We start from the raw sequence: 120,324 nt of genomic DNA, 5'->3' as shown, positions 1-120,324 counted from the left end.
GCTAGACCACAATCAACCAAGCCTCTAGAACATCCTCCTCCTCATCGCCCTGATTCCACGATCACATTTGGCCTTTACCTGCACCACAAACACATATTGAGATGCATGAGTATTATTAAAAATACTAAGTGAGACCATCCTCCCATCTACTGGGCTATACACACAAGCAATTGAGATTCTATTGTTAAGTTGAACCAACAAACACAATCAACACATCAAACAAGCAACTCTCAAACAGTTAAAAGTGGTGTCGACTGAGACCAGATTGGTGTCGATCGACACTAGCACAAAAGGGTGTCGATCGACACTGACTCTGTAGACGCGATCTGCATGAATCCGAACGTCGAACCTCTGTTTCAAATCACCACAAAACCATCTCAAAGTCTCCCAATCGCCTCAGGAACCTATGGGAATCACTAAAACAACAAACCCAAGCAAGCAAACACCATAAATAGACAAAGAACAACCAAACACAAAAGAACTCAGGCTTAGATCAACCATGGTCAAGCACTCACCTCTTTTACAGGGAGATTGGAATGAGAAACGGTGGAACCAACACCTTAGGAAGCTTCTCCTTTGTTCCCAATAACAGCTCTTCCTTCCACTGCCACAGATCTCTCCAAAAACACCAAGAACAAGACAAAAATCTCCCAAGAACACTCTCAAACGCTCTCCAACACTTTCTCTCCTTTTCTCTCTTTTTCTCTCTCAACGGCGACAAAACAAGACAACCTAAAACCCTTAATTCGTCGCTTCTCCTCTTATAAACTTGGTTTAGGGATTTCCAATTGAACCAAACTGAACCAAACAGCAATTAAAACAAACCAATCGAAATTGGAAATGATGGTGTCGATCGACACACCCATGGTGTCGATCGACACACCCATGGTGTCGATCGACACTTAGACCAAAAATGCAAATTCTGGTTCGCGGATGTTACAAGTATGATCTTTTATTCAATATTATGCTTATGTATCATGAACATAAGAGAAAATAATACTTTGAACATTTCACCTGATTTAGGCATTTTTAAAAATAAAAACAAAATTATATATTAAGGGAAAAATAACATTTTATTTATATATTATATATAGTATCTTCTATTAAAAATTCATAAATTTAATTATAAAATTATACATTTAATATATTATGTATGTGGGTAGAATAATGAGTAATTTGTAGTAATAATACACATTACCACTATATTTAACTTACTATTATATATATATAGATATATTTTTCTGAACAAACGTATGGTTTCATTCAGTCAAATTCAACCAATACAAGAGTAAGGGATCATAATCCCATAGTTTATAAGATTACAAAGAAGGGCTTTCCCCAAAGCCTTACACAAAGAAACATAAAACATCAAGTAATGATCCATGAGAGCTTTGAAACAAGTATTTAAAAGTAGCTTAGGACATGTGAGATCATGGTTGCTTGAGTGATCATTCTCGAGGGACCCGAAGGACGACAAGATAGTCATGGTCCTAATACTTTTTGACTTTGAATAGAGAATCAAAGTCAACTGCGTCAGCTTCGTGAGCTACAAATGCAAAAGCCAAGTATTGACAGGGATTTAGTAGGTAGGAGATTGGATGGTGGTGATGATAAGAGGATTTTCACCCAGGGTATCAGTTCCCTATGTAGTTTTAGTACAAAGGGTTATCGATTCAAATGGTTGTTATGCTAGCAGATTAGATATGATCAGATTAATGGAAGTCAAGGGAAGCAATAATGTGGGTTTTATCTAACAACCTAAAATGAGCAAAAGTAAATAAAGGAACAAGAACCACACGACCTAAGCACTTGATGCAAGCATTCGAGTACAGGATTGGGTGGAGTGATCGGATAAAGAAGAAGAGCTCGAAGATGTACACAAAGCTGGTGATCGAATACCAGTTCGGGTAATGGGACGAGAATTGAATAAAAACGTAAACAATCAAGATGCGAAAGCTGCTAAGGATGGGGTAATCGACTCCTAAGTGTTCCTGACCAATATGGGATGTCCTACATGCCTCAAGCAAATATTTCCTAGACAATGAATCTCTTAAATCTTGCTAAAACACTCTCGTGGTAGAAACAATCAACCTTGGTCAGTCCCCTACCCAACTCTCGTTGGAGAAACATGACCAAGCAGGCATTACAAACCGATTCATTAATGTCAATAAACTCCTTACACATCTAATCTCTTAGGCTAAGTGAGTAAATCTCTCGATGACAAAACACCCTAGATCTACTCTCAACCTCTCGTCTGAAAATAGCATTAAGAATATCAACCTAAAAGGAAATTTATATAAAATAAACATTCAAGCTAAGACATCCTAACCGATCAAGAACACTTATTTGTCTATCCCATCCCTAGAAACTTTATTTCTCTACTCAGATCTCATAGTAGAAAGCATAAAAACACAAATAAACGAAAATTGCATTGTATTGAAAATAGTGTCATTACAAGAAATGTGAGTATTAATATCCGCTATGGTAGGATTCCATAGCGCTCTTACAGACGTTGTTTATACACCCGTTATAAAAAGTATGAGAGTTTTAATAACGTTTTTCCAAACCGCTATATTTAGGTCTATTTAACATAGCGGTTTTAAAGTGCAACATATAAATATATAATAACGATTTTTCTATGCAATATTAAATTTTATAATAGCATTTTTCCAATGCAATATAAAATTATATAATAACGTTTTACATGTGCAATTTTTAAAGTATAGAATAGCATTTTTATTTAGTAATTAAAATTATGAAAGTATATTATCATTATGCTATTATTTAGTGGTCTTTTATTCAAAATTAAAATTGAGAAAATCTGATAAAACACAAATTTTAAATAGTATCAAAATGTATTACAAAAGACCACTCACACAGTAACAAAAAAGCAAAAAGGTTGAGGTTCAAAACAACACAATTGTAACAAGTTCTTGCATCACTTTAATTCAATCTTGTCATTAGGCCAAGCACTCGTTGTACCTATAGCATCAGCATCACATTCTATTTCAGAATTTGGTCTTCACACTTTAGCATCTCCATTCTTTGACACATCTACCCAAACCTTGCTAGCATTATAACCTAAAGGGATGAAGTGTACTCGATCATCTGGGTCAGATGAACAAACATGACTTTCTGCAACAATTTCTCCCGAACCGCTGCAATCGAACAAGATACATTTCTTTTGGGAACTTTTGGTGCTACTAGCGCTTTTACTTGTACCCTGGCGGACAAATTGTCAAATACATCCATCAGATATCTAGCAACGTCTTAAAAATGAAGGAAAAACAGAGTAAAAAGATATTAACCTCAGGTGATGATTTTGCTGAAACATCTGCTACTGATGTGTTGGTGTCGAATCCAATCTTATCAAGTGGCCATGAGATGGTCTCATTTAGAACATCACCAAGTATTGTCATATCAATACTTGGCCTCCACAAAAAAAGCATCATGATGAATCACCTTGAGAACCTTAACAATTGCAGCATTAGGACCGAGAGTGATATGGTTAACCTTGTCAGTTGGGTCAACTGAACAAATTACACCCTCACCAATAATTTCAGTTCCATTCCAAGCAAAGATGTTGCATTTATCATTTGTTTCATCGGATGCCTAGAGTCATTCATACATTAGTTATTATCCATAATGATATGAACGTCTAAAATATGATATACTTCGAGAATTTACCTTAGGCTTATGTCCAGTTGTGGAGATGTTGTCTGAAGCCAAAATTACCCTTTCAGCTGACCAAGGAATTTCAAGTCCGACAGCTTCAGCAATGGTGTAAAGCGTTTTGGTAGGCCTCCATACAAATGCATCTGGATTTGTAGCAGTGTGAACAATAATAGCCGCCGCGTCCGGACCGAGTTGAATACGACCAATCCTATAGTTTGGGTCGGACGAGCAGAGTTCCCCTTCCCCCACAACAACTTCTGGCCCGCACCAAGCCAATATCTTACACTTAATTCCTCCTTTGTTTGTGATTGAAACATTAGACTGAGCATCGAACTTTGCACCGGATGGCTAAAAAACAGAATTGGTTAATTAACCATTACTCATTATTGGCCATTATCAAAAAAATAGTGTGAAACTTACCCTTCTTCCAGATAGTAAACAACGAACTTGATTTTGCAATTCTACTATCTTGCCCAGCATTTCAGCTTGTGAAGCCTCAAGCTTCTGAACATGTGCGTCTCTAGCGTTAAGATACTCCAGCTTGTTTAGACTAATCCCTCTGCCCATCCCTCTAACTCTTCCGTATCTATCTTTCCCTAAAAGTTGACTGATAGCGTCTTCCCTTACATTTTCAGTAGTGGTGGAGTCCATTTGACTATCAATTGATCGTATGTTCTCCTAATACAAATAATTAGTGAACAATATCAGTTAACCAGTTTAACATGATTCTAAAATAAAAAAAAATGTTGGCTAACACTCAAAGAACTATTCTTACAATTGTATCTTGAAATTCTGGCTTCACAGGTCTCCCATCAGAGTGAGTGTGGCCAGCTAACCACACCTTACTTCTTGTCACCTTCCTTGGGTCAGGACTCTTTTTCTTCTATTAAAATTTTAACGAAAGTATGTAACTGATAACTCTCTAATTTACATGTTTTTAGCATCCCTTTTTGTCCATATTTTGCATTGTTCATACCTCTAACTTAGCATTTTTAGGTCATTTACTGTAGGAATTCACTTTTAGAGCATTTAGGGTGTTGCATTTCTGCATTTGCATATTTTGGATGAAAACAGGTGCTAAAGAGCCAAAAATGGGGAAAAACAAGGACAACTCGAGCATGTACCCGAAAGAGCCATCAAGCTGCAAGAACAAGTCCGAACCCCAACACGATCGAGGAGTACCAAGAGCATGAAGAGTAACCCGAAGATCCACCCGAGGAGTAACCCGACTTCACCCTCGTGTACCCCATCGAGTAGATCATCGGGCAAGTCTGGGAAGCTAGGTCAAATGGGTTTCCATATATAAACCCCCTCTTCCCCTAGCTTGCAAAGTAGTACGCCGCAGACCCTCAAACCAGAGAGCGAGAGCTTCTGTGAGAGAACTGGGCGACTCAACATTTTTCTTCTTGTTTTGCATTTTTATTTTGTAGTTTTCTTAGATTTCTATCCTTTACTTTCTCTACTCTACTCTATCTTTTAATACAATGTCATTTTCATTCATTTTGATTGCTTTGTTATTCGCTTCTATGTCCGAGTAGTGTAGTAAAGTTTCTAGGGATGGGATAGATGATTTTGTGTTTTTGATCGGTTAGGATGCTTTAGTTGATTGTAAATGATTGATAGATTTCCTTCTAGATTGGTGCTCTTAATGCTATCAACAGACCGAAACGTTGAGATTAGATCTAGGGCGTTTACAAATGCTACAGGTCGAAAGGAGTAGATAAAATGCTTGATTTAGCCAATGCTAGAGGTTTACGTAACTCTTAGTAACAAAATTAGATGAGTTTAAGTCTACTGACAATAATGAATCGTTCTTAATGCCTGCTTGTTCATATTGCTAGTGCGACAGTGTGGTAATGTGTTCAAGGTTGATTGTTGCTAGTGCGGAAGTGTGGTGACAAAGTCTTAGAGGTTCATTATCTAGGAAATAAATGCTTGAGGCATGTAAGGCATCCGTACTGGTCTAGAACACTTAGTATTCGATTACCCCCATCCATAGGAAATTTCATATTTTATTTATTTGCATTTCTTTCACTTACTCGACTACTTACCCGATCAGGTACACAATAACCTGTATCGAGTAATACCTCGAGCTATTCATATCTCACTTGCATACTCGATCACCCCACTCTATCCTGTACTCGATTGCTTGCATCGAGTGCTTAGGTCGTGTGGTTTACTTGTTTATATTCTTTTACTTTGTTTATTTTAGGAATCGTTAGAACCAAAACCCTAATTGCTTGGCTTGACTTGCATTGTTCTGATCATATCCTTCCTGCTAGCAATACACAACCATTTGGATTGATAACCCTTTTTACTACAACTGCATAGGGGATTGATACCCTGGGTGAAAACCTGTCTATCAATTTGGCGTCGTTGCCATTTGGTTGTTTTACTTTTGCTACGTTTCGGATTTCAGCGCTTGCTAGATCAAGTTTGTTTGTTTATATTTGGTTTGGATACTGACTTGTTTGCTTTCGCATTGTTTGTTTTGACTCTCAGGTACGACCCGAGCACCCACCCGACCCTTCACTCGATCACCTGGATCGAGTTTATCCTCGTGTACACACTCGGACACATACCTGTGCATGCAAACACGATCCAAAGGTAGCCAGAACCTGAGTCCTTTCTTCGACAGACCTCGGCTACTCAGACAACAACAAGTTCAACAAGAACCATCAATCATTGAGGAGACGATGAATAATCAGAACGGTCCACCAGCTCCTCAAGCAAGGACCAATATAGGAGCAGGAGATGCTCCATCTACTCACACTCAAAGGAATGGCATTGTGCCACCAGCTGTGCAGAACAATAATTTTGAGATCAAGAGTAGTCTCATCCAGATGATACAGAGCAATAAGTTTCATGGAAAGCCAATGGAGGACCCATTGGATCATCTGGATGAATTTGATAGGCTCTGTAGCCTCACTAAGATCAATGGAGTCAGTGAAGATGGATTCAAGCTCCGGCTTTTCCCATTCTCTTTGGGAGACAAAGCACAAATCTGGGAGAAATCGCTCCTTGAGGAGTCATCACCACTTGGGAAGCGTGCAAGAAGGCATTCCTGGACAAATTCTTCTCCAAATCCAGAACCGCAAAGCTGCGAAATGACATTTCCGGCTTTGTTCAGAGGAACAACGAAACGTTCAGTGAAGCTTGGGAACGTTTCAAGGGATACACTACTCGATGCCCACATCACGGCTTCAGTAATGCTTCATTGCTGAGCACACTTTACCGAGGTGTGGTCCCCAAGATACGGATGTTGCTGGACACCGCAAGCCATGGTAACTTCCTCAACACAGATGTTGATGACGGTTGGGACCTAGTTGAGAACATGGCTCAGTCTGATGGCAACTACAATGAGGAATATGATCGCTCTGTGCGATCTACAGGAGAGGAAGATGCCAAGTACAAGAGGGAAAGGAAAGCCCTCAATGACAAGCTCGATCAGCTCCTCAACCAGCAGAAGCATGTTCATGCTATATCAGAGGAAGAGCAGTTTCAACAACAAGATGGGGAGACTATGCAACTAGAGGATGTTAACTACATCAACAACCAAGGAGGGTACAACAGAGGGTACAACAACTTCAAGCCGAATCCGAATCTTTCTTATCGGAACCCGAATGTTGCGAATCCTCAGGACCAAACTTACCCATCTGCAGTTCAAGGGAACCAGATCCAACAGAAGCCTTTTATCAAATACAACCAAGGTTATGCACCTAAGCAGCAATATTCAGGAACCTACAACCAACCACCTGGATTCCAACAACACCAAGGTCCACCAAACCAATCACAAGAAGCTGAGTTACGCGGTCTCATTCAGCAAATGATTCAGAAGCAGGCTACCGCTTCTATGGACATCGCGAAACGGTTCGCAGAGATGAGCAACAAGATCGACTCAGGGTACAATGATCTCAATGCTAAGTACGAATCACTTAACACAAAGGTTCGATACCTGGAAGGCCATCACAACAACCAACCAGCCCCAAAGATCAACCAACTCCCAAGTAAAGCTGTTCAAAACCCCAAGGATTATGCAACTGCTCAAGCCATCTTCCTTGATAATGACTATGAGGACTACCTCACTGGGGACAGTGATGATCAAGATGGGGAGGAGGTGGAACACCCAATGCGAAATGAGGCCAAGTACTACATATCCGAGTATGAACCCGAGTCTTCACCCGAAGAGACTGATCGAGTTGATGATCGAGCACTGGTTCGAGAATCGCAAACCGAAGAACAACCCGAAGTGGAACCCGATCACCTACACGATTGTGTTGATCGGATGATGCATCGAGTAGATGTTGAAAAGATAGATCAGCCTCAACCACCTGCACTAGTAGAAGGGGAGTTAGAGGAAAGGTTCAATGTTGCACTTGACATCCAGCTGGAGGCGCTTGTAGAGCGAATGGCTAAGCGTAAAGCTCCACCACCTAAGTATTTGCTCCCACACGAGCTTCAGCAGGAAGCTGCCAAGGAAGCAGCTAGACTGGAGGATGAGGTCAAGGAAGCTGTCAAGGAGATCGGTTTTGAAATTCTGAGAAGTGGAGTTTGCTTGGATCCTGAGCTGCGAATTGAGGAAAAACTTGAAGATCCTTGCTCTTTCACCTTGCCGTGTTCGATAGGACTTCGGATCTTCAAGAACTGTTTGTGCGACCTTGGAGCTTCAGTTAGCATTATGCCGCTTTCAGTTGCCAACAAGCTAGGATTCACTGATTTAAAACCAAGTAAATTGTATTTGGTTCTGGCCGACAGAACAGTGAGGCATCCGATTGGTATCCTGGAGAACCTGCCTCTCAGGATTGGAAGATTGGAAGTGCCTGCCGACTTCATGATCCTCGATATGGACAAGGAACCGGATGATCCGCTGATTCTAGGAAGACCATTCTTGGCAACAGTTGGTGTTGTGACCGAGGTGAAGCAAGGCAAGATCAGAATAGAACATGGTGAGCATTTCAAGATGGAATTTGATGTGAAGAAGGGGATTAACAGGCCAACCATTGATGGTCAAGCTTTCTTTACAAAGACCAAGCAAAGGAAGGTGCAACATCTTGAAGAGGTCAACACCACATTTGCCTTAGAACCTGGACAAGACTTGGAAAATCTGTTGAACCAGCCTACTGCAGTGGAGAGGATTCCAGAACCTCTTCCACATGGACCCAATGCTTAAGGAGCATGAAGAGTCAAGCTTAGTGACTTTAAACAAGCTCACTTGGGAGTAAGTCCCAAAGGTATCTTTTAATTTTAGCTTATTTGTTTTACTTACTTTTATTTACTTTTTCTTTTTTTGCAATTCTATAAAAAAAAAATAAAAAAAAAAAAAAAAATAAATGGAAAATTAAGAAGAGGAAAATTGAGGAACCCGAAGGTAAACCTGACACCGTACTCGACGCGCCTTATCGTGTCCCTGCTCGGGTGGCGAGTGGAGTCTGAATCCCACAAGGAAGCCCACTCTCAGTGAAGCCCACCAACCAAACCCTAGCCTATTTAAGGGGTTTCGACATTCTCTCCCCTTCCATCACCGATAAGTATCTCTCAACCCTAGAGTTTTTGCTTTCCAAAGTTTCTATTCTATTCTCTCTCAAACTCGAGCTTTATTCGATTTCTTTGGGACTAACCCTATTAACCTCGAGAATTAGCCTTTTTCTTCTCAAGGAATCAAACATGGAGCCAATCGCTAACATCTACCAAAGGAAGGGAAGAAGATCAACCTCCGCCGTTTCTACAACCGGAGGTGATGCCGTCGAAGTTCAAGAGTCTCAAGGAAGAGTAAACCTTCGACATTCCCAACCGTTGGGTGGACGTTTAGCCTCCCCAACCCGATGCACAACCCGATCCACCACCCGACCTGATTCTCGAGTAACCAATCGAGTAGGCCCCCAAGTTCGCTCACCGATTCCAATGGCGAGTGCTGTCCGTCGTTCTCCTCGACGTAGGGACCTGTCTACGTCCGAAAAGACCCTTACCGACCCTATGGAGGTCGATTCTGATGCCGAAGGAGGAGAGCAAGGGGAGATCCACACCTCTCGATCAAGGAGCAGAGCTGCGGTTGCAAGGGGGAAGAGAACGGCTTCGGAGAAGGCTGAGAAGGTGGTTGAGAGAGCAGTTGAGGAAGAGGATCAACACGCTGAGGAGGAGGACCGAGAGAGAGAAGAGGAGCAGAGAGAGAGGACCAGCCAAGCCTCTCGGAGGCTAAAGCGGAAGGAGGTGGATACTCCGGCAAGACTCTTCAAGTTTTTCCGGAAGATGAGCTTTGTTGGTACCCGCTACCCTCACCGAGAAACAATAAAGCAATCGGGCATCGCTAGAGACGTCGAGTACCTGTTCGATATGTGCCACCTGGGCCAATTGATGCGAGCCCACCTTGAAACATATGAGGAGGAGACGGTCAACTTCCTTTCAACCTTGAAGCTGCACTATTTCGAAGACCACCCGACCCTACTACCCGATGGGGGTATCGGGTTCATCACCTTCTCCGTGAGGAACAAGGACTACTGACTCAGTTTCAAAGAGATGGAGAAGTTGTATAGCTTCAAATCTGGTAGTGGGGAAGGTATGGAAGAAATGAGGTCCCTATGGCTGACAATAGGAGACAAGAACCCCTAAAAGTCCACAAGCTCCAAATCCGCTCAAATAAGGAGCCCAGTCTTGAGGTATTTTCACAAGTCCCTTGCATGCACTCTTTTTGCTAGAAAAGAGACTGGGAATGTGAACGACCATGAGCTCCAGCTGTTAGATATTGCACTGTGTGGAGTTTTGGACAATACTAGGGATGGTACACTACTAGTTGGAGATGTTACGGATACAAGCATGTTGTTTGTGTTACTCGATCAATTCCTCTACCTGAAATCGTTGGCCGTGAAAAGAAGAGAAGGAGGTGGAGAGATCTCCATTGGGGGACTAGTCACACCGATCCTAGTGGCATGCGATGTGCCTTGAAAGGGAATTGTTCATGAACCAAGATGGCTGGATGCGGACTACCTCGTGTTGGCGAGATTTTTGGCCCATGAGAGGCCTAATGACATGACGCTGTTCAAGTTTGTCCATCCAACCGCCGGAGCTGCTCAAATGGTTCTACCTAATGTCATATGCACCAAGGTTCGGCTGGGCGACAACATTGACTTCGCACCACCGTTGGAGGAGCTGTACAACCCGGAGGAGGAGTCCGAAGCTGAGAAGAGAGAGGAGACCGGGCAGAGACAGGGAGACAGCTCAGAGGAGTTCGATTTTGAGGAGTATGTATGCTCTCAAAACAAAACCGGTTGGAGTGAGGGAAGCTCACAAGAGGATCGACTGGCTGAAGAGGATGAACAAGTTCTTGGCGAAGAAAGTAAAAGATCTTACCGGTTCGGTGAAGACAATGGGAGGTCAAATCGAGGACTGCCACGTTCAGAACCTTACAGAGCATCATCATACGAGCCCCAAGCCGAGGAGAACATCACCCGACCTGAGGCATCGCGGAGAAGCCATTCTGATGCTTACCCGACGCCCAACCCAATGGGATACACGATGAACTATTCGATGCACCCATCGAGCACCCAATCGGGTGAGTACACATGGATCTTCCCTCCACCTTACTAGATGCCATTCACGACGCCATACACGATGCACCCTGCGAGTGGATACACGGGTGATCATTCTGGACCTTTTCCGCCATTTCCATCGAACTACCCGATGCCATACCCGATGAACTACGCGATCCCACCCTCGATCAACACCTCGGATGATGGTCCGAGTAAGTCGTCAGTGCGCATTTCTGAGCTCTCTCACGAGTAAACACCGGCACCTGCTGAAGTCGGAGACGACCCAGGCTACACGTTGGCGAGTATGGAGGCTGTTGCAACCTCCTTCTTCACCAACCCATGAGGTACCACTTTCATCCGATCTTTGTATATAACATTGCATTTAGTTTAATTCATTTTGTGTGATTCTTGTATTCTTTTTCAAACTTTTATTTACACAGGGACTGTGTAATTTAAGTTTGGGGGAGGGTCCTAGAATGTATTTAACATTGTGTTTTATTTTTATTTCTTTTTTTTTCTTTTTTTTTTTTACAAATTTTTGCATGCTAGTTTTATTCATTTGAGTCTGCATTGCATCTATGTGCATTAAAAACCCAAAAAAACAAAAAAAAAATTGAAAAATTTTAAGAAAAAGAAAAGAAAAGAGTGTTCATGTAGTTGCATTTGCATATTAGGATTGAGTCTAGTTTGTTTCATATAGGATTGTCGCATATGCATCTTAGGGGACAATGATTAAAACCACCTTGTTTAAAATCAAACCTTAGGATTGAAGCTATAGCCCTTAGTCACAGTTCATTGTTGCTAGATAATTCTTTGGAAAAAAATGAAAAATCTTTGCTTAGCCCTTTCGGTCGATTGAATGCTTCCTCCACTTGCTTGAACATTAGAACATCTCTATATTATTGGATTTAATTTGAACTTTAATTGTCTTGCTTATGGAATTTGAACACTTGCTCATGGTAACTCCAAACTCGGGTTAGCACTCCACTTTTTACCAATCTTTTCTTTTAACCCGATTCGTTTGTCCTACCCATGAACCCAAACCTTTCTTTCAAACCTTGTTGTGAATTGTTGAGTGAGGCCTCTTTCATTGTGCTATAGGTTGTGAAACCTTGAGAGTATTGAGAACGACAAAGAACTGCCTCTTGATTTAGCTAAAATAGAATTTGAACTAGCTAATAGATTCCGTTTTGAAGGTTAGGTGGTTAGAATGTTTATTTGGGGTTGGGTTGTGGAATAAAAAAAAAAAGAAGAAGAAAATATCCCGAAGGTTAGAATCAATTAGCTCTAAGTCTCTAAGTAAACAAAAAAAAAAAAAAAGAAAGAAGAATTCTTGCTATAGTCTCCTAGAAAGAAAGAGAAGAATATATCTACATTAGGAGTTTAGCAAAGAAAAGAAAAGAAAAAGAGAGAGAGAGCTAGAAGTTTAAAGTTTAAAAGTCTAAACCTTAGGGAGTAAAAAAGGATAATAGCCGCCGCGTCCGGACCGAGTTGAATAAGACCATCCTATAGTTTGGGTCGGACGAGCATAATTCCCCTTCCCCCACAACAACTTCTGGCCCGCACCAAGCCAATATCTTACACTTAATTCCTCCTTTGTTTGTGATTGAAACATTAGACTGAGCATCAAACTATGCACCGGATGGCTAAAAAACAGAATTGGTTAATTAGCCATTACTCATTATTGGCCATTATCAAAAAACTAGTGTGAAACTTACCCTTCTTCAAGATAGTAAACAACGAACTTCATTTTGCAATTCTACTATCTTGCCCAGCATTTCAGCTTGTGAAGCCTCAAGCTTCTGAACATGTGCGTCTCTAGCGTTAAGATACTCCAGCTTGTTTAGACTAATCCCTCTGCCCATCCCTCTAACTCTTCTGTATCTATCTTTCCCTAAAACTTGACTGATAGAGTCTTCCCTTACATTTTCAGTAGTGGTGGAGTCCATTTTCTCCTCATACAAATAATTAGTGAACAATATCAGTTAACCAATTTAACATGATTCTAAAATAAAAAAAAAATGTTGACTAACACTCAAAGAACTATTCTTACAATTGTATCTTGAAATTCTGGCTTCACAGGTCTCCCATCAGAGTGAGTGTGGCCAGCTAACCACACCTTACTTCTTGTCACCTTCCTTGGGTCAGGACTCTTTTTCTTCTATTAAAATTTTAACGAAAGTATGTAACTGATAACTCTCTAATTTACATGTTTTTAGCATCCCTTTTTGTCCATATTATGCATTGTTCATACCTCTAACTTAGCATTTTTAGGTCATTTACTGTAGGAATTCACTTTTAGAGCATTTAGGGTGTTGCATTTCTGCATTTGCATATTTTGGATGAAAACAGGTGCTAAAGAGCCAAAAATGGGGAAAAACAAGGACAACTCGAGCATGTACCCGAAAGAGCCATCAAGCTGCAAGAACAAGTCCGAACCCCAACACGATCGAGGAGTACCAAGAGCATGAAGAGTAACCCGAAGATCCACCCGAGGAGTAACCCGACTTCACCCTCGTGTACCCCATCGAGTAGATCATCGGGCAAGTCTGGGAAGCTAGGTCAAATGGGTTTCCATATATAAACCCCCTCTTCCCCTAGCTTGCAAAGTAGCACGCCGCAGACCCTCAAACCAGAGAGCGAGAGCTTCTGTGAGAGAACTGGGCGACTCAACATTTTTCTTCTTGTTTTGCATTTTTATTTTGTAGTTTTCTTAGATTTCTATCCTTTACTTTCTCTACTCTACTCTATCTTTTAATACAATGTCATTTTCATTCATTTTGATTGCTTTGTTATTCGCTTCTATGTCCAAGTAGTGTAGTAAAGTTTCTAGGGATGGGATAGATGATTTTGTGTTTTTGATCGGTTAGGATGCTTTAGTTGATTGTAAATGATTGATAGATTTCCTTCTAGATTGGTGCTCTTAATGCTATCAACAGACTGAAACATTGAGATTAGATCTAGGACGTTTACAAATGCTACAGGCTGAAAGGAGTAGATAAAATGCTTGATTTAGCCAATGCTAGAGGTTTACTTAACTCTTAGTAACAAAATTAGATGAGTTTAAGTCTACTGACAATAATGAATCGTTCTTAATGCCTGCTTGTTCATATTGCTAGTGCGACAGTGTGGTAATGTGTTCAAGGTTGATTGTTGCTAGTGCGAAAGTGTGGTGACAAAGTCTTAGAGGTTCATTGTCTAGGAAATAAATGCTTGAGGCATGTAAGGCATCCGTACTGGTCTAGAACACTTAGGATTCGATTACCCCCATCCTTAGGAACTTTCGTATTTTATTTATTTGCATTTCTTTCACTTACTCGACTACTTACCCGATCAGGTACACGATAACCTGTATCGAGTAATACCTCGAGCTGTTCATATTTCACTTGCATACTGGATCACCCCACTCGATCCTGTACTCGATTGCTTGCATCAAGTGCTTAGGTCGTGTGGTTTACTTGTTTATATTCTTTTATTTTGTTGATTTTAGGAATCGTTAGAACCAAAACCCTAATTGCTTGGCTTGACTTGCATTGTTCTGATCATATCCTTCCTACTAGCAATACACAACCATTTGGATTGATAACCCTTTTTACTACAACTGCATAGGGGATTGATACCCTGGGTGAAAACCTTTCTATCAGTAACCATTTCGTTTAACACTTTAAAAGTGCAATATACACGAGAAAGACACACATACAATTTCCATAGATAGACGAAAAATGCCCTTACGACTGGTTGTGTGATGAATTTGAGACTTCCTTAGGTTTCTGTATTTCTCACTTTTAACCTACAGTATTTAAAAGTTAATTACTCTTATAGCAAGTACAATGAACTATAAGAGAAAATTGTAATAAGTACATAACTTTAAAAGCAGGGGAAGTCCTACTCTTCACCCAATTGTTCCAAGATGATAAAGACTGAATGTTGCTTGGTTTTAACTTAAGCCTCTCAATGCCACTCTTACATTTTTTTTATTTTAGTAACAAGTCTACATTTATAAGCCCTCCAGCTTGCACCCATCTGTTTGAAAACACTGTGTCTTTGCCAACCTTCCTCCTGAATAAACCTTGCCTACACATATGTACAGAAAGCTTAAACACTGAGTTAGATTAAAATATTGAAATCACATTCAGAATAGCATAAACACTTAGTACCTTAATTTCCTCCCACATTTTGTCCCTAGTTGCACAATCAACTGCCCTCCAATCTACAAATAGTACCGGTACATGCTCCCTCACAAGAGCACCAAGAAACGATGAAAGTGTCACTGATCATGGGCCTGAATGTTCGCCAATAGCTGAAAAATCCACATCTACCTTCTCCATAGCGTTTTTGGCCAATTTATGCATCTTAGTTGGTCCTCGTGTTCTCTTTTTGTTATTTGCAGTCTGCGACGTTTCTCTCTCTTGTTGCTCAGACTCAGTTTCCTTCTCTGGTTGCTCAGTCTCCGTTTCCGTCTCTGGTTGCTCAATCTCTGTGTCCTCATTAACTTGTTTGCGCTTGCTACGTCAGACACTAGGCTCAGTTGCTTTCATGTTTCACCTTTCAATAACAACAATCATCATTAGTAATAACCCTATACAATTATTCACAACTCTAGAACACAGAAGCACTGGTTGATATTATTATATTAAAACCCCTTCACAGTCATCCCTAAGACAAAAACTTTCATCATCAGACGCTTGATTATTCAGGTCATCTTCCTGCACGAGTGATACTGATCCACTAACAAATTCCTCTTCTGTCTCCAATTCATGATAACCTCTAGGTGGCGCTCGCATAACAACATACCAAGATGAAGAATCATCTTCTCTAGAGTAAAAAACTTGCTTTGCTTGTGATGGCATAATGTATGGATCTTGTAGAAAAGATGACTGGTTCATATGGAGGTTCACAAGAGTGAAGCCGTCTTCTTCCTTTACACCATACCCTCTGTTTGCCCAACTGCACTTGAATAGTGGAACTTGGAACATGTGATAATCAAGCAGAATGATCTCCTTTATCACTCCGTAGTAAACAACCATGTCAGCCATTTGTCTACTATCTCGAGCACTAGATCTACACATACTGAAAGCTTCGTATGTCACTCCACTGTTCTGAGTCATTCGCTTTACGTCGTCTCTATGAAATCGATGGCCGTTAATGACATATCCTTTGTAGCTTTGAGCCGTATGTCGTGGACCAAATGCTAACCATCTAAGCTTCGTTGAATGACCCTCTGAGTTTGTAGGTATCTAAACATAAGGTTACATTATTCATCAGTCAATGATAAATAAAGAGATAGAATTGAAACTGATAATATGATAGTATAGTTTGTACAAACCTTTGCTTTTATCCACTTTGCAAACCGGTCAGTATGAAGTTTCCAACAATAAGTCTCATATCTTGCACACCGTAAATTAGTAGCTTGCAATTCTTCCAAATGTAGTCTGAGTCACAAAGATTAACAAGATGTTATTCATAGATTCTTAACTGATCGATGGCAAATTAACAATGTCTAATAGATGTAAACTTACTCAATATAAGGATCCATAATGGCTGTATTCATTAAAACATACCGATGAGCTATGTCTAGCTCTTTAGATGAAAGTGTTACTTCCATTGGTTTTTGTAGTGGACGACCTTCGAGGATATGTTCATCACATTCAACATCTTCATTATGGTTGATGGCTTCTTCTATTGGTAGAGTGCTCTTAAGAAACTCTAAACAAAAGGCAAGACATTCTTCAGCCAAATATGCCTCTGCCATACACGCCTCTGGCCTAGGAAATTTTTTTACATACGTCTTCAATGTTTTCATGTACCTACATGTCAATCCCAAAACATATTTGTCAATTATGTTTACAGTTAAAAACAAACTACAATATTATTTCAGAAATAAGAAAGAGTACCTCTCAAACGGATACATCCACCGAAAGTGTACAGGTCCACTCAACCGTGCTTCCCTTCCTAAGTGTAGAGGAAGGTGAAACATGATATCGAATAGTGAAGGAGGGAAAAACCTCTCCATTTGACAAACTCAGACTCAAGAGTAATAAACTTTTTTGGATCAATCACACGCTGGCATAACTGGTTGAAATAGTTGCAGAAACGAGTGATAGCAACTCTGGGTCCTTTTGGCAGCAATCCTCTCAATGTAACAAGCAATAAGCTTTGCATAAGGACGTGATGATCATGTGACTTCAAACCACTAATAAACAGAGGATCCAGAGAAACACAATTTGCAATATTTGCACAGTAACCATCAGGGCTTCTAAACTTGGCTAACCTCTTGCAAAATCGGATCCTTTCATCCTTAGAGAACCAATAAGCTCCTGGCGGCAGGTAAATTTTCTTTCTCCTAGTTTGTGTGTGCAAGTTTCTTCTAATCCCCATCTCTTCCAAGTCTTTCCTTGCCCTGACTCCATCTTTTGATTTAGCACTATTCATCATAATAAACAGTATAGCGTCTGAAAAGTTCTTTTCAACATGCATAACATCGATGTTATGGCGTACCGGCAAATCCTGAGACAATAAATCAAGAGGGTTAGTTAATTAACAAAGACTAACATAGAGTAATATATTAAATATTTAAGTAAGTAGTAACTACTAACCTTCCAATATGCTAACTCAAAAAATATTGATCGTTTCTTCCACCGCCATTGATCAGAGTCCTCATCATTTTCTTCCTATGAGCCTACATCATCTTCACATAACTCATCTCGTTTTCTTTTACTATCCCTACTCAGTGGTTTGTCGAAGTCATTCTTGAAATTCTTAATCGCCTCAAATATTTCTTATCCGGTTTGAATTATTCTTGCAATCTTCTTCTCAACTGTGTTATCAAACCATCCTTTCCTACGTCTATAAGGATGTCCAGGACTAAGCCGTTTCCTATTTCCCAAATACACATACTTCCTATTAAACTTCAGCCATCTTAAACAACCGGTCGGGTTGTTTCATGTATCTTTAAACATTTTTTTTCAAGACTTATAAGTTTGAATTTTTGATATGTAAGATAAACCCAAAAATTTTCAAAACACTTTGTAGCCTTGCTAGAGACGGACCCGAATTTTGAATCTAGGCTCGGAAATATTCTAGCTGGGCCGGGCCGGGCTCAAACATATGCGTACTTTACGGGTTTCATGCTGGGTCGGGCCAGCCCGATTAACATTCCTAGTGGTAGGGGATGGTGGTAGTGATTGTAAAGATTAATTATGTAATTATTCTATAAAATATAGAGAATATAAACTTTTAATGGTTAGAGTGGTTAGTGGTTCAATTAGCCCTGGTAATATTATCCGAACCCGAAGAAAGACCCGAACTAACCCGAATTAAATGTAAAAATGCATTTAAGGGGATTTGAGCCCAATACCTTAAGACATTTAAATGTGCATTTTAAACCATTTTGCCATCTAAGTTTCTCTCTCCTAATGTAAAATGTTAAATATTTATATATATACATCTTTTTTAAAATTTCAAAAAATATAAAAAATTAGTTTTTTTTTTATTTTCTGTTCATGGTTTGTTTGAGTTCGGTATACCCAAATTACCCGAACCTGAACGGATAAAACCCAAACCCATACCGATAGTATAAAAAACTTGAACGGGTTTTATATGTTTAATCCCGAAAATCCAAAAACCTGAACCCGATCAGGTTCGGGAACCCAAATGCTCATGACTAGATTCAATTATAAAGGGTTTTTTTGTTGTTGAGTGCAATTCCACTAAGAAAAGTTGACTCTCAACAACAACAATAAATAGAACCAAGTGTTATATGAATTTCTCGACAATTTTCTCAGAGTTTCTCAAACCAGAATCATTTATGATTCTCTCTCCTACTTTGTTATTACTTTTTATTTTTTTAATACGTAGAAATCCCCTGTGAGAAATTGCCGATGCAGATGCTCTAATTTATATGTTAATCATATGACCTTCTGGTTACTTCTAATTCAATAGATAGAACACACAAAAAAAAACTGTCACACCATGCGATAGAGAGCACCTATGGACAAAACAACATTACTTTTGATTTCTAATTAATCATGTTTGGAAAATTTGTGAAGCATGGTGAAGACGAATGCAAACTAAACGCCTTGAAGCTTGCGCTATAAGACTTGACCCAATCCGGTATAGTATGACTATTACTATGAATACATTTTTTTGCTATGTTTATGATAGTATATTCTTTTCTTCAGGTAAAATGTTTGTTAGAAGTTTTCAATTTGAAAATGTGATGATTTGGGATGCAGATGTCGCACTACTGGTTTCTTATGAACCGAAAACGATACGAAAGGCTGGGAATCATGTGTAAAGATAATTCAGGACATGAGAAAGCTATCAATGATTGGTACAATGGTGATATCTCTAAAAAAGTACGTATACATTAAAAAAAAAAATCATACTAGACTGGTATGTTATATAGTTAATTATATAATCCTATAAGTATTCATGAAAAGAAACAGACCTAGTTCATTTACATTTTTGAATCAACTAAAAATGTTACTTATCGCTGATTTGAGATTTTCTTTAAAACTAATTTTTGGCCACGCAGAATACACAAAGCATTGGTTATTTAGTGGCCAAAATCCGCAAAAACTTTGCAATTCCTCTGCCTTAATGCCTAAGTCGGTTAAGACTGCCAGAGCTTCAAGTCTCGTATGCCGGTAAAACTATCAATTTAATAAGTTAATTATTTAAAGTACTTACTGAACTAGGATGAATTTAAGCTTGATAAGAAAGACGATTTATCAAACGGGCCTTGGATTTTCAAGCTGAGTATCCTATTGATAGGCGCCAATCTCAGTTCCGGGGGGGGGGGGGGGGGGGGGGAGAGTCAAACCATTCGGGCCCTTCTCTTCAAGGGAGGAATCCAGGACATGTGTGGGGACAGAAGATAAGATATTATGGCAGCGGGTCGGGTACCAATATGGGCTATGCTTTTTCAGAGTGACAGATGATTGGTGGTGTCGAGATGGATCCTTCCATGGAGTTACCTCCACTCAGGAAAGGTATTCGTCCTGTGTGGCCCAAACCAATGTACAAGATTAAGCAAGTGTTGGGGGAGAAAAAGTCTCAAGGTCAAGGACACAGCGGTGTGGGAGTCGAGGATAACCCAATGGAGGAGACTATGGCGGATGGTTCAGGTGGAGGGGACCAGGAACCTGAGGATCTGGGTTTTAACGAAAGTACTGATGATCTGTTAGAAGATGGGGAATTTGATGATGTTGATAATCCGGTGGATTCAAGGCAAGAGTCGGCGTTGGTTTTGGCGGCTGGTACAGAGTCCAGCGTAGAAGCGGAGGATACAAATGTTCAAGGTACGAATATTTCTGATCCTTTACAATCGAGTATGCGGGAGATGGATAATGCTATGAGGTCTGTTTCCCTGGGGTAGTCAGTTAGTTTTAAAGATAAATTGGTTGGTTCTCAAGGTAGAAAGGGATTTTCAAGTTCGAAGAAAGTTGTATTGCCGTTGGCTTCACCTGGGAAACGCCTTTTAGCTAAATCAATGTCTCTCAAATCTGCAGGTCAGGGCAATAAACCAGTGGTGGTTGGTAAGCACGGTCAGAAGACAAAAGATGGCATTCCTGTTGGTGGAGGAAGTTGTACTCTAAAGAAAGGGATGGTAGCGCTCCTAAAACCACCGACTCAAATGTGAAGATTTTAAGCTGGAACTGTAAGGGCATAGCGGCTGATATGACAGAGAACTATTTGGGTGATCTGTGGAAGAAGCATCGACCAGATATTTTATTTCTTTCAGAAACAAAGAAATGTTTTTCTTATTTACAAAAATTTCAGAATAAGTTTGGTTATAATAAATTGTTTACTGTTGATCCACGCGGGTCTAGTGGGGGTATAGCATTGTTTTTATGGATGAAATAAAACTCTCATTTCTCTTTGATAGCGATCGAATCATTGATACACAAGCTTTCATTGGTCATCAATTAGTGTTTATGTCTTTTATTTATGGTGATCTTGTTCCCCAACATAGAGATAAAATTTGGGATCAGTTAACGGATATTGACACTTTTCACATTAATCCTTGGTTTGTGATCGGCGATTTTAATGAACTAGTTGGGAACCATGAGAAAAAGGGGGGGGGGGGGGAGCTTTGCGCCCCGCTTCTTCTTTTGTACATTTTACTTTCATGCTTCGGCATTGCGGGATGCTCAAATTTCCTTGTTATGGGGAACAATTATCCTGGAGAGGTAACCGTTGTAACAACGAGGTGGTTCGTTGTCGATTAGATCGTGCTTTGGGTAATGAGGATTGGCATGGATTTTACCCAAACTCGAGGGTGGATTACTTGGAGATGATTGGTTCTCACCATAGCCCTATTTTAGCGACTTGTCTAAAGTCGGAGCGGAGACGGAAAAGACATTTCCGTTTTGACAAGCGTTGGCTGGGTAAAGAGGGTATCACCGATGCGGTTGAGTTAGGGTGGAATCGATCAAGAAATTTTCGGATCCCCGGCTTTGTGGATAAGATTAGGAATTGTCGGAATTCGATTTCCTCATGGCGAAAGAACAATGTCACCTTTGGGCCCTCGGCTATTACTTCCTTGAAGGCGGCTTTGCAAGAGGCGAAAATGGATGATTCGATCTCTCAGGAAGAAATTCAGGGGATTGAGCGGAAATTAAAAGAGGCATACCGTGATGAGGAAATATATTGGCAACATAAAAGCAGGAAACAGAGGCGGGTGCGAAATAGGATTATTGGATTATTTGATATGAATAATGTCTGGAATGAAACTCCCTCGGGTATGGAGCATATTGCTACCAAATATTGCTCCCCGAGATGCTCCAGAAAATTCATCCTCTTATCACGGACATGATAAATAGAGATCTTACCAAAGATATCTCTAAAGTAGAAGTTCGTAAGGCCTTATTTGCTATGAAATTGAAGAAGGCTTCAGGTCCTGACGGCATGACGGCCTTGTTTTTTCAGCGGTTTTGGTCATCCTTAAAAGGAGATTTGGTGGCTCTGATAAGAGAGTTTTTTCGAAAGGGTGTTTTTGACCCCCGGTTAAATGAGACTAATATTTGTCTCATTCCTAAGGTGGACAGTCCACAGTGAATGACGGAATTTAGATCGATTAGTCTTTGTAATGTGAGCAACAAAATTATTTCTAAAGTTTTGTGTTTCCGGCTTCGTCGAGTCCTGCCTCTTTTGGTTTCACAGACTCAGTCGGCATTTGTTTCTGGTCGACTGATTACGGATAATATTCTTCTGGCCCAGGAAATGTTTCATGGGCTGAATACTAACCGACGGTGTTATTCGGAGTTCCTGGCCTTTAAAACAGATATGAGTAAGGCTTATGATCGGATTGAATGAGACTTTTTAGAGGCAGTTTTGGAAAAATTCAGATTTGATCAGAAATGGATCTCGTGGATTATGTGGTGTGTTTCTTCTGTGTCGTATCAAGTTCTTATGAATGGCCAGCTTAGGGGCTCTATTATACCACAGAGGGGCTTACGTCAAGGGGACCCCTTGTCGCCGTACCTGTTCATACTTTGCACCGAGATGCTGATAGCAAATATAAGAAAGGCTGAACGAGAGAAGAAGTTGACGGGCATCACAATTGCTCGTGATAGCCCCACTATTTCTCATTTGCAATTTGCTGACGATAGTCTATTTTCTGTAAGGCTGAAGCGTCTGAGTGTCGACGGTGATGAACATCATAGGCAATTATGGTAAAGCTTTAGGGCAAGAGGTTAACCTGGAGAAATCTTCGATTATGTTCGGTACGAAGGTTCCACTTGAGACAAGATCTCAGATTAAGTTATTTATTGGCATTTCCAAAGAGGGCGGTATGGGCTCTTATTTGGGTATTCCTGAGAACCTTCAGGGTTCGAAGACTAAGGTTTTTAGCTACGTGAAGGATCGATTGGATGATCGAGTAAACAGTTGGTCTGCGAAGTATTTATCTAAAGGGGGCAAGGAAATCATGATTAAATCGGTGGCGTTGGCACTTCCTTCCCATGTTATGTCATGTTATAAACTACCGCAGGAGTTGACGTCTAAATTAACGAGTGCTATTTCTACCTTTTGGTGGAAGTCTAACGACAAGGCTCGTGGTATGCACTGGGTTGCTTGAGATAAATTATGCAAAGATAAGTGCGAAGAGGGTCTAGGATTCCGAGCTCTTGATCAATTTAATGATGCCATGCTGGCTAAACGGTTTTGGCGTCTAATTCATTATCCGTTGTCCTTGATGGCTCGGATGATGAGAGACCGATACTTTAAGAATAAACATCCTCTGTTGGCAAAAAAACCAAATAATCTTTCTTTTGCATGGAGGAGTATTTACTCCACCAAGGATCTGGTGGGACAAGGAGCGAGGTGGGCGGTGGGTTCTGGCTGTTCTATCTAAGTTTGGCGAGATCCATGGATACCGAATGCCCGGCCAAGACCAGCTAATGGCCGGGGGCGTTTGTGCTCCCGATCTTGATGGTTAACCAATTAATTAATCCAATTACGAAGGACTGGCATTTACCCATATTATAGGAGTTTTTTTTTATCCGGAGGATATCCCGATTATTCGGAGTATGTCGGTCAGTAAATATTATAAGCCGGATTGCTTAATATGGCATTTTACCAGATCGGGGAAGTACTCGGTGAAAACGGGTTACCGGTTAGCTCGGGATTTAGTTAAGGAAGTTGAATATGGGCCTACGTGTATGGCTCTTTGGGCTCAATCGTGGAAACTTGAGGTTCCCCCGAAGGTTCAACACTTTTTATGGCACATTGCCTCTGGTACCCTTCCTGTGATGGAACGGCTAGCGCAGCGGGGGGGGGGGGGTTCGTTGTGATAGTCTATGCAAACAGTGTGAGTCCGCAGCAAAGTCTATAAATCACACACTTTTTGAGTGTTCTCGATCGAGAAGTATTTGGGAATTGTCTCAAGTCTCGATCGATCATGTTGGCTTTCCATATGCCTCAATTTATGCGAATTTAGACTTTATCTTTTGGCGGGCATCATCCCAGTCGGGAGCTTTGGATATATCCCTCTGTCTCCCTTGGATTCTTAGGTCAGTTTGGAAGGATAGGAATATAACAATTTTTCAGGGAATAGAGGGTAACCCGAGTGATATTTTAAACCAGGCATATAATGACAGATTACTGTGGGAGGAGGCCAAATATTTCTCGGAGGGTTTTCAGTATCCTCCGGTTCTTCAAGAGGTGCGGGACTCTCCACGCTGTCAGATTGATGGTTCATGGAAAAGTTTGGATCCTTTCCAGGGTATGGGTTGGTGGTACTGTAATGGTGAAAATTCGACGCTTCTTCTGGGCGCACGAAGTCATAGACGTGGCCCAACCTCTTTACATGCGGAGCTACAAGCCCTGATGTGGGCTATGGAGTCCTTGTTGGCGGTAGGGGTCGACTGTCAAGCCTTCGAGACGGATTGTGCAGAATTAATCGCGATGTTGCAGCTACCCGATGACTGGCTAGCCTTCTCAAACCTACTGGAAGAATTCTCTTTGCTCCGATCATCTTTCTCTTCGCTTTACTTGATCAAGATCCCTCGTGAATCCAATGTTAGGGCAGATTGTTTAGCCCGTTCCTCAAGATTTTTAGGTTTTGAAACTTTTTTTATAAACTCTTATCCTAATGTTTGGACAACCAATGTTTAGAGTAATCTTTTAATTTATTTAATATTTGGTTGAAAAAAAAAAGAAAGATTTATTAAACTTTTCTAATTTACCCGTTGATATGTGAACAAATAAGTTACACATACAAATACTGAAATAGATGTCTACTACTAGCTAGGACCACGAGGCGTTTTATTATTCAACAATAATATTCTTATTCCATGAATTACCGAACAATAATTCATATCAACTCCAAAAGTGTTTTCCATCTCTACCGTACGTGGTCGTAGTTCATCTTTTTAGTACCGTAGTTCCTCGAAAACATGATCAATGTTTTGTCCCCATTCTCCATTGTACAAATCCAAGAGCTTATGTGCAGGCGTAACCCCTATTTCCCAATGATAATTAGCAAACGATAAGGTACCCGGGGAACAAAAATTAGTAAATCTTCAGCTAACCAGGAAATAACATTACCTGTTCTAACCACCTCGGCGATAGGGTTCAAGAAACCGGTTTCATTGTACCCTCTACGCTCCAAACCATCCTAAGAAATAAACGAATAACCTCAATATATATGTATATTTACATTATAAGGAGAAAGCATGGACACGTACCATTGCTAGCTTGAGGACATCTTCTGCGACATGTTTCAAAGGACCACCTCTAAACATTGTCTTTAGGCCAGCGATTGGAACCTGTTTGAAACCTAGTGAGAATTGGTTTACACGAGAATATTTCGTAAAGTTTATTAAAAATAAAGAAATATCTTGTCAGTTTACATGTGTTCTAAGCATCTCTCTTTCTTCAAGATTCCAGTCAACTATCATATCAAGAACAGTTTGAAGAGACTTCTCATCGTAGAGCAAACCCACCTGACGTTCAAACATATTCGAAATAAACCAGTGAATCAAATTTGATTTATTTCTTTATACAAGATAATGTAATTACCCAAAAAGCTGGTAGGGCACATAACATCGGCCAAGGACCTCCATCAGCACCTCTCATCTCCAAGAATTTCTTTAACCGGACCTGATAGTGTTATTACAAAAGATAATTATAAGAAAAAATGACTCTGAACCACAACAATCAATAGGGAAGTTTAATTAATGGCGTGGTTAAAACAGAGTATTTTACCTCTGGCCATATTGTTCCTAAATGAATTTCCCAGTCGTTAATAGTGGGTTGTTCATTTGAGAGATGAGAAATTTTTCCGGACAAGAAATCCTGAAAAGTAAAAAGCAAAAAATAAAAAATGGTCGGATCATAACCTGACGTAAGAAGATTGCAAAAAGTTAGAAATTTAAGATTTCTTTTATAAAGAAGATGTAGACCCGAAATGTCATTCCTCTACAGTTGAGATAGCTTTTGTTTCGATTTAAGAAGTACATCGGAAGGTCAAGTGCATATTCGACGTACCGCTCAAACCTATATCAACATATTGAATGTTAAACATATATATTTTTAAGGACAAAGATCGATCATAGAGTTAGAAGAAACATTTTATACTCACCCGAATGAGTCATCGAAAACAAAAGGTAGCATCCCTGTGCGGGCTTTATCGGTATCTATGTATAAATGACTGTCACATCATGTTGATAGATGAGAAAATTATACTAAGAAATGGAGAAAATTATACTGTAACAACAAGTAGTAATGTATAAATTAACCTCCTAAAACTTAAACACCCTGTTGGTTTTCCATTACTAAAAGGGGAATTTGCGAAGAGAGCAGTCGCCATCTGTTTGATAACAAAATAACAACAAAGTGAGAAAAAATTTTGGTTATGAATTCAAAAACCACTAACATTAAAAGAGGGCATCAATCATCTCACAGGTTGCAAAGCTAGACTAGCACGAAACTTCCTGATCATATCGGTTTCCGAACTATAGTCTAGATTGACCTGAACCGTACACGTTCTCATCATCACGTCAGGTCCTGATGAGCTAGCTCTTCCTAAGTACTCTCTTACAAAGTCAAACTTTCTCTGCACATGTAAAATACTTTGACTCATCAGATAATTTGCTAATGTAAGATACGTACATCAAGTAATATATGAGAGTATATGTTTGTAGAGGAAGGAACCTTGGGCACAATGGTTGCATCCTCAAAACTAGATTTTGGTTCATAGCCAATTCCTAGGAAACCAATTTCCAATTCTTCAGCAACAGTTTTCACCTGGTAAAGATGTGAATGGAGCTCATCACAAGTTTGGTGCAATGTCTTTAGAGGTGCTCCACTAAGCTCTAGCTGACCTCCTGGTTCCAGTGATATGCTTTGCATTCCCTGTAGTAATCAAAGCCAAACAGAAAAATCTGAAATTTCGTTTTCATAATTGGATATTTATTTATTAAAACAAGAGAAGAGAGTATTTACCTGTTTTAAGCCAATAATTTTGTCATTCTCCATAACCTTATCCCACTCAAATCTCTCAGCAATGCCACTAAGCAAAGCAGCTACTTGTTCATATTTCATAGGGCACAAAGTCTTGACCTCGAAACCCAATTTCTCGTTTTCTGTACCTATTCTGTATCCAAGAGATAAAACGATACAAAAATGAGTTAGAACAAATAAGTAGTTTGAGAGAACATACGAGATGATGATACTAATTAGTGGTACCTCCACATTTCCTTTGGTTTGCATCCAGAAGCAAAAAAGGCAATGAGATCTTCTTTAGTCAATGGCTTCTCAATTGCAGAAGAAGTGTTTGCGATTGCCTTTCTCCCTTGATTGTATACAACTATCTTGCTTCTTTTACAAGCAAGAGATCTCTTAGGTGAGAAGTTAACTTGGCTTTTCAAAGCACCCAAGTTTATTACAGCACCAACCCCATAAGGCGAGAGTGAGAGCGCCATGGGTTATTTCTAGCAGCACCAATATTATATAACCCATATATCTATTATTAGTCATCTGTGTCTTCACATAAAATTGGTCTTGTTATATAAAGGAAAAGAATACGTGTAGGTACTATTTTTCTGTCTATATTTTTAAATTCTTAATGGTTAATATATATATTTTTAAAAGAGTACGTGTAGGTACTATTTTTCTGTCTATATTTTTAAATTCTTAATGCTAAAAGCTGCACACTTGTTTGCCTATTTGTATGCATGGTTCGTTTAGGTGTCGCTGTGACACACTCCGACAGCGACTTAAAAAATTGGGATGTCACCGTTGTTATGTATCGCTAGCGACTAACTACCAAAAATGACATCATTTTTGACTACGGGAATGAAATCAGTATGATTGATGAATATAAAACAAAAAAATATCAAAAAAAAAATTATACATAGAATAACAATTATTTAAAAAAAATTAGTGTTGCATAATTGTCGGTACAAACCATTTTAACTAATTTAGTCTCTATTACCTCAAATTAAAGGTATCGATTTTAAAATATGTGAAGACTGTTCCGGAAACAAAGAAAGCATAAATGAAGAGACAACAAAGACGGCGAAGGATCTTTAAGAAAAAAAAAAAAAAAAAAAAAAAAAAAAAAAAAAAAAGATGAAGAAGGAGAGAACCTGAATTTTGTCAAACAGAGGAGGCTTTGCTTGCAGAGTCAGTAGAAGTATTGGTAGCTGTCTTGTGTACATTTATACACAAACACGCTGTCCGGAAAGGCGTTAATTACTATATATATAAAAGTTGGTTTTGGAGCTATCTGCATCTTTAACCGAACCCATTAGTCGGATATGTGTTTTGATCTCTGTATTCGGATCCGATTACCTCGGATATCTGAGTTTCAAATACCCGTGAAAACCCACGATATCCGCGGATATTGAATCCGGTCCAAATTTTTTTTTTGCTGTTCTCTCTCTTAAAAAAAAGAAAAATACTTAAGTTTACTCCCTCTTCTCTCTTCCAATCAAAATCTTCCATTTAATATTTCATTTAAAAAAAGAATCATAATTAAATTAAAAAGAAAAACAATTTAAAAAAACAAATTCTGTATACTTTTAATTAAGGAAATTTAAATATTAGATTGGTTTAGATTTTTAAAATTAAAACGAAATTATATATCGGTTTGGATTCACAAATGAGGTGGTTAGAGTTTAGATTTTACAATTAAAACGAAATTATATATCGGTTTGGGTTCAGAAATGAGATAGTTAGGGTTTAGATTTTACAAGTAGAACGAAATTATATGTTGGTTTGGGTTCACAAATGAAATGTTAGAGTTTAGATTTTACAATTAGAACGAAATTATATGTCGGTTTGGGTTCACTAATAAGATGTTAGAGTTTAGATTTTACAATTAGAACGAAATTATATATCGGTTTGGGTTCACAAATGAGATGGTTAAGGTTTAGATTTTACAATTAAAACAAAATTATATGTCGGTTTGGGTTCACAAATGAGATGGTTAGGATTTAGATTTAACAATTAGAACGAAAGTATATGTCGGTTGGGTTTACAAATGAGATGGTTAGGGTTTAGATTTTACAATTACAATAAAATTATATGTCGGTTTGGGTTCACAAATGAGATGGTTTAAGTTTTTAATTTTATAATAAATATGTATAGATTTTATTTCCTTATTTTATAAGGGGGTGAATGAAGAGGTTCATCCCTCCAAATATTACTCTAAAAAAAATACGCCTTAAAATCCTCAGATCTCATCATTGTAACGGCAAAATAAGAGGAAGAAAATATTGATCGGATAATAAATTATAGTTGTCATTACAATAACGTACTCAGGAGACGATCTATCACTTCAATATAAAAAAAAAATATTAAAAGAATATCCTTATCTCAAACAGTCCATAAATCGGACTAAAAAAAATTAACCTAAAAACATGAGCGTTCCAAACAACTCTCCTGTAATGATAAAACTATTACGAAATAAAAAAACTCAAAAAAATTCATAACTCAAATTTATGTAAACCATAAACCCTGAAACTATCATCAATAGTTTAAATAAAAGAGAATCCCTATTAATTATTGCAAGAAAAAAAAGCAGAAACTAAAACGAAGAAAGAAATCATGACTTTTTTTTTAATATACGAAAATCAAATAATACCCAAGTAAATAAGAAAAAAAAATTATGTAATCTTCCATACTTAGATTACGTCTAAGTCTGGTTCGTCTTCATCACCACCATCGTCATTCACATCCCATGATCATAAGGATCACAAGAACACTAGCGCGGAAGCTTTCATTTAGACCCACAAATATTCCCTGCTCTGATACCATGTAGAAACTAGAAGAAGGGTTTTAGGAAAAAAGTCTTTATTATTGTGTTGTATTTCTTAATCAATGATAAAAGAGATTATATAACACTAGGTCTTAAGTTTTACAACAACATTAGAATTTATAATAACTGACATAAACAAAGCCCAACATGAACAGTCGGTCTAGACACAAATAAAAACTTCTCCGCAAATTGGAATGTAATGAAATCAGTATGATTGATGAATAAAAAACAAAAAAGGTTTCCAAAAAAAATTATATATAGAATAATTATTATTAAAAAAAAATAGTGTAGCATAATTGTGGGTACAAACCATTTTAACTAATTTAGTCTTTTTTCCTTTGAAAATTTTAAAGGTATCATTTTTTGTATTTGTAATTTTATTCTTATTTTCTTATAAAAAATTATGAGAAAAGATAAGTCTGAGTTCTCTCAGAACCTTTGACCGAAAAGATAAGTGAACTTTAGTGACATAGGTGGCCAAATCAATTCTTTTAAACCTCTCCGCAAGTCTCTGAAACTGGGGTGTCACAACAACGTTTTACAAGATCCCCAATATGAATTGGCATGACAGCCAACTGTTTTTCATTGACTCTTTGTTTAAACAGAGTGTTGATCTTTTATACATTCTAGTAATTCCATGGCATGTTCTGATGCATGTCCCTCTATCTGATCAACACAACTCACAAAACATATTAGATCTCACAAACACCAATGACTTTTCTTAGAATCATGGGTTGATCCAAGTCCAATGGTTTTGTAAACAAATCAGCAATTTGCAAGAAAATGCTCTAATGTTCTATTACTATCAGTTTCTCTACAACTAATCTATGAATAAACTGATATTCAGGCCTGTAATTTAATTTTAGTATATGATACATGATCTACAATAATATTAGCAAACAAATAATTATCACACAAAATTGAAGCATGGTCTAAGAATGTATTGTACGCTGTTCTTAAATTTTTGATCCTCATCAGGTGATTGAAGCAGGTTCTCAAGGCATTAACCTCATAAGGCAACAGCCACCAGATCCTTCACGGTGATTCAGAGAGCGATATCTTTTCAAGTTTCTGCTGGCTCCTTTCGTAAACATCAACCTTATGTTGACAATTCTTTCAGCTGAAATACTCACAGCTTGCAAGTACATAACAGATTTCTAGTTTGATGGTACAACACATCTTCAAACACCTGATCAGTCTACCGTACCAGTTATCATTCACACAATCTCCTGATTCTTCTTCTAAGATAGATCATTTCCAACTCTCATGGGTGTGGCTTCATCTTCATTTCTATGTAACTCACATGCACTGATCGAACTTTTGGCATACTCGCATTGGTATATGAATACTTCATCATTTGTCTAACGAATGTTTAACCACATATTCAGATTCTCAAAACCTTACGGTTGCTCCAAGTAAGATGTCTTCTAAAAGAAGCAATTCCTAGCAATCCCGCTAACATCCATCTGATACAGCATGAAATTATGCACACAACCAATCCCAATCAGGTTTCTGATTACCTCGTGCTGAAGTGCAGGTGCTGCATTTAGCAAACTCTCTTTAGACTATTGTACGACCAATCAAGCCTTGTTCTCCACAACTTTTCCTAGTTTGTCTCTTCTGTTCTTGAAGACCTATAGACAACTGAGTTCCTTCAACAAAATGAATTCATCTGCCAAAGTCTGACCTGCAACGACGTCTATAGACCTAGTAGCCACTTCTGTAGCTTCGCCCGTCTGAGATATATCACATTGTTGCAGTTTGAATCCATTTGCAAAGCTCTAACTTGCAACGCCATTAACTACATCCAAACAACTCTGTGTAGTAGCATCATACACAACAACTCTGCCCTCATGAATCCTTCCAGAAGCTTCTTGATGGATGTGATTCACACAGTTTCCTGACTGTTGCAGCTTACACTTAACAACAACTAGTTAATGCACTCCTTTTGAGATCATATCTCTAGGCATCATATAACAGTGTATATAATAGCTATTATCAGAGTGCTGACCTTCGACTCGAATATTGTGGCGCTCATCAACAGCCTCACATCCTTTCTTGGTGAAGGTAACATCCAAAACCTCATCACACAACTGACTGCTGCTAATCAGATTAGTTTTTAGACCATTGACATGGTAGACAAACTCCAGAGTAGGCTGATCTTTACAACAAAGATGCACCTTTGTCTCTGATTTTACCTTCAGCTTCATCTCTAAAAGTGACCATGTCAGCTAAGCTTTCTTCAAAGTTGTGTAGCTTTCCTTGATTCCCAGTCATGTGCCTTGAACAACCACTATCAAAGAACCAGTGCTTCAACACAACAGTCTGTTGATCCTCAGCAGTGTGCGCATTATAATAGTTCAATCCAGACACTTGAAACATGCAGCTTTGTAGAGGCTCTGACTTGCATAATAACAACGACATGTTATTTTGTTCAGATCTGTGACACTCCACAATCTTGCCTTAAGTTCTGATCTTGTCCTTTCTTTCATCCATTTGAGGTGAAAAACATTGTTAATTGTGGTACTTAAAGATCCACTATAACAATACATATCATTCTTCTTAATGTAGACTTAATTGCCTCTTTTTGCAACTTTGTGGAACTTCTTCTCGCGTATGAATTGACTTGCACGATTCTTAAATCTATAGAAATCAAGGTTAATATGCCTAGTCACACCACAATACCAAGAACGATGTAGTTTTCCTCTCAGCAGGTTCACAACAGTCATCTGTTTAGTCTTCTACAGGTTGAACTCAGACACTCGTTTGACAGCATCACCTCTGTTTTGCAGCACTATTGTTCCATGACCTATGTATGCAGTCTTCTAACCATACACAGACCCATTCACTACACTCATGTCACCACTTGATTTTCCTCCATGGTTGCTCATACCACAGTTTGCAATCATAGTACCCTTGTGAGTGATCAGCCACTTGTCCAGATTTTTTTTTTCTCCTTTACTCAGCTTCTTGTTATTCTTTGGCTGATCCTCAAGACGTTGTCTCAACAAAGAAAAAATGAATTTCTCCTAAGACAATAATTTCTCAAGAGTGAAGACTCTACAAAGCATCTTTTCCTTCTCAGACATCGGATCATAATTCTCCTTCTTTTGCAAAATTAGATCCTTAGACAAAGAGATGACTTGTTTCTCAATAGATAAGCTAGACACATCATCCTCTTCTTAGACTTCAAAATAGACTTCTGATTCTAATCATCTTCTTTGGCAGAATTAGTATCACTCCATGACATACAAGATTTCGTATGACCACAGCCTTGACGGTTATAACACTTCATCACGCTTCTTTCAAATGTAGGACATTCTAATTTGAAGAGTCCAAAACCTTGACATTCAAGACTCTGAGATTTTTTTCCTGCATCAGATCAGGATGATGAAGATTGATGCTGACTGTAACATCCACGAACCGAAATCCCGGTTTAGGGAACTGCATCGGTCGATGCACTATGTGCATCGGTCGATGCAAGGTTGGTTTTCTGCGAATGAATTAAGTTAAACGCTGCGTTTTGGGGTAGGAAAAACCCTTAAACTCGAGTTTTGTCTCATTCGGCGAGTTTGACCGTTTTTGAGAGAAAAGAAAACAGAGAAAACGTTCTTGAGTGTTCTTGAGGAGTTTTGGTGATTTGAGGTTGTTCCTGTAGAGATCTGTAGCTGGGATCGTTGCAGGAGCTTCCTGGAAGTGTGTTCTTGCTTGTTTAAGGTTCTTAAACTTCTTGGCAAAGGTAAGTGTATGACTATGGCTTATTTAAGCTAGATATTCTCTGATCTGTGTGTTTTTTTGTGTTTTGTAGCTTGTTAGAACGTTGTTTAGGTTCGTGTGAGGCTTTCTTGTGGGTTGGGATCGAGTATTGTGGTTGTAGGAACGAAGAACCGGTGAGAAGCTTCGGGGAAAACGATGCTCGGCATGTGCATCGGTCGATGATCGGCATGTGCATCGGTCGATGCTCGGCATGTGCATCGGTCGATGCACTTTGTGCGTCGGTCAATGCAAGGGCGAGGAAGGCGCGTGAAACCTTAGGATTTTCGTGCTATGTCGAGCATGCGTCAGTTGATGCAAAGGGAGTATCGGTCGATGCAAGTAACCCTTGGATCGGTCGATGCATACCATGCGTCGGTCGACGCAACCCCAACTGGTGTCGGTCGATGCATGTTTGGTATTGGTCGATGCAGATTCCTGGTTGGTTATTGTTGATTGTTGATTGTTGGTTGATGGTTAGAGATGTCTTTTTTGCTTGTGTGTATAGCCCAGTAGATGATAGAATTGCCTTACTGAGTGTTTATAAAATACTCATGCATTGCAATTTGTGTTTGTGGTGCAGGTAAAGGCAAAGTGTGATCGTGGAATCAAGGCAATGAAGAGGAGGATGTTCTAGGGACTCGATTGGATGTTGTCTGGCATTGCTAGGTTGCTAGAGTTGGGTCTTTAGAAACATTGCTAGGTTGCTGGTTCTATGTTTATTGTTGGTTGATTATTGGATATTGTTATATGTTATAATTATTGGATATTCATTGGTATTGGTTATTTCCGTTGTTGGCTGTGGTTGTGGTTAGGTGGCTAGTGGGTATGGGACCACTAGTTGTAGTTTATTATTATTATTATTATTTATTATTTATTATTTAAAAAAACAGGTCAGGTCGTTTCACTGACGTTGTACATCCTTTGGCCTTCTGAACTGCTTCTTGATCAGTAATTTTTTTTCATTACCTTAACAGACGTCTGAGTTTCTACAGTCTTCATAGTGAATGATTCCTCAGCCTTCTGATCGTCCTTTCTTATTTGTAGTTCATCTGTCTGAACTAGTTTCACACCTTGATCAACCTTCCGTTTATCAGAACTTAAAGCATTACCATTAGATTTATGAGAAAGATATCTAGGTGACATGCTTCTGAGAAATTCCCTGACAAACCTCTTATCATTGTATACCTTCTTTAGCACTACAACTTCCTGATAAGGAGATCTCAGTTGACTGCTGAAATGACAGGATGGTGATAAATCATATTTTTCGTCTTCACCCTTCTAGTTTCCTCAAAGAAGGCTTCCAAGATATCCCAAGCTCCTTTCGCTGACATACATTCTTGTACCATCGCGAACAGATCCATCGGCAAAAACCTGAAAATTGTAGATAACGCTTCACCGTTCTGTTTTCCCTTTAACTTCTCCTCAACTGTCCATAACTTACAGGGCTTTATTACAGTTTCTCCTCTCATGTTCGTAAGTATTGAAAGTGACCATCCATCTTCAACAGCGAACCAGACTTCCATATCACGACTCTGAATTATCTGTTCGTAAGTATTGTCATTGTGAAGAACAAGTACCCTCTTCCGAGGATCGATGAGTTGTTGGATCAGTTGAGAGGTAGGAGCTTCCTGGAAGTGTTGTGTTGCTTGTTTAAGGTTCAGAATCTTCTTGGCAAAGGTAAGTGCACGACCATGGCTTATCTAAGCTAGAGATTCTCTGATCTGTGTGTTTTTGTGTTTTGTAGCTTGTTACAACGTTGTTTAGGTTTGTGTGAGGCTTTCTTGTGACTTGGGATCGAGTTTTGTGGTTGTAGGAACGAATTTCCGACGAGAAGCTTCGGAGAAAACGATGCCCGGCACGTGCGTCAGTTGATGCATTGCAAGGACGATGCGGTTTGACCTAGGAGAATCGGTCAATGCTATGTGGAGGCGTCGGTCGATGCAATGGGAGTTTCGGTCGATGCAAGTGAACCTTGCATCGTTCGATGCATATCATCCGTCGGTCGATGCAGTCCCTAGTTGGTGTCGGTCGATGCAAGCTTTTATCGGTCGATGCAGTGCATGGTTTGTTTGTTGTTTGTTGTTTGATGGTTGGAGTGTCTCTATTGCTTGTGTGTATAGCCTAGTAGATGGGAGGATTGCTGTAATACCCGAACTCGGTACACGGAGCTGGTAAACGGTTTGACTCCCTTGCCCGGCCCAAAACACCTTTTAAATGCAAAACCACTAGCTAATAATGCAAAACGAGCTTTTAACTTATCCAATCTGCAACAGAGAGAGGAATGAGCAATTGATAATTACTCAGTCAGGGAAAGCTTCAGGGCTCCCGAAGTCTCCACACCCAAACACGCTTAGACAATCACAAAGTCTAAACCTAAGCCAAGCAGCAATCAATGTGTCCTAAATCCTGTGACACACAAACATACGCACACAACACACAAATGGAACTACGTCCCATAACAGCCCTAAAGACGGGTCGGATACAACGTTTCAACACACGCTATCCTCTTGCATTATCAGATCCCTCATGCTTTCGCACTTCTTCATGCACCATGCTTACGGAAGCTCCATGCCTCTTGCACTTGGTCTTAGCATCAATCACTCGTGCTCATGCTTACGGATCCCTAGCGCCTCTTGCACTTGTTCCTAGCACTGCACACACGTCGGCTCATCAGCCATCCTGATCTACCCGCATTCCGAGCCCGTAGACCACCACACAACTACAAGGACCAACTCTGCTGCTCACCCACATCTACGTGCTTTAGCACATATAAATATGATATACACACATTCAAATATACGTTATTTATATACTATGTAACATATAGGTATACTCAGCTTAAACTTAAACAAAGTAATTATCCAAACACATCTGAATATGTTGAAGACACCAACTAGTCCTCACCTTAGCCACATGAATTGGATCCTCGGTTTAGCATTTGCAACAACAAATCCAGCTTTGACAACAAACTTAGACTGCAACAATTCAGATGACAATAATCCTTTAAATAAACCATGATTTATTCCATTAAACCAAATCTAAAACGCATACCCCGCAGCTGGTGATTTAGTCGATCCATCATCGCCGTCAACAACGCCGCCGTCAATACTGCCGCCGTCCCAATTTATTGTGGGCTTCAGGACTTCTCTCTCGGTTTTGATTACTGAGCGGAGCACTAACCAGAGATATTATCATTTTCTGTCTGGCTTTAGACAAATACAAATTATGGGTTTTCTATTTAAGCTTTAAGTCTCTTTTCGGTATGTTCCTTGTTCTCTTGCTGGCTCTCCGTTTTCTCTGTGACTCCTTTTCTCTATGGACAAGCCACTGGATCATTATCTCCAAGAGATGTCAATTGAGGAGGAATTAGATAAACCCCTGGTTTTATCTAACCTGCCTAAGTTCAGTTCCTCTGAAAGAAATAAGAAAAGCATATTGGGTCGGTTTTTGAATCCTGATAATCAGCGAATGGCTAATTGGATCTTAGAGATGCCAAGGATTTGGAGATTGTATGATATGGTTAGGGGAATAGCTTTATCAAAAGATCGTTTTCAGTTCATTTTCAAGTATGCAGAAGACATAAATGAAATTTTAAAGACTGGGGTATGGACTCAAGATGATTGGGGAGTAGTTATGGATAGATGGGTTGAAGATCCTCCTCCTGATTTTCTAATGTTTTTACCGGTTTGGATTAGACTTCGTAATATTCCTGTGAATCACTACACCAAGGATACTATATCGAAAATTGCTGGGTGTGTGGGGCAGATATTAGAAGTACCTTTTGATGAGAAAGAAGCACGAAGCAGGAATTATGTGCGTGTTAGGGTTTTGCTTGATCTATCGAAGGGTTTGAGAAATTTTAAAGAGCTTCAACTTCCTAATGGAGACCTCGTTAAGATTGGAATTGATTATGAGAGAATTCGCAAAAGATGTTTTCAGTGCCAAAGGTTGACTCATGATAAAGCTCGCTGCCCTTTTGCTCCATCAGGACAGGATCACCAAGTTGCGAATGACATAATGACTGGTTCAAACGATACAGCTAAAGGCAAGGAGGTTTTGTATTCTGGAAAAGACTTGTTGTCTACAGGCTATTCTTCATCAAAATTGTTATCTGATGCAATCAAAGTGGATATGATGATAAAGAAGAGCTCGGTTTTAGAGGTACATGTTCAATACTTAGATCAGGATATGTCTTTCTATTGTCCCCCTCAACCTTTTGTGCGGGTAGTTTAGAAACGAGTACTTCAAAAGGTTTTCAGCAAGGGATAACCACGTTGAAAAGGCCTAGGCCTTGGTTAAAAAATACCAAAGGTAGAAAGGATAAAAATCTGAAACATCTGGAAATAGTGAGGTTGTGGATAAAGGAAAAGGGTTGGCCAAAAGTCTCCAGCGAGACAAAGATTCGGTGGTTCATGGTGAACTGCCGCAAGATCAATAGATATCTTGTGCTGGAATGTTCAAGGGCTGGGAAACCCTTGTACAATTCGACACCTCAAGGAAATGAGAAAAATTCATTTCCCTGATATCTTATTCCTCATGGAGACCAAAAACTCTATTGCCTTTTTAGAAAAGGTTCAAAGTTGGATAGGCTATAGTAACCTTAAAACTGTTGAGTCGTTAGGTTGTAGTGGTGGGTTAGCTCTTTTTTGGAAAGAAAATATAGATATTGAGTTTCTGTTGGTAGACAAGAACCTTATAAATTTGAAAGTTTCGAGTGGTTCAAAGTTTTGGTTTGTTTCTTGTGTATATGGGAATCCGATTACTGGTCTTCGGTCCCTTGTTTGGGATAAAATTACAGATTTTGGCTCGTCAAGAAAAGAGGCTTGGTGTATGACCGGGGATTTTAATGCTATCCTTTCTAATGATGACAAGTTGGGAGGACTTTTAGAGATCTAAGCTCTTTTCATCCTTTTAAAGCCTTTCTAGATAATTGTGATATGTCTGAACTTGGTAGTTCTGGGAATGGCTTTACTTGGGGAGGTGTTAGAAATAAACAATGGATTCAGTGTAGACTTGATAGATACTTTGGAAATCCTGCTTGGTTCTCTTTATTCCCTAACAGTCATCAATGGTTACTGGAGAAATTAGGATCAAATCACAAACCTGTTTTGGTCAAATTTACAAGTGATAAGGAATTGTTCAGGAATCAATTCTGGTTTGATAAAAGGTGGTCTGAGGATCCCTCTTTATTGGAAGTAATTCAGAAAGCGTGGTATGAGACGAATAATCTTGATATCAACAGTTCTGTTTTGGCTAGAATTGAAAACTGCAGAAAGGCTATTGGTATTTGGAAGAAAAGAGTATGGTCTAATTCTGAGATTAGGATTAAAAGATTAAAAAAAGAGCTGGCCACGCAAGATGAAGCTTTGAATCTTAACTTCCAAAGAATAAATGCCATTAAAAGAGACCTTGTTGTTGCCTTTCGTGAAGAAGAAATCTACTGGAGACAAAAGAGTACAGAGAAATGGATGCTTGAGGGAGATAGGAACACAAAAATTTTTCAAGCCTTAGTGAAAGCTGCTCGAATGAAAAATGCTTTACCTTTCATTATCGATGATAATGGGATATAACATTTTAGTGAACATCAGAAAGGTGAAGTTACGGTTAATTATTTCTCTGAGCTTTTCACATCTTCTGCACCTTCGCAGATGAGTGACCTGCTATACAACTTTCAGCCCAGAGTTTCTAATTGCATGAATCAAGAACTCTCAAAGGATATTTCAAGATCAAAGATAAGTCAAGCTGTTTTTTCAATCAGCAGTGAGAGTGCTCCGGGCTCAGATGGTTTCACTGGCCTCTTTTTCAAAAAGTTCTGGCCAATCATCTATGATCAAGTTACTACAGAGGTTTTAAAGTTTTTTGACAGTGGGAACCTTCCTCTTGAATGGAATCATACACTTCTATGCTTAATTCCCAAGATTCAAGCTCCAAAACGAATGTCGGATCTCAGGCCTATCAGCTTGTGCTCGATAATTTATAAGATTGTTTCTAAAATTCTAGTGCATAGGTTGAAAACCATTTACCATCCATAATATCTCCTACTCAAGCAGCTTTTGTCTCTGAAAGACTCATCTCGGATAAAATTTTGATAGCTCATGAAATTGTTCACAGTCTTCATACTCTTCCCAGTGTTTCTCAAGAGTTTATGATGGTTAAAACTGACATGTCAAAAGCATATGATCGGGTAGAATGGATATTTTTGAATGATATACTTAAAGCTCTTGGTTTTCATGATCGTTGGATCGCTTGGGTTATGGGATGTGTCACATCGGTGAACTATTCAGTGCTAGTTAATGGTGAATCATTTGGTTTAATCACACCTGAACGAGGAATCAGACAGGGGGATCCTCTCTCCCCTTTTTTGTTTGTACTATGCACTGAAGCTCTGGTCCATCTTTTCAATCGAGCTGCTAGTCAAGGTAAAATTTCTGGTATTCAATTTCATCATTCTGGACCAACAATCAATCATTTATTATTTGCAGATGATAGTCTATTTATCTGTAAAGCTAATAGAGATCAATGTGCTGAAATGATGAGTTGTTTACAGAAATATGATAGGATTTCTGGGCAAATGATTAATAAAAACAAATCAGCAATTACTTTTGGAACCAAAACAGATCAGAATGAGTGGAGTTAGATAAAAGAAAAATCAGGGATTGTATTAGAGGGTGGTGATGGGAAATATTTAGGCCTTCCTGAATGCTTAAGTGGATCAAAACAACAACTTCTCGGGTTCATAAAGGATAGATTACAGTCTAAGCTATCTGGATGGTATGCCAAGAATCTGTCTCAAGGAGGTAAATAAATTCTTCTAAAATCTTTTGCTTTGGCTTTACCAGTCTATGCCATGTCTTGCTACAAGCTTCCAAAGGATACAATCAAGAAACTGGTTTCTATAATGATGGACTATTGGTGGAATAATAATCAAGATCAGAAGAAAATCCATTGGCTGAGCTATGAGAAGATGACTCTGCCCAAAGAGGATGGGGGATTTGGTTTTAAAGACTTGGAAATTTTTAATCAGGCTTTGCTAGCAAAACAAGCTTGGAGGCTGCTATATGATTCAAACTGTCTTTTCTCTAGATTTTTGAAAAGCATATACTTTGCCTCTAGTGATTTTCTCGATGCTGCAATTGGGAGAAGTCCTTCGTTTGGGTGGAGAAGTATCTTGTTTGGCAAAGAACTACTCACTAAAAGCTTGAAACGTGTTATAGGAAATGGGAGAAACATTCTTGTTTGGATTGACAACTGGTTATTTGATGACAGATCTAAAAGACCAGTTGGAATCCACTCTCTAGTGAACATTAAACTTCAAGTTGCTGATATTTTCAACCACAATTCTGGTGAGTGGAATGATATTCTCTTAAGCAGGTTGTTTCACCATTCAGAGATTAAAAGCATAAAGGCTATTAAACCGAGGGTTGCTTACAATGATTCGTATTGTTGGGGTGAAACTACAAATGGAGTTTATTCTGTGAGCTCGGGTTACTCTATGATGTTTAGACTGAGGAAACAAGAGCTTATTGCATCTGTAGAAGCCCGCCCATCTCGAAACCCAGTATTACTTGCCTGTTGGGATGTGCTAACTTCTCCAAAAATTTGGATCTTTATGTGGAAAGCTCTTCATGGTGCTCTTGTAGTTACCGATAGGTTGAGAACAAGAGCAATACAAGTTTTTGATGGCTGCATGATTTGTGGAGCAGAGATTGAATTAATCAATCATATTTTGTTTCTTTGTCCTTTTGCAAGACAAGTCTGGGCCCTTTCTAACATTCTTTCTCCGTTTTTGGGTTTTGGTAACTCAGAATTTGAGAATATGTATCACTTCTTTAGCCTGGAAAAAATGGAGTCTTCTTTTGATGAGCTTAAATCTGCCTTTGCGTGGATCTTGTGGCATTTATGGAAGAACCGAAATCATTTGCTCTTTGATGGTATCAGTGTGTCACCTCTTGACGTGGTACATAAAGCTTGGAATGACACATCAGAATGGTCTGCAGCTCAAAATCATGCTTCTATTATTAAGAAACCTGCCTCTATTCAGGATGAGAAGTGGAGTCCTCCTTTCAGTGGTGAACTTAAATGTAATATAGGCTTTTCATGTTCAAAAAGATTTCTTCTATCCGGAGCGTCCTGGGTGGTGAGAGATCCTATGGGTAATGTTAAGTACCACAGCAGAAGATCCTTTGTATCTGTTAACTCTGTCTTTGAAGCTAAACTTAAAAGATGGGAGTGGGCTTTGGATAGTATGAAAAGTTTGCATTTGGAAAATGTGACTTTTGGGGCATCTACTTTGGAAATTATTCAGGCTATGCATAATCCTGGTCATTGGCCTGCAATGGTAAGCTAAATTGAGCCCCTTATTCTCCAAGGTAAAGATAAACTGAACTGGTTTCTTCTTTATGAACCAACCAAATGCAACATTGCTGCAACTTTGATTGCTAACAGTGTTACTTTGGATCTGATATTGTCTTCCTATGTTGCTCGAGGGTTCCCCATTTGGTTGAAAGGTCTTTTTGAGAGAGAATAGAGGTTGCTTTCTTGTTCTTAAACATAGCAATCTTGTTCTGTCTCCTTGACTGGTTTTTTGGGTTTTGGGTTTTTTTTTATCGTTAGAGCTATATTTTGGTCTGTGGTGCTCATTGTTACATTGGGTGTTCCTGAAACTTCCCAGAAAAAAACAAAAAGAGAAGATTTTTTTTTTGTAAGCGGTGATGACTTCCCGGAAAATGACTTCCTCACTTTTATTGACCTTTGGGTCCAAGTACGAGGTATCCCTTTACCTTATGTCTATGAAACAACTGTTCGTTTCATTGCTAATAATTCACTTGGAGAGGTTGTTGATTTGGACTTCAATGAAGAAACATCTACACAGATTGAGTTTTTCAGAATCAAGATCATAATTGGATTAACAGATCAGCTTAGGTTTTTTCGAAGGGTCAGATTTGAATCAGGAGAAAGGGCCATGGTTGGTTTTGAGTATGAGAAGCTTATAAGATCTGCACCAACTGTTGCCGTATCAACCATGACTCTAATCATTGTCCTTATCTTGCTCCTCCGATCTATCATGAGGAATGTTTAGAGGTTCATGTTGCTCCTGTTAGGGAAGAAGGACAGGGTTCCAATCATCACTTCGCTTCTGCATAAAATCACTCTGCTCAAAGCTCCGAATTATCCTCCTAATCTCCTATCTCACAGCCACCAAGACCTGCTAATCTTGGGCCTAATCTGGAGGAGTTTCTTGCTGCTCATCCTTTACAAAGGGGTCCTTCCTCGAGTTCAGAATCTTTAAAAGTCTCTCCAGATTCTAGAAGAGTTAAAGGAAGGACAACAAAAGGTAAATATGAAATTGGGGAAAGTTCTAAGCGCAAGAAAGGAAAACCTATTCTTATGGAGCTTGCACGAAACACTCGCCAATGTAGAAAGGAACGAGGAGTGAGGTTCTATCCGGTTAATCATGATCCTCCGTGAAAGGTTAACCGGAATCATATAATCTCAGAGTTTGAGCTGTATTCACTCTGGGATTCTCTTTTTGGTTTATGACTTTTAGTTTACTTAATTAATAATCTCCACTCTTTAGGCTAAGATTGTGGATGCTTGCCACACCTTTTGGTGTGTCTTGGGTTTGGTTTTTTGGTAAAAAATCAAGGTTGTTGAAGAAATTCATGAAGACCTCTAGATGATAGCTTTTTGAGGATATGGAGATGGTGTTTTTGTTAGGTTCGCTCATTACTCTTCCTTATGATGTATGCATTAAGATAAGGTACAATGATCTTTATTGTATGGGAGGTCTTAATGAGAAGTGATGATGCTGGGCTTTCTACGCTATCTCCTAACTAATCATGTTGTAATTTCCAGTTAGTTGGTTATCAAGTCTGTTGTAATACCTTTGACTCTCCAAAATGGTCTCTCCCATTGTTGGAAGCTGATGTACTTTGATCTGATATATAAAAGGAACTTTTTGGGAAAAAAAAAAACGCATACCCCGCTTGACATTTATATGCTTGACTTTGTGCTCATTAATTAAATCGATCAACCAGAATTTGACAATTAAACCAAACCAAACCAATATAATTATCCCCAATTATACACGATTCAGCAATATTAAATTAACCCAACGTCACCGTACGTCACCGTACGTAACCATGCATGGCACTACAAATCAACTCATGCACGTTCCATAAACGAGTTTCGGTTCTTGACTTAAATCATCTGGTTTAGTTGGTTAAGCTGCTCGGTTCAATAATCACTGCAACACAACACAACGACAGACACGAGAAAGAGTTTCGCCGTTTACCTTCCTCGACGTTTACACCCAACGACTCGTGACGGATCAGCAAGGCCGATCCACAAAGCTTCAAGCCCACAGTTGTCACGTCCTCATCTCTCAACAATCAAACAACAACAAAGCAATAGATCCATGAAGACAATATCATAAACTTAGTCCGCAAGCTACATATTAAAATAGGGTTTCCTTACCCTTAACGACATCTCCGATGGACCACGACTGCTCCGATGACAGCGGCGGTCATCCGGTGACTCATGGTTGCAACCTCTAGTCGCAAATCAACGGTGGCGGCGGTCATCCGGTGACTCATGGTTGCAACCTCTAGTCGCAACTCACGGTGGCGGCAGTGTCGACGGCAACAACCTTGTCTCACTTCTCAACGTTCTCGGATTCTTTCAAACACAACACCACGAAAGAACAACAATAACAACCACAGTGGCTCAGCTGTGTCTCTCCCACTCTCGGTGGCTGCTGGTCTGCTTTTAGGGTTTAGGCTTGCGTTTCCCTTTTGACGGCTGAAGAAAATACATCCACGATGCATATACAAACGACATGGCCTTTGTCGTTTAATCATTTTCCTTCATTTGGGTCTTTTAATGGCTACAAAAGAAACAAACTGGCCCAAATCCCAACTATAAAACCAGGATGTTACAATTGGCTTAGTGAGTGTTTATAAAATATTCATGCATTGTAATTTGTGTTTATGGTGCAGGTAAAAGCAATATGTAATCTTGAAATCAAGGCAATGAAGAGGAGGATATTCTAGGAACTCGATTGGTTGTTGTCTGACATTGCTAGGTTACTAGAGTTGGGTCATTAGAACATTGTTAGGATTGCTGGTTCTATGTTTTCATGTTGTTGATTATTGGAATTGATGTATTTGATTACTGGTTATTATTTATTGGTTAATTTATTGGTTATTGGTATTGGTTATTCTGTTGTTGGTTGTGATTGTGGTTAGGTGGCTAGTGAGTATGAGACCACTAGTTGTAGTTTTTATTATTTATTATTTATTATTTAGAAAAAAAAATGGGTCAGGTCGTTTTAACTGGGAACACACTTTCTAAGCCTTATTTTTGTGGCTTCGAAGTTTACAATGTATCAATATTCTAGAGTGCATAGATTGGCTAGTGGTCTACTCCTAAAATATATATACAGAACTTGAGAAACCCTAAAAGGCGAATATTCAAGTATCAAGGGATAAGGAAACTGCTTGCTACTCAAGCTTATACTTTCCTTATTTGATGTAGAGAATATTTTTCATATCTCCAAGTATAAGAAAACTGTTTGCTACTCAAACTTATCGTTTCCTTATTTGTTGTAGAAAATATTCTTCATATCTCCAAGTACAATCTCGTTTCTATCTTCTATGCCAAGTCAACAACCTTCTTTGACACATCATCACATCCACTCATGTCTTGCCACGTCAGCTCACACATCCATATCAGCAACTCAGGCGTCTTTGATATGAGGTAGCTTCCTGGTCGGCACAACGATTTGTTTCTCACAGCGAGTTGTTCCAGAATCTGCATTTACACTATCCGGTATAGTATGACTATTACTATCAATACATTTTCTTGTTATGTTTATATATGATAGTATATTCTTTTAATTATGTAAAATGTTTGTTAGAAGTTTTCAATTTGAAAATGTGATGGTTTTTGGATGCAGATGTCGCACTACTGGTTCATAAGGTGCGTCAAAACTGATACGAAAGGCTGGGAATCATGTGTACAGATAATTCAGGACATGAGAAAGCTATCAGTGATTGTTACAATGGTGATATCTCTAAAAAGGTACGTATACATTAAAAAACATAACCATACTAGACAGGTATGTTGTATAGTTAATTATATAATCCTATAACTATTCATGAAAAGAAGCAGACTTCATTCAATCACATTTTTGAATCAACTAAAAATGTTACTTATCTCTGATTAGAGATTTTCTTTAAAACTAATTTGTGGCCACGCAGTCAGAGTACACAAAGCATTGGTTACTTAGTGGCCAAAATCTGCAAAGCGTACAAAAGAAAGGCTGCTATCGCAAAAATTTGCAATTCCTCTGCCTTAATGCCTAAGTCGCTTAAGAGGGAACTGTCAGAGCTTCAAGTCTCGTATGCCGATAAAACTATCAATTTAATAAGTTAATTATTTAAAGTACTTACTGAACTAGGATGAATTTAAGATTTATGTTATAAGTGGAATGATAAGAAAGACGTTTTATTAAACTTTTCTAATTTACCGGTTAATATGTGAACTAATAATGGTGTAGGAGTGGAAGCTGAGTAACAAGGGTGAGAGTACTGCTCTTAGTGCTAAGCAAAGCAGAGTTTTTGGCAATTTAAATTGCCTATTTTTGGCTTTTATTGGTTTTCTTATGCGAACTGAATACAAAAGATGACGAGAGCTCCTTGACAAAGGAGATGCAAATGTTTATCCTAAGAATAAAGAAATTAGAAACCCTCTCATAATCCTAAGAATAAGGATGCAACCTTTTCAAAACAGATCAATAAAGATCCTAACAAACCCAAAACCGACATAAGTGACAAACACGTAAAAGGCCATGAAGTGTTTGTCATGCTTCGAACTCCGGATGCTATATCAAATAAGTTACACATACAAATACTGAAATAGATCTCTACTACTAGAATAGTTTTTTGGGTTTGGATTCTCTATGTTATATTTAGGGTATAGCTTTTAAGAGGTATGATTTAGTATTTGGGGTTTAGGGTTTAGAATTTAATCATTTTCTATTTATTAGAAAATGTATTTTTGAAAATGGACACTATCAAAGGATAATTTAGAAAATTGAAATAGAAAAAGAGATATTTTTGAAAAGTGAATAGAAAAAGGGGTATTTTTAAAAGTCTCCTTTTTTTTTTCTTTTTTTTAGAAACTTCGTTACGTTTTTTCTTTTTTTAGAAACCCTTGCGTTGGAACTTCGTGTCCAGTTTGGTTTCTAGGTTGGGTGTTTTTTATAATCCTCGGGATGCTTTAATTTATATGTTAATCTTATGACCTTCTGGTTTCTTCTAATTCAGTAGATAGAACACACACACAAAAACTGGCATACAATGTGATAGAGAGAACCTATGGACAAAAAGAAATTACTTTCGATCTCTAATTAATCATGTTTGGAAAATTTTTGAAGCATGGTTAAGAGGAATGCAAACTAAACGCCTTGAAGCTTGCGCTACAAGAACTTGGCCCAATCCTGTATAGTATGTCTATTACTATGAATACATTTTTTGCTATATTTATATATGATAGTATATTCTTTTATGAGATAATTGGAAAATACATACGTTTTAAAAACATAATTTGAAAAGTAGTATGTTTACTATTTACAATTGGTAAAATAGACACTCAACACTATTTGACACTGTTTTGTTTAATGCCTAAGTCGCTTAAGAGAAAGCTATCAGAACTTCAAGTCTTGTATACCGATAAAACTATCAAATTAAAATAAGTTAATTATTTAAAGTGAACTAGGATGAATTTAAACGTTATGTTATAAGTGGAATGATAAAAAAGACGTTTTATTAAACTTTTCTAATTTACCCGTTTATATGTGAACAAATAAGTTACACATACAAATACTGAAATAGATCTCTACTACTAGGACCACCTCTAAACATTGTTATTCCATGAACTACCGAACAATAATTCAACAATAATATTCTTATTCCATGAACTACCGAACAATAATTAATATCAACTCCAAAAGCGTTTTCCATCTCTACCGTACGTGGTCGTATCGTAGTTCATCTTTTTAGTACCGTAGTTCCTCGAAAACATGATCTATGTTTTGCCCCCATTCTCCATTGTATAACTCCAAGAGCTTATGTGCAGGCGTAACCCCTATTTCCCAATTATAATTAGCAAACTATAAGGTAACCGGGGGACAAAAATTAGTAAATCTTCAGCTAACCAGGAAATAACATTACCTGTTCTAACCACCTCGGCGATAGGGTTCAAGAAACCGGTTTCATTGTACCCTCTACGCTCCAAACCATCCTAAGAAATAAACGAATAACCTCAATATATATGTATATTTACATTATAAGGAGAAAGCATGGACACGTACCATTGCTAGCTTGAGGACATCTTCTGCGACATGTTTCAAAGGACCACCTCTAAACATTGTCTTTAGGCCAGCGATTGGAACCTGTTTGAAACCTAGTGAGAATTGGTAACCCGAGTGATATTTTAAACCAGGCATATAATGACAGATTACTGTGGGAGGAGGCCAAATATTTCTCGGAGGGTTTTCAGTATCCTCCGGTTCTTCAAGAGGTGCGGGACTCTCCACGCTGTCAGATTGATGGTTCATGGAAAAGTTTGGATCCTTTCCAGGGTATGGGTTGGTGGTACTGTAATGGTGAAAATTCGACGCTTCTTCTGGGCGCACGAAGTCATAGACGTGGCCCAACCCCTTTACATGCGGAGCTACAAGCCCTGATGTGGGCTATGGATTCCTTGTTGGCGGTAGGGGTCGACTGTCAAGCCTTCGAGACGGATTGTGCATAATTAATCGCGATGTTGCAGCTACCCGATGACTGGCCAGCCTTCTCAAACCTGCTGGAAGAATTCTCTTTGCTCCGATCATCTTTCCCTTCGCTTTACTTGATCAAGATCCCTCGTGAATCCAATATTAAGGCAGATTGTTTAGCCCGTTCCTCAAGATTTTTAGGTTTTGAAACTTTTTTTATAAATTCTTATCCTAATGTTTGGACAACTAATGTTTAGAGTAATCTTTTAATTTATTTAATATTTGGTTGAAAAAAAAAAAGAAAGATTTATTAAACTTTTCTAATTTACCCGTTGATATGTGAACAAATAAGTTACACATACAAATACTGAAATAGATGTCTACTACTAGCTAGGACCACGAGGCGTTTTATTATTCAACAATAATATTCTTATTCCATGAATTACCGAACAATAATTCATATCAACTCCAAAAGTGTTTTCCATCTCTACCGTACGTGGTCGTAGTTCATCTTTTTAGTACCGTAGTTCCTCGAAAACATGATCAATGTTTTGTCCCCATTCTCCATTGTACAAATCCAAGAGCTTATGTGCAGGCGTAACCCCTATTTCCCAATGATAATTAGCAAACGATAAGGTACCCGGGGAACAAAAATTAGTAAATCTTCAGCTAACCAGGAAATAACATTACCTGTTCTAACCACCTCGGCGATAGGGTTCAAGAAACCGGTTTCATTGTACCCTCTACGCTCCAAACCATCCTAAGAAATAAACGAATAACCTCAATATATATGTATATTTACATTATAAGGAGAAAGCATGGACACGTACCATTGCTAGCTTGAGGACATCTTCTGCGACATGTTTCAAAGGACCACCTCTAAACATTGTCTTTAGGCCAGCGATTGGAACCTGTTTGAAACCTAGTGAGAATTGGTTTACACGAGAATATTTCGTAAAGTTTATTAAAAATAAAGAAATATCTTGTCAGTTTACATGTGTTCTAAGCATCTCTCTTTCTTCAAGATTCCAGTCAACTATCATATCAAGAACAGTTTGAAGAGACTTCTCATCGTAGAGCAAACCCACCTGACGTTCAAACATATTCGAAATAAACCAGTGAATCAAATTTGATTTATTTCTTTATACAAGATAATGTAATTACCCAAAAAGCTGGTAGGGCACATAACATCGGCCAAGGACCTCCATCAGCACCTCTCATCTCCAAGAATTTCTTTAACCGGACCTGATAGTGTTATTACAAAAGATAATTATAAGAAAAAATGACTCTGAACCACAACAATCAATAGGGAAGTTTAATTAATGGCGTGGTTAAAACAGAGTATTTTACCTCTGGCCATATTGTTCCTAAATGAATTTCCCAGTCGTTAATAGTGGGTTGTTCATTTGAGAGATGAGAAATTTTTCCGGACAAGAAATCCTGAAAAGTAAAAAGCAAAAAATAAAAAATGGTCGGATCATAACCTGACGTAAGAAGATTGCAAAAAGTTAGAAATTTAAGATTTCTTTTATAAAGAAGATGTAGACCCGAAATGTCATTCCTCTACAGTTGAGATAGCTTTTGTTTCGATTTAAGAAGTACATCGGAAGGTCAAGTGCATATTCGACGTACCGCTCAAACCTATATCAACATATTGAATGTTAAACATATATATTTTTAAGGACAAAGATCGATCATAGAGTTAGAAGAAACATTTTATACTCACCCGAATGAGTCATCGAAAACAAAAGGTAGCATCCCTGTGCGGGCTTTATCGGTATCTATGTATAAATGACTGTCACATCATGTTGATAGATGAGAAAATTATACTAAGAAATGGAGAAAATTATACTGTAACAACAAGTAGTAATGTATAAATTAACCTCCTAAAACTTAAACACCCTGTTGGTTTTCCATTACTAAAAGGGGAATTTGCGAAGAGAGCAGTCGCCATCTGTTTGATAACAAAATAACAACAAAGTGAGAAAAAATTTTGGTTATGAATTCAAAAACCACTAACATTAAAAGAGGGCATCAATCATCTCACAGGTTGCAAAGCTAGACTAGCACGAAACTTCCTGATCATATCGGTTTCCGAACTATAGTCTAGATTGACCTGAACCGTACACGTTCTCATCATCACGTCAGGTCCTGATGAGCTAGCTCTTCCTAAGTACTCTCTTACAAAGTCAAACTTTCTCTGCACATGTAAAATACTTTGACTCATCAGATAATTTGCTAATGTAAGATACGTACATCAAGTAATATATGAGAGTATATGTTTGTAGAGGAAGGAACCTTGGGCACAATGGTTGCATCCTCAAAACTAGATTTTGGTTCATAGCCAATTCCTAGGAAACCAATTTCCAATTCTTCAGCAACAGTTTTCACCTGGTAAAGATGTGAATGGAGCTCATCACAAGTTTGGTGCAATGTCTTTAGAGGTGCTCCACTAAGCTCTAGCTGACCTCCTGGTTCCAGTGATATGCTTTGCATTCCCTGTAGTAATCAAAGCCAAACAGAAAAATCTGAAATTTCGTTTTCATAATTGGATATTTATTTATTAAAACAAGAGAAGAGAGTATTTACCTGTTTTAAGCCAATAATTTTGTCATTCTCCATAACCTTATCCCACTCAAATCTCTCAGCAATGCCACTAAGCAAAGCAGCTACTTGTTCATATTTCATAGGGCACAAAGTCTTGACCTCGAAACCCAATTTCTCGTTTTCTGTACCTATTCTGTATCCAAGAGATAAAACGATACAAAAATGAGTTAGAACAAATAAGTAGTTTGAGAGAACATACGAGATGATGATACTAATTAGTGGTACCTCCACATTTCCTTTGGTTTGCATCCAGAAGCAAAAAAGGCAATGAGATCTTCTTTAGTCAATGGCTTCTCAATTGCAGAAGAAGTGTTTGCGATTGCCTTTCTCCCTTGATTGTATACAACTATCTTGCTTCTTTTACAAGCAAGAGATCTCTTAGGTGAGAAGTTAACTTGGCTTTTCAAAGCACCCAAGTTTATTACAGCACCAACCCCATAAGGCGAGAGTGAGAGCGCCATGGGTTATTTCTAGCAGCACCAATATTATATAACCCATATATCTATTATTAGTCATCTGTGTCTTCACATAAAATTGGTCTTGTTATATAAAGGAAAAGAATACGTGTAGGTACTATTTTTCTGTCTATATTTTTAAATTCTTAATGGTTAATATATATATTTTTTAAAAGAGTACGTGTAGGTACTATTTTTCTGTCTATATTTTTAAATTCTTAATGCTAAAAGCTGCACACTTGTTTGCCTATTTGTATGCATGGTTCGTTTAGGTGTCGCTGTGACACTCCGACAGCGACTTAAAAAATTGGAATGTCACCGTTGTTATGTATCGCTAGCGACTAACTACCAAAAATGACATCATTTTTGACTACGGGAATGAAATCAGTATGATTGATGAATATAAAACAAAAAAATATCAAAACAAAAAAATTATACATAGAATAACGGACCTATATTTGGATTTTACAAATTAAATATTGAACAAAAGAAATTTGTTTGCCTGGTTCGTCTAGGTGACTTAAAAACTTCTCCGCAAATTGGATGTGACTGTTATTATTATGTATCGCTAGCGACTAAAGACTGAAGATGACATCATTTTTGACTACGAGAATGAAATCAGTATGATTGATGAAGAAAAACAAAAAGAGATTAAAAAAAAATTATACATAGAATAATAATTATTAAAAAAATTAGTGTAGCATAATTGTCGGTACAAACCATATTAAGTTATTAACTAATTTAGTCTCTACTACCTTGAAAAATTTAAAGGTATCCTTTATTGTATTTATAATTTTATTAATTTTTTCTTAATCAAAAAATTATAATTACAAATAAATATTTTTATTATTTATTTGTGTCAATAACTCAATACTGAATTCTGACATACTCACATACAATGTACTAAAAATATGATGGTTAATTAATTATTATGTTAGCACCATATCATATGTTAATTGGTATATATAGATATGACATGTATATAATTAATGTAGTTTAGTATATTTATTAACTTGACATGTATGATCATGCCATGACTTATACTTGATGTCATGTAGGTATATATAATTTTCTTTTATACCAAAAAAACAATATATATATATATGTATATATAATTTTCTTGTAAGAAAATTAATCCTCCAAAAGTATGTGAAGACTGTTCCGGAAACATTGAAAGCATACATGAAGAGACAACAAAGACGACGAAGGAGCATTTAAGAAAACAAAAAATAACGAGATGAAGAAGGAGAGTAACCTGAATTTTGTCAAACGGAGGAGGCTTTGGCCGCTTTGCTTGCAGAGTTAGTAGAAGTATTGGTAGCTGTCTTGTGTCCATTTATACACCCACACGCTGTCCGGAAAGGCGTTGTTACTTTTCAGTTATTGCTCTGATTAAACTTATTATTATACTTAACATAAAAAACCTTAATGACGATGTTTGCCGATACCACGTGAATCACGCCACTATGTACGTAATTAAATCATTATACTAACAAATAAACAGACATTTTATAATTATGTACGTGAATTGTATGGATTATATCGGTTTCCTCGTTCCCTTATTAGTTTTGACATTTTATAATTAGACTGGAAAAAGAAAAAACATAAAAATCAATAATTTTTATTCAAATTTCTTAAAGCATTGTATTTTTTGTTTTCAAAATATAAGATATTTTAGCGGAAAGTACGCATAATAAAAAACATATACTTTTAAAAAGTTTAATCTATCATAAACAAGACAATTAGTATGACCTAATTCAATTATTTGATAGTATATGGTAAAAAGATAACAATTTAACAACTGTGGTCTTTTATTTTTTAAAATATTCTTTGTAGAGATAAATTTTGTTGTGAAAATATTTATAAGAAATGAGATAGTTTATCTCAGCTACATTAGTATAATAATTTTTATAATAGTTTTTGGGATACACGTATCGAGTTATTTTGGAGGATTAACATGTTTTTTAAAAACAAAACAAGTTGCTGTCGTTTTGGTCTTTTGAATTTCATATGACTTGTCTATTATAAACTAGTAATACATATAGTTGCGTAGCATAAGATTATTACACAATTTACGATTAAGTTAAATAATGTACACGTTTTAACAGTTGAAAAAGTGTTAAAAGTTAACCAACATATAGAGATAGACCGACGCGAGTTAATTCTCACAGTAGTTCTTTATTGCTAAATGCTAACCTTTCTGACGTTTTGCCAAAACCACGTGAGACGTGAATGACCGACCGTACACTGCATGAATCAATTATTGTAGGATTGAAAGAGAAAACATTTTCCGACAAAAAAAAAAAGAGAAAACATTTAAAACACTTTTCCAATTTTCTTAAAAACTGTTATATTCATTATCTCTAAATAATAGCAAAAGAAAAAATCTGACCGAATCTATCTGTTAAATTTAACTGAATTTATTTGTAATTTTAATGAAATGTGACCAAATAATTCAAACATCAAATAGTAACCCAGCTGACTAATAAAATTATTAATTTAATGTATATAATACAATATTGTATAATAGAAAATTTGAAAAACCTTTTATAAATAAAATATAAATAATGAAATTATTACTATAACTTCCGGTGAGTTACTAATTTTGAGAACCAAACTTTATATGATAAGATATATATATATATATATATCACTTTCTTCTTTAATATATTAAATATTTTTACCGTAAAATTATTTAGTAATTATTTATTTCACACGTAGGTGCCAGTTGTTATCTGGTACCATATTAAACTCGGTCAAGTTTGTAATTGATGACCGAGTTAGTAATATATTAAAGAAGAAACAATTTTTTAAAAATGTTTTACAAAATTGACATGTGTCACGCTTTCATGAGTTACTAATTTTGATATGTGATTTTTGATCATTAAAATTGATATGTGTTGGTTTAGGCTGTGTGTTGTTTTAATAATGAATAATTTTTTTTCTCGGTGTAAAAACTCGGTCATCAATTACAGTTTTCAACCTTGGTAAAACGATGCATAAGATAATTGTAATCTCTTATTATATTTAATTTTGAAAAAAAAATTGTTAATCCTAAAAGAAAAAGAATTGTAAATACACCCCTCTATATAAGCAAATAGATGATGACATATTTTTCACCAAACAAAATAATTTCTACTAGCTTTGTTTTTCTTGGTCTAATTTTCTTCTTTGTTTTTTATTAACCTTTTGGTAAATGGAAGATTAATATATGCATCTTCTTTTTCTAATACTGTATTTTAAAATTTATTGTAGTAGTTTTAGATTGTTTATTTAATTTATATTTTCATCTTTGAGTTATTTGAGGTTCATAAATTACTGTGCTTATAATTTTCTACTATTTCTTCAATTATGTTAAAATAATTTTCTTCTAATTTTTAACCTTGACTGGTTGGTCATAGATCTTTTTTATGTGCAAACATAATTGTTACCATTCGTTCAATCTCAAAAGAAGATAAAGATAAAGAGAAGAAGGTCATGAACCTAATGCTTGGATAAAATAGGCTAATCAAATACAAGCTTACAACAAACATAGATAGATTGGGAAAACATAAATCGTTGTTGCTAGATCTATAAGAGTTTGGAGACAGAGGCTACATCATGGTGTGTCAAATAAAATTCGATAAATACATTACAAAATTTAACATTAATTATTATTAAAAAATTTGTGACGTTGGAAAATTGTCTTTACTTTTATTGGTTACTAGAGCAAGCTACTTTTAGATAACTAAAAGACGTGAACATGTTCTCTCCACACAAGAGGAGGGCAGAGCCAAGGTTTTCTCTATAGTAGAGGAGGTTGGACACAAGGTTATCTCCCCAAGGGAGGAAGGTGGGGGAGGTTGGATGCAAGGTTATCTCCCCAAGTGAGGAAGGCAGAACGAAGATTTTCTCCATGGTGGAGGAGGTTGGCCGCAAAGTTCTCTCCATAAGGAAGAAGGGCAGGATCGAGGTTCTCTCCATCGTTAGTTATACACTATTGTGATTTAATTTATTTTTTAATCAAAATGTTTTTTTGAGATAATAATTTTAGTAATTAAAGAACCTATGTAAAAGTGAAAGTAAAAGACATATAATAGTTGGCTTAATTTGTTCATATAAACATTTTCTAGGTAGTGGTAAATAATAAATTTATAACATACAATATCCCTAGGTGTAAAAAATATACTTTTAATGGTAACATAAATAAAAGATTTGTATATGGATATAAATGTGTATTATAGGAAAAAGAAAATTTATAAATAATGTACAAGAAATTTTAATATATTTTTATTAAATTTAATTTTATTTAAAAAATTTTAGACCCGCACATCGGACGGGTCCTTATCTAGTATGTATATATTTTAAACACCATTTAGTTATATTAAGAAATGATGTAATAGAATTCCAGTTTTTTTATGGGAGATTTTATATATGATGGTTATTAGTGAGGTGTTTGCTATTTAAAAGGAAACTAGGGATTGGACCCGCACATATGTGCGGAGTTAATTTTAAAAGAACTAAGTTTGCAATTAGGTATGGACTATGCAGGGTTACATTTGTAATTATGAATGTTAAAAAATGTTATTAACATTCATAATCCAACTTTGTACCAATTTATTTTCAGTTTGGTTTAGAAAAGAAGATGATTAGATTTAAGAACATTAAAAAATAGTAAGAGAAAGATATTATATCTGTTTATGTCTGTTTCGGGAACCCGTCCCATCCCATATACGGTATGTCCTGTTCTTTTATCTTATAACCGTAGTTTTAATAATATTTTATCAATTTGAGATTGTATATGTTTGATATAAGATTGGAATCACTCCAACTTAAGATCACACAAGGATCAAGAGATTCCAAGCTTATCTTGCGGAAGGTGGAATTCACGAGCTGGCTCTGAAGCACTCTCTCGTGAATCAAGGGGTGCTACGATGGATAGATGGGTGATTGACTCGCTCAATCGGTGGGATAATCGACTCGCTCGATCAATGAACGAATGAAAGATGTTGAATCACTCAACAAACTTAATCTGCAGGATTCTGAAGCACTAAGTGAATCACTCACAAAGAACTAAAGAACAAAGCAATACAAAGACTCAAACTTTGTAAAGAAGAAAACGTTTCTATTACTTTTTAAAATGATCAAGGGTCATTTACAATGAACGAACTAATGAGCATATATAGGCTCAACTATAGTGTTCTAAAACAAGAAATAAATCGCAACAATTAATGAAAAAAATGATCGTTAGACCATTAAGTGTAGAATCAGTCCAAATAAGGCAAGAAGATGTGCCTTGTATATCGTTAACTTGGGGAGGAAGTGGTGACGTCTTGGAAGCTTCTTAGGCACTTGTGGAAACTCGAATATGCACAAAAATAAAATAGGAAGTAGTCGTTGTGCATTGATGACAATTAGGTCCGAAAAAGGCAAGTAATAATAGAATTGAATCCGCCTGATCCAATGGCTATTATTGCGTGTGAATATCCTCCAAATATTCTCTAGTGGACGTAAAGGCTCTCATGGGTCCCATATGTATATTTGAGGCACGTCCAAGTAAAGGCAAATGGAAGTTTCCTTATCTGGCTCCAAGTATATCAACGAACATGATTCAAAGGGTGGTTTAGACTTGGGTCTTCTCATGGATTGTTTTCCATGGGCTGGCGACTTGTGTTGAATCAAATAGGGGTGTGGGCTTCCTCTAAAGCTGGTCCAAGTGTCAAAAGGCCGAAACTCTTCATAGCTTGCAATGATATCTGATTCATCTGCGAGTAGTTCAAGTCCATCAGCGAGTAGTTCAGCATGTCTGTCAGCAAGTAGTTCAGCAGGTCCAACGAGTAGTCCAACAAGTACTTCAGCTATGACTTCTTGTGTTATTTTTGAATCAGATGAATGGTAAATGATTCCTTGATGACTTGGTGTTGCCTCATTAAAAACCTTTCTAGGTAAACCTAGTGGGAAAAACCCTAGACAAGGGAAAAAAAGTGCAACAGTCATATCTCAACAATGAGGTGATTTGACATGATGATGCTTGATCCCTCTTGAACCATTGGACTTCTTAGGGTTAATTTGATGATGAATAATTAACCCTTCTCTTTGTGCTTGATCAGAACTCCATTTGGGAAAAGATTCTCCAAGATGCTCTTCGTGGACCGGTTTGGTGTGTGGACCGGTTAGTTCGCCATGCTCCCGGTTTGGTTTAGTTCTGATGTCCGCATCATACCCTCTCCCTTGAAAAAGTTTCGTCCTCGAAACTGTACAATCTTTGAGCAGGAAAGATAGGATCACACCACAGTTTTGATCCGGTATCATGGTTGATTGTGTAGCATGCTTAGCTCCTCCTTGAGGTGCGCCGCTGGGTCCCCTTTTCCCTCATAACTTGTGAATTTTATTTTTCCGGTATCCTTGACGCGGACTCTGGCTATAAGGTCGGAGAAAGGGGTTCGCTTTGACTCCTCGATTAAGCGCGAGATGTCTGCATCCGATTGAATTTCGGACTGGACGCATAGACCGGAGCGTGGTTCTCTTGGAGGACGCCTCCTCCTATTGGGGGAGAGGCCCGAATTGGAATTTCTGAAGATCCGGCGATGTCGAACCAAACCGAGGTGTGTTGTTTCCCACTGGAGATGGTGTCGCCTGAGGAGTCGCTTGTGGTGGGAAAATGTTATCAAGAGTTGTCGCGGCCGTTACCTACTGCGGGGTGAGTGGTGGAACGGTACTGGTGAAGTCTAAAGCTCGCTGCCACAGATTTTGTTCGGAAGAAAGCAGATCGACCCGATCGGCGTAAGCTTGATGGGAAGCCGAGAGATCGGCAACCGAGCTGGCGACAGTTTCCAGGCGAGTAGAGACTTGCCCTTCCAAACTATTGAAGCGTTCGGTCAGAGCGGCGGAAGCCGCTTGCTAACGGTCGGACTTTTCTGTCAGATCCTGCAAAAGCTTTTGGATTATTTCCAAAGTTACCTGGTGGGAAGAGTCGTGAGCCATGATGATACTTGGCAGGGTGTGGATCTGTAGGCTGAGTTGGAACTAGCGAGAGTATAGGTAATAATCCCCCTCCTTCTAGCGCCAAATGTGAGAACTGAAGTTCTCCCTTCTACCTCCGGAGAGTTACTGGGCGGGGGTGCTTACCACCGATCTAGTTCCGAGCTGAATGATAGAATAAAGTTTGCAATTGTGAAGTGAAAGTAATATGTTATTGGTAGGCAAAAGTTTTTTCGACCCCCCTTTTACAATCACTCGGTTCCTACTTATACTTACAATCAATCATTAATTTTTCTATTAAATCCCACACATTTCGCGTTATTTATTGTAATTGATTGAGGGAATCTTTGACCGTCTCCCGAGCTCCGAACTGTCCTCAACCGCACTTCTCCTCGTCCGGTTCTTCCCATTTAACGTTTAATGGGCTAGTTTTGCCTATAACTCCGGCCCATGTTCCCGAATGGCTGGGCCATGGTCCAATTCCTTGAAGCGAATGATCGCGGTACCAACAATTATGTAGGCAAGTTGGTCTGTTTGGCAATACGGATATATGTCATGTTTTTTGTTTTGTTATCCTTAAGTGTGCTCACCATTTAATAGTATAGATTGTTGATAAAAATGTGTAGGTCATGCAAAATAGGTGAGAGGCTGTTGTGTGTGAGTGTGTGAGATATGAGACTTATGTAGGACCCATTTGTGAGTTAAAAAATTGTGATAATTATTCAAATAATTGTTAATATAATCGTTTTTAAAAAACTTCTCAAATACAAAAAATATATATTTTTTTTCTTTATAATTTGATATGTATTTTATTTAATAATTTATAAATATATTATATATATCTTATGTATTTGTACACTTTATTAAGTGTACAGATGTCTATACACTTTATTAAGTGTACAAATGTCTATACACTTTATTAAGTGTACAAATGTAATTTGTACAAAACCATTTCTGTACAGACATCTGAAAGTCTAAGAATTAAACAAATTATATTTGTACATTTAATAAGGTGTATGGATATAAAATTTGTAAAATATATTTAACATTATCAAATAAAATCATCAAACAAAATGCATAACAAATTTATAAAGAAAAAAAAACATAAATTTTTATATATCTGAAAAATGGTTTTTAAAAAATTCATATTATCAAAATATTTGAATAAATATACATGATGGACTGTGATGACAAAAGAAAAATAAAAAGAAAAAAAATGAAAAAAAATTTTCCGTATTTCTTTCTCTCTCTCACGCACACACCATCCCCTTCCTCTTTCTCTCTCACAATTGTATCTCACACAAATTCTATCTCCTAGGGGGCATAAAATCCATACCCGAATACCCAACCTGGAATCCGACCCGAAAAACCGGGTTAGAGTTGGGTAAGAGTTTGCCTATAAAACCATGTTGGATTCTATTTTCTAATATTTGTGGGTTCGGGTTAGGATCGGTTAATACCCGGTACCTGTTTGGGTACCCATAAACCCGATCATATAAACATATTTATAATATTTATCATTAATATAATGCAATTATCCCATAATTATGATTATAATTTTGAATATTTCATTTAGTTTTATAGCTAAATATCAAAAATAATCAAAATATCTAAAATATTTTGTCACATAAGTCAAAATTTAACTAAATTTATATAAATTTAATTAATTTTAATTATATTTTTTCGGGTACCTGGTAGTTTGAGTAATAATCGGGTTCTAAAATTTGTAACCCAAACCGACCTGAACCCGATAGTACCCAAACCAAACCGAACCCATATATCTAAAAAAACCCAATGAGTTTTATTTTTCTAAACCCGTTTACCCGAACCCGAATGGATAATACCGGAATCCAAACGGGTTACCCGAATGCCTAGACTTTGACTATTTCTCTAATTATGAATAGTACATTTACTATTTTTCCAATTAAGTTTGGAAAATATAGTAAAATGCCAATGATCTTTATATTATTTATGTAGGTAATTTACATTTAAATGTATCAATTGGTTGGTCAACCACAAAGTGTGCCATGGTGTTACTTTTTTGTATGATTTATTTATTTTTATATATTAGTTATTTTAAATATAATGATATATTTAAGTTTAGTTAAAACAGATGTTAGTGTTTTTAAATTTGAAAAAAAGACATATGTATTAGTTTATTATTAAAGATGTTAAATAATTTTATGAATTTTGGATAGGTATCAAATTCTCATGCAGACATATGTCACTCTCTAGTTAAAAATTTTAAGAGAAAATAAATTCTACTTTATTATATAAGATTTTAATGTATTTATGAAAATTGTCTCTATTTTTAATTTGTTGTCACAATTCAGAAACTGTAACTATTTTGTAGTACTTTTTTCAATAGCGGTTTTTTACCATTATATATACGTTCATTATTAATTTGGTAATGCTAATAGTGTTTTCGGATATAATCAGTATAGGTGACTACTGACTAGTTACTAGGGTATAATCTTTAGAATAAATAGTACTAAAGTATTAGCTTAAAATAATTACTTATTCAAGTAATGAATTATTTTACCCTTAAAGAAAAATCACAAAGAAATAACTATTTATTTTTTCTTTCCTCATTTTACCAATCTGGTTCCTTCTTCAAGAAAGATCTTTATAACCAAACAAAGTCACTTCGTCTTCCATCACTGAAACCCAAAAGAATAAAAAAAATATTAAAAGGAAAAAGTATGTCTCTTCTTCTTCTTCTTCGCCCCCATCTCATCCTCTATCTTCTCATCTTGACGGTGGTTAACGGTGAAAGCCTCCGAGCAAGATTCTACAGTGAGACATGCCCTGAAGCTGAATCCATAGTAAGAAGAGAAATGAAGAAAGCTATGATTAAAGAAGCAAGAAGCGTTGCTTCAGTCATGCGTCTTCAATTTCACGACTGCTTCGTCAATGTAAACACAAACCACACCATAGAATCTTTCTCTTTCTCTCTTCTTGATTTCTAACTTTGTTTCTCTCTTGATGATTAAATAAGGGATGTGACGCTTCTGTGTTGCTTGATGACACACCACACATGATTGGTGAGAAACTATCACTTTCCAACATCAATTCACTGAGATCTTTCGAAGTCGTTGATGAGATTAAAGAAGCTTTAGAGGAAGCTTGTCCAGCTACTGTCTCTTGTGCTGATATTGTTATCATGGCCTCTCGTGATGCCGTTGCTCTAGTAAGTAGTTTCTTCGAAAGTTTCTCGGTTTAGCGACTTCGGTTATGTAATTTTGGTCTTGAACAACCAGACAGGAGGACCTGACTGGGAGGTGAAGCTAGGGAGGAAAGACAGTTTAACAGCGAGTCAGAAAGATTCAGATGATATCATGCCGAGTCCGAGAGCCAATGCAACTTTCTTGATTGATCTCTTCAAAAGATTCAATCTCTCTGTAAAAGACATGGTGGCTTTATCAGGGTCTCACTCAATTGGTAAAGGTCGATGTTTCTCCATCATGTTTAGGCTTTATAACCAATCCGGGTCTGGTAAACCTGATCCAGCTGTCGAACCAAGATACCGGAAGAAGCTTAACAAGCTCTGTCCTTTGGGTGGAGATGAGAATGTGACCGGATATTTGGATGCAACGCCTCACGTTTTTGACAATCAGTACTTCAAAGATTTGGTATCAGGGAGAGGGTTTCTGAACTCTGACCAGACTTTGTATACGAGTAGAGAGACGAGAGGGTATGTGAAGATGTTTAGTGAAGACCAAGCTGAGTTCTTCAGAGCTTTTGAACAAGGGATGGTGAAGATGGGTGATTTGCAATCTGGAAGACCTGGAGAGATTAGGTTAAATTGTAGGGTTGTTAATAGAAGGCCTAGTGATCTGTTGTTTGACTCTTGAATTAGAGAGATGTTATGATTTCTAAATAGATGCAAAACTTTTAATACTTACATGCAATGCCATAATATTTGAATTTCCACAAGTTGATTGTGAACAATAGTACCTGTTGAAGCCTGCGGTTGCAAACTGGAAACAATGTCGAGTCAGTGAAATCATACAAGTATCCAAAATCACAAAACAAGGAGATTTAGTTTGTCTGAATTGTCTGTGAACATGTAATTCTGAGGTACACAAAGAAGCTTAAAATGTATATTACAACATATCAGACAAATGCTTACCCCTGGTGACAAGTTTGGAGACATACTAAGAACTTGGACTCTGTTTTTGTATGCTGCTTCTTCAATAGAACCAACTGAGTAAGCCTTTTCTTGTTCCTTTTCCTCTAAATACCACACAAATGTGTCAATAGCTTCTACATTTAACCATACATTACATACAAGTTCCAATTACATAAGCAACAGAGCAGTTTTGGAACAGAAACAAGTCTGTAGACTAACTAATCGTCGCACGCACGCTGTTGTCCATAGCATTTTACGATGAAACATTACATATGAGCAAAACAAATAATACAAATACTCAATCTAACCATCCTCAGGATACCAACTTTTATAAAGATGATGCTCACAATGTTAAACACTAAGAGGGGCTAAACAACAACAACAAAAACCCACAAATTTGAGAATTTGACAAGGAACTCAACAGAGAACGTCAAAATGTAAAACATCTCAAACCATCATAATGAATAGAGAGAGACATGAAAGAACAAAGCTTTTGGCTTATAATGGGATCTATGATTTGATTTTCAATACTGAAACTTGCAGATTTACATACAATTAGATAAAAGTCTATGTGAGAGTTCAGAAACATGGAGATTTACCTCCACGAAGATGTCTCACAATCGCCGGAAATCAACAAACAGATGCACCACCTCCGTAATCTCGCGGCGAGGCTTGGCCGGAGAACTCATTGTAAATACAAACTTTGGGTTTGAACATAACTGGGCCGAATACTGATGTAAGGCCCAATTTAACTGACGATCAAACCGGTTCAAAATTAGACGAAATGTTCCGGTTTAAGGTAGCGTAGGTGATGTTCATTTTTGGCCCATTTTTTGTATTTGACTGATGTTCGTTTCTATATTTTCTTTATTTAGATGCTCAATCTAAATGCAGTTTTGTTTGTTTTGCTTTTATTTTTATGAATATGCTTATGCATCCGAATACATGTAATATCAAAATGACTAAAATATATAGTATTATAAAATTTGTGATATGAGTTTTGAGTGTAAATTACTAGTGTTAAAAAAAGCAGTCTAGAGCGTGCTTACACACCCATACACACATAAACCATAGAATTAAGAATTAAAATTTTGGATTAGGCGTTTTAAATATTATCAAATTTATCAGTTTATCACAACAAGATTAAGATTAAGAATTTTTTGGTTACTAAAAAGAAGAAAATAAAATGGATACTCATTAAGGTTAGGTGTATAAAAAAACAAATGAAAAGGACGAACATATATAACATTCTGTAACACTGTACCGATCTTAATAGAACAATTGTCTGTAATGCATATTGTCATAATATGTACGTACCAGAACAAAAGATGGAAGGCTACAATTATAAACATAACAACTCTAGTTCCCTCATGTGATATTTTCTTGACTTATGTCTCAAATTTGGACCACACAGGACCATGTGAATTTTCCCTGCGGTTTATAAACACCCAAATGTTATCATCATCTCCACGATCCTCATCGTCATCATCATCATCAACGACACCAATACCAACACCAACACGTACCAACAAGAGAGCTTACCATATTATCCCATGCACACAAGGTAAAGGTTATGAAGCTTGATGATACTCTTGGCTAATGAACTAAATACTTTAACAATTTCAAGAGTTAAAAAGGAAAAAAAAACTAATAATCAATAATGCTGACCAAAGCATCTCATTCAAAAAAAAACAAAAATGCAATCAAGTCATACAAAAATTGCAAAGAAAAGGCAAAAAATTAAAAGATTTATCATTATTATCTGTGACAAACACATCTATAATGATAAGCACTATTGATAGGGTCATTGCCTTCGACTGGGACTTGCTCAGCTCTGCATTTGTATCTGCATCCTCTACACTCGTTGTACGTACAAGTTGGTGCCGTCGACCCTATCATATTCCTCCTCGAATTCTGCTTTGAAATATTTTTAAATTAAACATATATATATATATATATGGATATATATAGTACTGTATTATTATACAGCTAAATCAATTATAAATTGATGGTTTACTTATAGTAATTACTTATAAAATGGGAATTTACCAGGATATGCACTTGTGAGAGAAGTGAGACCGTATTTTCGATAGAACGAGGTCTTGAGGCTGGTTTAACAAACAAGAACACACACAAACGAGAGAATTCGAAAAAAAGAAGAACAAAGTCACTTCGTTGTATTGAAATCACTTATAGACATATTGAAATTTATAAGATAGAATAGGAAGGAGATGGGTGAAGAAAGAGACCTTGAACTACATAATTTCCAAGAAGCAAAGCAAAGAGAAGAAAGAAGATGGATATGCATCGTAGCTTGATGTTCACCATTTCATGCTTCATCCTCTACCTCTCCGTCTTCTTCTTCTTCTTGTTTTTATTAATTCTTCTTCTTGCTTTATCGTATGGACCAAATGTTTTGGAGAGAGATAAGTTTGTCAATTTGGCTGTAAGTTTTGTCTTCTACTAATCATCTAATGGTGAGGTTTGTGCACACGTAGAGATAAGAGTTTTAAATTGCAGAGGATGAGTTTTCACTTTTAACCCACAAGATTGTAAAAGAGAGATTAAAAAAAAACATTTAACTCTTCTCTTTCTTTTTAATAACCAAACATATTTATCTCTTTTTTTTCCTTCGGTCAACATACATCTAACTCTTCTAGTATTTTCTTTCATACACTCTTGTCTCCCTATCTCATCTGTCTTACATCTAATAATTAGAAATTATTATTTACTTTTTGTCGGCAAATAAATTTCATATAATAACTTTAACACATGTACAAACTATATACTACTTTTCTACTTTCTGAGCTTCTCTAGCTAAAGTGTCTGAATAATACACTCTACATGATTTGCTCCCTTTTGGATATTCATGAACTTAAAGAAACATGTAAAAAGTAAGAACATAGAGAGAGAACTTCATTGATATGGGTGACAATAGGATGTTCCCAATCCTTAGAATTCCACGAAGATGTTAAAGGAGCTGCGTTGATCTAAAGTAAGCAAACTAATATTTTAGAATCTCCATAAAATGTTAATGTGGTAAACCGTAAACCTCCATATCTTAGATTGTTGAACCATTATTCTAAGTGTTAGTACCTTCGTCTCTAAAGGAGTCAAAGTCGGATTAAGAGAGAAAGATCCTCTCTAGTAAACTGATTTCCAAATTTAGTATGGATAGACCAATCTATCTCAATTTGGTTGAGCACTTATGTCAAAAAAAGATCAGCAAAACAGATGTTTATTAGGATAAGCAAAACTTATGTCAAGTGGCCTTATACAACTGACGGAAACTTTTGACAAAGAAAATAAACTTGTTTTCACCCATTTTGCAGAATCACAAGCTAGCACCATCCATCCACAGAACGATCACACCCACCACCAATTTGCACCTATTTTGTGTTGGATTCGAGCCGAATCAAGTTTGGTAGATACTTTTTACTATATAAGCTTTGTAAGGAAAAATTTAAACCTAAGTGATGAGGAGGTTATCCTTATCATATATATACACGAAGGGCTTGGGAAATAGTTAACCTGAAAAACTGAAGCGAAGTGAGGAGATTTTCCCAAAATCAACATATGGTCGAACAAATGGCCTATAATAATTGGATACTCTCTTGGAAATAATGTTCATAATGTCCATTTAGGTGGAGTTCATAATGTTCCAATCTATCATGTAGAGAATAATGAAGATTCATCCGAGCTGTACTAAAGTCAGTTCGGCGTGTCCAATACGCGGCTCTAAACTAGAGAAACAATTTTTTACGAAAACCATTGACACAATAATGCGATAACGTCCTAAACTATATTCATATTGCATATCATTTGTGTTTTTAAAAATCTCTGGGATTGTTTTGAATGTATGATAAGGTCTAAAAATGATATGGTTGAAATTTACTCCAAAAGTAGAGATTCTTATGAGTTATTATTTAAAAATGGATGACCTTTCATATGAAGCACTTTTATTTATTTTGTAATTAATTACCATGGTGAAATGGAGGTATTGTGATAGATTGTATTTGAGTTGTTATAGCCAGAGATTGGGTTAAAAGATTCTCTAAATCTTAACCTTATGTTTCGAGATATCCACATATACAAAAAGTAAGTATTTGAGGATTTCCTCAAAATACATAATCCTTTCAATATGACTTCAAGTGTGTAGTCCTACTATATTAATTGAGAAGTATAAATATAAAACTAACCTTAAAATGTGTAAAAAATTACATTCAATTGTCATTAGAAAAACATAGCTTAGTTAATTGATTAAATAAAGATAATTAATTAAGAAATAAAAAAAGCTCACAGATCAAATTATGGACGAAAATTACTAAATATTTTTTAAAAAAATATAAACCAATCAGAATTTCAAAAACTAAGATTTTATATCCAAGTACACAATAAAATTATTTTTAATAACTAAATTTTGAAGATTTTGTTAAGATTCCAAATTATGATTCTCCTATCATCTTTATTTTCTTTTATTTACAAACTGTTTTGAATTTTCATATAATACTTACTATGATCGGACCCATGCTATAGCACGGGGGAATATTTACATATATATATAGTTTATAATGGAATAGAATATATGAAATTTTTATTTCTTAAGGTGAATCATATATTTGGAATGAATTTGAATAAAGTAGATGAAAAAAGCATTATGAGTTTTAATGCAATAAAAGATTATAAACAGAGAAAATATCTCAAATTATCATGAATTTGAATAAAAGAAAAGAAATGAAAATAATAAGTATATAGCATTAATGTTTAAAAATAAATACATGAAAATATATGGTGTACGTAATTCATTTTTAGAGTTTTGTAAACAATTATCAATATAAGGTAATGATCAATTTAGCTGCCAAAATGAAAGTATGCAATCTAAGAAAAACTATTTGTAATTTTATTCCACACAGTTTTAAATTAGAACTCTATATGTAATTATTGTGTATAACATAAACAATATATTTTTAGTTTTGAAGTATTTTTGTATTAAAATTTTATTCAAACAATAATTTGTAATAACTGATCATATATTTTCAGTTTGCATGAAGGTTATTAGCACACTAGGTACCAACCCGCACTATGTGCGGAAATAAATCTATGCAGATAAAATTAGTGTTCTAAGTATAGTTATTATCGAGGATCTAAAATTTGTTTGGATAAAAACTAAATGTATAACCTGTGAGATTATATTTATATCAAATTACTATTTATCAACTAAATATATAATTCGTTCTTTCTTCAATCTATGCAAGATTTTTTTTTCTTTTGTTATATTTTTTTTTGCGTAAGAATATGTTTCACTCGTGAAATATTATACCAAAGATATTAAATAAGTCAATTTCCTATAATAATGATTATTGTGATAATTTTATTTTGGAAAATTTATATATGTGAATAGTAATCATTTTTTTAATAGGTGAATAAATTCGGGTTTTGAAAATGTTTTAGATCTAATAAGGAATAATTAAATATGTTAGAAAATGATTAAAATTTATTTTAAAATTAAAATATTTGATTTTTTAATTAATTGAAAAGGAATATTCCTTAATCATTCAATAGCAATTATGTGTAAATGTGCATAACAATGAGAGCAATAAATTCATTGGTGTCTCGAGCTCTCCAGCGATGACACATCAGCATTTTTTTGAGAATGCTTCTCTATTAATATATAGGGGATGATTAATAAAATGCAGAATTTTTTTAACATCTGTTGTGATTTGAATTTTTTAAAACGAAGATATATTACTCAATCTATAAAAAATGTGTATTGAATTTCCACATTGGCGGGTTGGTAAAACTAAATTTATATAGATGATAAATTAATAATTTTTATTTGTTCACAATTATAATCTTAAAATTACTACTTCATATTTCACAAAATAAAGATGCAAATGCAACAAACAAACAATATAAAACTGTAATATACGTTAAAAATAAATTACTATAATATTCTCAAATAATTAGCATTCAAAAAGACTAATAGATTTACAGAACATTTAAAAATAAATATTATCTCAAATAAAATAACTTTTAAATAAATATATATTAATAATTTTTATTATTATATTAGAAATGCTTTTAAAAATATTGACAACTCGTGCTTTAAGCACGGGATATCTCTTAGTATTAGATTAATCAACTAGGCATTGGTTTACGAGTAATTTTATTGGGGATGGGAAAATCTAAAATTAATTCTTATAGTTGATGATATAAACAAGATAATATTATTCATCTACATTTTCTTTTCGAAAAATAACAAAAAGAAGTTTTGAGAAGCTCATTGAACGTTTTTTTTTTTACTTGATTTGATAGGGTGCAATAGAGTCGTTGTTGATAAAAGCTATGGCACAACTAGTATCAAACAAAGTTAAAAGTGCAATTATCAGAAATCACAACTTAAATCATGATTTTAATATAAGCTTAGTTGAACTGTATTATAAATTTTTACTTGGTATTGGATCATAATTTGAAATTATAAATTTAATAGTTGTATCATCATGAGATATGGTTGTTGCCTCCGACATGTATATTAAATTTAAAATTATAAACTTAGTCAAAATAATAATTATTTTTTAAAATATGTTTATTAACTAGGTTTTTACCCGCGGTACACCGCGAGAGTAAATTATAAATTATTGTATTTTAAATAATATTTTTAATTTATTTAGTTTTCAAATTTCCAATTAATTGAATTTTATCTAATTAATTTCTAATTTTGTTTAGAATATTTTTTCTTCTTCTTACGTTTTATACAGTTTATAACCTTATTACATTAAATTTGTTATTAGATAGAATATAAAATTTTAAAACACTTAGTTTTGTTTTCTATAATTAAACAGAGGTATATGCATATATGGTATGTTAGTGTATATTTTTATGTGTATACGATTTTTTTTTTGGAATATTAAGAATGTGTTGTAGTATGTGTAATATTTTGTAGTTCGTATACTAAATAATTTGTAAGTTAATTTTTCAAACTATGACTACAAATCTACAGTATATAAAATAAACTAATAGTTTTGATGTTGGCTCTATAGTCCAAACCCGCCATGCTAGGCGGATCACACAACATGTTCAAAGATTTTTAATCCACAAAAACTCATCATACGAAATCCGTGAAAGTAAATTATAGTATGTGAGGTTAAAAGTCACTTTTGATCAAAGCAGTTTTTCAAATTATTAAAGAACAATACCTCTTCACTCACCTCCTTATAAAATAAGGAAATAAAATATGTATACATTTACAATTATGTTTACAAATTAACTCTACTTATACATTTACAATTATGTTTGTTACCTTTTAAAACAATTAGTTTCTATAAAATATCAAATATAAGTAGAGTTAATTTGTTTATTAAATTAATTATTTAATGACAATGGCATGCCTGTAAATAAGTGTCAACTTGAGGATTTATTTTATAAATGTCTCAAAAATATATATATATATATATATAATAATATTCAATTTAAATTTTAATTCTAATTAATTCATAACTAGTAATATTTTTAAATTTTTCATTTTTATTATTTAGACTTTTAACTTACGTAAATAAACCTAGACGATATCAAGATTGACGAGGAGGAGTTCTCTTCTTTATATTTATTTTTAGTTTTATGAAATGCAAATGTAATTACAGATTCTTTGGCACGCCAAGCGCGTACATCTCCGCATAACATAATAATTTTCCTCCAAACTGACTGATATGAGCTGATTATCTGTTGAAAAACAAAATCAACGAAAAATATCTCCCTTTGGGTGTTCATTTTTAAAAATGTCCCATTCAGCTGTTCATTGTTAAAAATGCTCTTCATTGAGTTTTAAAAAGTTGATCATGTTTATAAGTTACTTCTATGAGAATATGAGACTGAATGCGTTTATTATTGACATAGAGTTTACAATTTATACACAGACATATTCACATGTAAGGGAATGAGAATATACGATCAGTTAATGAGAATAAATCATAGGAGAGATTTGTATCAATCAAATCTTCCTTTACATATGAACATTCCTAATATCCTCACTCAAGATGTTGGACCTTTAGACACACCAATCTTGTCTCGTAGAAGTACGAACTGAGAACGACTTAGAGGCTTAGTAAGGCATTCGTCTAATTGATCTTTAGTGGAGACATGTGCGACGCGGAGCGTTCCCTTTTGCACAAGATCACAAATAAAATGATAAGCGATTGTCACATGCTTCCTTCTTGAATGGAAAACCGGGTTAGAACAGAGATAAGTTGCACCAATATTGTCACAATAAATAACTGGTGGGTTGTGTTGATGGATGCTAGCTTCGTAAGTAAAAAACATACCCAAACAAGTTCAGATGCCGTGTTCGCTACGGCACGATACTCAGCTTCCGTAGAGGAGCGGGCAATGCTTTTCTGCTTCTTGGAGGACCAGAAGATGGGTTGTGTTCCAAGATAAAGAATATAACCATTCACGGATGCATAATTGTCAGCATCCCCAAACCACTCCGCGTCTGAGAATGCATGTAATATGAGAGGATTAGACTTGCAAAACATGATGCCATTTGTTGGTGTACCTGCAAGATAGATAAGTCACGCTTGGCCGTCTGACACCCCAGTTTCAAAGACTTGCGGAGAGGTTTAAAAGAATTAATTTGGCCACCTATGTCACCAAAGTGCACTTACATTTTCGGTCAAGGGTCCTGAAAGAACTCCACAGTTAAGCGAGCAAATGCTGGAGTAGTCTCAGAAAGGTGACCTTTCGGGAAGTGATTGTCAGAACTGTGTGAGTGAGGACAAAACACAGTGTATGGGACGGTAACAAGTTTTTGAAAGCCTCTCGGACGTAGCAGATCGATCGTTGGATATGGATGGGCTCGCGGGCCTAGTGAGAGGACGTGGAGGCCCATTAAGGAAGGTGGGCCAATGGACTGGGAGTGGACATGTGGCCCACTAAGAGGTGGCGTTTGGGCCGTTACAAGTGGTATCAGAGCTGAACCCAGACGAGTGTGGAGTCGAGTGGACTCACACTGTCGGGGGTGACAGTCTTGGTGTGCAACAAGGACTTTGCGATCTGTTAGTGGGGGTGAATTGTGACACCCCAAATTTTAGAGACTTGCGGAGAGGTTTAAAAGAATTTATTTGGCCATCTATGCCACCAAAATCCACTTATCTTTTCGGTCAAGAGTCCTGAAAGAACTCCACAGTTAAGCTATAAAATGCTGGAGTAGTCTCAGAATGTGTCACCTTTCGGGAAGTGATTGTCAGAACTGTGTGAGTGAGGACAAAACACAGGGAAAGATCATGTGGTGATTTGTATGGGACGGTAACAAGTTTTTGAAAACCTCCCGGACGTAGCAGATCGATCTTCGGATATGGATGGGCTTGAGGGCCTATTGAGAGGACATGGAGGCCCATTAAGGAAGGTGGGCCAATGGACTGGGAGTGGACATTGGGCCCACTAAGAGGTGGCAGTTGGGACGTCACAAGTGGTATCAGAGCCGAACCCAGATGAGTGTGGAGTCGGATGGACTCACACTGTCGGGGGTGACAGTTTTGGTGCGCAATAAGGACGTTGCGATCTGTTAGTGGGGGTGAATTGTGACACCCCAAATTTTAGAGACTTGCAGAGAGGTTTAAAAGAATTGATTTGGCCACCTATGTCACCAAAATTCACTTAACTTTTCGGTCAATGGTCCTGAAAGAGCTCCACAGTTAAGCGTGCTAATGCTGGAGTAGTCTCAAGATGGGTGACCTTCCGGGAAGTGATTGTCGGAACTGTGTGAGTGAGGATAAAACACAGGGAAAGATCATGTGGTGATTTGTAGAGACAATAACAAGTTTTTCAATCCTCCCTGACGTAACAAACCGACCATCGGATATGGATGGGCTCACAGGCCTAGTGAGAGGACGTGAGGCCCATTAAGGGAGGTGGGATGATGGACTGGGATTGGACATGGGCCCACTAAGAGGTGGCGATCGGGGCTTTACAGGCCGCTTTCCAATGGTCCGTTGTAGGTTGATGCATGTACTGAGATAGTTTGTTGACAACATAGGCAATGTCGGGACGTGTAAAAGCCAGATATTGTAAGCTTCCCCCAAGTGTTCTGTAAGCTGTCGGTCAGAATGTAATTCGCCAGTGAGTGTGAGTTTGGTTGATGATGCCATCAGAGTAGCAACAGGTTTTGCATCTTGCATTTTTATGCGATGAATAAGATCAATGTGTACTTGCGTTCGTAGAGATGCAAACCTTGTGATGTGCTAATAGCTTCAAGGCCAGAAAATAAGAAAGATTGCCCATGTCCTTTAGTGAGAAGCGAACAGGGAGATTCTTGAGAGTATGATCAACAACAGCAGGGTTGTTGCCAGTGACAATAATTTCATCAACATACACCAATAAATAGAGAAAATATCACTTTGATGCAGAACAAACTGAACCGTATCCGAGAGAGAATTTTTGAACCCAACGGCCAGGAGGTACTGTTTTAACTCTAGGTACAAGGCACGCGGAGCCTGCTTAAGGCCGTATAGAGATTTTTGGAGACGGCAAACATGTGTGGGACGGTCAGGGTCGATGAAACCTTCAGGCTGATACATCTAGAATTCTTCATTGAGAATCCCTTAAAGAAATGCATTGTTGACATCGACTTGGTGGATGCACCAGCCACGGCTGACGGCAGTATCAAGAATAATCCGAATGGTTGTAGCTTTAATGACTGGACTGAAGGTCTCAAAATAATCAACACCCGGTTGTTGAGTGAAACCTTTGGCAACAAGCCGTGATTTATATTTGTCTGTGCGTCAAAATCAGTGGACATTGAGGCTCGCTACCATCGATCTTTGAGAGCCTGAGTTACGGTTCGAGGCTCACTGCTGTCAACGGCGGAGACAATAACAGTGAGGCCAAACTTCCGATTTGGTTTGAAAATGTTTTTCTTGAAGCCAGGTTTGGCGAGGAGAGAGACGAAGAAGATGAATTGGTATGTGGCGTGCTTGTTTGGCTTGAATGGGCTGTACAAGAGGTTGTGCTTGTTTGGCTTGAAGTGGCTACAGAGGAATTTGTTGTTCTTGGGCCTGTTGTGTTGTTGGGCTGCGAGTGTTGTTGTTGTCATTGGCAAAAACTGAAGACCACGAGGGAGCATGTAATGGAGCTGACGATGAAGGAGAGGAGGAGGAGTGGTTGGGGCTGCGTGATTCCGACGAGACGGACGGAGATGAAGACTCTGGTGGTGGCAAGATCGGAGATGAGCCGTCAGGTGAGGAATCTAAGTCTGAGGGTTCCTGTGTAGACTCCAACTAAGTAGATTGAGATGTTACGAGTGGAGATAGGTGGTGGAGATAGGTACGACATAATTGGGATAGATAGGTGGTGGATCAGGGAGTGTATCAGAGATGGGTGTGATCAGTTGCTGGTAGGGGTATTGGGTTTCGTCAAATCAAACATGGCGTGAGACATACATGCGGATTGGCTTGAGGGTCGAAGCAGAGAAAAGCACTCTGGGTAAGGGAATAACCAAGGAACACACACGGTAGAGATCATGAATCAAGCTTATTGGAGGTATAAGGTCGTAGCCAAGGGCTGCAGAGGCAGCCAAAGATCTTTAATTTGTTGTAGTTTGGGTCGGTGTGGAAGAGTAGTTGGAAGGGTGACTTAGAGATAAATTTGGAGTGGGCATTCTGTTGATAAGGTAAACGGATGTGGCAAAGGCATAGGTCCAAAAAGAAGTTGGAATTTTTGCTTTGGTGAGATAAGATGTGTGATCCCTTTGGAGGATAAGAATTCACGCAGGGCTATAAACACACCACCATTATCAGAGAATAGGGTGCTTATTTTGGTTTGAAATTTGTTTTCAACAAGAGTAGTATAACGATTGATAGTTTCTCGAACATGGGATTTGAGTTTTAGAGGATAGAGCCAGGTGTATCGAGAGTAGTGATCAACAATGAGGAGGTAATACTTATAATTATCAACAAAGGTGACGGGAGACGTCCAAACATCTGTGAATAAGTATTCTAGTGGGCGAGTAAAGGAAATAGAGGTTTGTGAAAAAGAGAGTTTGTGGCTTTTATTAATGGAGCAATCAGTACAAGTTAGTGTTTGCGAAAAAGAGCCATAATGCGGTAAAGAAAAACATGAGATACTATATTTAAGTATCGAAAAAACTCCAGAATGACACTCTTTGTGAAACAGAGGGAGTATTATTCAATGATCATGTGTGTGATCGTTTGTTTACCTTCTTTGTTCTTGTTGTTTTTGCTTATTTCTAATTTAATATTATGTTGTTTAATCAGATGAACAGTTCTTAAGGACAGAGTGATAATATTGGTAGTAGTAGCGTTGGTAATGAATCTACAAGTTCTACAAATGAAAGTGATGAAGCCTCACTCTGCAGTTATGTGACGAAAATAGAGAAAGTTGAAGCAACAGGAAAAACTTGGAAATTCAAGTGTAACTTTTGTGGTGAACAGCGATCAGGTTCGTATTCTAGAGTTAAAGCTCATTTTCTTGGAATAAAAAATGCTGGAATCATTGCATGTAAGAAAGTACGCATGAATGAAAAGCTTGACAAGCAAAGGTTGAAAACGATTTTGAGGAGCGGAAAAAGAGTCTGGACCAAAAGAAGTGTCTTTGCCTTGTGAAACGGATTCTGCTTTCAAGAAGAGGAAGTCTAGTTTTTCACCTATTAAAATAGCATTTGAAATTGCAGCTAGAGACCAGTTGGATCAAGAAATCGCTAGAATGTTTTACACTGGAGGTTTGGCTTTAATCTGGCAAGAAATCCACATTATCATATGTCATATCAGTTTGTTGGTGCTAATAAAATTGATGGTAATGTGCCTCCTGCTTATAATAAGTTGAGGAAGACTTTGCTACAGAAAGAAAGAAAAAATGTTGAGGGTTTATTAGTACCGCTTAAGTCAACATGGAATGAAAAAAGGGTGATGATTGTGTCAAATGGTTGGAGTGATCCTACAAGAAAGCCTCTGATTAATTTTATTAGTGTTTCAGGAAATGCTCCTCTGTTTTTGAAAGCTGTGGATTGTGCGGAAGAAGTGAAAGATAAGATTTTCATCTCTAATTTGATGAAAGAAGTTATAAATGAAGTGGGTCATCAAAAAGTTGTGCAAATCATCACTGGCAATGCAGCAAACTATAAGGTGGCTGGAGAGATTATTGAATGTACTTATGCTCACATTTATTGGACACCTTGTGTGGTACACACTCTTAATCTTACTTTGAAGAATATTTGTGCGGCAAGGAATGTGGAATCAAATTTTGAAACATATGATGCATGTAATTGGATAACAAATGTTCATGGGACACTCTCGTAATCAAACATTTTATCATGAACCACGTCATGAGACTAGCAATATTCGGTAAGTTCTCTACTCTTAAGTTGGCTAATTCGTGACTACGGTTACCACGGGATCTCCCGTCACAAATCTGTGGCAAAGTTTGAATTATTTGTTATTTGAAACTTGACATAAAGAAATGTCAATCGATGTTTTTTGTTTTGTTTATTGTGTTTTAACATAAAGTTTAAAGAATATATTGGTTTTGACAAAAACTATGAGTGATTGATTTTACTTTTGTCTACAAGCTACAAGTTTGCCATGGAATAATTTGTGGGTGAATGTGATATTTTGTATAGCCACGGAAACTGTTGTGGCTAAGCCATGGGTAATTTGTATTATAAATAGAACGTGTCATCTTCTTATCATTTCATACACAACAACCAAAAACAAAAGTCTTTATTTTTTCAAAACATTTACTTTTTTGTTTGTGATTGTTCTCACTTTATACAATCCAAACATGTTTAATTATTTTGCTTCGAGAGAGTGGATGGATCGACATATAGATCCACAGAAGAATCGTGTATCAGAAGAGTTTATAGATGGGGTTGACACATTTTTTGATTTGCGTGTAATCAACATTCTTATATGGAGAGAGGAACTTTACCTTGTCCTTGTTCACGGTGTAGGAACATAAAGCAGCGGGATGTCCAAACTGTTTCCAAGCATCTACATCGAAATGGTTCAAAGGGAATTATTATGTATGGACGAGCCATGGCGAAAATTATTATGATGCGGGTGAAACATCGTCGAGGACAAATTATTTTCCTGTTGAAGAAGAAACTTGGGATAATCATTCTACACATGATCAGCTACCGGTCAAAAATTATGGTAACATTCCATACGAAGATGTTAACATTGGAGAAGAAGCTGCGCCCAATTTTCAAGAGTATATGCCTGAAATGGTCAATGAAGAGCCATACCATGATAATACCTCTTTATGATGGGTGCATTAAAGGGATTTCTCAAATTTACGTGACATCGCGTGTGTTGAACATAGGTCCAAGTGGAATTTGGTTGAGGCATGCGTCGATGAAATATCGCAAACAAATAAAGAAGTTTATCTCAAGCCAAATAAAGTTCAGGGGTTTTATTATGAAACGAAGAAATTGACTCGGGCGCTAGGATTGCCATTACAAAAGATTGATGTTTGTGAGGATAACTGCATGCTTTTTTTGGAAAGGGGAAGACTGCGAGCTTATGCAGTGTCGGTTTTGTAAGAAAGACAGATTCCATCCAAACAACGGCAAAGAAAAAAATAAACCTAAGCAAAGAATGTTTTACCTACCAATCACAGAACGATTGAAGAGGTTATCCAAATCGAAGGTGACAGCATCTCATATGTGATGGCATGCTGAACATATCTCTCCAGAAGGAGAAATGATACCCCAATCAGATGGAGCAGCGTGGAAGCATTTTCAAGAGGTATATCCTACATTTGCTAATGAGAATCGTAATATTTATCTAGGCTTGTCGTCAGATGGATTTAATCCAATTGGTATGAATGGTGAGGCACATTCAATTTGGCATGTGCTCGTGACTCCTTATAATCTTCCTCCTGGTATGTGTATGAAAAAAGAATATTTTTACTTAGCAATACTAGTACCAAGGCCAAAACCTCGACAGAAAAGTCTGGATGTTTTTTTGCAACCGCTGATTGAAGAACTAATGAGTTTATGGAACGATGGCGTGGAAGCATTTGATGTATCAAAAAATCAAAATTTCAAGATGTGAGCTGCATTAATGTGGACAATCAGCGATTTCCCGGCATAGGGAATGCTTTCTGGGTGGATGACGCATAGTCGATTAGCGTGTCCATACTTTCTAGGTGAGACGAAGTCGCATTGGTTGCCTCATGGAAGAAAACATAGCTGGTTCGATTGCCACATAAGGTTTTTGCCGTCTGGTCATCCTTATAGACAGAATGTGAAATCGTTTAGACGAGGCGCTTCATAGAAGGATCATCATCCACCGTGGCTTACCGGAAAAGAAACTTTGCAGGAAAGAATCAATACCATTGAAGGATTGTACAAAACCGTTGACTGCAGAGGGAATGGCCATGACAATCCTGCTCGAACAATTGATGGGTATGGTGTGTATCACAACTGGGTGAAAAAGAGTATTTTTTTGGAGTTACCATATTGGGAAGATTTACTTCTTAGACACAATCTTGATTTCATGCACATAGAAAAAAAATTCATCGATAATCTCATCAAGACAGTGTTGAATGTTCCGAGAAAAACAAAAGATAACATTAGATCGAGGATGGATCTCCCAGCATTATGTAGAGAAAGAATTTAGAGCTTACTCTAGATGGAAAAGCGCCACCGCCAATCTTTGGATTAACGGCTGAAGGTAAAAAAAAAATTCTAACGTGGCTAAAAAATGATATCAAATTTCCAGATGGTTATGCTTCAAAATTTAGACGTTGTGTTGATGAAAAGTCTTGGACGCTGTCGGGACTAAAAAGTCATGATTGTCATAATGCTTTGTCTTTTGTTTTTTAAAGTTATACTTAATGTTGATATATATATATATATATATATATATTATCTGTCTATTTTTTTTTTAGATATTGCATTGTTTTTTCGGGATGTATCTTTGAAGACATTAAAAACAGAAGATATTGCGGTGCTGAAAGAAAATATTGTAGAGAAACTTTGCAATTTAGAGAAGATATTCCCTTTAGATAAGATATTCCCTCCATCGTTCTTTGATGTTATGGACCATCTTCCTGTCCACCTGCCAGATGAAGCTGCTTTAGGTGGCCCCATGCAGTATATGTGGATGTATCCATTTGAAAGATATATGTACCATCTAAAGAGGCTAAAAACAAGGCTAAAATCGGAGGATCGATTGTTGCACAATCTTTGATTGAAGAGACTTCATATGTCTCAAGAAATCATTTTGAACATGCATTTTCACAATCTCCTGAAAGTCTTGAAGACGTCCAATTTAGTTACGCTTATCCAGATGTTCCGATTATATTCAAACCTGCAGAACATATTAGTGGGAAAATGACAAATGGGTGGTTAAATGATGTCAACTACAACGTGCTCCAAACGTATTTTATGCTCAATTGTTCTGAGTTTTCTTTGTATGAGAGGTATAATTATAGTTATTTTATCAATATATATAATAATTAATTCAAATATATATTTTTACATCAATTTTAAAATTTAAACAGAATTTCTGAAGAATATATGGCGCAAAGCAATCCTGATACTACCTCGAACGCATTGGAGATTGCTAAAAAAAATTACTATGCCCAATGAGTTAAAGACTATGTAAGTTTTTTTTTTCTAATAATGTTATTCATTAATATATGTTAAATTTATTTAATCTATAAAATTGTCATATAATATATTAATTAATTAATTATACATATTTTTTACAGATTAATGATGCAAGTAGATCATATATTTTTCCATTGTGGATCTTGGAATTTGTACAAGGTCTGAGACACAATTTCACATCTTGGCCTATGTACTACACACGAGGATACCACTTCCACACTCGTAGACATGGACAAGATAAAAGAACTCAAAATTATGGTGTTATGGAACCACAAACAAAATTATTACGGACTTATTTAACAGATTATCATGATCGATTATCATGGTGCTGTTGGTTTGAAGATAATGGTTTTCAAATGCAGGTGGTTCGATACGACAGAAGGTTGTGGGATGCGCATACATCCTTCTGGTATTGTTGATGTCGCACCACGTAGAATGATGTTACTATATTTTACCATATTTAAGGCCTTGTTTAGTTCATGTTTTGCATATAGAAATGATTCCTTAGGTTTTATAACCATTTATGTCCAAATATACACTTAGGATGTTTAGAAGCATGCATTGCATACATTTGTGCATTTGGAGTATTATTAGGTGTTATGGAGCTCTAAAAGGGTAATGAAGGACTTGGTGTTATTTCTGGAGCTAAACAAGAGGACTGAGAGTATCAGGAAGTGGATTCGCAAGGCAACTCGACCACAGCACTCGAGCAGGCACATGGTCGAGTACTCGGTCAGATTCATAACGAGCTCCTCAAAGATCGATCCAAGTGAAGATCTTCCGTGTCGATTCAGGTTCCGCATCCTTCATGAGAGTTGTAGGAAATTGAGATAAAGTTCTAATGCCGGTGGTTTAAAGGCAATCAGAGGTGTAGTGCAATAGTTATCCCGATTTTAGCAACGTGACGGACCAACCACTCGACCATGCACTCGACCGTGCACATGGTCGAGCTGACCGCCACCTCTCTGTTTTGTCCTCTAGCTAACTAGAACTTCTCTCTCTTTACTATATATATGTGTACTGGCACTTGTGGCCGAGGAGAGAGATCCTGGAGACCATGTAGACACCTCATAACCTAGTTTTTGCCATTTTTAGCTTTTTTTACTTTATTGCATCATCTCTTATCTTTTCTCTAGATTTTCATAGATTTGTAACCTTCATAACTTTGAATCTGTTGAATATTTGCTTTCACTTCTTTGTATTAAATTGTTTATCTTTATCTCATCTTTCTAATCATGATAGTTTCATTAATTTCTGGGTTTGTGTTCTTCATGATGATTTTTAGATCTTATTAGTGGCTTAGGATCTTAGGGATTGATTAGGCTGGATAAGGGTTATGGTTGTTTAGATTGGTCAAGCTTGATTGTTATATATCTCTTCTAGATTAGATATGCTCTATGCTATTCTTATACTGAGAGGGTAAGGATAGATCATAAGCTTCTTAGCATCATATCAATGTCTAAGTTGTTAGATAAGGCTAATACTAGAGATTATCATGAAGCATGCTAAGAGATTAGATGTTTACTATGATTTTGACATTGATGATCTGGTTGGTTAATGCCTGCTTTGATATGTAATAGCTAGTGAGAACTAGGTCTAAGAAGTATCTTGGCTTGATTGTTATTGTCATGAGAATGGATTAACATGTATTAGAAGATCATTGTCTAGAGATAGCTCATTGTTGATTGAGGTTTGTTGACCAATTTAGATAGCCATAGCTTGAGTCCATCCCATGAATCCATCCTTAGGACCTTTCTTTGTTTATTGATTTCCATGTTTAAGTATTGTTAATTGCTTGTTGTTTGCTCTGTTTTCATTATTTGCTCTGTTTTTGTTCATTCGCTTGTCAACTCGACCTCCCACTAGACCATGCACTTGACCGAGTGCTAGGTCGAGCTCCATTTTACTTTATTGCTTATGCATTGTTCTGTTCCTGTTTTCTTCTGCTTATTAGTTAATTCTGCTTAGTCTTGTTTATTGCACTTGTTCTACAGTTTAATTCAGCATTAGTATTCTCTTAAGTTGCCTTAGTTCATTGCATTTCATTATTGTCATTAGGTTGTTAGAAACAAATCAACTTGATATTTGGCTTAACTTGAATGCATTGATCACATCTTGACTGCTTACATATCACACTCTTTATGGATTGACATCCTTTATGCTACAACATCATAAGGGAACTGAAACACCTTGCATTACATTCTGATCATTCATACTTATGTTTGTTTGTTTGATTGCATCATTCATTCATTCATAAGTAGATACTTGAAAAAGTTCTTGTTTCAATTGGCGCTGTTGCCATTAGGGTGTTTATATGTTCCTGTCGAGATTTCATTGTTTTAAGATTAAGCTATGTTACTTTTGATTCTATTACTCACCTTGATATGATCCTCCCAAGGATTCGGCACCTTCGAGTTGGTTGATAGAGACACCTTGATTCTAAAGACGACGAAGCCTCAAGAATAAGGATGGTGGAATGAATGGTCGCACAAGAGTTGCGGAAAGACTCTTGATATACCGGTTTGATCTTTCAGCCTCGCACCAAAAAGATCAGATCTCTCAGCCTCACACCAAGGAGATCGGGGTTTTGACTATCGGAATCACACCAAGTAGTCGGTTTTGATTGTTGGAATCACACCAAGCAATCGGTTTTGTTCACAAAGAACAGAAGAGAATCACTCTCAAAAAGAAAAGGTTTTGATAAAAAGTTGGATTGTTGATTATTTCTTTACTCTTACATGAGTTTATATAAGATAAGAAAACTTGGTAACAAAGCCAAATATTATTCTTGAAACTAAAAACAATAAAGATAGATAGTTGAATGAAGATTCAACTCTTGAATTTTGTCTTCCCAAGGTTTCCTTCCCAAGGTGAGTTGAACTCCAATTTTCGTCACTTCTCTTTGACCACAAAATAAAGTGATTATTTTGGGCTTCCTTGGACTTGAATTAGGTTCAAACTGGGCTGGACTTGATAGGTATCATCCCCAAAATAATTTCCCATGCTCTCTTTTGCCATAAGTTCTGGTATTAGCCCATTAAGTACCTCCTTGATCTTTTTAACTCTCTTTGACTCCTTGATCCAATTTGCTGATGAGAAACAGCATGGGCTGTATCATTTCTTCATCTTGGGCTTAGTAGAAAACAACTCCTGGTTGCCAAACATAATTCTGGAAGCTATTAAACCAACTGGACCTGAAACTCATCAAGTTAAGAAATAGATCCACCTCCTTTGGCAAATGGGACGTAACTCTGTGGTTTGTTGGCCAAATCTTGTGTTCTTGAGCTTGTTGGAAACATAAGAGATCCATTGAGATCCTCCAGTTGATTTCGTGTCCAAATTGATTCTGAGGTGGTCTGTGTAACACGATCTTTGGCTCAGACGCGAAAATGGAACTAGGACAGATCCACTAACTTGAAATATCCATATCTTTCAAGTATGAACTGATTTTAACGTGCTTCCAATTCTCAGTGGTTCTAGGATGGATCAAGATTTCAGAACAGTTTTGTTCATAGCTTGAGTACTTCTGGCTTGGTCGGAATCCTCCTTTGAATTCTCGTAGGTCTAAGTCGCGTAGCCATGAGTTCACCTGATTTGTAAAATGAATAACTCCTTCACCTAAACTCTGATTGGACTGATTCAACTTCGAGATATGCTCTAGATGAGGTAAGAATGCATCTCAAATAGCAGTTTGGTAGGAAGAGTTGATCTTTGACTTCGTTCGTGTTGAGCAAGACTCAAGGGTCGTCTTGGATGGTCTCATGATCATATCATACCCCTCCTCTTGAAAAAGTTTCGTCCTCGAAACTGTAAGACTTTGGGTTGGAGAGTGTTGAAGTGACTCTGGTGGCTTACCATGAGGAAGATTTGCACAGTTTATAGTGAGATCTTTCTTGGTTCCTACAAAATCATCAACTTGCTCTATCTTGCTTGACGATAAATGTAATGTTGGCTTTTCTCTCCTTGTTGGTTCATCAGATGAATCATCCATACTATCAAGGTTGTTGATGATAATGCCTTTCTTCGCGGCTTCCTCACTCTGATCTTTGCTGATCTCTTTGTGCTTTGGTTCCTCGGCTTCTGTTTGCTCACTCGGTGATTTTGCTATTTCTAACAGATTTTTCTGAACCAACAACTCCTTGTGCTCCTTTGGTGATGGTAACGAAACAAAAGCAGCTTTCTCTTCTTTAAAAACAAGAGATGTCCTTTCTCGTTGGGTGAAGACTCTACCTTCTGGAAAAATAACCTCTTGGATTGATTGTAAGAAGGTATTCCTTGCAAAGTTCTTCACTAGCTCAAGGACTGCATATTTGAGGAATGAAATTTCAGGATTTCTCCAAAAGAACAATGAGACCTTTTGTGAGGCATGGGAGAGGTTCAAAGGATATCAAACACAATGCCCACATCATGGATTCAGCAGTGAATATTTGTTGGGTACTTTGTATAGAGGTGTTCTTCCCAATATCAAGATGCTCCTAGACACAGCCTCCAATGGAATCTTCATGAATAGAGATGTAGCTGGAGGTTTGGAATTAATAGAGAACTTTGCTCAGTCTAATGGAGATTATAGTGATGAATATGATAGCAGCTTAAGGGGAGGTGTTGATTCTAAGGAAGAGCATAGAAAGGAACTACAAGCTTTAGAGGAGAAGCTTGAGAAGCTAGATAACCTCTTTCTAACCCAGCAGAAGCAAGTACATGTTCTTTGTGAAGCTGAGCAGTTTATGGTCCCAGTTTACCCTCCACAACAACCCCAGCCAGCTCCTGCTCAAGATCATGAGATGAAGAGTATGCTTCAGCAACTCCTACAAGGTCAAGCTAATGGAGCTATGGAAACAAGTAAGAAGCTCACAGATATGAATAACAAGGTGGACTGCACATACAGTGACCTTAATACCAGGATTGAAGCCTTAACTTGCAGAATGCTTCTACTAGAGAGGAAGAATGAATCTTCTTCTTCTATTCAACTCAATGAGACCACAATTGACAATCTAAAGGAGTTTGCCACTGCCCAAGATATCTCTCTCAAAGAACTACCTTCAAAGCGCACTGAGGACAGTTGCAACCAAGTTGTGGAGGATTTTCTTCAACCAGAAGTGCAGAATGAGAGGAGAACTGAGCTTGAGACACCATTCGACCATACACTCGACCATGCACACGGTCGAGTGCCTGGTCGAGTGCCTGATCGAGTCATTGCTCAAAATTTTAGCAAGCCGGTTTGGTTCATTCCTCCTCCCTATCAGCCACCTTTGCCAATTCCAGGACGGTTTAAAGAGCAAATGCTGAAAAAGTACAAGGCTTCTATTGATCAGCAAGCAATGATGGTCTTGAGTCATGAACCTTTATTAGAAGATGTTGAAATGAAGGATAAGCCACAAATTAAAGAGCTTGAGTAGAAGAAGCCAACTATTGATGGGCAGACCTTCAGGATTGTAGAAAAAGGTCATGAAACTGAGTCTGAAATCCTTAAGGGTGTGAATGGGGTAGAAACAGAGATTTTAGGTCACTTGGCCTACCACTCGACCTACCACTCGACCGAGCACCTTAAGTCACTCGAACGAGTGGTACCAAGTCACCCAAAATGCCCAGACTTCATCCCCAAGATTCACCAACAACAAGAGCCAAGAAATCCTTCCTTTGATGGTTTGTCTGAGCTTCAAACTGTCAAATTTCTACATGATTCAGTGAGGGAATTAACAACTAAGGATGAGGAGATAAGTGGGCAAATCAAGCAACTCCATGGTAAAACCAAAAGTTCCTCTCCAAAGAAAGCAAGGGAAGGTCTGAGTATTATTAGCAGACACAGCTCTTTTAGCATTGACCCAGGAATAAGAGGAGCAATACAATCTTTGGGAACAAAGGGTACTTCATCACCTCTCTATGACTCTTCCAAAGCATAAGAAGTATGCAAAGTCAAGCTTAGAGACTTTAAACAAGCTCACTTGGGAGGAAGTCCCAAAGGTATCCTTGTATATATTGGTTTAAGTTTCTTGTTATTTTGATCTTGTTTTCTTTAGTGTTATGGTTGGGCAGGTAGCATGAATGTACTTTAAGCACTTGGTGGATATCAAATGAATCCCACCCTTAGCCCATCCCAAGTAGTACTCCAACTCTATCTTTGTATATACCATTGCATTTGTTGTTTTTGTGCTCTTTCTTGATTCTTAAATCCTCTTTCAAATTTCTCTTACACAAGGGACTGTGTAATTTAAGTTTGGGGGAGGGTTTGAGATGACATTTGATGTTGTGTTCTGTTTTCTTATTTCAAATTTTTAGCATAATCATGTTAGTACTTGCATTTCATCTATGACATAGAAAAACCTACAAATTTGAAAATTTTTGCAAAAATCTTTACAAAAAAAAGAGAGTGTTCATGTAGTTTGCATTGCATATTAGGATCTTGTTAGTATGTTTCATGTAGGACTGTTTCATATTTGCATTAGGGATCTATGATGAGTTCAGTCTAGTTAACTTGTTTAAATTAGCTAGACTAGGATCAATGCCCAAGTTAATAGTACTTTGATGCTAGTTGAGTGAGCTAGAAACATAAGATTGAACCAAGCCTTGAATTCCTATATTGCATTTTGGTCTAAATTGAAGCATGTTGTGATTTGATGTCATTTCATACTTATAAGAACCTAATATTGACTTGTAACTATCTGGTTGTGCATTGTTTTAAACTCATGGATACCATACACATATTTGGATCATCTTTTTCCTTTTTACCACTCTTGTTGATCCAAGTAGCTGATTTCACTTTTAAATCAGTTTCTCCTACCCTTAACCAACCCTTCTTTCAAGCCATGTTTATTCTTGAGTGTATGAGGCCTTTTTGGGATTGAGCTTGGTAGAAAGTGTTAGGTTTGAGCTGACAAGAGTAAAGCCTTGTGTAGTTCTAGTTTGCAATTTTCAAACTAGATAGGACTAGGTGGTTTAATTGTTGGGTTTGTGACTTGGTTGTTTTGAAAAAAGAAAAGAAAAGAAAAGAGAAAAAAAGAAAGAAAAGGTTAGAGTCTTTAGGAGGGGAATGTGTTTAAGAGAATTTAAGCTCTAGTGAAAGAATGGGAAGTATAAAGATTGTTGAAGATGGTTCTAACCAAAGAAAAGAAAGAAAGAAAAGAAGAGTCTAGCAAAAAGCTTTTATGTCTTAAATATTAAGAAGAAAAGGGAACCATAGCAATAAGAAAGAAGTCCCCATTCCACTAGTTGATTCAAATAAGAAACATCTCCTAAGGCTTAAAAACAAAAAGAGAAAAGGGTACTTAAGAACAGAAGAAGACAAATGGTAGAATTAGGACCATTTGGGATTAGAATGTTAGGATCAAACACTTTGAGTGCCTTTGGGTAGACAAGGTTTTGTTCTTGTATGTGTCTATTAGTTCTTACCTTTAGCCTTCTTCTAAAGCATTTTTATGAGAGAACCTTGACTTAATGAGCCCCACTCTAAAGAGAGACCATCCTAGTCTCTAAATCATTATCTCCAAGCCAAATGAGTTTAAACATTGCACAATCTGATTCATGTTCTTGCTTAATGAATATTAAAGGAAATGATTGATCTGAATGCATGTGGATATCTAAGGCGTGAATCAGTAGAGGTTGTGATAGGTCTGTCTAAAGTTTTTAAGTACAGCTCATTCACCTTGCATCATAGTACTAGTAACTTGGACATTGATTCTAGGTAGCTCATTAGTAAGTTGTTAGGTTCTAAGATCCCACTTTCAAACCTCACCTTCCTACTTATGTCTTGTTTATTTGCTTGAGGGCAAGCAAAGACTAAGTTTGGGGGTGTTGATGTTACTATATTTTACCATATTTAAGGCCTTGTTTAGTTCATGTTTTGCAACATATAGAAATGATTCCTTAGGCTTTATAGCCATTTATGTCCAAATATACACTTAGGATGTTTAGAAGCATGCATTGCATACATTTGTACATTTGCAGTATTATTAGGTGTTATGGAGCTCTAAAAGGGTAAGGAAGGACTTGGTGTTATTTCTGGAGCTAAACAAGAGGACTGAAAGTATCAGGAAGTGGATTCGCAAGGCAACTCGACCAGATCACTCGAGCAGGCACATGGTCGAGTACTCTGTCAGATTCATAACAAGCTCCACAAAGATCGATCCAAATGAAGATCTTCCGTTTCGATTCAGGTTCCGCATCCTTCATGATAGTTGTAGGAAATTGAGATAACGTTTTAATGACGGTGGTTTAAAGGCAATCAGAGGTGTAGTGCAAGAGTTATCCCGATTTTACTGAACAGATATCATCCCGGATCGAAGACTTGAGCTACGTGACGGACCAACCACTCGACCATGCACTCGACCGAGCACATGGTCGAGCTGACCGCCGCCTCTCTGTTTTGTCCTCTAGCTAATTAGGGCTTCTCTCTTTACTATATATATGTGTACTGGCACTTGTGGATGAGGAGAGAGACCCTGGAGACCATGTAGACACCTCATAACCAAGTTTTTGCCATTTTTAGCTTCTTTTACTTTATTGCATCATCTCTTATCTTTTCTCTAGATTTTCATAGATTTGTAGCCTTCATAACTTTGAATCTGTTGAATATTTGCTTTCACTTCTTTGTATTAAATTGTTCATATTTATCTCATCTTTCTAATCATGATAATTTCATTAATTTCTGGGTTTGTGTTCTTCATGATGATTTTTAGATCTTATTAGTGGCTTAGGATCTTAGGGATGGATTAGGCTGGATAAGGGTTATGGTTGTTTAGATTGGTCAAGCTTGATTGTTATATATCTCTTCTAGATTAGATATGCTCTATGCTATTCTTATACTGAGAGGGTAAGGATAGATCATAAGCTTCTTACCATCATACCCAATGTCTAAGTTGTTAGATAAGGCTAATACTAGAGATTATCATGAAACATGCTAAGAGATTAGATGTTTACTATGATTTTTGACATTGATGTTCTGGTTGTTTAATGCCTGCTTTGATATGTAATAGCTAGTGAGAACTAGGTCTAAGAAGTATCTTGGCTTGATTGTTATTATCATGAGAATGGATTAACATGTATTAGAAGATCATTGTCTAGAGATAGCTCATTGTTGATTGAGGTTTGCTGACCAATTTAGATAGCCATAGCTTGAGTCCATCCCATAAATCCATCCTTAGGACATTTCTTTGTTTATTGATTTCCATGTTTAAGTATTGTTAATTGCTTGTTGTTTGCTCTGTTTTCATTATTTGCTCTGTTTCTGTTCATTCGCTTGTCAACTCGACCATGCACTCGATCGAGTGCTAGGTCGAGCTCCATTTTACTTTATTGCTTATGCATTGTTCTGTTCTTGTTTTCTTCTGCTTATTAGTTAATTCTGCTTAGTCTTGTTTATTGCACTTGTTCTACAGTTTAATTCAGCATTAGTATTGTCTTAAGTTGCCTTAGTTTATTGCATTTCATTATTGTCATTAGGTTGTTAGAAACAATTCAACTTGATATTTGGCTTAACTTGAATGCATTAATCATATCTTGACTGCTTACATATCACACTCTTTATGGATTGACATCCTTTATGCTACAACATCATAAGGGAATAGAAACACCTTGCATTACATTATGATCATCTTAGCTTAAGTTTGTTTGTTTGAATATCATCATTCATTTATTCATAGGTTAAGATAGAAAAATCCTTGTTTCATAGAAGATAAGAGAAATACGATCCTTTTGTGTTACCAGAATAATGTGATCATGTTTGTTTCATTCCTTATCCACGTTTGGGTGGAAGTACAACGGTAGATGATTGGTGGGCTTGTACTAAAGTCTTACCTCGAGATGTTCGTGAAACATTGGAAGTATATGAAATAGCTTTACAAAATGATAGATACAACCAAATAGTTGTACCAAGTGAATTGCTAAGGGTCCAAGTTCATGATGTGCAAGACATTTCTAATTATGAAGATTTACTGTTGGATGATCCTGATGACGAGTATGTATTAGACGATGATATAGAAGATGTGTGTGATGATTCTGATTCGAACTCCGATTAAGTGTTAATTTTATCTATTTATGTATGCATCATTAGTTTTGTCATCTTTTGTAAGATATCTTTCATATTATGGATAATAATCCTATTACTTCAAAAGTTAATAATTACACTAACTAATTTATATGATATGTGTCATATTTTGTGAATAATAAATCTACTCCAAAACAAATAATTACATTAAATAATTTATACGATGTATCATATTTTGTGAATAATTAATCTACTCCTACAAAACTAATAATTACATTAATTAATTTATAAAAGACATATGTCATATTTTATGAATAATTAATCTACTATTACAAAAACTAATAATTACATAAAATAATATGTTTTAAAAAACTAGATTAAATATATAATTTATTACAATTTGGAAGGAGTGCAATTTGGGGGAAGGTGAGAATATTTGGGATTTACCGCCTAAATAATTTTGGGTTTGTGGAAGAAGAATAAAATATTAAGTAGTGATTTATTTTTTCCTAAGTGTTCCTCTTCTATTTTATTTTCCGAAGTGTAATTTCTCTCCTCTTCCACTAACCTAATTAAGCTCTCTCGTCTAAATCCAACACCACCGCTACTTCTTCTCTCCTCTACCTCCCGCTTCGTCATCTAAATTCCACACCACCGTTGCTTCTCTCCTCTTCCTCCGGCCTCGTCCTCTATCAACCACACCACCGCTGCTTCTCGTCTCGTATATTCCGGCTTCGTCCTCTATCAACCACACCACCGCTGCTTCTGTTTCTCGTCTCCTCCTGCTTATTTAACTTCTCACGCTCCCAAATTTTCAGTTCTAGAAGACTAGAACCATCAATATCTCAGGTAAATCTCCCCTGCATCACCAATCTTCCAGTTCTAGAACCATCGCTGTCCTAATTTTTCTTGGGTTCAAAATCGTTTGCGTTTTAAACCTCAGGTTTGATGTATAGTCTCAAAGATTTTTGGGGTATTGATTTATGGTTATTTCTCGAGAACTATACTGAATTCTCTTCACTTTTACGAACTATACCATAATTTTTTGAATTTTAAAACCAGTATACTGTGTGATTTATATTGTTCCTATGATTACGTTATCCTTCAGAAGATATATATTAATTTGGATTTGGTGAGCGTGCATTCATTGCTTTTGTGTATCTTGGGATAACTAATCATTTGCTGATACGTTTGGGGATTTACACTACAAGAAAACACGCATTTTGCGACTACACTATTAGTCACCTAGTAGTCGCAAAATCAAGAGTTACGACTAATTAGCGACTACTTCATACAGTCGTAAATCGAGAGTCGTTAATTGTTGTAGTCATAAATTTAGTCGCAATTTTACGACTAATAAACGACTATATACATGTTGTCACACAATAGTCATCATTTAGTCGTAAATTATAGTGATTCTTTTGCGACTACGTTACGACTATATACATAGTAATCATCATATAGTCGTTATTTTTAGTGAGTAGATTGCGACTATTGTGTGATTAAGAAACCTGAACAAATGGGTTGTTAATTTGGTCGGTAGATAGTCGTATAAGTTTTGGTGACGTTTTGGCGACTAATATATGTAGTAGTCACTATATAGTCACTTTAGTTTTTAGCTATATTGTTAAAATTTGATGACTATTTGGCGACTAATGTTTTCTGAAACTGGATATAGAATATTGTAATTTCTCTTTTTTCTTTTTAACCCTGTCAACCAAACCAAAAAATGATTCTAAATTGGAAACCTAAAGCAACACATAATATTCATGCCAAAATACATTGTACTAAAAAGTTATTATAGTTTCCAAAACACAAAGTACAACACATAGTGTAGCTATTGAGTTCATCAAAAAAGAGTTACTTAGTAGTAGGTAACACATAGAGTAACCTATGGAGTTGAAGTTGGATCTTCTTGTTGAAGAGGCTCTGTCGTGGTTGTCTCTTTAGCTGAATGGGTTGTCAAGAACTGCTTGAACCGTGGATCACATTCCCGCAGAAACTTCCCCACCAAGTCCAACTCGTCAATCTTCTCCTTCTGCCCAGCAATAATTTCGGATTGTTGAGCGATTTCTGCATCACGCCTCAACATTTCTGCATCACGCCTCAACATATGAGCAGCCTGCTCCTCTATCTTCCGTTGAGCTTCCTTCAACTGTTCTTGCATAGCCACAAAGGTAGAAGTGTCTCCTGCTTGCTTCTGCTTGCCATTGACAATGCAGTCATGGAGGCTTCCAACTCCAAAATGTTTTCCTCTTGAATCTTTCTCAGTGGACTGCAAAGTAAGAGAAAATAAGATATTAGAGGATGACAAATTAAACTCCAAGATAACATTTGTGTATTGTTAAAATAAAACGTAACCTGAAGAAAGATTTCTGTATATTCTTCAGTTGTTAGCTCCCGGGGCCGTGAATAACCATCTGAGATGGCAGAAGGATCTTCCTCGAGCTGAGACAACCTCTCTTGCACATTCTTCTCATATGTTTCTGCTATCTTCTCTGCCTTTCGATCAACATATGTCCCATCAGGCTTTGTATGTGCCTTGATGAAAACCTCACCAATAAGTACTTCTCTTCCCAATTCCTCTTCCTGCAATGTTAAGAGACAAACAAGTAAAATTTTAATATAACAGCTAGGTCAAAAATTGTGCTTCTTCAGTGTTCCAATATTCTGTCATTGTTGTTCATAGAGTAATTCCAATCCATTTAGGTTGGCGTCTAGTAGTTCTCACGGTGCTAACCATGTCTTTGAGCCGATTTTGACAGATGGTCTCGAAGTTAGCTTGAACAGTCCCAGTTATCAAAGGATCCCAAGTGTGGGTTTTCTACAAAAAACAAAAAGAAAATAGCTAATGTGAGTGAAAAGAAGCACAAGTAAATAAAACAATATATGAAGAGTAAAGCAGTATAGGAAGATTAAAGCTATATATGTAGGCTAGAGGACAAACCACTTAACCGCAAACTCAATGAAGTATCTTTCCTGTTTATCCCAAGGAACACATGTCCAGCTGTAGAAAGGACCTTCGAATTTGTTTATAATAATTTTAGTAATCTTCCGAACAAGCTTAGATCCAGTGTCACGATCAAACCTCCATACACATGAAACAATAAAACCAAAGTCAACCATCAGAGACACTCAAAATAACAAAACCAAAGGCTAAAGCAAATCAATAATCAAACTTAATGCTAAGTCTATGAGTTCAACTAAACTAAGAAGAAGAAGGATGATCTCAACTAAACTAAGAAGAAGAAGGATGATATCAACTAAACTAAGAAGACTTAATCCTAAGTCTAAGAAACGATACACCATAGCTTCAAAATTGACCATCAAGATTTGTGTGCACCATTATTCAAAGAGTTTGTAATCGCATCAGAGACCAAACACTTCATAACCAAGACCAATGAGGCCTAAACAATGAGACCTAAGCAAGACCTAAACAAAACCAAAACCAAAGAGACCTAAACAAGACCTAAACACTAATATGAAATGAGACGAGACCTAACCATACCATTCGGTCTTTGGTAGGGGAATGGGAGAGAGGACGGTGGTGAACTCATGTCTGTTTGGCACTACAAGCAGTGCATTTAGAGCCCGCAATGTGTCCTCCTGCAGTTCCGGCAACACCGGAGGATAATCAGCTTGGAAATTGTTGCCTTGAGACGATGGATGCGAACGATTACTGCGAGTCTGAGAGACTTCAACTGGAGAAGGCGGAGGGTCAACAAGAGAATGCGGAAGATGCGACAGATTGTAGTGGACTTCTTCAGAAGGAGTCGGGTGTACTTGAGGCTGCGGTGGGTGAGTGTAGGAGTTCTGAAAAATCATTTGAGGCGGAGGATAGTTCCGGATCTGGGCCGCCGATGACTGTCGTTGTACTTCAGGCGTCTGCAGCGGAGGAGGAGGTTGGACCGCCGGCGTGAAGTTGTATTGACTGGGTAGAGTGTTCGGCCGTTGATTTGGTGTTGACACTCCGACTCTCTGCGTATGATTAGGAGCAGTTTTCCTCTTCGTTCCTCCTCGATTAGGCATCGTATGAGAGATGATGCGAAGGATTAGGGTTACAGATTTGGGGGAATCGAGAGGAAAAAGAGAAGGATTAGGGTTACAGATTTGGGGGATCGAGAGGAAGAAGAGAAGGATTAGGGTTACAGATTAGGATTAAGGATTTGGGGGATTAGGGGATCGAGAGGAAGAAGAAGAAGAGAAGGATTAGGATTAAGGATTTGGGGGAATCGAGAGGAGGCGAAGGCTGCGAGAGGAAGAAGATAATGGAATAGGGTTTTCGTATTAGGGGGATCGAGAGGAAGAAGAGAATTGAGAATGGGTTTGGGTTTAGTTAGGATTAATGTTTGGTTAATTAGGCCCAAGTTTTAATCTAAGCCCAAATTTTAAAATTTGAATCACAATTTTAAATAACCAAGTTTATTTATAAAATACTGAATAATTTTTATAATATTACAAAATAATATTACACAAATATTACACAGTAAAAAGAAAAAAATTAAAAAACAAATACATAGTAATTTTGCCAAATAATTATGTATCTTCGTCTTTTTGTTCTTCATCATCAGAAGACGATAAATTACAATGGAATTCATCTTCTAGATCCGCATCTCCAACATCGTAATCAAGGTTTATTGGATTAGCGTCTGCTACCAAATTGTCGACTATGAGATCTTCAACTGTAGTCATCAATACAGCCTCATCATTTTCTGTTTGCAACATAGTCGGTTCCTTGTTTTCATATTCTCCTGAAATGTTTCCCCTCGGATTTACTTTCAGAACACTTAGCCACTCTCGCTTTGGTTTCTTTGTGTATGGATACGGAATATAGCAAACTTGATCCGCTTGAGATGCTGTTTGCAAAATCGCAATTTAGTATGGATAGTTACATTAAATAAACTTATATATAAATTATATTGAGTCTTACGTACCTAAAATGAATGACTCATATTTGTTGTATTTTCTCGAAGAGTTCACGTCAACAACGCCATTATTGCTCTTCCGAGTCCCTCTACCAATGACAGGATCATACCACTTACACTTCAAAAGTGTGATTTTCAAATTGGTCATCCCTTGGTACTCAAGTTTTATGACATCAGTTAAGTTCCCATAGAAATCTGCACCATCAGATGCGTCAGTGTAATTTTCACCTTTAACACATACACCACAGTTACATGTCTTCCGTCCAGCGCCGTGATTCTGCGTATGAAACACATAGCCTCTTGTAAAGTATATTGGCCAAGTTTTGACCTTGTGTAAAGGTCTATGCACTATCTCTTGAACCCAAGTAGGAAATGGATTTGTGGCGTTCCAGTATATAATCTGCATATATTATATAGGGTGAATGTCATGAAAACCCACTTTGGGTGTGAGTTCTGTCACAAAAACCCACTTTCCACTCATGGTATACTTTTCCAAGTTTTCCAAGCTCAGCTACACTTTCCTCGTGTTCAAGCTCAGCTACAAGCTCATCCTCCTTAGCTCCATCCATGATCACATCAAATTGTGTGGATGTTGTATGATGATTATTTGGTCTGTCTACATTGGTATCCACAAAAAAATATCCACATGATCACATCCATAGCCACCATTCAACTGCTATTCTTCAGCTTAATGTCTAGATATGCTTTGTAAATCCATGGAGACCTATCCACAGTTTTTCTATCCACTAAACTTTGTTTTTTTTTTTTAAAGTGAATAGTTTTGGTTTTAGGTTCAAGGGTTTATGTTCTAGAATTTAAAATTTAGAATTAAAGGGTTTTGTACTTATTTGGTCTATGTTGTGTTATGGATAATATGCTATGGATAAAGATCTAACCAAATTTATGTATGTATATTTTGTATGAATAAACACAAGTAACTATCTATTAACAATACTGCAATTGATTATCCACTTATAATTGAACAAATGTTCAACGACTGATGGATACTGTATAATCTAAAAATTCATAAAAAATATAGCAATATGTATCTTAAAATGTAGAAAATATATAATCATAACATATTTTATATAAATAAATAGAAAATTTGTTTTATGATAACAAATAAATATATTTTACTTTGTTAAAATGTTAACAACAAAAAAGAAGAGAAAAAGAGAGAAAAGAAGGAGAGAAAGAGAGGTAAGTTGTAAGTAAGGGAAAAAATGTAAAAGGAAAGTGGACACATAAGCAAAAAACTTGGGAAAGTATACCATGAGTGGAAAGTGGGGTTTTGTGACAATACTTTAGGAGAAAGTGGGTTTTCATGACATTTGCCCTATTATATACATATAAATATTATCAATGATATAATTAAATAAATGCATAATTAGAGTCCGTTACATGCGTTCGAGTATACTTACATAATCTTTCACCCACACATGATATTCTCAGCTCTTTTCGTGGACAGTTCTTTTTCGGTTAATTCAGGATATTTGGTAGAAAGAAAATCCTCGAACATACTAAGAAAATTAAATATATTTATTATATATGAGAAATATTTGTGGAGTCTATATATTTGCGAGTCTATATTATATACCTCTCAATTGGTTGAAAATAGTCACAATTCCGTAAAACATATGCATGTGCGCACTAATAGTCTCTCTCTAAAAGCCATACTTCATGCATTTCCCCACTTGGACGACCGACATGAGTAAATATATTAGGGACTCCAAGGACATGATATATTGGGACTTCACCTACATAGAATCTTGTTAACCTGATCAAATAAGATAATTAAAAGTAATTCAAATTAAGTATAAATTATAATTTCATTTAATTATACATTGATTTTGTTTATGATCGACTTTTTTGCAAAGTTCTTGAGCATAAGTCCCTAAAAAATGCTCTAATCCCTGCAAATGTATTCAAATTTCATGTCTTAGGAAATTATATTTAAAAATATATAGTACTTATTTAATTAAATAAGTAATCTGTAATATCTGATAATGCAAGATGGACGTTCCGGCCTAGGAGTTCTATGAAAATAAATGGAAGAAGTCGCGCCATAAAAACATGGCAATCATGACTCTTCATTCCTGAAAACTTGCCATTAATCAGATCAACACAACTAGCCAAGTTTGACGAATAACCATCTGGAAATTTCACTGCATGCTTGACACATTCCAATAAACTTGTTTTGGCTTCCTTTGTCAATGTATATGCTGGGAATGGAGCTTTACCCTTCCTATCAATATGTAAGTGTGGTCGAGAATAAAATTGTTCTATGTCTAATCTTGACATGATGTTATCTTTAGATTTACCCTGTACACACATAAGAGTATACAAGATGTTGTCCACAAAATTTTTCTCGGTATGCATCACATCAATATTATGTCGGAGATTGAGGTCCTTCCAATAAGGTAGCGACCATAATATACTTTCTTTGTGCCAATTATGTTCCTTTCCATAGCCTGGCATCTTCTTTTCATGACCATTACCACCGACTTCCCTGGTTTTTGGTGGATTTACACATTTCAAACGCTCGTAATAAACTTGCTCACCAGTTAAAGACTGCGGTGGATAGTCGTTAGAAGCGTCTCTTCCCTTCAGGAAATCTTTTTTGTTCTTCCTTAATTGATGACCATGAGGCAGGAATCTTCGGTGACAATCAAACCAACATGTCTTCCTTCCTTTGGGTAGATAAAACGATTTTGTACTTTCTATGTAAATTGGACAAGACAATTTACCGTGGGTGGTCCATCCGATAACATGCTATACGCCGGAAAGTCGCTTATCGTCCACATTAGTACTACCTTTAGATTAAAGTTTTGATTCAAAGACACATCGTATGCATCGACTCCAGTAGACCACAACTCTTTTAAATCCTCAATCAGAGGTTGTAGGAAGATATCGAGGCTAGCTCGCGGATGATTTGGCCCAGAATTCAGAATTGTAAGAAACAAGTACTCTGTATTCATGCACATACTAGGGGGTAAATTATATGGAGTCAAGATCACAAGCCACAATGAATGATTACGAGACATGCCAAATGGATTGAACCTATCGGTATATAATCCAAGGTAGACGTTACGGGGTTCTTCCGCAAACCGAGGGTTAAGTTCTTGGAAATATCTCCACTCCGCCGCATCAGAAGGATGATTCATTTCTCCCTCTTTTGATTGGTGCTCTGCATGCCATCTCATTGCCGCTGCAGTCTTTTGGCTCTGATACACTCTCTTCAACCTATCAGCAATAGGTAGATACCACATATGACTATATGGTACTCTTGTTCTCCGTCGGTCCTCCTTAGGCTTCCATCTTGGTGAACCACAAAATAGACATGTCTCTTCCTTTTCGTCTTCTTTCCAGAAAATCATACAATTGTTAATGCAAACATCAATTTTATAATATGGAAGGCCCAAATTACGCATCAATTTCTCTGTCTCATAATGTGAACCGGTAGACTGGTTGCCTTCTGGTAAGTAATCCCTCAAAATTCCGCAAACCGAATCTACTAACTTTTCACTCATATTATACTCCGCCTTATTTTGCATGACTCGAGCAGCCAATGACAATTGCGAGTGACCTTCACGACAACCATCATATAAAGGAGTTTTTTGCATTATCTAACAAGTCGTAAAATTTCTGCGAATGGTTTTGTACCGGTTCTTCCACATTCTCATAACTATCATTTTGATGATAATTATCATCTAAACCCACATTATAACGAAATGCATCATTCACCATATCCACATATGGATCTTCTACTACATTACCCATTTCTTCATGACTCCCATCATACGTCTTGTCAGTGTAACTACTTCCTATATCCAAATTAATTTTTTCTCCGTGGTTATACCAAACATAATAATCTGGCATAAATCCATTACTAAACAGATGACTCATAACTTTTCTACCCGAGAGACATCTATTGTTTTTGCAAACATTACATGGACAGAGAAACTTACCCCCATTATTCTGAACTGTATCTTGCCTACTTGCAAACGTTAAGAATTGGTCCACCCCCACTTCGAATTCAGATGAAAAATTTCTCGTCACTTCATCGAACCTCTTGTACATCCATTCCCGATAATTACCGCCATTACCACCATAATTGTAATATCCCGCCATTATAATTATATATATATATATATATATATTTTTGGGAGAAAATATAAGATTATATAAAGCCAAACTTTTTTTTTTGAATTAGAATTTTTTTTAGGAAAGGAAAGTGTCTTGTTCGGAATGAAGAGAAAAAATGAGTGCAACTCATTTTTATAGACTTTCCTAGGTGACTAATAGGCGACTACATAATAAAAGTTGGTACACCAACCCCCACATGCAAAACACGTTTTTTCACTGTATTTTGCGACTATTTGGCAACTACACAATGACTATGTAATGACTCGCCGTATGAGTCGCCGTACAGTCGCCAAATTTTACGACCGCTTTACGACTACCTTATGACTCGCCAAATGAGTCGTAACTTAGTCGCCAAAGTGTACGACTATTTGATGTGGTCGTACTGTAGTCGTTAATTTAGCGACTAAATTGCGACTACATAATTCCATCAACAATATAGTCGCCTCGTAGTCGTTAAAATACGACCACCGTACCGACTGCATGAATTAGTCGCTATAGAGTGACTCAGTAGCGACTAATTTCCTCTAGTAGCTACATAGTCGCTAAATCGTCACTATGTAGTCGTTATGTTTGGCGACTACATATGTAGTCGCTATTTGTAGTCGCTAATCACCTGTTTTCTTGTAGTGTTAGATTATGAAAGTTTAGACTACTTTGTCTGTATATGTTTGGCTCATTCATAAATACATTGTACGAAATACAATTATTTTAATCACACAACCAAATACGTTGTTCCACACTTGTGATGGAGAAGATATATATTAATGTACAGATCGTAGTATTACGTCTGTTGTTGATTCATTTGGATTTTGCATTGGCTTCAACTAGTTATATTTATCTTGATTTGAATAAGATCATATTAACTGCTACAGATGACATCAAAAACAAAGCGACAATGGAAAGCCCAGTTTCAGGCCAACTACCATGCCGCCGGGAGCTACCATGCCACTAGGAGCTACTGGTGTATCTTCTAATGGTGCTACCATGCCACCAGGAGCTACTGGCTTTTCTTCTAATGGTGCTACCATGCCATCGAAAGCTAACATGCCACCAGGAGCTACTGGTGTATCTTCTAATGGTGCTACCATGCCACCAGGAGCTACTAGCTTTTCTTCTAATGGTGCTACCATGCCATCGAAAGCTAACATGCCACCAGGAGCTACTGGTGTATCTTCTAATGGTGCTAGCAGTTCTAATAATGTTACCCTTGAGGCACTAATTAATGCACTAGCAAGGCGAGACCAGCCACACCTCCATCCGCAGAAGGTCAACGGAGCTTTATGGTATGATTTTGTACTTGGTTAAAGTTGACAGTTACATGTACACTCATAGAAAACCCTATAGTTACATTCTTAGTACTTTCAAAATGGTGCTATTGTAAACATCTCAGGTTCAAAATTGACAAATCTGTCAATAAATCCATCCGAACAACATGGTAGAGCAATTTCATGGGACCTTTGTGGAATTGGTCCACAGTACCACAGAACAAAAAGGATGAGTGGTGGCAGGATTTTGTGGTCAGTGTTTTTTTTTTATGAAACGTCCCGACCGCCACCTCTTAGTGGGGCCCATGTCCAATCCCAGCCTATGGGTCCACTTTCTTTAATGGGCCTCACGTCTTCTCAGTAGGCCCATGAGCCCATCCATATCCGACTGTCGGTTTGCTACATCCGGGAGGCTTTAAACACTTGTTACCGTCCCTACAAATCTCCACATGATCTTTTCTTGTGTTTTGTCCTTACTCGCACAGTTCCGACAGTCACTTCCCGGAAGGTCACCCATCCTAAGACTACTCCAGCATTAGCACGCTTAACTATGGAGTTCTCTCAAAACCTTTGACCGAAAAGATAAGTGCACTTTTGTGACAACCCGTCCTGCAGACCCCACTAGCCTCATTTCTAGCCGCCCCAACGGACCCCAAGCTGGCCCTACAGGGCATCAATCCTAACCCATCACTGTGGATATCCCAATCCACCAGTAGGTTAGTGGTACCAAAAGATTATAAGTTTCGTTTATAAGGCCTAGTGTCAAAAGTTCTGTTACATAATAAAACATACTTGATTTTAAAAAAAGACACACAAATCTACTCCGGGGGCCTAACGTTCACCACGCGCTCTAGTTCCCACTAAGGTTTACCTGCAAGACAAATATTTATCATAAGTAATCTAAGATTACTTAGTGAGTATCAGGGTTCCTGCAAAATCATAATAAATCCTCAACCCTAAAACCCCAAAATAACAATCAATCAATCAAGCAAGCAATCTGTTAACAAGAAAGCCTAATCTAACAACATGCAAGTCTAAGCTATTGAAATGACATGACCCGTTTTTTTTAATAATAAATAATAATAATATAAATAACTATGACTAGTGGTCCTATATCCACTAGCCACCTAACCACAATCACAAACAACAGCGGAATAATTGATGTTCATATATTTTACCTTGTTTTCCCTTAGTTTATCCACAACTTTTGCATCTTTTGCTATCCATTTAGGCCATTATTGTGTAGCTTTAGGACTAATCATGCATTAGAGTATAGTTGCATTGCATTTGCATCTTTTCATGCATAAACAGGTGATTTTGGAGCTTAAGGAGCATGCAAGCAATGCTAAGGAGAAGTGAAGCAATCCTGAGGAGAAAACAAGAAAGTTAAGGCTGAAGAATCAAGGTCCGGAGTCCAACTCGACCGCACACTCGACCAGACACTCGACCGTGTGCTGAGAAGGACTCGACCGAGTGGAGAATGCACGAGAGAAGCCAGCTCGACCAGCCACTCGACCGAGCACTGGTCGAGTTGACCGAGCCGTTGACTGCTTTGACTTTTTGTATTTTTAGGGCTTCCACCTCACCTCCTATATAAAGCCTTTGTACCTGCAGCCACCAAAGAGTCCAGCTTTTTAGAGAGTCTAAAACCTAGTTTTTACCTTTTTTAGATTTTATTCCTTTTGCACTTTCTTTTATTTTTTAGATTTTGTACTTGTTTAAGAAAGAAAGACTAGATTCTTGTATTTTATTTGTTTCATAACTTTCAAGATATTAAGATTTCGAGTTTTATTTCTTCATCAATATTGTAGATCTCTGTTTCATATTTCTAATGATGCAAGTTTCAATATTTTCTGGGTTTTTGACTTATTTCACCATGTGTTCTTGTGAGTAGTTTGCTTAGGACCTTGAGGATGGGTTAGGTTGGGTTGATCTTGTGGTTTATTTGATTTGGTCAAGCTTGATTGTTGTAGATCTCTTCTAGGCTAGATGTTCTTAATGCTGATCCTATATCTGAGAAGGTAGGGTTTGATTTCAAGCATCTTAGCATCACACTAATGTTTAAGGAGCATAGATAAGGCTAGATCTAGAGCTTACCATTAGGCTTGCTAAGAGATTAGAAGTCTTGTTTGGTTTGAGATGTATTACTTAATGCCTGCTTGTGTAGATTCTTTACTTTGTGAGAACAAGTCTAGAAATGCATAGGTTTGATTGTTTCTTGCCATGATAGTGGATTAAACATGTCTTAGAATAGTATGTCTAGAGATCAGCTCAAAGTTTGCTTGAGATTTGTTGACCAAGTTAGATAACCACAATGATTAGCTCAGCCCATGAATCCCTCCTCAAGGCCTTCTTTGTTTATTAATATCTTAGTCTAAATATCATTGCCTGCTTGTTGTTTGATTAGTTTTTGCATTGCTCTGTTTTTCTTGTGTTGCTCTGTTTTCACGTTTAGTCTAGCTCGACCCTGTACTCGACATACACTCGGTTGAGTGCTGCTCGATTTCGTCTCCAGAATTTGTGTTCATGCTTTATAGTTGTCCTGTCTTATCTCTTGTTTCATTCCTGTTTCATTTCTATTGCATTCACTTAGTTTTCTGTTCATTACTTGTCTTGCATTAGTTCATTAGCATAGTGTCTATTTCTGTTCTTGCTATTATAATCATTCTGTTTCATTTACATTTAGTATCTTGTTCTAGTTGTTTTTACTTTCTGCATTTCATATCTCATTATAGGATTGTTAGTGACAAACAATCTTTACATTTGGCTTGACTTAGACTCATATGCACATCTTGATTGTTCACAAACACTCAGATAGGATTGACACCTCTTATACTGCAACTGCATAAGGGGAATTGAAACACCCTGACATCCATTCATTCATAAATCATCATTCCATACATCATTCATTCACCACACCACACAAATAGTCAGTTTCAATTTGGCGCCGTTGCCCATTTGAGTTTGTTTTGTGACATTTAGGATCATTATTAGTCTAAGATTAAGTTCGTTTAAACACTTGTGAAGTTACTGAACTCGAATCTTCCTTTGCTTGGCTGTTTTGAGTTTCAGGTACCCACTCGACCACCTACTCGACCACCACTCGACCGAGTTGGGATCGAGCACTTGATCGAGCCAGAAGCCGGATCCAAATAGCCATTACTTCCCAGTCGACTCGACCACCCACTCGAGCCTGCGCTCGACCGTGTACCTATTCAAGTCTGTAGTAGAGTTTGTTGATGCACACAAGGTCAAAAGGCAAAGACAGTCTTCAACAGCCTATTGACAACATCCACAGGCTACAAAAGGGTTTGAGACATAAGCAAGGGAGAGTAGTTCAACAACAACAAGGTCAAGACATCATGGAGCAACCAGCTATCCATGAGCATAGACCAAGGCACATTGGTGCAGGAGATGCACCCAATACCCACAACCAAAGGGCTGGAATTGTGCCACCTTCAGTAGCAAACAATAACTTTGAGATCAAGAGTGGATTGATCTCAATGATACAAGCCAACAAGTTTCATGGGTTGCCAATGGAGGATCCAATAGATCACCTTGATGAGTTTGACAGAATATGTGGACTCACAAAGATCAATGGAGTGAATGAAGATGGATTCAAATTAAGGCTCTTCCCATTTTCTCTTGGAGACAAAGCTCACCTTTGGGAAAAGACTCTTCCTACTGGAGCTATCACCACATGGGATGCATGCAAGAAAGCTTTTCTGGCCAAGTTCTTCTCCAATGCAAGGACTGCTAGGTTGAGGAATGAAATTTCAGGGTTTGCTCAAAGGAATAATGAGAGCTTTTGTGAAGCTTGGGAGAGGTTTAAAGGATTCCAGCAATGAGTCACTTCTAAGCACTTTGTATAGAGGAGTACTTCCCAAGATCAGGATGCTTCTTGATACAGCCTCTAATGGAAACTTCCTCAACAAGAATGTGGAAGAAGGATGGGAATTAGTTGAGAATCTTGCTCAATCTGATGGCAATTATAATGAGGATTATGATAGGACCATAAGGGGCTCCTCAACTGATCAAGAGGACAAGTATAAGAAGGATTTGAAGATGGTCAATGAGAAGCTTGACAAGATACTCCTAAGCCAGTCCAAGTCCATTCACTTCATTGGTGAAGAAGAAGCTCCAGTTCAAGAGGGGGAGCCTGAATTTGCTGAGCTATGCTACATGCAAAACCAGGGAGGATACAAAGGCTACAACCAAGGAGGTTTCAAGCAGAACAACCTCTCTTATAGGAGCACCAATGTGGCCAACCCTCAAGACCAAGTCTATCCACCTCCCCAGCCTCAACAACAGCAACAAAACTACATCTCCAAGCAACAACATCAGGTGTTCCAGCCCCAATTGTGTCCCCCACCAGGGTTTCAGACTAACCAAGGCCAGGAACAGGACTTAAGAGCAATGATGCAACAGTTGTTGATTGGGCAAACACAAGGCAAGATTGAGGAAGCCAAACAGTTTGCTGAATTGAATCAAAGGCTCACATCACATTATGATACACAGAGTTTTAAACCCTATTTTCCTACTGCAAGTGCACAACAAAGAAGTAGTACTTATGGGTCGAATCCCACGAAGACCAAGTTTTACTCTATGGTTCTATTGGTTCAATTTCAAGCTAAGACAATTCGAAGTTGGGTTTGTTTGGTAACAGTAACGCGATTAAAACGGTATAAAAAGGCAATAAGCAAAACACTAGATCAGGGGTAATTCTCGGGAATTTCAGAGATAGCAACTAAACAACTATCCAGGGCATAGATTAAGTACCAGTCTAGAACTCAAACATAAATATAAACTGATCCACTGTCGTGGTATCAATAACTCTATCTGATCGATTCTGTGCGGAAACGCGGAGCACGTGCTCAGACATCCGGAGCACATGCTCGGCGGTCCATAAACCCTAAACTGTCGTTTGAGCCCAGAATCACAGACAAGCATTAAAGAACAGGAATGATAAGTTCACAAATCACCTACACATCAACTTTCGCAGGTCTAGGATAATTTGCCCACTAATGTCTTTTCTAGCAACCTATTACACTTTTGATGAATAGATAAACCTAGAATCATAGATTGGGTGATCAAATCAACCTAAGCATTAAGTCTAACAATAGTGAAGACAATCGATTATATAAAGCCTTATTTGTGTTCTGTTGCAACCCATGAAACCCCTTTTGAAACCCCCTAATCTAGCAAAGAAAACTACTCAGACATAGAGAAATGAGTAACCAACATAGATGAGAAATTCAATAGCATAAAAATATAAAAATCACAAGGGTTCAGAATATGCTTCACAAGGTAGCCGCTCTTCTCCCTCTCACAAAAGCGTCGCTCAAAAACCAAAAGAAAAGGTATCTCCATCTCTCCTAAAAACCCTAGGTTAAATAGCATACAAGTAGAGAAAAATAAGGAAAGATTCCAAATTCAAATCTCCCTATTAAAAAGCGATCTCAGCCCTCTTTCTCTCACAAAGGATCGCCTAAAATAAGGGGAATTAGGCAGGGAATCAGCGCCTAGATGCTTGCCACGTGTCGTCATGAAACCGTAGAGTTGGGAGCACGTGCTCGAAAATCGGGAGCATGTGCTCCTGGGTCTAAAATCAGCTTTTCTGCTCCAATTCAACTCCTTTTTGCTCTGATTTCTCCTGCTGTTCCAATCCTTGCTTTTAGCTTCCTAGCCTCTTATTATAACCTGAAAAGGACTCAAACAACTACAAAACTATCAAATAAACGGGGTCAAAGTGAGTCAAAACCGTAACATATCAACTCCCCCGGACTTAGATCTTTGTTTGTCCTCAAACAAACTCAAACCAAGCGCCAAGAGAGCCAAGGTGGGAACTCGCAAAAATCTCAGAAACCGTGAGTAGACCATGACCTGCAGACCACATGTGTTAGAACAAGCTATACCGATAAAATTCTCCAGCAAACATCTCCAAAACCAGAACCATAATTGGCAATCAAACCCAGAAAAAGATCACTTTCCAGACAAAGACTCTTTACATTCAATTAAAATTGGCGTGAGCTTCTCATTAAGGGCATTAAGCTAGTGAAATCGAGGCTTGGTAGATAAAAGGCTATTTTAATGGTGGAGCTATAGAGTGTTTAGGGGTTACCATTACTTCGAAAGAGGTGCAGGAGATCGCACAAAATGGTAAGGGAGAGTGGACTCATTGATGTCCCCAACCTCTAATCACTCTCCTCTTCTTATCTTCTCAAACTCAGCCTCTCTTTTCTCCTCAGGGTACAACGCATGCTCGGGGGTGTGTAACACTAGCTCTGGGAGATATGAAGGATGATGGGAGATCTTCTTCTGATATTGTCCCAGGAGCATGCGGACCGTATCCTAGGCTCTCTCTCTGCTCAAAACAACTCACGGACTCGGATTTATATAATTCGGAGCAGGTGCTCGCTGGGTTGGAGCACGTGCTCTGTCCGTCCGGCTTTTACCTCTTTGGTTCTCCAGCAAGAGCGAGTTAGAGATTGTGTCAGTCCTGCTCTCCCCGACCGTTTTGCACATAGCTGCACAGAATGAGAAAACAAAAATACAAGTGCAAGTGGTTTGAAAGGAGGTTAGGCTCGGGGTGGGTACTAACTTAAAATGAGCTATTCAGGATCAGCAAGATTGGCAAAATGAATAAGAAGTCCTGAATATGTGACATGTTCCCTATCCTAATGCCCAAAACGAGAAGAATTTAAATCCGGTTAGGTTCCAATAAAGTAGAGTCTAAGTCTTTCCGGTGAAACTTTAATGGGATGAAGCTTTTCTGGCCAGGAGAAGGGTCCGAATGTGAAGAGGTATTAGCTCGTCTCTGTACTCTTAGTTCTGCAACAATGGTCACTAGGAAAAACGGTCAAACTCACAAATGGTTAAAAACATCACAGATTTCGGTCCTAATTCCCACAAGTTTTGGTTCGACTCACATGACAAACTGACTCAATAAAAAGAAAGATAAAGAAAACAAATGTCATAGGTGACCCTCCCCCGGACTTACTTCACACCGTCTCCGGTGTGAAAATAAGCCAAAGAGAGACCTAGACAAGAAGAAAAATAAAGATAACAATAAAAATGAAAAGAAAATAAGGCGGATAGGACAATGATGGTGTGTGTAACCGCGATCAGGCGTCGGAATCGTCTGGGCTCTCGCTCTCCGAACGGGCAAGGCGGTGCCTCCGACGTGGTGGTCTCACAGGTGGGCTTGGGTCGGCAGCGGTGGTGGTGTGGTGGCAGCAACCGCGAGATAGTGCCGTCAGGATCCTCCGCATCAAGCTGTTGTTCTTCTGCTGCGACTCGACCATCCATCTCCTGTACTCAGCGGTATTGGGCTCATCAGAGATCGGTGGGAGATCAAACTCACCCTAAGGATCGGATGATGTGAATGGTGGAACGCTGTCCTCGCGGTGGTGGGATGAGCTAGCAAAGTCCGCTGGTGGTGGATCAAACTGGGTAGGTGGAGGCGGAACATCTCCCAGAAGCAGTGGGGCGCGGGAGAAACGCAGATCATCCACCGTGGCTAGCTGCGTAAGCTCAGGAGCTGGGAGGCGAATGCTCCCCTGATTACCGTCAGGTCCACCGTACCGGTATGTGTAGAAGGGGTTGGCTAACTGGATGACTCGGGAGTGGACCAGATGCTGTATGTCAATGCGCTCCCTCTGCTCTACACGAGAATAACTCGTCAGATCGATCCGCATGTGCTCAAAGAGATGAGTGAGAAGGCTGCCAATCCTCTCTGTATGGCCAGAAGTCTTGATCTTAGCAGCACAGATCATCTCAGCGAAGTGCATAGCCATGTTGCACCGCACATCAGATGGAGCAGGTGCTCCAGGAAACAGAGCATGTGCTCCGGGAGCCGCGAGTGTTAAAAAGCTGCACCCCAAGTACAATATCAGCAAGTCGTCGTGGTGGACTTTGTTCCCGATGTCGCGGTTGAAGACGAGGTTGCTGAAGACGCGGGAGGCGATCCTGACTGCGGGATGCCAGATGCTCGTCTGGCTGGCCCTGTTGGAGCGGTAGGGCCCCGAAGCTATCAAGCTCCAAAATGTGGCTGCCTCTGGGAACTTCCTCGGGAAGCTCATGTTCTCGTCCTCGAGATAGAACCCGTAATGGAGGCCGAAGTCATGCAGGGGCAATTCGTAACGGCGCCCGCCGGCCTTAAAAGAGAATGTGGCGCCGGCGATGGATTTCTTCTTGGGGTCAGCGTGTGTGAGTGTGGCGGAGGCGAGGCACTGCCGGACCAAGTCAGGGTATAAGTCTCCCTCCCAAGTGGTAAAGATCCCAACACGCGCTTGGCACAATATCTGGTAGACTTGGTCGTGCAAGCCAAGCATCTTGAGCGTGTCATCACAAAGAGTGCGGGTGGGCTCGATCTTTACGGACAGCAGCTTGTTGTATTGGTTGGCGTCCCTCTGACCCCAAACCGTGTCAGACTCGGCGGGTAACGAGTCATCGTTCATGTTGAACGGTTCTCCCTCGCACCGTGGCCACGGGAATGATTGTGAATCGTCGGTTGGTCTTTTTGTTGTGCTCTTTCTTCCCGAGGTACAGCGTCTAGGGGCCATTTTGTACCTTGAGTGTGTGCTTAAATGGACTAGAGATTGAGGATTGTGGTGGATAATAAAGCAATCTAGTCTCAAAAATCACTGAAATCGGTCTATTTTTGAAAAAGTTAGCAATGGGAGAGAATGAGAGCTTCAACGGCGACGAGGAGAAGAAGAGAAGAAAGAAGGAAGAAGAAAAGAGAGAAGGGTTTGCGATTTGGTGGGTTACCTGGGCCTGGTGGGCCTGGGCCTGAAATTCATTAAACTCACCTGGCCTAATCGCTCTTCTCTTTTTCTTTGGTTCTTAGTTCGCCGAGCATGTGCATCGGGTTACTCGCGTCCTGCGAGCATGTGCTCCGCGTCTTCTTCCAACATTCCTGAAACCGAAAAGAGAAGAAACAAATCCTAAAAAGAAAAAGAAAAACTCAGCAATATATACCTGGTGGGTTGCCTCCCACCCATCGCTTGTTTTAAGTCATTAGCTTGACTCGAAAGCTCCTTAGGCAATAGGAGGGTTGCCTAGGGCGAAGGTTTCACCCCTTTCGTGCTCAGAGGCGGCAAGATATGGCTTCAGCCTCTGTCCATTCACCACAAATTCTCCTCCTTTTGTGTCCAGCAACACAACAGCCCCATATGGTCTAATCTCCTTGATGGTGAAGGGTCCGGACCATCGTGATCTTAGCTTTCCGGGAAACAGTTTCAGCCTAGAGTTGAACAACAAGACTTGATCATTAGGAGCAAAGGTCCTAGTGAGGATCCGCTTGTCATGGTAGGCTTTGGTACGCTCCTTGTAGAGTTTTGAGTTTTCATAGGCGAGGTGCCTAATCTCCTCTAGCTCATGCAGTTGCATCTTCCTCCTTTCATGGGCGCTCTTAGTGTCAAAGTTCAGCATTTTCACTGCCCAAGCAGCCTTGTACTCTAGCTCAACAGGAAGGTGACACGCCTTACCATACACCAAGTGAAACGGTGTAGTCCCCAGCGGTGTTTTGTAGGCGGTTCTATAAGCCCATAGAGCCTCATCTAGCTTCTGAGACCAATCTTTCCTTGTTGTGTTCACTGTTTTTTGCAAAATGCTCTTAATCTCCCGGTTAGAGATCTCAACTTGGCCGCTTGTTTGTGGGTGGTAGGGGGTGGCGACCTTGTGCCTCACTCCATTCTTCTTGAGAAGACTCTCAAAGACCTTGTTAATGAAATGCGATCCACCATCGCTAATGACTACCCGTGGCACACCAAACCGTGGGAAAATAACCGACTTGAACATCTTGAGCACGGTCTTTGCATCATTATTGGGACTGGCCAAAGCTTCTACCCACTTGGACACGTAATCGACAGCCACCAATATGTACTCATTGCCGAATGAGTTCGGGAAAGGTCCCATGAAGTCAATTCCCCAAACATCAAATACCTCAACCTCCAAGATGAAATTCTGAGGCATTTCATTCCTCCTGCTGATATTCCCTTGTCTCTGACATGTGTCGCAAGTAGACACGAACCGCTGTGCATCTCTGAACATGGTAGGCCACCAATAACCCGCTTGAAGAGCTTTGGACACGGTTTTGAAAGTAGCAAAGTGTCCAGCATAGGGTGAGCTATGGCAATGAAACAAGACTCCAGGAACCTCCTCCTCAGTCACACACCTCCTGAAAACACCATCCGAGCAATGCCTATAGAGGTAAGGCTCATCCCAAAAATACCGCCTTATGTCTTTTAGGAACTTCTTCTTCTTGTTCCCCACAAACTCAGTAGGTTCTTTCTCTGCTGCTAGGTAGTTTGCATACTCTCCAAACCAGGGAAAACTCGTCTGTTTGTTGGTTTCGATTGCCTTGCACGGGGTTTTCGGAGCATGTGCTCCCAGGCGGAGCATGTGCTCAGCGGGATCAAAGATGCCGATCGAGTAAACTTGTTCTTCAGGAAGGCTATCGTCCAAGGGTAGCTCTTTTTCTATCCTCATTCTTGATAAGTGATCTGCAACTCCGTTCTCAATACCCTTCTTGTCTTTAATCTCCAAGTCAAACTCTTGAAGCAACAAAATCCAAGGAGTAGCCTTGGTTTTACATCCTTCTTGGTCAGTAGATACCTCAATGCTGCATGATCAGTGTGAACTACCACTTTGGAACCAACAAGGTATGATCGGAACTTCTCAAAAGCAAACACAACCGCCAAAAGTTCTTTCTCGGTTGTAGCGTACTTGCATTGAGCCTCATCCAAGGTGCGGTTGGCATAGTATATCACGTGCAGCTTCTTGTCTTTTCTCTGTCCCAGAACTGCTCCCACGGCATAGTCACTCGCATCAGTCATGACCTCAAAGGGAAGGTCCCAATCTGGCGGTTGTACAATCAGAGCACTAACCAAAGCTCCTTTGATCGTGTGAAATGCTTCCAAGCAAGCAGAATCGAAATCAAACTTCACTTCCTTACACAACAGCTGGGTAAGTGGTCTTGCTATCTTGGAGAAATCCTTAATGAACCGTCTGTAGAAACCGGCCTGGCCAAGGAAACTGCGGATCCCTTTTACCGAATTAGGCGGTTGTAAACTCATCATCACCTCAACCTTGGCTTTGTCAACCTCAATCCCCTTTTCAGAAATCTTGTGTCCCAGCACTATCCCATCTCTAACCATGAAGTGGCATTTCTCCCAATTCAGCACCAGATGTTTGTCTTCACACCGCTGCAACACCCTGCACAAATTAGACAAACAAACGGAAAAGGAGCTCCCATAGACGGAGAAATCGTCCATGAAAACTTCCATTATATCCTCAATCAGGTCAGTGAAAATGGACATCATGCATCGTTGGAAGGTCGCTGGTGCATTGCACAAGCCAAACGGCATTCTGCGGTAAGCAAAGGTGCCGTAAGGACATGTGAATGTGGTCTTCTCTTGATCGTCGGGATGGATTGGGATCTGAAAGAAACCTGAATAGCCATCTAAGAAACAGTAGTAAGGATGGTTAGCCAATCTCTCAAGCATTTGATCAATAAATGGCAAAGGAAAATGATCCTTACGGGTCGCAACATTAAGTTTTCTATAGTCTATGCACATGCGATGTCCCGTAACTGTCCTAGTAGGAATCAACTCATCCTTATCATTCTTAACCACTGTAATTCCACCTTTCTTAGGGACTACACGAACTGGACTAATCCAGGAACTATCAGAAATAGCATAAATTACACCCGCATCTAGAAGTTTCATTATCTCTTTCTTAACAACATCCTTTTGATTCGGGTTCAACCTCCTCTGATGTTCTACCGAAGTCATTGATTCATCTTCTAGATGTATCCTATGCATACAAAGATCTGGTGAGATTCCTGGAATGTCATCTAGTGAATACCCTAGAGCATTTCTATACTTCCTAAGTTCACAAAGGAGCAAAGCGGTCTCTACATTGTTTAGTTCAGAGTTCACTATCACGGGGTATGTAGAGTTAGGACCTAGGAACGCGTACCTTAGCCCGGCTGGAAGTGGTTTTAGCTCTACCTTTGGAGCTCTTAACTCGCTCCAAGGACCGTCCGCTGACTTCACCGGAGCATGTGCTCCGGAATCCGGAGCAGGTGCTCCCTCGGCGGATTCCTCCCCTGATTGGTTCTCATCGTCTAGGCTGGCGTAAGCTACCAGTTGCTGGAACCGTGTACCTGCATCCAAAATGCGTGTAAACCAATCAGCTTCCTCATTCAAGAATCCATACTTACCCTCTGCCTTTGTCAAGGCAACCTCCAACGGGTCGAGAGTGAGAACTTCATCGGTAACCTCATGTGCAACCTCTGAACCATCATCAACCACAAAAGTCTGACCATCTATCATAGGTTTCTTGAGCAGCTTATTCATCTCAAACCTTGCGATCATATCCCCCAGCTGGAGATCGATCGCTCCCCCTTGCACATCTATAATCGCACCAGCTGTTCATAAGAATGATCTACCTAAGATCAGGGGGTCACGTGGTGCTTCTTCAAGTTCCAGAACCACAAAGTCTGCTGGTATAAGCGTGTCCCCTATCTGGACATGTAGATCCTCCAACACTCCTATGGGGCGCTTGGTGGATCTATCCGCGAATACTAACGAAATCCGTGTAGACTTGAACTTCGTGTATCCCAGCCTTTTAGCCACTGAATATGGCATAAGGTTCACACTGAAACCTAGATCACAGAGGGAGTTTGCAAAAATCGTTTTACCGATTCTCACGGATAAGACAAATCGCCCTGGATCATCTCTCTTCTTTAGCACTTTGTTTTGCAGCACAGCACTGCACTCTCTTGAAACCATCATCACGTTCTCTTCCTCTGACACTCTCCCAGAAACTAACCCCTTCACATATCTCTTCAAAGCAGGTATCATCTGAACAACATCAGCTAGGGGTAGTTTTACCGTCAATTCTCTCAACATCTCCTTGCACTTTGCATCCTCCAAATCCTTGCTAGATTTCTTAGGAGGAACAGGGTAAGGAACCCTAGGGGTGTACACGCGTGCAGGAGGTACCTCAGTAGGAACGGTCTGATCGGGAGGCGGGAGCACATGCTCGCCGGATGCTTCGGCTTCTTTTTGACTCAACGGTGGAGTCTCAACAGCATGTTGAGGAAGGTATTCTTCAGCAATACCCTTGCCCTTGTCAAGCCTAGCGGATGGTGCTTCTCTAGGGGGTAACTTCTTTCCTCCCCTTAGCTCAATCGCATTGACATACTCGTTCCGCAGGTTTGCTTCCCCTTTTATGGGCAGAGTCCGAGGAGTTCTTTTCACGGCTTCAGCAGTCTGTGCAACCTGAACATCAAGCTTCTTCACATGTGACATTACTGCCTCATACTTCCCATTAAGGTCATTGTACATGGTATCGACCTTAGCGTTGATTTCCACTGAAGCTTTTTGTTGATTCACCAAGAGTTGTTGCATCATGTTTTTCAGCTCATCTTGAGAGCTGCTAGCAGGTGAAGATCCCAACTGCTGGTTGGTGAAAGGCGGTGCTTGCTGAGCGCTTGTATATGCCTGCTGGTTCCCCCCTTGGAAACGGTTTTGAGTGGGCACAAACTGTTTGCCTTGGAAGTTGTTTGAGAAGGTTTTCTGATAACCCATCTGATTCTGAGCTCCTTGCTGCGGATACACCTGATTCTGAGGATTCTCCACGTTGGTGCTTCTATAGGACAAATTCGGATGGCTTCTGTAGTTCGGGTTGAAACCCCTGTTCTGCACAAAACCTTGCCCACTCACATAATTAACCTCCATCGTTTCATCCTCTCCATCACAAATCTCCTGAGCTAGCGGCATGTCTCCGGTCTCATCGACAAAATGGACAGTTTTCTGGCTCCCTTTCAGAAGAAGGTTCACCTTGGCTGTCAACTCGTCGATCTTTTGCGTATCGACACTGTTGACCTTCACAGACCTGTCATACTCAGGAGCCTTGTTGCTGGAGCTTGCAGCTAGGTTCTCAATCAACTGATATGCTCCTTCCTTAGACTTTGTCATAAAATCCCCATTGCTGGCCGAGTTGAGAGCGTTTCTGTAGTCCCAGTTAACTCCATCATAGAAAATGCCCAGAATATGTTCATCACTGAATCCATGGTGCGGACACTCTCTACGGTACTCTTTGTACCTCGCCCAAGCCTCGCAGAAGGCTTCTCCAGTGTGCTATTGGAACGATGAAATCTTGTTCCTCAGGGCAGCGGTCTTAGCCTTGGTGTAGAAATGGTCCAGAAACGCAGATCTACACTGTTCCCATGATGTCAGAGACCCAGGTGGCAATGACTTCAGCCAACGTGAAGCTCTATCCGCAAGAGAGAAGGGAAAGAGCTTGCACTTCAGAAAGTCTGGCGGTATCCCATTTGAACCAGTGGTGCTACATATCTCCTCAAAATTCTCGATGTGGTCCATCGGAATCTCAGCTGGGAGACCGTGAAATAGGTGCTGCTTCACTAGAGAGATCATCTGTGGCTTGATCTCAAAATCTTGTCTCGGGATGGTGGGAGGAACAATCGCCGCTCGGTTGGTGTAGAACACATGCGGGTTGTCCTTGTCCCCAATGGACGGTTGTGGCGGCGCGGCTCTTTCGTGTTGAGCACGGAGCAACTGCCCCAACTGTTGTCGAAGTTGCTGCAACTCGGCAGCCATATCCTCATTGTTTCTATTGTCACCCATGTTGACGGATTGAAACTTTCTGTTCTTGCGGTTTGTTCTTTCTGCCAAAGAGAGCTCTGCGGCTGACAAAGCAACTAGTTCTTCGGTGTTGTTTCTTCTTGTAGATCTTCTTGACATGCACCTGAAACACACGCAAAGAAGAAGCAGAAAGACAAATCAGTAAGGTCTTAGTCTAGTAATTTCGCCGAAAACCAAAGGTAAAAATTTGGTCCCCGACAACGGCGCCAAAAACTTGATACACAGAGTTTTAAACCCAATTTTCCTACTGCAAGTGCACAGCAAAGAAGTAGTACTTAGGGGTCGAATCCCACGAAGACCAAGTTTTACTCTATGGTTCTATTGGTTCAATTTCAAGCTAAGACAATTCGAAGTTGGGTTTGTTTGGTAATTGTAACGCGATTAAAACGGTATAAAAAGGCAATAAGCAAAACACTAGATCAGGGGTAATTCTCGGGAATTTCAGAGATAGCAACTAAACAACTATTCAGGGCATAGATTAAGTACCAGTCTAGAACTCAAACATAAATATAAACTGATCCACTGTCATGGTATCAATAAATCTATCTGATCGATTCTGTGCGGAAACGCGGAGCACGTGCTCAGACATCCGGAGCACATGCTCGGCGGTCCATAAACCCTAAACTGTCGTTTGAGCCCAGAATCGCAGACAAGCATTAAAGAACAGGAATGATAAGTTCACAAATCACCTACACATCAACTTTCGCAGGTCTAGGATAATTTGCCCACTAATGTCTTTTCTAGCAACCTATTACACTTTTGATGAATAGATAAACCTAGAATCATAGATTGGGTGATCAAATCAACCTAAGCATTAAGTCTAACAATAGTGAAGACAATCGATTATATAAAGCCCTATTTGTGTTCTGTTGCAACCCATGAAACCCCTTTTGAAACCCCCTAATCTAGCAAAGAAAACTACTCAGACATAGATAAATGAGTAACCAACATAGATGAGAAATTCAGTAGCATAAAAATATAAAAATCACAAGGGTTCAGAATATGCTTCACAAGGTAGCCGCTCTTCTCCCTCTCACAAAAGCGTCGCTCAAAAACCAAAAGAAAAGGTATCTCCATCTCTCCTGAAAACCCTAGGTTAAATAGCATACAAGTAGAGAAAAATAAAAAAAGATTCCAAATTCAAATCTCCTTCTTAAAAAGCGATCTCAGCCCTCTTTCTCTCACAAAGGATCGCCTAAAATAAGGGAATTAGGCAGGGAATCGGCGCCTAGATGCTTGCCACGTGTCGTCATGAAACCGTAGAGTTGGGAGCATGTGCTCGGAAATCGGGAGCATGTGCTCCTGGGTCTAAAATCAGCTTTTCTGCTCCAATTCAACTCCTTTCTGCTCCGATTGCTCCTGCTGTTCCAATCCTTGCTTTTAGCTTCCTAGCCTCTTATTATAACCTGAAAAGGACTCAAACAACTACAAAACTATCAAATAAACGGGGTCAAAGTGAGTCAAAACCGTAACATATCACAGTACAATGATCTGAACATGAAGTTTGAAGGTCTCAACTCCAGAGTAAAGTATATGGAGAGTAACATTGCCTCTACTTCAGCTCCTAAACCCAACCAACTCCCTGGAAAAGCTGTTCAAAATCCAAGGGAGTTCACTGCAAAAGCCATTCATATCTCTGATGAGGAAGTCACTGAGGACAGTGAAGTCCAAGTTTGGGGGAATTCATTAGTTCCTGAAGCCCCAAGTGACATTTGGGCAAAGCAACTGGAGTCCGCTATTGCACTCGACCAAGTACTCGAACAGCCACTCGACCGAGTGCATGCTCGAGTGGTCGATCGAGTTGCAGACTCAGAAGCTGCCAAGCCTGCTAAGTACATTCCTCCTGCTTACAAGCCACCTCTTCCATTCCCAGGACGTTTCAAAGCACAAAAGATTAAGGAGCTTAGGGAAATCATTGAGAGAAAGGAGATGATGGGTAAGCAACAAGAGGAAGAGAAGGCTTTGAAGGAAGTGGTTATGATTGAGAAAGAAGAAGAAGTGATGGCCATACAAGAGATCACCATTGCTTACCAAGAAGAAGAGAGAGGACCTGCCTTGGAACAGTATGATCCATATCCTCTCTACAAAGATTTTTTGCTTGATTTGTCAAAGAAGAAGGCTGAAGCTCAAGATGAGAAGGATCTTGAGGACCTTGGAGGAGTTATCATTCCAATCAAGCTTAAGGATCCAGGTCCATTCTATCTGCCTTGCACACTTAGCTATCTTCACTACAACCAATGCCTTTATGATTTGGGAGCTTCAACAAGTGTGATGCCATACTCCATAGCACAAAAGCTTGGGAGAACTGATTTCAAATCCACCAACCTTCATATATGTCTAGCTGATGGGTCAAATAAGGAGATAGTTGGAAGGTTAGAGAATGTCCCAGTCAAGATAGGGAAGGCAAGGGTTCACACTGATTTTGTGGTGTTGGAGATGGACAAGGAACCTGAAGATCCAATCATTCTTGGAAGGCCATTCTTAGCCACTGTTGGAGCAGTTATTGATGTCAAAGAGGGTCTTGTGACCTTGAACATTGCTGAAGATATAGCCATGAAGTTTAACGTCTATAACCCCACCAACCTTCCTACCATTGATGATCAACCTTTTACTATCAAGGACAAAGGAGGTCAAGAAGGCTTAAGTGGTGAAGCAATTCCAAAGGCTAAGCTCTCCTTTCAAGATGATTCTGTGGAAAAGCTTAAGAGGTCAGTTCAAGAGTTGACTAGTATGGTTGAGGATCTCCAAGTTAAGCTGAACAAGAGGTCTTTAAGGAAAGCAAGACCAAGGCTCAAAATCAAGAAGAAATATGGTTTGTGTGTTAAGGGTGAGGAGATCAAGGATCAACTTCACAGTGATCAAGAGGTTCCAGGGAGGATTTCATCACCTCCTTGGTATCTAAACAAAGCCTAAGAAGGCAGCCAAAGTCAAGCTTAGTGACTTTAAACAAGCTCACTAGGGAGGAAGTCCCTAAGGTATCCTTTGTAAATATGGTTTATTTTCCTTGTAGTTTTGATGTGTTTTCTTTTATGTTTGTGTTGGACAGGCCTTTAGGTGAAAATGTAGTTGGGTAAAGAGAGATTTAAACTTGGAGAAGGAGACTCGCAGGCCCACTCGACCTGCCCACGAGAGGTACTCGACCGAGCTAGAAAGGAATTAAGGCCCATTTGATCTTCAAATCGCTAGAACGATCAATTGGAGGGAAGAACAAGAAGAAAAATTTTGAAATTTCAAAATTTGGTCAAGGTGCTCGTCCGTGTACAGTCGAGTGTGGGGTCGAGTGGCAGCAAAAAGCAGGTCAAAGATTCCCATTTCAAATTTGAATGGTATGGACGCTCCACCCTTATCTCTTTGTCCCCTTAGCTTCTTTATATAGACCTAGCATGAGATTATACCTCTCACATTCTCTCATTTGCTCAAAACAATTAAATTCAAGTTTTAAAGTCTCTCTCATAGCTTATCTTTTGCTCAAGCTTAGTTCTTTCAAGTTTTTGGGTCACTAACCTATTAACTTTGAGCTTTGAGTCTATTCCCTTCAGTTCTTTTTGAAAAATGTCTTCAAGAATCACTAGGAAGTCTCAACAAACCGCTGCAACCTCCATGGAACGTCATGATCCTAGCCTTGAATCAAGAGGAGAAGCTGGAAGAGCCACTCGACGCCCCACTCGATCTTGCACTCGACCGAGTGACCGTTCGAGCAGCCGGTCGAGCCAGATGTCGTGTCCAAGGAGAGAGTTAGTTGAGGAAGATCCTGAGAGGACTGAAAGTGAAGAAGAAAGGGAGTTAACTCTTAGTGATTTCATGAGGAGAAACAAGGCCAAAGGGAAGAGGCCAGTAGTTGAGATTGAACAAGAGGAGGTTGAGAGTGAGAGTGAAGAAGAAAGTGAAGAAGAAGAGGGAGAGGATGATGGAGAAGCAGAATCTTGTGGATTGACAAAGAGGCAACTTTATGAAGCCTTCATGAGAATGGAGTTCCTGGGAACCAGGTATCCACACAAGGAGACCATGGAGAAGCTAGCCATTGACAAAGATGTGGAGTACCTTTTTGAGAAGGGCAGCCTAACCAAGTTCATGGGGCTTTGCATGGAGAGCTACAAAGAAGAGAGTTGTGAGTTTCTAGCCACAGTCAAGCTGCACACATATGCAAGGAAGGATGCTGAGTTAGGAGCTGGTCACATTGCTTTCACAATCAAGGGGAAGAAGTATGATCTTTCAATGAAGAAGATAGCCAATGTGTTTGGTTTTGAGGTTGGGAGCAATAGGAGTCTGATGATTCCAAGAGAAGAGCTCTATACTGTGTGGGAAACCATTGGGGACAATAAATTCTATTCATCCTCCAATTCCAAGAGCTCAAGGATAAGGAGCCCAGTCCTAAGGTACTTCCACAAAGCTCTTGCCAACACCTTCTTTGCTAGGAAGGAAACTGGGAACATTAATGAGGGGGAGCTAAAGATGATTGATTTGACTCTCAATGGAATCATCTTTCAAGCAAGAAATGGTACCATCATTCTTGGGAGCACTGTGGAGACTGACCTAGCAATGGTGCTCATTGATCACATGATTCAATTGAGAAGTTGGGTAGGCAAGTTGGAAAACAAAGGATCAAGAGGAGCACTAACCATTGGAGGCATCATTACTCCAATCCTACAAGCTGCTAAGGTTCCACTTAGAGGAGAAAGGGTTTCACCAAGATGGATTGACTCTAGCTACCTCACCTCTACTCTCATCCTAGCCAAGGAGATGCATCAAGGGAATCACATTTTCAACTTTGAGCTTCCAACACTTGGGAAAAAGCAACTGATTTTGCCTAACCAAAAGCTCACCACCATTCAAGAAGGAGCCAACATTGACTTTTGGCCAGCTGAGGAGCATTTGTTTGATGGTATAATTCAACCTAGAGTTGATGAAGCTGGAGATGTGCAAATGGCTGATGGGGAGGAGCAATTTTACTTTGAGGATTATGAGCTCAACCCAAGAGATAGTAGAGGAGTGAGGGAGGCTACCAAGAGGTTAACTCTTTTGCAAAAATGGAACAAATGGCATGGGAAGAGGTTTGATAAGCTGAAGAAGAAGGTGACCAACATGGCTAAGTCTATCAAGGGCTTAAAGAAGGAGATTGCTGAGTTGAAGAGTGGAAATTCTTCACCTACACCATCAAGCCCTTTGAGGAGGAGTAGCTCAACTAGAGCACTTTCTAGAGTTGCGAACCCTGTGGAACCAGCTAGAGCTTCAATTTATGAGCCAAATCAGAGGAAGAGGAGCTCAAGTACCCGAGAACAACCATTTTCAAGGTACTCGACCGGGTCACTCGAGCACCCACTCGACCGAGCACCTCCAATGCACTCGGCCGAGTTCCAGCCCAGATCACCCTATGGCTTCCCACCTCCAGCTGCTTATCCAGGATATCCAGGTTACCCTCCCATCCCACCCCAGTACTTCATGGATCCAGTACTCTACCAGCAGTTCTACCAGCAGCAAGGTCAGAATTTTGACACTCGTGGTCCAGCTCGACCCCCCCACTCGAGCACGTACTCGACCGAGTCCCGGTCGATTCCCATCGTCGAGCTGCCCCAATCTCCACCTCCAAGTCACCAGCAAGACCCCAACTACTCCTATGACAGCATGCAGATGGATGTGGACAACTACTTCCACAATCCGTAAGGTACCACTATCACCTTCACTTGTAAATATCAATGCATTTGACATTGTGTTTTGTTTTTTGTTTTTCATCTTGAATCCTCAATCAAATTTCTTTCACACAGAGACTGTGTGATTTAAGTTTGGGGGAGGGTTTGAGATAGCATTTGACATTGTGTTTTGTGATTCTTATTTCAAATTTTTAGCATCATCATGTTAATACTTGCATAGCATCTAAGGCATAGAAAAACCCTAAAAATTTGAAATTTTTTGCAAAATTCTTTATAAAAAAAGAGTGTTCATGTAGTTTGCATTGCATATTAGGATCTTGTTTAGCATGTTTCATGTAGGATTGTATAGTATTTGCATTAGGGATCTATGATGAGTATTCCCTTGTTAGCTTGTTTATTCACT

The 120,324-nt window shown here is 38.3% G+C and overlaps 13 protein-coding genes, 2 long non-coding RNA genes, 3 other non-coding genes and 3 pseudogenes across 21 annotated transcripts; 11 read left to right on the top strand and 10 right to left on the bottom strand.

The window, feature by feature from the left end:
- Positions 1–6,772: 6,772 nt before the first annotated feature.
- On the bottom strand, positions 6,773–6,879 carry LOC147936225 (small nucleolar RNA R71). Its single transcript, XR_015569750.1, has one exon. It is a non-coding gene; the product is annotated as a small nucleolar RNA R71 (small nucleolar RNA).
- An 8,947-nt stretch (positions 6,880–15,826) lies between these two features.
- Positions 15,827–17,630, bottom strand: LOC104704777 (uncharacterized). Its single transcript, XM_087468246.1, has 4 exons — positions 17,093–17,630; positions 16,718–17,005; positions 16,525–16,630; positions 15,827–16,435 (listed from the first exon to the last, which is right to left on the bottom strand). The coding sequence occupies exons 1-4, from the start codon at positions 17,209–17,211 to the stop codon at positions 15,827–15,829; spliced, it is 1,122 nt and encodes a 373-aa protein (XP_087324372.1). The 5' UTR covers positions 17,212–17,630.
- A 3,718-nt stretch (positions 17,631–21,348) lies between these two features.
- Positions 21,349–22,017, top strand: LOC147936224 (uncharacterized). Its single transcript, XM_087468639.1, has one exon. It carries the CDS (start codon positions 21,349–21,351, stop codon positions 22,015–22,017), a length of 669 nt encoding a protein of 222 aa, XP_087324765.1.
- An 837-nt stretch (positions 22,018–22,854) lies between these two features.
- Positions 22,855–23,280, top strand: LOC147936223 (uncharacterized). The gene has a single exon (XM_087468638.1). The coding sequence runs from the start codon at positions 22,855–22,857 to the stop codon at positions 23,278–23,280; it is 426 nt and encodes a 141-aa protein (XP_087324764.1).
- A 451-nt stretch (positions 23,281–23,731) lies between these two features.
- Positions 23,732–24,954, top strand: LOC147936222 (uncharacterized). The gene is made up of 3 exons (XM_087468637.1): positions 23,732–23,908; positions 24,252–24,722; positions 24,937–24,954. The coding sequence occupies exons 1-3, from the start codon at positions 23,732–23,734 to the stop codon at positions 24,952–24,954; spliced, it is 666 nt and encodes a 221-aa protein (XP_087324763.1).
- LOC147936221 (glutamate--cysteine ligase, chloroplastic-like) lies at positions 24,867–29,469 on the bottom strand. 3 transcript variants are annotated; one of them, XM_087470119.1, is made up of 15 exons: positions 29,357–29,469; positions 28,295–28,589; positions 27,393–27,637; positions 27,150–27,300; positions 26,859–27,059; positions 26,608–26,760; positions 26,444–26,514; positions 26,287–26,355; positions 26,108–26,201; positions 25,911–26,000; positions 25,725–25,805; positions 25,556–25,648; positions 25,391–25,471; positions 25,251–25,320; positions 24,867–25,164 (listed from the first exon to the last, which is right to left on the bottom strand). In XM_087470119.1, the coding sequence occupies exons 3-15, from the start codon at positions 27,626–27,628 to the stop codon at positions 25,076–25,078; spliced, it is 1,479 nt and encodes a 492-aa protein (XP_087326245.1). In that variant the 5' UTR covers positions 27,629–27,637; positions 28,295–28,589; positions 29,357–29,469; the 3' UTR covers positions 24,867–25,075. The 3 variants fall into 3 exon arrangements, with proteins under 3 accessions (XP_087326245.1, XP_087326246.1, XP_087326247.1); XM_087470120.1 differs by lacking the exon at positions 29,357–29,469 and having other exon boundaries at positions 28,295–28,623; XM_087470121.1 differs by lacking the exons at positions 28,295–28,589; positions 29,357–29,469 and having other exon boundaries at positions 27,393–28,270.
- A 7,373-nt stretch (positions 29,470–36,842) lies between these two features.
- On the top strand, positions 36,843–40,331 carry LOC147936219 (uncharacterized). The gene has a single exon (XM_087470758.1). The coding sequence runs from the start codon at positions 37,039–37,041 to the stop codon at positions 37,954–37,956; it is 918 nt and encodes a 305-aa protein (XP_087326884.1). The 5' UTR covers positions 36,843–37,038; the 3' UTR covers positions 37,957–40,331.
- Positions 38,661–39,293, top strand: LOC147936220 (uncharacterized). The gene has a single exon (XM_087468636.1). It carries the CDS (start codon positions 38,661–38,663, stop codon positions 39,291–39,293), a length of 633 nt encoding a protein of 210 aa, XP_087324762.1.
- LOC104720444 (uncharacterized) lies at positions 39,372–43,191 on the top strand. Its single transcript, XM_087468635.1, has 7 exons — positions 39,372–39,685; positions 39,835–40,142; positions 40,413–40,520; positions 40,563–42,061; positions 42,169–42,230; positions 42,337–42,736; positions 42,919–43,191. Exons 1-7 carry the CDS (start codon positions 39,372–39,374, stop codon positions 43,189–43,191), a joined length of 2,964 nt encoding a protein of 987 aa, XP_087324761.1.
- A 2,488-nt stretch (positions 43,192–45,679) lies between these two features.
- LOC147936218 (gamma-interferon-responsive lysosomal thiol protein pseudogene) lies at positions 45,680–46,158 on the top strand (annotated as a pseudogene).
- Positions 46,159–47,764: 1,606 nt separating this feature from the next.
- Positions 47,765–52,930, bottom strand: LOC104719167 (glutamate--cysteine ligase, chloroplastic-like). 2 transcript variants are annotated; one of them, XM_010437029.3, is made up of 14 exons: positions 52,820–52,930; positions 51,335–51,579; positions 51,092–51,242; positions 50,801–51,001; positions 50,550–50,702; positions 50,386–50,456; positions 50,229–50,297; positions 50,050–50,143; positions 49,853–49,942; positions 49,667–49,747; positions 49,498–49,590; positions 49,333–49,413; positions 49,193–49,262; positions 48,809–49,106 (listed from the first exon to the last, which is right to left on the bottom strand). In XM_010437029.3, the coding sequence occupies exons 2-14, from the start codon at positions 51,568–51,570 to the stop codon at positions 49,018–49,020; spliced, it is 1,479 nt and encodes a 492-aa protein (XP_010435331.1). In that variant the 5' UTR covers positions 51,571–51,579; positions 52,820–52,930; the 3' UTR covers positions 48,809–49,017. The 2 variants fall into 2 exon arrangements, with proteins under 2 accessions (XP_087326487.1, XP_010435331.1); XM_087470361.1 differs by lacking the exons at positions 48,809–49,106; positions 52,820–52,930 and adding an exon at positions 47,765–47,871 and having other exon boundaries at positions 51,335–51,646.
- Positions 52,931–61,077: 8,147 nt separating this feature from the next.
- On the bottom strand, positions 61,078–63,367 carry LOC104719165 (uncharacterized). Its single transcript, XR_002033592.2, has 4 exons — positions 63,256–63,367; positions 62,657–62,760; positions 62,430–62,504; positions 61,078–62,310 (listed from the first exon to the last, which is right to left on the bottom strand). It is a non-coding gene; the product is annotated as an uncharacterized LOC104719165 (long non-coding RNA).
- On the top strand, positions 61,190–62,460 carry LOC104719164 (peroxidase 17). Its single transcript, XM_010437026.3, has 3 exons — positions 61,190–61,439; positions 61,523–61,714; positions 61,785–62,460. The coding sequence occupies exons 1-3, from the start codon at positions 61,227–61,229 to the stop codon at positions 62,376–62,378; spliced, it is 999 nt and encodes a 332-aa protein (XP_010435328.2). The 5' UTR covers positions 61,190–61,226; the 3' UTR covers positions 62,379–62,460.
- A 940-nt stretch (positions 63,368–64,307) lies between the features above and the next one.
- Positions 64,308–65,138, bottom strand: LOC104719163 (EPIDERMAL PATTERNING FACTOR-like protein 9). Its single transcript, XR_756534.3, has 3 exons — positions 64,906–65,138; positions 64,706–64,764; positions 64,308–64,570 (listed from the first exon to the last, which is right to left on the bottom strand). It is a non-coding gene; the product is annotated as an EPIDERMAL PATTERNING FACTOR-like protein 9 (long non-coding RNA).
- An 11,306-nt stretch (positions 65,139–76,444) lies between these two features.
- Positions 76,445–89,290, top strand: LOC147936216 (uncharacterized; annotated as a pseudogene).
- On the bottom strand, positions 83,589–83,694 carry LOC147936217 (small nucleolar RNA R71). The gene has a single exon (XR_015569745.1). It is a non-coding gene; the product is annotated as a small nucleolar RNA R71 (small nucleolar RNA).
- Positions 89,291–89,791: 501 nt separating the features above from the next.
- LOC104773872 (uncharacterized) lies at positions 89,792–101,384 on the top strand. Its single transcript, XM_019242768.2, has 3 exons — positions 89,792–90,108; positions 99,203–99,613; positions 99,721–101,384. The coding sequence occupies exons 2-3, from the start codon at positions 99,255–99,257 to the stop codon at positions 99,767–99,769; spliced, it is 408 nt and encodes a 135-aa protein (XP_019098313.2). The 5' UTR covers positions 89,792–90,108; positions 99,203–99,254; the 3' UTR covers positions 99,770–101,384.
- On the bottom strand, positions 91,107–92,385 carry LOC147936215 (uncharacterized). The gene is made up of 3 exons (XM_087468633.1): positions 92,207–92,385; positions 91,621–91,891; positions 91,107–91,534 (listed from the first exon to the last, which is right to left on the bottom strand). The coding sequence occupies exons 1-3, from the start codon at positions 92,383–92,385 to the stop codon at positions 91,151–91,153; spliced, it is 834 nt and encodes a 277-aa protein (XP_087324759.1). The 3' UTR covers positions 91,107–91,150.
- LOC147936214 (uncharacterized) lies at positions 92,758–93,317 on the bottom strand. The gene has a single exon (XM_087468632.1). It carries the CDS (start codon positions 93,286–93,288, stop codon positions 92,758–92,760), a length of 531 nt encoding a protein of 176 aa, XP_087324758.1. The 5' UTR covers positions 93,289–93,317.
- A 1,969-nt stretch (positions 101,385–103,353) lies between the features above and the next one.
- Positions 103,354–103,450, bottom strand: LOC147936213 (small nucleolar RNA R71; annotated as a pseudogene).
- A 10,224-nt stretch (positions 103,451–113,674) lies between these two features.
- LOC147936212 (small nucleolar RNA R71) lies at positions 113,675–113,781 on the top strand. Its single transcript, XR_015569791.1, has one exon. It is a non-coding gene; the product is annotated as a small nucleolar RNA R71 (small nucleolar RNA).
- Positions 113,782–120,324: the final 6,543 nt, after the last annotated feature.

Source organism: Camelina sativa, chromosome 10, assembly GCF_030686135.1.
Source record: "Camelina sativa cultivar CO46 ecotype springtype chromosome 10, ASM3068613v1".
NCBI classification, from domain to species: Eukaryota; Viridiplantae; Streptophyta; class Magnoliopsida; order Brassicales; family Brassicaceae; genus Camelina; species Camelina sativa.
This window is presented reverse-complemented; position numbering and strand designations above follow the sequence as displayed.

What these genes read in the sequence shown, in the direction of transcription:
- LOC147936221 (XM_087470119.1), bottom strand. Translation starts at nt 27,628, where the DNA reads ATGGCGCTCTCACTCTCGCCTTATGGGGTTGGTGCTGTAATAAACTTG. An exon ending in CTAGTCTAGCTTTGCAACCT is followed by an intron (nt 26,515 to 26,607) that starts GTGAGATGATTG and finishes GTTATCAAACAG; the next exon opens with ATGGCGACTGCTCTCTTCGC. An exon ending in GTAGAGGAATGACATTTCGG is followed by an intron (nt 26,001 to 26,107) that starts GTCTACATCTTC and finishes TTTACTTTTCAG; the next exon opens with GATTTCTTGTCCGGAAAAAT.
- LOC104719167 (XM_010437029.3), bottom strand. Translation starts at nt 51,570, where the DNA reads ATGGCGCTCTCACTCTCGCCTTATGGGGTTGGTGCTGTAATAAACTTG. An exon ending in AAACCAAAGGAAATGTGGAG is followed by an intron (nt 51,243 to 51,334) that starts GTACCACTAATT and finishes TCTTGGATACAG; the next exon opens with AATAGGTACAGAAAACGAGA. An exon ending in CGCCGAGGTGGTTAGAACAG is followed by an intron (nt 49,107 to 49,192) that starts GTAATGTTATTT and finishes ATTGGGAAATAG; the next exon opens with GGGTTACGCCTGCACATAAG.
- LOC147936215 (XM_087468633.1), bottom strand. Translation starts at nt 92,385, where the DNA reads ATGGTTGACTTTGGTTTTATTGTTTCATGTGTATGGAGGTTTGATCGT. An exon ending in ATTGAGTTTGCGGTTAAGTG is followed by an intron (nt 91,892 to 92,206) that starts GTTTGTCCTCTA and finishes TTTTTGACCTAG; the next exon opens with CTGTTATATTAAAATTTTAC. An exon ending in ATACAGAAATCTTTCTTCAG is followed by an intron (nt 91,535 to 91,620) that starts GTTACGTTTTAT and finishes CTTACTTTGCAG; the next exon opens with TCCACTGAGAAAGATTCAAG.
- LOC147936223 (XM_087468638.1), top strand. Translation starts at nt 22,855, where the DNA reads ATGAACATCATAGGCAATTATGGTAAAGCTTTAGGGCAAGAGGTTAAC.
- LOC147936214 (XM_087468632.1), bottom strand. Translation starts at nt 93,288, where the DNA reads ATGCCTAATCGAGGAGGAACGAAGAGGAAAACTGCTCCTAATCATACG.
- LOC147936222 (XM_087468637.1), top strand. Translation starts at nt 23,732, where the DNA reads ATGTCGGTCAGTAAATATTATAAGCCGGATTGCTTAATATGGCATTTT. An exon ending in AACTTGAGGTTCCCCCGAAG is followed by an intron (nt 23,909 to 24,251) that starts GTTCAACACTTT and finishes ACAATTTTTCAG; the next exon opens with GGAATAGAGGGTAACCCGAG.
- LOC147936224 (XM_087468639.1), top strand. Translation starts at nt 21,349, where the DNA reads ATGCTCAAATTTCCTTGTTATGGGGAACAATTATCCTGGAGAGGTAAC.
- LOC104704777 (XM_087468246.1), bottom strand. Translation starts at nt 17,211, where the DNA reads ATGGAGAGGTTTTTCCCTCCTTCACTATTCGATATCATGTTTCACCTT. An exon ending in TGGATGTATCCGTTTGAGAG is followed by an intron (nt 17,006 to 17,092) that starts GTACTCTTTCTT and finishes ATTGACATGTAG; the next exon opens with GTACATGAAAACATTGAAGA. An exon ending in CAAAGTGGATAAAAGCAAAG is followed by an intron (nt 16,436 to 16,524) that starts GTTTGTACAAAC and finishes CCTTATGTTTAG; the next exon opens with ATACCTACAAACTCAGAGGG.
- LOC104719164 (XM_010437026.3), top strand. Translation starts at nt 61,227, where the DNA reads ATGTCTCTTCTTCTTCTTCTTCGCCCCCATCTCATCCTCTATCTTCTC. An exon ending in TTCACGACTGCTTCGTCAAT is followed by an intron (nt 61,440 to 61,522) that starts GTAAACACAAAC and finishes TGATTAAATAAG; the next exon opens with GGATGTGACGCTTCTGTGTT. An exon ending in CTCGTGATGCCGTTGCTCTA is followed by an intron (nt 61,715 to 61,784) that starts GTAAGTAGTTTC and finishes TTGAACAACCAG; the next exon opens with ACAGGAGGACCTGACTGGGA.
- LOC147936219 (XM_087470758.1), top strand. Translation starts at nt 37,039, where the DNA reads ATGGACAAGCCACTGGATCATTATCTCCAAGAGATGTCAATTGAGGAG.
- LOC104773872 (XM_019242768.2), top strand. Translation starts at nt 99,255, where the DNA reads ATGCCGCCGGGAGCTACCATGCCACTAGGAGCTACTGGTGTATCTTCT. An exon ending in AAGGTCAACGGAGCTTTATG is followed by an intron (nt 99,614 to 99,720) that starts GTATGATTTTGT and finishes TAAACATCTCAG; the next exon opens with GTTCAAAATTGACAAATCTG.
- LOC104720444 (XM_087468635.1), top strand. Translation starts at nt 39,372, where the DNA reads ATGAGTGACCTGCTATACAACTTTCAGCCCAGAGTTTCTAATTGCATG. An exon ending in CTGGTCATTGGCCTGCAATG is followed by an intron (nt 42,062 to 42,168) that starts GTAAGCTAAATT and finishes GATTGCTAACAG; the next exon opens with TGTTACTTTGGATCTGATAT. An exon ending in GTTCCCCATTTGGTTGAAAG is followed by an intron (nt 42,231 to 42,336) that starts GTCTTTTTGAGA and finishes TTTTATCGTTAG; the next exon opens with AGCTATATTTTGGTCTGTGG.
- LOC147936220 (XM_087468636.1), top strand. Translation starts at nt 38,661, where the DNA reads ATGTCTGAACTTGGTAGTTCTGGGAATGGCTTTACTTGGGGAGGTGTT.